Genomic DNA, 140,464 nt, shown 5'->3' on the forward strand with positions numbered 1-140,464 from the left:
CACCCCCTTTTCCCTGAGAATTGTCAGTCCACTCCCTTTCTATGTCCCTGATTCTATTATATTCATCAGTCCATTCTGTTCATCAGATTTTTTATTCACTTGATTTTTAGATTCACTTGTTGGTAGGTATGTATTTGTTGTCATTTTGTTGTTCATAGTTTTTATCTTTACCTTTTTCTTCTTCTACCTCGTCTTAAAGAATACCCTTCAGCATTTCATATAATCCTGGTTTGGTGGTGATGAACTCCTTTAGCTTTTTCTTATCTGTGAAGCTCTTTATCTGACCTTCAATTCTGAATGATAGCTTTGCTGGGTACAGTAATCTTGGTTGTAGGTTCTTGCTGTTCATCACTTTGAATATTTCTTGCCACTCCCGTCTGGCCTGCATAGTTGCTGTTGAGAAATCAGCTGACAGTCATATGGGTACTCCCTTGTAGGTAACTAACTGTTTTTCTCTTGCTGCTTTCAAGATTCTCTCTTTGTCTTTTGCCCTTGGCATTTTAAGTACGATATGTCTTGCTGTGGTCCTCTTTGGATTCCTCTTGTTTGGGGTTCTCTGTGCTTCCTGGACTTGTAAGTCTATTTCTTTCACCAGGTAGGGAAAGTTTTCTGTCATTATTTCTTCTAATAGGTTTTCAATATTTTGCTCTCTCTCTTCTTCTGGCACTCCAATAATTCAGATGTTGGTATGCTTAAAGTTGTCCCAGAGGCTCCTTACACTATCTTCATATTTTTGGATTCTTTTTTCTTTTTGTTTTTCTGGTTGGGTGTTTTTTGTTTCCTCATATTTCAGACCTTTGGTTTGATTCTTGGGGTCCTTTGATCTACAGTTGAATTTCTATATATTCTTTATTTCAGACAGTGTATGCTTAATTTCTGACTGATCCTTTTCCATTTTTTTGGCATTCTCATTAAGGTCCTTGAAGGTCTCACTAAGCTCCTTGGAGGTCTTATCAAGTTTCTCGGCAGTTTTTAGAAGACCCTTGAGTAACCTTATAAATATGGTTTTGAACTCTATGTCCAGTGGTTTGCTTTCCTCCATTTCTTTCATTCGTGACATGTTTCTTTGTCTTTGCATTTTGTTGCTTCCCTGTGTTGATGGAGTGGAAGAACTGCTGTGCTGGAGACACACTTATAGGGCAGGACTTTCTTCAGTGGGGCTTTGGTGCTCACTGAGTCTGCCTCTTGAATGTGTCACTTATGGATGTGAGTAGTCGAAATCTACTGTCGTCTCACACTGACCTCTAGATACACTAGCTTCTGGATCTCCAATGGGGTGCAGGTCAGCTACTGTCTGAGGCCACCCAGCAGGAGCTACAGCGAGAACTACATTTTTCTCCTCTTTGCTTGGGGTTTGGAGGTTTTGGAGCTGTCTGACCCGGGCTGCAAGTTTGTTAGGTTAAGCTGCGATAGGGCAGGCCATTTATATGCAAAAGCCGCTGTGTGGAGCTTGGGTGGGTTTGTAGATTGTGTGGGGTGGGGTCTCAGGGAGTCACTCTGCTAGGGCGTGGCAAACAGCGATGGCTGCCAGTCAGCCGTCTCTGTATCTCCGCGTTTCCAAGTCCCCGCGTCCCATGCCCCAACTCAGTAAACAATGATTGCTGCACGCACCTCTGCAAGAAAGCCACCCTCACTTTCCGACCCCATGGCAGACAGTCCAGCTTCTTCCCATAGGAGTTTGGGTTCCCAGTGTCTCCCCAGAAACTGGAGTTCAGAGTAATTGTGAGCTTGTCTCCCTTCAGGTAGAAAAAAGCAGCGCACCCAGTCGCCCGCCGCCAGCCTGATTCACACTCCTCCGTACCTCAGCTTTTCAGCGCTTGTGCACATCTCAATGCTCTTTTCTCTTTCCTTCTAGTTGTAGAACTTCCACTCAGCCAGCTTTCCCATGGTTCTGGGTGATAGACGTGTTGTCTTTTAGTTGTAGTTTTGAAATTGTTGTGCAAGGCAGCAGTTTAGGTGTTTACCTATGCTGCCATCTTGTTTTTTGGGGGGCAGCCATCTTTGATCATATGGGGGCGGCCATCTTGTGTCTTGGAGTGATGGTCAATTTGCATATTACTATTTTATTAGATAGGATGAGGCTCAAATTGCCCCTGATTTGGCTAGTGGTATCTACAGGATGAATTCTTGCCGTGACTTAGTTATTACTAACCAAGTGACCTTGTATTCTAAAACTCTCTCATACCAAAATAAAAATAGATTGTGCATTTGAACTTCACAATGTACCCAAGTTCAACAAATGTAGAGGGGAAAAGCAATACAACCTAAGAAAAGAAAGAGGTGTAGTAGACAGACAGACATGAGTAGAGCAAGGACTTTGGGCCAGGTACCGAAGATCACCAGAGTGGAAAGCCCTGGGTGCCTAGCAAAGAACAATTATAGGGTAAGACCTCATCTTCAAGGTGACCTTTCCTCCCCTAGCATATTGCTAGTCATGCCATTTCGACCCTCTGATCTTTCTTCCCTAGAGATAACATCTAGGGTTCAGTTGTATTTCAGCTCCAGGCCCAGAAAAACAGCAAAACTAGACAAGCAACACCAAAGTTGACCTCAGGACCCACTGCATTGAATAATGACCCTCTGGTGCTGCCAATCAATCAGTGGAGACCACAACCCTGAAAGGACACACCTAGCAAGCTGATAAACATTCTACTGAGATCTTCCCCTGGGACCTCCCCTAAAATCTCTACCCTTAAAATCCTTAAGACCAGGACCCAGTGCGCTCTCCCATCCGGGACCACACCCACCCCATTCCCCCAAGGCCTAGTCTAGCTTGGCACTATGTTTTATTCAAGCCAGTTCCGCCAGCAGCAGCTAATGCAGCCAGACCTGGGCTATGGTGGAGGGAAGATGCCACAACCTGAGTCCCAGAAGGCCAGGATCCTGCATTGCTGGAGCAGAGATTCACCAGAGGATCTTTCTGGGATCTCCCCTTCACCTTGAAGACCTGGTGGGGTTCCTGGAAGTAAAGCCCACAGAAGTGTGCCCGCCCCCCAAGACTGCATTCCTGGAGTTTCTAACTCTGATGCCAGTTCACACCCAGCCTCCAGCACAAGTTTATGGCTCCAACAGCTTTTGCTCCAGGAATCTGAAAATGGCCCTTCAGCTATGCTAGTTCTATAATGGGAAGCATCACAGTTAGATATTTCTGTTATGGATGCCTTTTAACATCTGCGACCTGAACGGTTTTGCTTTTTGTTTATTTCAACTTCAGTGAAGCGACTCAGCCACTTAAGAATGTACCCATCAAGGGATCTGGGCCCCATGGACCACTCCCCCAAAAAATTCTATCCCCATTTCACCTGAGGTCCAAGTCAAATATCAGAATTACAGTTCAAAGCAAACAAGATTGATGGTGTAGTAGATAATCATATTGAAGATGCAGAAAAAGGCAACATGAAATTCTCTTCTGAACTGGGTATGATTTTTTTTAATGTCTTATTGATTTTTTACAGAGAGGAAGGGAGAGGGATTGAGAGTTAGGAACATCGATGAGAGAGAAACATCCATCAGCTGCCTCCTGCACACCTCCTACTGGGGATGTGCCCGCAACCAAGGTACATGCCCTTGACCAGAATCGAACCTGGGACCCTTCAGTCCTCAGGCCAACGCTCTCTCCACTGAGCCAAACCGGTTAGGGCTGGGTATGATTTTTAATGAACATGATCAGGAGTTGAGAGACTTTGGGTATCAGAAGCATGCCTTCAATATGCTTATTAGCAACCCCTTGGGCTACCACAGAGATATGCCAGCCACACAGAATGCAGCATGTAAAGACAAGACATACCCTATGGATCTGCCAGTCACTAGTGTTGTTATTTGTTTCTACAATGAAGCCTTGTCTGCTTTGCTGCGGACTGTGCACCATGTCCTGGACTGCACACCAACCCAGTTTTTCCATGAAATCATCCTCATGGATGGCAACAGTGACTTCATGATTTGAAAGGAAAACTAGATGAAGAAACACAAAGCATGAGAGATTAATTCGAGGAAGAATGATAGGAGTAGCCCATGCAGCAGGAGACGTCCTGGTATTCCTGCACAGCCGTGAAATGAATGTGATGTGGCTGCAGCCTTTGCTGGCTGCCATCCAGGAGGACGGGCAGACGGTCTTGTGCCCAGTGATCAATATCATCAGGACGGACACGCTGACCTACAGCTCATCCCCTGTGTTGCCTGGACGGTTCAACTGGGGACTAGACTTCAAATGGGATCTTGTTCCCCTTTCCAAGCTCGGAGGACCAGAAGGAGCTACTGCACCAGTAAAGTCACCTACAATGGCTGGAGGACTGTTTGCCATGAATAGAAACCACTCAGTGAACTCGGGCAGTATGACAGCGGCATGAACATCTGAGGAGGAGAAAACTTGGAAATATCATTTTGGATTTGGATGTGTGGGGGTAAGCTTTTCATCATCCCTGGCTCCAGAGTCAGACACCTTTTCCAGAAAAGGCCACCCTATGGTTCCCCTGAAGGCCAGGCCACCATGACACACAACTCCTTGAGGCTGCCATATGTTTGGTTGGATGAATATAAGGAGCAGTATTTTTCCTTAAAGAAGCTATGGAAATATCAGTGCGCTTGATGAATTGAGGGAGAAGTTGGGTTGTAAATCATTTAAATGGTATTTGGATAGCATTTATCCAGAGATGCAGATATCTGGGCCCAATGCCAAACCCCAGCAACCCATTTTTATCAACAGAAGGCCAAAATAACTAAAAATCCTTCAGCGTGGAAGGCTTTATCACCTCCAGACCAGCAAGTCTGTCTGCTGGCCCAGAGGTGCCCAAGTCAGAAGGCAGGCCTAGTAGTGCTTAAAGCATGTGACTACAGTGACCCAAATCAGATCTGGATTTACAATGAAGAGAATGAATTGGTTTTAAGTAACCTCCTTTGCCTGGATATGTCAGAAACTCAGTCATCAGACCCACCCCAACTCATGAAGTGCCACGGGTTGGGAGGATCCCAGCTGTGGGCCTTTGGGAAGAATAATTGGCTATACCATGTGTCAGTTGGACAGTGCCTGAAAGCGTTGACCCACTGAGTCACAAAGGCTATGTTGCTATGGCAATCTGTGATGGCTCCTCCTCACTGCAGTGGCATTTGGAAGGTTAAGGTGGATGCAATGGCTAGAATGGAATGCATGTCCTCCTGGGAAGATTAGCAGAGGTGAAACAGCAGACATACTATACTGTCTTTATCAGAGCACTGAATGACCATCAGGAGGTGAGGAAGTATGTGTCACCAAGACATTAAACATTTCTAGGCCGCTGTTAAGGAATTTCTTACTTATGGTAGGAAACCAGAATACAGTTTTAATATAGAGTCAGGTTTATACAGAAGGACAATACCTAGGAAATTGCTAGGTATATTCAAATTAGTTTATGCTTCTTTTTAATCCCCTTTAATAATGGAATGGATTGTGTCATGATTTCCTTTCTTAGAAGACTTCATAGCAGACAGTTAATTTTAAACAAACTGACTGAATCCACACATCCTATCTAATAAAAGAGTAATATGCAAATTGACCATCACTCCAACACACAAGATGGCCACCCCATGTGGACACAAGATGGCCACCACAAGATGGCTGGCAGGGGAGGGCAGTTGGGAGGGACCAGACCTGCAAGGGAGGGCAGTTGGGGATGATCAGGCCTGCAGAGGAGGACAGTTGGGGGCAACCAGGCTGGCAGGGGAGGAGAGGGGTGGGACCCAGGCCGGCAGGGAAGGGCAGTTGGGGAGGAAGAGGCCTGCAGGGGAGGGCAGTTGGAGGGCACCAGGCCTGCAGGCAAGGGCAGTTGGGGGGAACCAGGCCTGCAGGAGAGGGCAGTTGAGGGTGACCAGGCCTATAGAGGAGGACAGTTAGGGGCAACCAGGCCTGCAGGGGAGGGCAGTTAGGTGTGACCAGGCTGGTAGGTGGGGGCAGTTAGGGGCAATCTGGCCAGCAGGGGAGCAGTTAGGCACGGATCAGGCTGGCAGGGGAGTGATTAGGGGGTGATCAGGCTGGCAGGCAGAATTGGTTAGGGGCAGATCAGGCAGGCAGGCAGGCAGGTGAGCAGTTAAGAACCAGCAGTCCTGGATTGTGAGAGGGATGTCCAAGGGCAGTCGGACATTCCTCAAGGGGTCCCAGATTGGAGAGGGTGCAGGCTGGGCTGAGGGACACACACACCCTGGGCACAAATTTCATGCACCAGGCCTCTAGTTGTTTATAAGATCATATTTAAGAGGTGGTTAACTACTATAAATTATTTTGATGAACTGTGGTACTATGTGCATTTAAAATAAAGAATCCTTTTAATTAAAAAAAGAAAAGAAAACCTTAGTATGGAGAACCCAGCACCTCTCCCTCCCAGGAGCACACCCCACACTTTTCCCTTCCCCTCATCCTTCCCCTCACCCTCCCCCTAGGCCCATCACCTTTACCTTCCTCACTTCTAAACTCCAAGGGCCCTTTCTTTACCTCTATAACCTTTTTCCTAAGCCCATTTTTTCTACAACTTACTTCTCCCCTGTGATTTTCCAAATAAATGTTCTTTTATAGTTTGAGTCTTGGCTCTGAATTCTTTCCTAGCCAGAACTCAACTACCAAGGTTGCTAAACCCAGGTCTGGTCTGACCCCACTGGTCTAACATCTGGTGCTGTTCCTTCTACCCCCAACAGAGAGAAAATTAGAGAAAGGCTATAAACCTTAAATAGAGAAATCTCCCTAGTTAGTATTTTTAAGTGTGAGCAATAAATGGTTAACTCAAAGTAAATGACAACAGCAGGAACTAATTTTAAGGCTGTACTAAAACCTGCATGTTTGAAATCAAGAATAAATCATAGTTAAATTTCACAGAGAAATAACTTCAAGCTTCTTTTTTTATTTGTTGTAGAGGCTCCTTTTTCCATCAACGCACAATACTCCTCTTTCTATTTGGCCTAAGACTCTGTGATAAGTATCAACCAACAATAATAAGAACTAGAAGTTCACCTATAACTTAGCATAATGCAAAAAGAAATTGTTTATAAGACCAGGTTATGATTTTCCTTATTCTTATCCAGTCTCAATAAGATGATGATTTTTTCTAGTGCACACTTCTTATTTGTGGCTAGACAGATCTTTTCATTTAACCATAAACTCTACTTTCTGCATCTTGAATAACAAACATAAAATCTCCCAGAAACATTTTAATTTTTTTAATATATGTATTTTTATTTATTTCAAAAGGAAGAGAGAGGGAGAGAGATAAAAACATCAATGATGAGAGAGAATCATTGATCAGCCTCCTGCACACACCACACTGGAGATTGAGCCCATAACCTGGGCAGATCCCCTGACTGGGTATCAAAACTTAACCTCCTGGGGGAGAAACCAAGATGGCGGCATAGGTAAGCACCTAAACTGCTGCCTCGCACAACAATTTCATAACTACAGCTAAAAGACAGAACGGACACCATCCAGAACCACAGGAAAGCTGGCTGAGTGAAAATTCTACAACTAGAAGGAAAGAGAAAAGCTCACAGGGAATTGGAGGTACGGCAAAGGGTCTTTGTGCGCGCAGAGAGGAAGGGCGGCTGAGAGCCTGGCTGACTTTCTCTGGCGGAAGGGGGAAGGAAGCCCCCGACCGCACTGAACACCAGTTCTGACTGCACTGAACCCCAGTCCCGGGCGAAACCCCGTGGACCCAGGCTCATACAGGGGGAGTCTGGACTGTCAGGTAGAGAGAAAGGCACACAGAGACTCAGAGACCCGGGGGAGCCCTGGCGGGCAGGGGTCTGGAGCCGCGCGCGCCAGTGTGCACAAAGGCTGCGGAGGTTGCCACAGGCTTTCCCTAGCAGAAGGGAGTCCGAAGCCCCTGACTGCACTGAACCCCAGTTCTGCTTGCACTGAACCCCAGTTCCAGGCGAGCCCCTGGGGACCCACACTCTTGTGGGGGGAATCTGGACTCTCGGGCGGAGACTCGGGAGCCAGGGAAGGCAGAGGTCTGGCGGCGCGCGCACAAGGGCAAGGCTGACTGGAAGCCACGACTGTCTGCTCCGCCCTGAGACTCCACCCCTTCCAAGCTGAGCACAGAGACTATTGCAATTTGGCAAGTCTAATCCTATAAGGCTGTCTCCAGCACCGAACTTCTCCCAGTGTAGACACAGCTGATCCTTACAGCCAACTGGCCTGGAGGTCAATTCCTCCCAGTGATACCAACAACAATCAAGACTTAACTACAACAAGGCTGTAACACACAGTCCACAAAGGGGTGCACCAAGAGTGTCCACCTCAGGTTAACTGGGGAGGCCGACCCACTGGACCATACAGGAAACCTAGCACACAAAGCTACCCTTCCAACTCAGGGAAGCAGTGAAAATGCGGTGTCAAAGAAACAGATCACAAACGAAAGAAATGGAGGAAAACAAACGACTGGATATAGAATTCAAAACCACAGTTATAAGGCTTTTCAAGAATATCCTAGAAAAGGCCGATAAATATAACGAGACCCTCGAAGATATGAAAAAGGACCAACTAGAAATTAAACATACACTGACTGAAATAAAAAATATTATACAGAAACCCAACAACAGACTAGAGGAACACAAGAATCAAGTCAAAGAATTGAAATACAAAGAAGCAAAAAAACACTCAACCGAAAAAGCAAAAAGAAAAAAAAATCCAAAAAGTTGAAGATAGTGTAAGAAGGCCCTGGGACAACTTCAAGTGTACCAACATCAGAATTATGGGGGTGCCAGAAGAAGAGAGAGAGCAAGATACTGAAAACCTATTTGAAGAAATAATGACCGAAAACTTCCCCCACCTGGTGAAAGAAATAGACTTACAAGTCCAGGAAGCCCACAGAACCCCAAACAAAAGGAATCCAAAGAGGACCACACCAAGACACATCATAATTAAAATGCCAAGAGCAAAAGACAAAGAGAGAATCTTAAAAGCAGCAAGAGAAAAACAGTTAATTACCTACAAGGGAGCACCCATACGATTGTCAGCTGATTTCTCAACAGAAACTATGCAGGCCAGACGGGAGTGGCAAGAAATTTTCAAAGTGATGAATAGCAAGAACCTACAACCAAGATTACTCTACCCAGCAAAGCTATCATTCAGAATTGAAGGGCAGATAAAGAGTTTCACAGATAAGAAAAAGCTAAAGGAGTTCATCACCACCAAACCAGTATTATATGAAATGCTGAAAGGTATTCTTAAAGAAGAGGAAGAAGAAAAAAGTAAAGATAAAAATTATGAACAACAAATACATATCTATCAACAAGTGAACCTAAAAATCAAGTGAATTAAAAACCTGAGGAACAGAATAAACTGGTGAATATAATAGAATCAGGGGCATAGAAAGGGAGTGGACTGATAATTCTCAGGGGGAAAGAGGTATGGGGGGTTCAGGAAGAGACTGGACAAAAAATCATACACCTATGGATGAGGACAGTGGGGGGGAGGTAAGGGCAGAAGGTGGAGTGGGAACCGGGTGGAGGGGAGCTATGGGGGGAAAAAGGAGAAACAATTGTAATAATCTGAATAAAGATTTATTTTTTTAAAAAAGAAAAGAAATAAAGAGAGAGGGGGATATAAAATAACAACAACAACAAAAAAAACTTAACCTCCTGGTTCATAGGTAGACGTTCAACCACTGAGCCACACCCGCTGGGCTCCCAGAAACATTTTACCCTTCAAAATATAAATCATGCTAACTATCCCCTACATTTAAGAAGAGAGAAAAGCCTGTCAAACAAAGTAGGGCTTTTTCTTATATACAGAGCACTGCGAGCTACACTTAGGGTTGGCAGTAAACACTTCCAGAATTCTAAGAATATGACAAAATCAACACATAGCATTAGGGGGAAAAAGAGTCAGAAGAGAGAACTTGATCATACCTAAATAATAAAATTAATATATCTAAGGGATTAGAAACTGAAAGGTTAAAACTTAGAGAAATAAAAGGAAATGGAAAGGCAAGATTTGTCAGGGTTTAACTGGCTAGGGAAATAAACTATATAGGGAACATTTGTCTCTTATAATATTCGTTGTTTAACCAGCCTCAGACACAAATATCTAAACCTTCCAAGGTGAGGAAGATTTTAACATCGAGGGGCATCATCCTACAAAGTCTGTCTGAGCAGCAATCAGCTTTTGGTTTCACGCACTATTTCTTCATGCCCCTTCAAACTGCAATAGACATGTTGGAAATTAAGCTCAGTATATGCAGCCATCCAAACTGTTTTGAAAAGCTTAGAGCAAAAAGATGAGAAGAAAATTGTATGTTTGACTATGAAAACCAAGAGAGGAGCGTTTTAGAAATGGATAATCGACAGGGTCAAATGCCATACAGAAGCCTAAGAGAATGAGAATGAGGGCTGAGAAAAACCCACCGTGCTTTATGGAAACTAGGATTGTCTTCCAGTGAGCAGTTTAAATGACAGATACAGGGGCTGAAGAACAGCAGAAGTCAAGAGAGTGGAACCAGAAGTGACTGTGTATTGAGAAAATGGCGTTCCTTCCTTAAACAATAAAAGGATGAAAAAAATGGCCTGAGGTCAAATGAAGGTTTGGGGTGGTTTGGTATTTTTGTTTTGTCTTACGTTGTGTTGTGTTATTTTCAGTACAGGGAAGAAGGGTATGTCTGCAGGCAGAGGAGAGAAGAGAAAATTGAAGATGTGTAAGCTAAACACATAAGAGATAATTAAGGGAGAAAATCTTTCATTCTAGACGTTTATAGCATCCATGAGGGAGAAAACAAAGAGAATTGAGAGCACAAGGATAGTTTACACTTAAAAAGAGGAAGTTCAGTTTATTGTCTGGGATAGGGAGAGAGAAAGAAACAGAGAATTATTTTGGAATGGATTGCAGGGGTGGAGAACCTTTTTTCTGCCAAGGGCCATTTGGATTCTTATTTCTTGATTGATTGATTTCAGAGAGGAAATGAGATGGAGAGAGAGATAGAAACATCAATGATGAGAGGGAATCATTGATCAGCTGCCTCCTGCACACCACCTACTGGGGATCGAGCCCACAACCCAGGCATGTGCCCTTGACCAGAATCAAACCTGGGACCCTTCAGTCCGCAGGCCGAAGCTCTATCCACTGAGCCAAACAGGCTAGGGCCATTTGGATATTTCTAACATCAATCATGGGCCATACAAAATTGTCAACTTAAAAATTAGTCTCCTCTAAATATTTGGTCAAACATTTAATTAACTCTCCTCTAATGCCTTGGCAGAGCCAGACGAAATGATTTCATGGGCCTTATCTGACCCGAAGACCGGATGTTTCCCATCCCTGAAAGGCTCATCTCACATGGTTTTTTCTTCACTTTTTCAGGAAAGTAGAAGGAAAGTAGAGGAAGGTACAGGTGCTGAGGGGCATCCAGTGTGGGATAAAAGAGAGAAAAGGTTTAGAACCACTGTGGGCAGTAAACTACACACATAATGGGCCCTGACACATAGCAGCACTAAGTGTAATGAGGAGATCCCCAGTTCAGTAGGTAATAAAATTTTCTGCACTGCCACTATAATATTAGTAGTGTGGTAGGCTGTTAGTTAGACAGACATGAGCAGAGCAAGGACGATGGGCCAGGTACAGAAGGTCATCATGGTGGAGAAAGACCCAAATGCCTAGCAAAGGACATTTGGAGGGTGGGACCCTGTCCCCGGGGTGACCTTTCCTCCCCTAGCATATTGCTAGTCATGCAGTTTGGACCCCCTGACCTTTCCTCCCTAGAGATAACATCTAGGCCTCAGTTGTATTTCAGCTCCAGGCCCAGAAAAACAGCAAAACCAGACAAGTGACACCAAAACTGACCTCAGCACCAGCTCCATTGAATAATGACCCCCACCCTGGTGCTGGCCAATCGATCAGCGGAGACCCTATCCTGAAAGGACACACCTGGAAAACTGCTGAATATTCTATTGAGATCTTCCCCTGGGACGGTCCCTAAAATCTCCACCCTTAAAACCCTTAGAAAGAGGACCCAGTGCATTCCCGGTCCTGGGAGCACACCCACGCCATTTCCTTTTCCCTTCCCCATTCCCACCCTTACCCCCAGGTGCGTTACTGTTGTGGCAGAATGCACGGAGAACGATCAGCCAGCACTCTGAGGGAGGAAAGTTTAACCTTATTTCACAGATCTGCTAGTCCAGGGGAATTCCAGATCCAAAGCCTGAACTGAACTTGTGGGGAGGCTCTGACCTATGTATCTCCTCCTGTGGCGGGCCCCTGAGGGTCCCTGCAGCTCCACCCAAGTCAGTCTTGGCAGAGCCTTGGGGGCATGCTCCACAGCTCCGCCCTAGTCAGCTGTGGCAGGGCCCTGGGGTTAGGTTCTGCAGCTCCTTCCAAGTTAAATCAGAGTGGGGAAGTGAGACTATAGTTTTAACCAGATACTGAACTAGGTTGCAAACCCCCCATTTTCCTTTTCATTACCATTTACCTTCCTCACTCCCAAGCTTCTAGGGTCCTTTCTTTACCTCCATAACTCTTCCTCAGCCCATCTTTTCTACAAATTACTCTTTCTACCTCTGTGATTTTATAAATAAACTAGAGGCCCAGTGCATGAATCTGTGCATGGGTGGGGTCCCTATGGGTGGCCTGCAGGGATCGGCCAATACCCGAAGTCCAACGCCACCTGTAGCTCCTACTTGCCGTTCCTGCTCATCCCAGCCCCACTGTGCCTGCCTCAGACTTGCACCCAATCAGTCCCGTTCCAGAGAGGCTCACGCTGCACAGCCGCGCTCCCCAGCCATGAGCCCTGAGTCTGGCACCCTCCCAAGGGGAGTGGCCTGCGGGATCAGGCTGAATCCGGCTCTCCGACATCCCCCAAGGGGTCCCAGATTGGGAGAGGGTGCAGGCCAGGCTGAAGGCCCCCACTGGTGCACCATGGATCAGACCAGGGAGGGACCACGGGAGGGCTCCAGGTCGTGTCTGGCCCATCTCACTCAGTCCCAATCGGCAGGGCCATAGCAGCAAGCTAACCTACTGGTTGGAGCATCTGCCCCCTGGTGGTCAGTGCACATCATAGCGAGCAGTTGAGCAGCCTTAGCATATCATTAGCATATTACACTTTGATTGGTTGTTCAGTTGTTCTGCCGTTCAGTCTATTTGCATATTACCCTTTTATTACATAGGATTATGTAGAATGTTCTCTTATAGTTTGAGTACTGATTCTGAATTCAAGTACCCAGGTTGCTGAATCAAAGTCTGGTCTAACCCCATGGGTCTCACACCTGGTGCCATTCCCACAGCCTACAACACATCCTCTAAAAATCACCTGGACTCATATTGGGAAATCTTTCCTGCACAAAGTTAAGAACCCACACACCACCACCTGGCCCTAGGTAGACCCACTCAGGGCCAGGTCCCCTCTCCAGTAATGTGTGTATCTTCAATTTTATAATTTTTGTTTTAATTTTACTGTTTTCCCTTTGTGAGTATACATGAGACCATTGTCAACTGTCTGCTCTTAGCTCCCCACACAACTCACCCAGGAATTCATGTAGTCTTACAGTTTCCATCATCACATCAGTGCTGATAGTGAGAAAATATTTTCAACTCCTTATATCTCCCACAAACTCCAGTGGTGTTTTTCCATCTATTTACAAGACTTTTATCTCTACTTGGATAGCCTACTGTCATTGCAAATTCAAAATATTCAAAATCAAACCCCAAACCAGACCCAAAATCCAGCTCCACAACAGTTACAGTCAGGATCCAGTCAAGAGACAGAAACCACACCAATTATTTGAACAGCGAGTTGAATATAAAGAACTGTTAAGTAGGTCTAAAGTTGTTAATTATGTAACTGTACAGGTTACATAGAAGTAGCATCTGCAGAAAGCAGCTCCCACCCTCACTGCTGAGGGAACAAAAGGAAGAGCTAGAGTTATTTGAACTTTGAAGCTTAGAGAAGGGCCCTGTCACAACTGAAATTCAGATATCTGAGGAGGGAGCACAAGCCAACTGATGCTGGTGTCTCTGAGGGGATGTGACAAGATTGCTTCTGCAAGTGTTGGGAAAATTGAAAACCGGATTCAGCGACTGCTAGGACAAGAACTGGTGGGGTGAAGAAGACTGCTGGGAGCTGCTCACAGAAAATACAACTAGATAAGCAGCCCCCATGGAATAAACAAGAAGGAGCAAGTCATTTTCCCACCTCTAGCCTTCCAGCTCCCTCTAGCACCCTCTCCTGGCAGAGTTGAATAGGGAGCCAGGTGGCGAAGCAGAAGTGCAGTTTGTTGATTACTGGCCCCACATCACAAAGCAGTCGAGTTTGGAGCAAAGAGACAATAAGCTATATTAGTCAGGGGCAAGCAAGGAAACAGAACCCACGTGAAGTATGGCAGAGGAATTTTACCACAGAATTGGTAAATAAAGAGGATGCCGGTGTCTGGGGAGCTGAGAGTCCGGGACCTACTGTGGGTTCTTGGCTTCATGAAGGAGCGAATTCAAACTCCAGCACAGAGTTCAAAGTGCAAGTGATTTTACAAGTGAAGCCATGAGACAGAATGAGCTACTTGACAGAGCAGCCAGCCCCCTTTAGAGGAATTTGTTTCCTTTATTGAGATTCATTTAATTGGGAGTGGGGGTAGGGAGGGAGGGTATTCAATAGGGGGGGGGGGAAATATTCAGGATCTTCACAGAAAGGGATGGAGATTTCTCAGAGGCGCTCCATCAGCCATTTTGTGTTCTTTTATGGGCTTTCCATTTCTGATCAGAGCAGCTCGGGGTGTGTTGTTTTAGCATGCTAACGTATTACATGATCTATAATGAGGCTAGGGGTGACCATTAGGCGAAATTAGTCACCATGTTGGATCGAGCTGGTCTCTGTGGGTTTTAAGCCATAAATTTGGTGGGGGGGGGGGGGGTCTTACTGTCTTCTTGATAGTTCCTGTAGCTTTTATCCATTGCAACTATTCCACAGTATACATAGTCTATCTCAGAAGGACCAGGAAGACAAATGGGGAATAGTGAAGCAATCCAGAAATGGGCCACAGTGGTCAGCTGCTGTCACACCCTAGGCTGGAGGAACCATGGGAGGTGGTGGTGTTACTAGAGCCCAAGAATCTAAGGGCATCCAGCCCTTGGCCAGTGTGACTCAGTTGGCCATCCTCCAGTGCACTGAAAGGTTGCCAGTTCAATTCCTGGTCAGGGTACATGCTTGGGTTGCAGGCTCTCCCCAGTGGGGGTCATGCAGGAGGCAGCCCATTGGTTGGGCTCTCACATCAATGTTTCTCTCTCCCTCTCCCGCTCTCTCTAAAATTCAATTTTAAAAAATCTTTTTTAAAAAATGGTTTCCTCTACGAAGCCATCCCTGGTGTTCTCTTAGTTAGAAATAATCTCTCCTCAGAACTCCCAAAGCACTTTATTTGCATCTATCAAACAATAAATATTCATGCTGGGTTAAAAAATAGCCCTGACCAGGTGTGACTCAATTGGTTGGGCATTGCCCCATACACCAAAAGGTCGCTGATTCAATTCCTGGTCAGGGCTCATGCCTAAAGATCCCCTGTAGTAGAGGCCTGCAGGAGTCAGCCAATCAATTTTCTTTCTCTCTCTAAATATCAATAAACTATTCTTTAAAATAAAAAAATAAAATAATTATCCCGAAAACTAAGTTTTTCACTTGAAATACATAGAAAACTGATGCACAAATGCTATTTCAACAGTAATTCTATAAACCTTTTCCACTTATAAATCAAATTTATTGATGTATAACATAAAATTCACCTATTTAAGTGAATAGTTGTTGAGTTTTGATAATTGTATTCACCTATAAAATCACCATCTTAATCAAGATACAGAATATTGCAAAACATCTCTGCTTTCCTGCCTGGTGCTGCCTCCTGCTGCGTCTCAGCCAAGTCCTTGGACCCAGCTTCATCCTCCTCAGACTGTCCTGAGTCCCGGAGCCTGCCCAGAGCCCCAGCGTCGTGATTAGTGATGATGAAGCAGGTTATGACCTAGATTTATTTTGTTATGCCTAATCATTACGCTGAGGATTTTGAAAAGGTCTTTATTCCTCATGGACCCAATAGTTTGTTCGAGATGTGATGATGGAGATGTTAGGCCATCACATCCTAACCCTGTGCATACTCAAGGATTGCTATAAATTCTTTGCTGACCTACAGAGTACATCAAAGCACTGAACAGAAATAGTGATAGATCGATTCCTATGACTGTAGATTTTATCAGACTGAAGAACTACAGAAATGACCGGTCAACAAGGGTCATAAAAGTAATTGGCAGAGATTGTCTCACAACTTGAACTGGAAAGAATGTCTTGATTGTTGAAGATATAAGTGACACTGGCAAAAACAATGCAAATCTTGCTTTTCTTGGTCAAGCAACATAATCCAAAGCTGATCACAGTCTCAAGCTTGCTGGTAAAAAGGACCCCTCCAGCCCAGCCTGTGTGGCTCAGTGGTTTAATGTGGACCCATAACCAGAAAGTCACAGTTAGATTCCTGGTCAGGGCATGTGCCTGGCTTTCAGCTCAATCTCCAGCAGGGGACGTGCAGGAGGCAGTTGATGGATGATTCTCATCATTGATGTTTCTATCCCTCTCTGCCTCTTCCTTCTTCTCTCTGAAATCAATAAAAACATATTTTAACATTTTTTAAAAGGAGCCCTCGAAGTGTTGGATATAGGCCAGACTTTGTTGTAAATTTTAAATTCCAGATATGCCCTTTACTATAACGAATACTTCAGGGATTTGAATTGTGTTTGTGTTATTAGTGAAACCGGGAAAACAAAATACAAAGCCTACGTTGATAGTTTAATTTGACTTTGGAAACATCTGGAGTCCCATGTGAAATCACCAGTGAAGTTCTCAGTCAGCTTATTGCATGTATCTTCTAAGAATTTTATCTGTTTTGTATTTAAGATATAGAATATTTACTCCCATGCCCCTCTGCAGCCAATTCGGCCCTCACCACCCACTCACAGCTCCAGGCAATCACTGATCTGCTTTCTGTCACTATAAATTAGTTTTACTGTTCTAGAACTTCATGTAAATAGAATTGGATTATGCATTTTTTGTGTCTAGCTTTTTTGAGTAAGCATAGTGTTTTCAACATTCACCCATGTTATTATGTGTATTAGTGGTTCATTACTTTTATTGCTGAATAGTATTCACACACTGATGACTATTCGAGTTGCTTCCAGTTTAGTGTTATCCTATCTAATAAAGAGGGAATGTGCAAATTGACTGTCATGCCATCACAAAGATGGCTGTGCCCACAGCGGAGACAGGGTTTCCATAACACAAGATGGCTGCACCCACAGCAGAGGCCAAGTTCCCGTAAGGAGCCTTAAGGAACAATCAGCAGGGGACCTGAGCCTATGGCCCCTGCCCGGTGGGGCTTGACAGGGGACCTCAAGCCATGCCCTCCCCACACCCTGGCACCAGGCTGGGGGACCTCAGGCCATGCCCCTCACCCCAGCACCAGGCCAGGGGACCTGAGGCTGTGCCCCCCACCCGGCAGGACTTGACAGGGGACCTCAGGCTGTGCCCCCCACTCAGCGGGGCTTGATGGGGGACCTCAGGGAACACACCCCGCCCCAGTGACAGGCTGGGGGACCTCAGGCCATGCCCCCCACCCGACTTGACGGGACTTGATGGGGAACCTGAGGCTGCGCAGCCCCCCCCCCCCCACCCCCGCCCAGCGGGGCTTGATGCAGGTGGGGCCTGCTGGGTCTGGGTCTCGCGTGATTTTGAGGCACTGCGGGTGGGCAGGGACTTGACTCTGGGTCCCACAGCATGCCCCAGACCCTGACAGGAGGAAGATTTTCATATATATTTTACTAATTTTCTTTCATCTCTGACATTTCTATTATAGAGGAAGGGCAAATAACAATATTAAAATATTTCCTCTAATTATCCCCTTTCAATGTGTACGAATTTTGTGCACCAGACCACTAGTTATGAATAAAGCTGCTGTGAACATTTATGTACAAGTCTTTTTATATTTTCCACTTCTCTTAAATAAATGCCTAAATGTAGAATTATTTTATGTACATTTAGTTTTGTTTTTTTTGTGGTTTTTTTTGTTTTTTTTAAATATATTTTATTGATATTTTACAGAGAGGAAGGGAGAGGGATAGAGAGCTAGAAACATCGATGAGAGAGAAACACCAATCAGCTGCCTCCTGCACACCTCCCACTGGGGACGCGCCCGCAACCAAGGCACATGCCCTTGACCGGAACCGAACCCGGGACCCTTCAGTCTGCAGGCCGACGCTCTATCCACTGAGCCAAACCGGCCCCGGCTGTACATTTAGTTTTTTATAAGAATCTGCCAAGTAATTATACCATTCTTCATTCTTACCAGAAATTTATGAAAGTGACATATCAAAATTACAACTAAATTATATACATACTCACCAATACTTGGAATTGTCAATCCTTTCATTTCAGCAATTCCAGTAGATGTGCAGTGGTATACCACTGTGGTTTTATTTTGCATTTCTTTGATGACTAACGATACTGAGTATCTCTTCATGTGACCATTTCTTCTGATATCTACTTTTGTGAAATGTCTGATTAAAACATTTGCCTTTTCGTTGGATTGCTCTGCTTTTAATAAGTTGTAAGAAAACTCATTTACATAGTGTAGATACAAATCATTTGTCAAATACATATATTGTGATTATTTTTCTCCCAGTCTGTGCTTTGCCTTTTAATTTTTCTAATAGTGTCTTTCAAAGAGCAGAGGGTTTTCAATTTTGATGAAGTCCTATTTATCAAATTTTTCTTTTATGACTAGTGATATTTTGTGTCCTATCTAGGAATTTTTTACCTATTCCCATGGTTTTCTTTTGTGCTTTCTTCTAGGAAAATTATAGTTTTAGCTTTAAGTTCAAGACTATGATCCAGTCCAAGTTAACTTTTATATGTTAAAAATTTGTGCAAGGGGCTCGGCCCACACAACCGCAGCAGCTGTCTCAGCCCTCTCAGCCCTGGCTTCGTCCAGAAGGTCATTCTGCTGTTCGGCCATCTGGTCTAATTAGCATATTATGCTTTTATTATTATAGATGTAGTACAAGCTAAAGGTTGGGGTCTGAATTTTTTCTATAGGGATATCCAGTTATTCCAGAATCTTTGTTGGAAAAACTTTCCTTTTTCCCTTTAAAACTCCATTGGCACTTTTAAAAAAAAAAAAAATCCCCACCCGAGAATATGTTTTTATTGATTTCTAGAGAGAGAGGGAGAGAAACATCAATTGGTTGCCTTCCATATGTGCCCTGATCAGTGATAGAAGCTGTAAGTAACCTAGGTACGTGCCCTGACTGAGAGTGAACCCAAAACCAGGACTATGCTCCAACCAACTAAGCCACACAACCAGGGGTCCCTTGGCACTTTTATTAAAATAAATGGATTTTATGTGTGGATTTATTTCTGGAAACTATTCTGTTCCTTTGATCCAAATGTCTGTTCTTATTCCAGTACCACACTGTCTTGATTATTGATACTTTATAGTAAACTTTGAAATCCGATACTATAAATCCTCCAACTTTGTTCTTTTTCAAAAACATTGTCTATTCTGTTTTACATTTTTCATATAAATGTATTAATTACTTGTCAATTTCTATTAAATTTTTATTGAACTTGCTGTAAATCATTTTTAGAAGAATTAACATCTGAACAATACTGAGTCTTACAATCTTTGAGCATGGTGTATCTCTCCATTTAATTAGGCCTTCTACATATTTTATCAGTAATGTTTTATAACTTTCAGTGAACAGGTTTCACATATATTTGTCAAATTTACTATTAAATGTTTCTTGTTTTTGATGCTCTTGTAAATGGTTTTATTAATTTTCACATTGTTCATTTTTAGTTTTTAGAAATGCAGTTGATTTTTGCATATTGACCTTGTATCCTACACCCTGCTAAATTTACATATTAGTTCTAGTAGAATTTTTTTGTATAATCCTCAGAGCTTTTCCCCAAACTTTATTGAGATATAATTGGCATATATAATTAATAAGTTTAAGCTATACAATGTAATATTTTTATATACAGGTTGCAGAAAAGTAGGTTTACAGTTGTGAGTATGCAAAAATTTATTATTGTATTATTAATTATTGTAAACCTACTTTTGACCCACCCTTTACATATATATTGCAAAATAATTACTACAATAAGATTACTTAACAGAGCCATCACCTACCTCACATTGTGACAATGTGTGTGTGCACAGGCATGAGTGCACATATTGAAAACTTTTTTCCAGTGTTGAGGTATAACTGTGCCCAGTGGCAGGGCAAAGGTGTAATGGCCACCATAATAAGAAGGTATCGTCAGAGAGAACAATACACGCAACTCCACGGAATAAAACAGAATGTATTAAAGGTTAATTTACTTACAGAGTTGTAGGTGGGAGTGGACAGATGACCCAGCAGTTCTGTGTCAATTAGCCTCTGCTAACAGGCACCTGTTACAATACTTTTTTATTTATTTTTTGTTTTGTTTTAAAACTATGGAAAGACTTTATTATATTTTGTTACAGAACTAGAAAATTTCAAAAATAATTGTTTGGAACCACCATTAAAAAGAAACATAAAAGCACCATTAAAAAAAGCATTATGGCATCTGTTAGAATTTTTCCTCAAGTTATGAAATGCAGCTTTCCAATGATTGTTATAATAGCCATGAATATCTATGATTTCAGAGGAATACTCTCATAATTTTTCTTCTTAAGACATGATGATGACTCATTTTTTTCTTTAATAGCTCCATCATTTCAGGAACTACCTTGAATAAATCTGCAGCTATTCCATAATCTGCCACTTGAAAAATACTGTTACAATATTTTTTTTAAGTTTTTATTGAATTTATTGGGGTGGCATTGGTTAATAAAATTTTATAGATTTCAGGTGTACAATTTTACATCATCTGTATATTGTATTGTGTGTTCACCATCCCAAGTCAAGTCTCCTTCCATCACCATTTATCACCCCCTTTCCCTCTTCTAGCTCCCCGCAGCGCCCCTTTCCCTCTGGTAATCACCATACTGCTGTCTGTGTCTTGAGGCTTTTTCTTTGCTTAATCCCTTCACTTTTTTCACCCAGCCCCTCTGTTACAGTACTTTTAAAAATATTTTTGTATTGATTTCAGAGAGAAAGAGAGATAGAAAGATCAATGATGAGAGAGAATCATTGATCAGCTGCCTCCTGCACACCCCTACTGGGGATCGAGCTTGCAACCTGGGCACATGCCCTGACTGGGAATCGAACTTGTGACCTCCTGTTTCATTGTTCAACAATTAAACACTGAGCAACACCAGCTGAGCACAGTACTTTTTCATAGTATAACTCAGGTACCAATTTTTTTTTTTTCAAATGGAGGTTTCCACCATGTTCATAGATTGTAAAAGTCAGTATTTTAAATATGTCAATTCTTTTTTTTAATATGTTTTTATTGCTTTCAGAGAGAGGAAAGGAGAGGAAGAGAGAGTTAGAAACATCAATGATGAAAGAGAATCATCAGTGGGCTGCCTTTTACATGCCCCCCTGGGCACATGCCCAAAACCCAGGCATGTGCCCTGACCAGGAATCGAACCATGACCTCCTGGTTCATGGATCAATGCTTAATCATTGAGCAACACTGGCCAGGCTCAGGTACAAATTATTGTCAAGACAATGGGACAAAGAATGCAGTACTGGCTAGGTGCCATACCTCTTGGTGGTCTTGTGATAAGTGATTATTTATCATCAATATATCAGTTTAATACTTATCTCAATTGTCATGCCATTCCAGACATTACTAAAAAAAATGTTATTGCTACATTTTTTGGAACACAGATAATCATCAACTAGAAGGCTTTGATATGCTTGCTAAAGCCAGTGAAGTTGGCCAAATATCAAAGTATGAAATAAATCCAGGACACTGAGATGGAGTTAGTTGTATTCACATCTACATCTATACAAATTGATATATAGCACAGTATAAGTTTCAGTTGTACAGCACAATGACTTGGCATATACATTGTGAAATGATTATCACAATAGGTTTAGTTAATGTCCATCATCTCATATAGATACCAAAAAGCAATAATTTATTTTTGTGATGAGAACTCTTAGGATTTACTCTCTTAACAACTTTCAAATATACCATACAGAAGTGTTAACAATAGTCATCATAGTGTACATTACATCCCCTGTATTTAACTATAACTGGAAATTTGTACCTTTTGACAACCTTCATCCAATTCCCCCCTACCTGTATAACCACAATATGACCTCTTTTTGTATGTGTTTGATAATTTTTTATTATTAAACTTATATAAGTGAGATCATTCAGTAATTCTTTCTCTGTATGACTTATTCACTTAGCATAATGCCCTCCAGGTCCATCCATATTGTCACAAATAGCAAGATTTCCATCTTTTTATGGCTGAATTGTATCCTATTTATATGTGTACCACATTTTCTTTATCTGTTCTTCCACGGATAGATACTTAGGTTGTTTCCACATCTTAGCTATTGTAGATAGTGCTACTAAGAACATGGGGGTGCAGATATCTCATCAATACAGTGCTTTCCTTTACGGAAAGGAAATTCCATATCCCCAGACGTGAAATTGCTGGATCACATGGTAGTTCTATTTCTAGTTTTTTTAAGGGCCTTCTGAACTATTTTCTATAGTAGCTGTACAAGGCTTTACAAGGGTGCAAATAATGGGAGATATGCTTTATTGGGGGCTGTAGGGAGCAGCTATAGGTTCAAGCCTTGGACTGACCTGTGGCAGGGCCACAAACAAGTCCCAGCTTGGAGGGCAGAGCCCTCCTAGCATAATTAAGCTTGACTTTATAGTTCTCACTTGTTCCTTCCTAGGTAGCTAATGGGCTGTGGGAGATGCAGCAAGTGCTGCCAAAACAAGGTGAAACTCACAAGAACATTGTAAACAGGTTGACCACTTCCCTTGTTTTGCTTTGTGTGCTCTGACTATAAAATAAAGCTTCAGAGAAACCAAGATGGCAGCATAGGTAAACAACTAAACTGCTGCCTCGCACAACAATTTTAAAACTATAACTAAAAGACAAAACAGACATCATCCAGAACCACAGGAAGGCTGGCTGAGTGGAAATTCTACAACTAGAAGGAAAGAGAAAAGCATACTGAGACTCAGAGGAGCTGCAGAAGGCAGAGGTACCGAGACGCATGTGCAGAGAGTGCTGGCAACTGAGTACATGGCTGGCTTTCTCAACCGGGAGGAAGACAAAAACTCCCGATAGCTCTGAACTCCAGTTCCAGGTGAGACTCTGGGGACCCAGACTCATAAGGGGAGAAACTGGACTGTCAGGAAAGAGAAAAGCACACTGAAACACAGAGGAACTGTGGAAGGTAGAGGTATCAAGGTGCGTGCACACGGTAAGGGCTGGCAACTGAGTACACAGCTGGCTTTCTCAACCGGGAGGGAGACAAAAGCTCCCAACGGCTCTGAACTCCAGTTCCGAGTGAGATTCTGGGGACCCAGACTCATTTGGGGAGAAACTGGACTGTCTGGCAGCGGGTGAAACTCGAGGGTGGCTTTCTCTCAGAGGTGCTTGTAGCGATTACCACGGGACACTGAGATCCAGGGGCCTCTTCGGGCAGGGCTGATGGGAAGCCATTGCTGTCTGCTCCGCCCTGAGACTCCACCCCATCCAAGCTGAACACAGAGGCCTTTGCAAGTCTTGTCTCATAAGGGTGTCTCCAGCACAGAAGTTCTCCCAGCCTAGACACAGCTGATCCTCATAGCCAATTGGCCTAGAGGTCAATTCCTCCCAGTGATACCAACAACAATCAAGGCTTAACTACAACAAGACTGTGCACACAGCCTACAAAGGGGTGCACCAAGAGTGTCCACCTCAGGTAACTGGGGAGGCTGAGCCACTGGGCCCTATAGGACACCTAGCACACAAAGCCACTCTGTCAACTCAGGGAAGCAGCCAAAATGTGGAGACAAAGAAACAGGTCACAAATGAAAGAAATGGAGGAAAGCAAACAACTAAATATAGAGTTCAAAACCACGGTTATAAGGTTTTTCAAGAATTTTCTAGAAAAGGCCAATAAATTTAGTGAGACCCTCAAGGATATGAAAAAGGACCAACTAGAAATTAAGCATACACTGACTGAAATAAAAAATAATAAACAGAAATCCAACAGCAGACTAGAGGATCGCAAGAATCAAGTCAAAGATTTGAAATACAAAGAAGCAAAAAAACACCCAACCAGAAAAGCAAAAAGAAAAAAAAAATCCAAAAATATGAAGATAGTGTAAGGAGCCTCTGGGACAACTTCAAGCGTACCAACATCAGAATTATGGGGGTGCCAGAAGAAGAGAGAGAGCAAGATACTGAAAACCTATTTGAAGAAATAATGACTGAAAACTTCCCCCACCTGGTGAAAGAAATAGTCTTACGAGTCCAAGAAGTGCACAGAACCCCAAACAAAAGGAATCCAAAGAGGACCACACCAAGACACATCATAATTAAAATGCCAAAAGCAAAAGACAAAGAGAGAATCTTAAAAGCAGCAAGAGAAAAACAGTTAATTACCTACAAGGGAGCACCCATATGATTGTCAGCTGATTTCTCAACAGAAACTATGCAGGCCAGAAGGGAGTGGCAAGAAATTTTCCAAGTGATGAATAGCAAGAACCTACAACCAAGATTACTCTACCTAGCAAAGCTATCATTCAGAATTGAAGGTCAGATAAATAGCTTCACAGATAAGAAAAAGCTAAAGGAGTTCATCACCACCAAACCAGTATTATATGAAATGCTGAAAGGTATTCTTTAAGAAGAGGAAGAAGAAGAAAAGGGTAAAGATAAAAATTATGAACAACAAATACATATCTATCAACAAGTGAATCTAAAAATCAAGTGAATAAAAAATCTGATGAACAGAATAAACTGGTGAATATAATAGAATCAGGGGCATAGAAAGGAAGTGAACTGACAATTCTCGGTGGGGGAGGGGGAGTGGGGTTCAGGAAGGGACTGGACAAAAATCGTACACCTATGGATGAGGACAGTGAGGGGGGCGGGCAGATGGTGGGGTGGGAACCAGGTGGAGAGGAGCTATGGGGGGAAAAAAGAGGAACAATTGTAATAATCTGAACAATAGAGATTTATGAAAAAAAAAGAAAGAGAAAAAAAGAAGAAAAAAGAAGCCAGACACAAAAATGTAAAAAAATAATAATAAATAAATAAAGCTTCAGCTTGCAGGCTGGGTCTCTCTGGGTCCTCATCCAGGTTTGGGAGATCCACCTAGCCACAGCTGTATCCTCTCTGTCTATCTTCTTTAATCCTTCACCGCCCCTCCTCAGGCTCACCTAACCTGGCTGTGCTGGACAAGGTTCAGGGGGCCACCAAAGTAACTCTCTACCACAGGATAGTTTTATTTTCCCCCAAGTGCCCTGAGCTGTGTGTTTGTCATCAGTTCTAACTGTATTGATTCTTTTATGTATAATTTTTTTTTAATTTATTTCAGAGAGGAAGGGAGAGGGAGAGAGAGAAACATCAATGATGAGAGAGAATCATTGATTGACTGCCTCCTGCACACCCCCTACTGGGGATCGAACCCACAACCTGGGCATGTGTTCTTGACTGGAATCAAACCTGGAACCCTTCTGTCCACAGACCGCCCTTTCCACTGAGTCAAACCAGCTAGGGCAACTGTATTGATTCTTTAAAGTAACAAAAAAATAAATAAAAGCTTGCTTACAATAATATCCAACATATGTGATTAATCGGTCATACTCCTAATTATTACTAAATCTATATTCTATTTCTTTGCTTATTTTTACCATTTGTCAGGTATATTCATAACGATCCCCAAAAAGCAGTGATTGAAATAATTTCAAGCTATTGTATCTTTCCCAAGCTATGCTTTGTCATTCAAAAAGCATTTGTAGTTGACTTTTTAGGGGTTCCAATATAATCAACTTTCACCTTTCTGAGCTGTACTATTTTGTATTTGGAGGAAAGGAACTTCACTTCATATATATTTAAGAAATGTTATTCGCTTCAAGAAACAAAACACCCAAGCAACAGAGACTTAGAATCTGGACAATAAAGACTTTAATTATCTTACACAACAAAGTCTAGGGATGGGTGGTTCCAAGCTTGATGCAGCAGCTCAGTGACATCATCAAGTATTCAGAGGATTTCTATCTTTCCATACAGCCATCTTCATGTTAGCTTTTTATCTTTAGACTTGTCCCCTCAGTCACAAGATGCTCCTCATACAACCCCACTAAGGAAGGGAAAAGGGAAAGATGGAGTCTCCTCTTAAAACTCTGTGTATTTTTATCTGAGAGATAATTTTTTCCTAGAAGCTGCCTTCCTTCAATTTCTGTCAGATGCCAGAGTACAATCAAGTTTCACTGGATCTGCTACTACAATATTATCCTATCTAATAAAATAGTAATATGCAAATTAACCATCACTCCACTATACCCACAAGCCACGCCCACCAGCCAATCAGGAGCAAATATGCAACTAAACCCAACCAATATGCCTTCGGCCACAGAGAGCAGGAGGGAGGCTTGGGTTTCCCCGGCAATGGAGGAAGCCAAGCTTTCTGCCTGCCCTTGCCGGCCCAGGCCTCCACTCCAGGCTACAAAGTTTCAATTATAGAAGATAATAAAGCCCAACAGAAATGGCGGCAGCCATGGAGCTGGAGAGAGCAGGACACTAGGGTTGCCCCCGGCGATGGAGGAAGCCAAGCTTTCCCCACACCCTGATGAGCCTAGGCCTCTGCTTAAGGCTACAAAGTTTCAATTATAGAAGATAAATAAATCCCAACAGAAATGGCTGCCACCACAGAGCAAGCATAAGGCTTGGCTCCACTCCAGGCTACAAAGTTTCAATTGTAGAAGATAAATAAATCCCAGATACCAGGGCCTCCCCTTGGGTCGCTGGGAGGCATGGCCAGCCTGCAAACCACCACAGGCCCCTCGCCCAGGCCGCCCCATGCCCCAAGGGAACCCTCACCCTGATCTGGGACACCCTTTAGGCAAACCAGCTGGCCCCCACCCGTGCACCAGGCCTCTATCCTATCTAATAAAAGAGTAATATGCAGATTGACCATCACTCCAACACACAAGATGGCTGCCCCCATGTGGTCAAAGATCCTGCCCCCATGTGGACACAAGATGGCCAGCAGGGGAGGGCAGTTGTGGGTGATCAGGCCAGCAGGGGAGGGCAGTTGGGGGTGATCAAGCCTGCAGGGGAGGGCAGTTAGGGGTGACCAGGATGGCAGAGGAGGGAAGTTGGGGGTGACAGGGCCTGCAGGAAAGGGCAGTTGGGGGGTACCCAGGCCTGCAGGGGAAGGCAGTTAGGGGTGACCAGGCCTGCAGGGGAGGGCAGTTAGGGGCAAACAGGCTGGCAGGGGAGCAGTTAGGCATCAATCAGGCTGGCAGGGTAGTGGTCAGGGGGTGATCAGGCTGGCAGGCAGAAGCAGTTAGGGGCAATCAGGAAGGCACACAGTTGGGAGCCAGCAGTCCTGGATTGTGAGAGGGATGTCCGGTGGGATCGGGCCTAAATGGGCAGTCGGACATCCCTCAAGGGGTCCCAGATTGGAGAGGGTGCAGGCTGGGCTGAGGGACACCCCCCTCCCTCCCCCCCCCCCCCCCCCCGTGCACGAATTTCATGCACTGGGCCTCTAGTCTAGTAATAAGAATCGAACATCACTGGGCAAGAAAAAAAAATCCACACCAGACACAGACAAGGCTGTCCAGAGGCTGTTTTTTAGCTCAACACGTCGCAGGAGAATCAAGGATTTAGAGATGGAGGAAACTCCTCATCCACTTATGTGGCTCTTAACTCCACTCTCCAGAAAACACTCTCCAAGCGATCTTGTAAATGCGGCCCTTTGCGCCTTCTTGCCCACTTCAAACATGGTCGCCAGACTCCTTCACCGCCGCGACCGTGGCGACAGCTCCGGCTTCCGCCCACTTCCAAAAGGGCCTCGGCCCGCGGGGCTGCGGTTCCGAGTGCGCAGGTGCGAACGGAAGTCCTCTTCCCGTTAAGATGGCGGCCGTATTGCTGTGCGGGCGCCGAGAGCTTCTCCGCCTGCTATGGCCCCAGCGGCAAGTAAGGAAGCGCCAGGGCTGAACTGCGGGGTGCTGCCCTGTCCCTGTGACCCGAGCCGGGGGCGCTCATTCTGGGGCATGAGCAACGCTGACCTGCTCGCGAGCCTGTGTCCCTTGACCTCGGGTCCCCTGAGGACGCAGAAGGGTTACCTTCTATGACCCCACCGGGTGAGCGACCCTGTGTCGTGGTCTGAACCCGGGAACAGGCTTCCCCCTGCCAAGGGAACCTCGGCCTGGACTTCTGGGTCGTGGGCCTGTGGCAGGTGAGGTACAGGACTCGCGGAGAGTTACTGTCCTCACCTGTGGAAGCGGGCTGCCTGCTTCTGGGGGGGGTGGGGGCGGGGGCCGCAAAATGCGGGACTTCTGCTCCCAATGAAAGTGCTCCTCCTCCTTTTCCGCGCGCAGTTCCACCGCGTCGCAGGGCCTTCACAGTGGCCCCGGAAACCGCTGACCGCAGGGTTCCCGTTCCCAGCCAGCCGGTGCTGCGGACGCCCCCACTATGTCCTCTTGGCGGCCCCCAGCCCCCGTGGCCTCAGTGTCTCTGCCATCTCATTTGCAGAAGCCCAGGTAAGACGCGTTTCCAACCCTGCAATGTTAGGAGTGGTGCTCCTTGGTTGGTTTTTTGTTTTTTGTTTTGTCTAGAGGGAAGTGGAATGTGCAGGAGAGTTCTTTCCACGCTGCACACAGCTCCCCAGAATGGTAGCATCTCTGTTTGGGATACTTTCAAATCCGCTGGGGGAAGGATTTGAGAGTACAGCAAGAGAGATTTACATTCTATGCATGCCCTTGTTTCCCAGAGTAGTGCCAAGCCACTGATGGCGATATGAAATGTGTTTCCAGGTGTGTGTATTAGAAAAATTGAAACTTGCATATCATGATTTCATGGATATTGATATTTTTGAGGATAAGACCAAGTAGATATTTTGGTCTTTTTTCTTTCTTTTTTTTTTTTTTTTTTTTTTTTTTTTTTTTTTTTTTTAGATATTTGGGTCTTAAAAACTGTTTTAAAGGAAATTATGAGTACAGTAGTTTGAGTATGTACAAAATCATAACAGTGATATTCAAATGAATGAAGTTTGGAAAACACTGATGCAAGAAATAACTTTCATAAAATCTTACTATAATATAGTAAGTTATTTTCCTACTTTGGGGGGAAAATAAAATGTTCTTTTAAAGAGCTGAGTTCTGTGGACATTTAGGCTAATCTGGGAGAACGAGAAGTAGAGTCGAGAGAACAACCCAGTACTGGTTATCATAAGGGAACCCTCAATGTCTGTGTCCCACCTACTGAATATTACACATGGCTTCCTTTTGCACAGGTTCAGGCCCCTCCGGTCATTCCTGCAACTCCCTCACCCACAGCAGTAACTGAGGTGGCTTCTGGAGAGACTGCAGATGTAGTCCAAACTGCTGCAGAACAGAGCTTCACTGAACTTGGTCTGGGGTCATATACCCCAGTGGGAATGATCCAGAACCTACTGGAATATATGCATGTGGACCTTGGCCTACCTTGGTGGGGGGCCATTGCTCTGTGTAAGAGGACTGCATCCTGGAAAGGGATCCTGGAGGAAATGAGGACTTAGGGAGAGACCTTTAAAGAATAGCAGTTCTGTGAGGGGGTCAAGGAAATAGTGCAGAAGTTTAGGGGTCAGAAAAAACAGATGATTCAAATGAGGGGTAAAGGCTCATGATACTAGATACACTCTACCTATATTTCCTAAAGGGCATTATAAAACCACTAGAGCATCTGTAATTCAAGAAGTGTAGATATTTGAGTGTGAGCATGGGGTTAGAGCAAGAGGACCTTGTTAACAGTGATGAAGCTGCCCTGGTTCAGGAGAGTAGAAGGTCAGGTCAAGCAGTTAAACCCCAAAATTGGGAAGACACTCACACTGCAGGTTAAAACTATGCTTCGGATTCTGTATCCTCCTACACGTTGCTCCAGTGATCATCTCCCTGTGTCTTCAACTCCCTTTTTACTGCCCTACTCTGAACATACAAACATGCTCAGGCATACCATGTGTTTCTTGGAAGGAAATATTTTCCCTTTATCTTTAGTTTACCTTTAACTTCTATGCTGTCTTTCTCCTTCTTTTCATAGCTGTTATTTAAAAGGATATTCTGTATCATAGTAGGCTTACTTCTTTCCACTCTGACCCGCAGCAATCTGGCTTTTACTAATACCGCTTCATTTTAACTGCCAGTTACATCGTTGCTAAATCTACTTTGCTTTTTATAGTTGACCTTTCTGTGTTAGACACTAGACTTGAAAATATATTCCTTGGCTTTTGTGACAGTCTTTTCTGATTTTCTTCCGTCTTTCTGACCACAACTTCCCATTTCCAGTGCTGGTATTCTGGGTTCCATCCTCTGCTCCCTTCTTTCCACGGCACATCATCATCATAATGTTGGTAAAGCCTAAACCTAAGTCTCTCCCCAACCCCCATCTCTTTTTAGCCGGAACCCACTTGTTTATCTATAGATACCATAAATTAAATATTTGTTGGCATCATTGGGAAATATGAAGTGTAAAAAAAATAGGGCTTGAGCAGAATGGCTTAGTGGTTGAGTGTCAACCCCTGAACCAAGAGGTCACCAGTTCAATATCTGGTCAGGTCACATGCCGGGGTTGCAGGCTTGATCCCTAGTAGGGGGTGTGCAGGAGATAGCCAATTAATGATGTTTCTCTCATTGATGTTTTTATCTCTCTGTACCTTTCCCGTGCCCTCTCTCTAAAGTCAATAAAAACATATTTAAAAAAAGAAAGAGATAGGAAGGAGCTTAAGCAGCAGGCCACCATATTACCTCCTGCTCCAGAGGTTTCTAGGATAGCAGCTTTTAAACTATTCGTGAGAACCCCAGAGTTCTGTAAAGGTACCTCTGAGCAAAGCAAGTCCAGAACTTAAACAGTCCTATAGCCAGACTACCCCTCACCTAGGACAGCTTGATTTTATCTGTTATACATATTGGGACTAAGAGTTGGGGCAGAGAGGAAGATGTTCCATTGATAGAAAAGTTTAGAAACCATTGGTCTAGAAAAGTACCTACTGTCGCCTTTTGTTCAAGGAAACAAACTAGATTCATGATCATTTGTTTAGAGAAGTTAATGCTAGACTTTTGTGATGTCAAAGCAGAGAACTGAGCCTTGAAGAAATTAACTCATATCCCTACCCTTTGTTTTGGGCCCCTTGGGTATGAGTCACAGTGTGGAAAGACTAGAATAAGAGGGATCCTTTCAGTGAGAATCTAGAAATCTTCAACCTCCTAGCTGCAGAACTGCTTTAATTTTACTCCAATCCTTGTGTGTATTTTGTAGGTACGGTCTTTGCCCGCTGCCTGGTGTTTCCTCTCATTGTGAAGGGCCAGCGAGAGGCAGCCAAGATCCACAACCACATGCCAGAGATCCAGAAGTTTTCCACTCGAATCAGGGAGGCCAAGTTGGCAGGAGACCATGCTGAGTGTGAGTCAATTGCAGGATGAGCGTGAGACCACATTCACACTTTTCCTGACATTCTGCAGAGGGAAAGAAACAACCTAAGTCAGGAGTTGCTACATCTAGGCAGGTCTTAAAGTTTTACCTACTTCTTGGGCCTAATGGTTCCAGTGACTGGTCAGGGTCAGTTAGAAATGTGATGGGCCGGGTAATGAGGATGGTCACTTCCACCAATGGAACTATCTGCCCAACCACTAACTTCCCCTCACTTCACAGTTTACAGGGCCTCCTCGGAGATGACATTGTATCAGAAAAAGCATGACATTAAACTCTTTAAACCTCTCATTCTACCTCTGACTCAGGTGGGTAAAAATATTTTCCTTATTTTATCCTGAAACAATCAGATTACCTCCTGTTTCCCATGCCCTACACGTCCAAAAAGCAGGTGGTTTTCAGTAATGGAATAATGAAAATATCCCCTCTGATAAAGGATACTGACACTGTTTATCCTGTGTAATAGGCACCAATCTTCATCTCCTTCTTCATTTCCTTGAGAGAAATGGCCAACCTTCCTGTGCCCAGCCTACAGACAGGTGGCCTCTGGTGGTTCCAGGATCTCACAGTATCTGACCCCACCTACATATTACCAATGGTAGTCACTGCTACAATGTGGGGTGTCCTTGAGGTAAGCCCAGGTTGGCCAAGTGCCAGACCTGCAAAGTGAACTGGGATTAGGAGTAATGTAGTTGTACAGAATAGTCCTTCTTCACTCCCTGGAGGAAGAGTTTTGATGCATAAGAAATTTGAGCCATAGTCCCTAAAATTGCTACTCTTCCTCTGCCTTTTTTTTTTTTTTTTTTTTTTTTTTTGCAGTTAGGTGCTGAGACTGGTGTGCAAAGTTCTGACCTTCACTGGATGAGAAATGTTATGAGAGTGATACCCCTGGCAGTCTTGCCCATAACTGTCCATTTCCCCTCGGTAGGTAATGACTTAGGGGCTAGCTTCAAGTCCTTTCTCCTAGCCTAGCCACCTCCCAGCAGGCTGATCAGGGATGCAGCTTCTAAGTGCCTTCTTTTCCTTTCCTTCTAGGCAGTGTTCGTGTATTGGTTCTCCTCGAATATGTTTTCCCTGGTCCAGGTGTCTTGCCTCCGTATTCCAGCTGTACGCACTATTCTTAAAATCCCCCAGCGTGTTGTGCATGACTCCGACAAATTACCTCCACAGGAAGGCTTCATAAAGAGCTTCAAACGTGGTAAGGGCCTGTCCTCTGAATCAGGACCAGGGGAAAGTAGGTATAAGACCCAACAGTCTTACTCTATATAGGCTGGAAGAATGCTGAAATCAACCATCAGCTACAAGAGCGTGAACGGCGCATGCAGAATCACTTGGAACTAGCAGCCAGGGGTAAATAACCCTTTCGGGCTAAATTCTGTCATTGTTTCTCCCTTTCCTTTGTTCATTAACCTTCTCTTCTTCCCCTAGGTCCCTTACGACAGACCTTTACCCACAACCCTCTGCTACAGCATGGGAAAAACCCCCCTCCCGACACCGCTAAACCAAAGTCAAAGAAACCCTGGCGTGACACACTTGGCTGAATTTGTTCCCTGCTCATACTGACATTAACTCTGCTTCTCCAAAGACTCGGCCTTAGAACAAGATTTTTCTGGGTCCTTACTCCAGACCTAGAAACTATGGGACGTGGAGATGTTTGTTTTAAAAGTGGATTCCACTGTAAACTCTTACATCTAAGTATAAAAGAGCACTGAGGAGCCAAGTGATCTTTCCATCTACAGAATTAGCAAACCTCTGTATTAAATGTTGCTTCCTGGTACTTATTAAGTGGGGAGGTGGATTGTGTGCTTCAGAAAACTAAAGAACAGGTTGATGGTGATTGCTTTTGCTGGCCCGTGCTCTTAGGAAGTGTCTCAGTGAAGTAACCTGGTGTTAAGAGCTTAGATTCCCCACCCCATAAATGTGTTGTTCCAGCCACACTTTTATTGCAGAGATATGCCAGCTAAGTTGAGATTATATTTAAATAGAATAACCACATTTATTTACCCCAAGGTTACCTATAAAATATCCTTCAAGAAGTAGATGTGCTCAAATTCTTTTTTTTTTTTTTTTACACATTTTTATTTATTTTAGAGAGGGGGAGAGAGATAGAAACATCCATTATGAGAATCATTGATCGGCTGCCTCCTGCATGCCCCCCACTGGGGATTGAGCCCGCAACCTGGGTATGTGCCCTGACTGGAGTCAAACTGTGACCTCCTGATTCATAGGTTGACACTCAACCACTAAGCCATGCCAGCTGGGCTCAAATTCTTAGCAGTAATTAAGAAGAATGGAAGTTGAGTCCTAACTGGTTTGGCTCAGTGGATAGAGCGTCGGCCTGCGGACTGAAGGGTCCCAGGTTCGATTCCAGTCAAGGGCATGTACCTTGGTTGCGGGCACATCCCCAGTAGGGGGTATGCAGGAGGCAGCTGATCAACGTTTCTCTCATTGATGTTTCTAACTCCCTCTCCCTCTCTGTAAAAAAATCAATGAAGTATATTAAAAAAAAAGAATGGAAGTTGATCTCGTTTTTATCTAACAACCTTAACATTTTGCTACAGCAGTTTAGAGGTAGAGATTGGTTTTATCAACCTTCAGCAACAGGCTTGAGAGGGAAGAAATACTCGGACACTTTCAAGCATTAGATTGTGTGAGGTTTTTTTTTTAGTTTTCCTGCCAGACTAATAGGAACTGCCCCAGAGACACTATGTAAAATGAAGCCACTCAGAGCTTAGGAACATAAACCTTTTATTGTCCAGTACCCATACATTCTCGTGTCTCTCTAAAAGAGACAGGAAGTTTGGAGCATTATTGACCCTTTTAAAGGAAAAGAGGTGTAAGGCACACCCAGAGGTGAGTGAATATCTTAACACATGGGAATGTGCTATTAGAATAACCAAGCCCACACCTTACATGCTCCCACCACAGTCTGCTTTATTATCCCTTTTTAAAAATCTGGAACAATATGTAGCAAAACAAATAAATTACTGTCTATCTCAAAAAAAGCAAGTTCAAAGGTTGTTGAAGCTGCCTAGACCAGGCTTCTGGACAGTGCCTCCAAAGAAGTAAGCTTTCCTTTTCAACTTCCTTGGCTCCAACCAGTAGAAGATGAGGTTCTGCTTTTCATATCTCAGGATTCCAGGTGTTATTTACTTAGACTTGGGATCTTGTTGCTTGGGCATCTCTCCTTCATCTTCCAAATCCATCTCTGCAGCTACTGACATACATAGGATCTGGAGGTACCATGTAGTAGATGCTACAAAGAGAAGTTTGAATCAAAACTCAGAAGAGGTCAACTGGTCTGAGTTCCAGTGGCAATGAATTGGGCCTGAGAAGACAATTCAGTTAAGCCTTAGGGTTAACGATAGGTGACTTGGAACAGGATTTTCAGAAGAGAAAAATAAAAGTACATTAGCCAAGCTAACCTGAGGATCCAGATCTTACCCACAATCCTTCGGAGGCAATGAGGTCGTTTGTGTTCTGGCACTCTGATGATGAAGAAGTAAAAGGGCAAGCCTGAGAGGGCAATGCCAATGCCAATGAGGGAGTTGGTGGTATCGCTGTAAAGTGGAATGACCACCAGGAAGACGGTACAGCAGCAGAAGACAATGGGGAAGAAAAGGCTGAGCTAAGGGCACAAAAGAAACAACTGGAAATTAGCTCAGGATTGACAGCTAAAGTAACCCCACCTCTGTGAAGGTCAGAGCACTGAGCTGCCTTTCCATTCCCTTCATCTCAACACACTGACACCAGCAAGTCCAGGGCAAAGGTTTCTAAACAAACCATCTTATAAGAATCCCCAGGGCAGATGGAGCAGAGGTGGGATAGAGGTGACTTACCTTAAGGGAACGAGGTCGATCAGGCTCCTTCCAGCGCAGATAAAGCTGACCCACAATTGAGAGCCCCACAAAGAACCAGTAGCTGAAGCTATAGTAGTTAATGAGCTTGAAGATGTCCTCCACGCATAAGTAGATCAATGCCATGATTCCCTGTAAGTACAATCAGCTCCTCAGGGCCTTTGTTCAAGGTATTTTTCACTCCCCAGTACCAAGTCCCTCCCCTTTGTCAAATCCTCAGAGTCTCCCTATCTGTCCTTTTCTGTTCCCACCCGCTAGCACCTCCTGAGTTTCAATACCTCATTCCTTTTCTATAAAGTATAGCTCAAAACAATTCCTCAAAAATCTTTTGCCTGTCTGGTGTGGCTCAGTGGTTGAGCATTGACCTATGAACCAGGAGTTCATGGTTCGATTCCCAGCAAAGGCACATGCCCAGGTTGCAGGCTCAATCCCCAGTGTCAGGTGTGCATGACGCAGCCAGTCGATTCTCTCTCATTGATCTTTCTATCTCCTCTCTGAAATCAAAAATTTTTTAAACTTTTGCTTAAAAGCCTCCCCATAATGGCTCCAATGTACATTTCCAGCTCATCATCCACTACCCAACTTCACATTGCTTTACCTCAGAACTTTCTGATGCTGTTTCTCTTAACCTAAAGCCCATCTCTACCATTTGCAATCCTAACTTTAAAAATCTACTCCAAATGCACTTGGTCAAAGAAATCTTTCCTCGTTCACCCTTTTCCCCCATGGAAGTGATTAGTTTCTTCCCTAAACACTACATCACTGACTATCGTGGCAATCATTACAAATAATCCCATGTGCTTTATGCCTTATCCTAAACCAGTGGTCGGCAAACTCATTAGTCAACAGAGCCAAATATCAACAGTACAATAATTGAAATTTCTTTTGAGAGCCAAATTTTTTAAACTTCTAACACCACTTCTTCAAAATAGACTTGCCCAGGCCGAAAACCGACTTCTGCGCATGGGCCATGAAGTTTCAATCGCACTGTACGTGCGCGCCCACACATGGTATTTTGTGGAAGAGCCACACTCAAGGGCCGCATGTGGCTCGCGTGCCGTGGTTTGCCGACCACTGTCCTAAACCAAAGGAGGTTACCATTCCTTAGAAAAGATAGATTCTCTCTTAGGAACCACCGCAGCAGTTAGCAAAGTGTGTCTTGCCCACACTATGTTCCATCAGTGTTTTTTTCTGTTAGAATCTCCTTTAGAGTATTTAGGAAGCTAGGACAGTTGCCTCTACTGTTACTAAAGTTTCCCCCACAATCTGGCTTTCAGTCTCATCCTTGGGATCACTTACATTGAAAAGTAGCGCAGGCACTGGGGTGAACCGATGGACATGAATCATGCAGATAGCATCAGGGAGATGGCCTTCTCTTGAGCCCACAAAGAAAAGCCTATTTTAGGTAAGATAGGAGAGACTGAGAAACATGGGATACTGGGTGTGGCCTGGTTCATGAGCTAAAGGGCCCTCACTCTGCAATCATCTCCAAAAGTGTAGATAATATGGAATGGAGTTCAATATAGAGATTAGTAAGTTCTGGAGGCTACTGATGGAAATAAGAGCAAAGAGGCTGTGAATGTCATTTGGGGAGCACAGTGACTAAAGACTAGATCCTGTAAGTCCTACCTCCCCCTGCCATAGTTTTCAAAATGCTTTCCAGTAAAAGATACCGCTCATACCTAGAAGCAGCCACAATGGAAGCATTGAGGCCACCAAAGCAGGATAATGCAACTGCTAGTGGAATTGTCCAGTTGAATATTCCAAAAATCTGGTCTGCAAAAGTCTAAGGAAAAGAGTCATTAGGGATGAGAGGCATGGACAGGCATGTCCCTAGATTCCCACTACTTGGAATCCAACCCTTCCACCACAGAAATAACAGTACCTCCTTGCAAGCCCAGTATCCCAGTATCCTTTCAAGGACTGTCTCTTTACTGGGACTTTCAAGAGCTGCACTGTACCTAGAAGCCCACAAACACCCTCAGCCTTCTCTGCTAATGAAAATCATTTACCACAGCAACAGCATCACTGGCCAGGATGTCCTTCATGTCTAGCACGGTGTAATAGGCCACATTGGTCAAGATGTAGATGATGGTGACAATGGGCATAGAAATGCCAATGGAGAGGGGCAAATTCCTACAGCCAAACAGAATAGAAGATATGTTAGTCCATAGTCGCATCCTCATCTCTCCTTTAATCCTTAGCTTTGAACTCTTAAGAACTAAAGAACATCAAGGGAAAGGATAATTACATTTGGAGAAACAGCTACAATGCCAAAATAAAGTAAAATAAAATAAAGGATTAACAAAGAACTATTAGGTGTACCAGTTAATAATGCGGATTTTTTTCAATAGATGGAGTTACACATTTGTTAATATATATGCGATTTGATATTAATGCTATTTTGTTGTATTGACAACAAGCTTCAAAACTTCATATGTCAATTTTCTGAAGGTGTTAACATCATAGATATTTTTATGCTTAAAAATGTTGAATTTCATGCCAAAAAAAGAGCATTTGCGGGAAGTTTTAATTCATTACTTTATTTTGAAGAAAAGTGCTACTGAAAGTTATGGTATACTTCGGGAAGCTTATGGTGAACATGCTCCATCTCAAGATACTTGTGAATGCTGGTTTAAATGCTTTAAGAGTGATGATTTCTATGTGAAAGACAAAGAACGTCCAGGTCAACCAAAAAAGTTTGAAGACCAACAATTACAAGCATTATTGGATGAAGATGCATGTCAAACTCAACAATAACTTGCAGAAAGATTAAACATTGCTCAGCAAACAATTTCTGATGTTTACAAGCAATGGGAAAGATTTTAAAGGAAGGAAAATGGGTGTCACATCAACTGAATGAAAGACAAATGGAAAACCGAAAAGTCATCAGTAAAATGTTGCTTCAACGGCACAAAAGAAAGTCTTTTTTTGCATTGAATTGTGACTGGCGATAAAAAGTGGATTTATTTTGAGAATCCCAAACGCACAAAATCATGGGTTGATCCAGGTCAACCATCAACATCGACTGCAAGGCAAGGCCAAATCGCTTCGGAAAGAAGACAATGCTCTGCATTTGGTGGGATCAGGAAGGTGTGGTGTATTATGAGCTTCTAAAAGCAGGTGAAACTATTAATACTGATCACTACCGACAAGTAATCAATCTGAACCACGCTTTGATCGTGAAATGACCAGAATGTTCCAGAAGACACAGCAAAGTAATTTTGCTTTGTGATAACGCACCATCACACACTTCAAAACCAGTTAAAGACACATTAAAAGATCTTGCCTGGGAAGTATTAATCCACCCACTGTATTCACCATACCTTACTCCTTCAGATTACCACTTGTTCCAATCAATGGCACACACACTTTCTGAGCAGGACTTCAAAACGTACAAATAAGTGGAAAATTGGGTCTCTGAATGGTTTGCCTCAAAACAAGAAAAGTTCTATTGGGATGGTATCCACAAATTAACCTAAAGATGGGGGAAATGTGTAGCTAGCAATGCACATTACTTTGAATAAAGCATTTTTGATGTTTCTCTTGAATTTATCGTGTTTTGATTACAAAATCCGCATTATTAACTGGTACACCTAGTATGTCTTATAATAATAGCACAGGAAGATGGGTTTGTTTTGTTTTTTGTTTTACATCCAAGAATTCTTTATAATTGTGAATACTGAAAAAATTAAAATGTAAAAAAAAAAATTTCTAAGGTTGAGAAATATAAGAAGAAATTATGAAGGCCAAGTCTGCAGAGAAAAAGATAGTCCCTCAGTAGGAAGAACAGTGAATGAGCAACCTGGGAGATATGTCCACCCACCCCCTTACTCAGTTTGAAAACCTTGGATACCATCCTAACCAGTGGCCAAGACTTCCCAAGGTCCCTCTAGCCCAAATAAAGCCATGATCTTTATAAACAATTCTTCACAGTGAGAATGGAGGGGGGGAAAGGGGCGGAACTAAATACTCTCAAGTCATTCAGCTTCTGTCCAGTAGGTGGAAGTACCACCTAGGCCTCAATCCTGTTTCTATTTGCTCTGGGTTGCAACACTGGAAGTGTCCCAAAAGTATTCTTTGTTTCTCAAAGCCAAAGGAATTTATTATTCTTTTGACTAAAAATTTATATAAACTCCGCTCCTTGGCAAATCTTAGTTCCCAGAATTACTGAATTGCAAAGCCAGGAAAGGCTCTGAGATCATATAATTCACCCCCCTCTGTTAGAGATAAAGAAGCAGATAGATGTCAAGGACTCCCTCAAGGTCACCCAACGAATTAGTGGAAAGAGAGGCCCTGCTAATCCCTGTCCAGTGCTCTCCACTCTGCATAACTAGAGGGTAATTTAGGGTAACAATGGTGAGGTGATCCCATTGAATGACAAACAATACCACTATGCCAGTATGAATTTGAGAAACAAAGGATCAGAAGGGAAACAGGAAGGGTTCTGGGAGTCTATGAGCTTAAGTTCTCTATGTGGGGATATGGGTGAGTGAAAAACCTAGCAAGGAAAGTCTATTGTGAAAGCATACAGGAGTCCATTGTACAGCCTGCCTTAATATGGGGATGAATGAATAAATGTGAAAAGACCTTAAAAAATTTTTTAAACACAAGAAACTTCACATAGCTCTGTTACTATGATCACAGATAAGATACTTTTCTGGGCCTCAGGCTTCACATCTATTAAAATGGGGCTGATAAAAACGTATCTCAGTGGTTGTGGTATGCTATGTGGCACACAGTAGAAGCTCCGTAAATGAAGGCTATCATTATTGCCATGGAAAGTTGATGGTGAGATACCTACCTCTCAGGATTCTTGATCTCTTCAGTGACATAGTTGAGGGTGTCCCAGCCCGAGTAGGAGAACAGAGCTGAGTACAGTGCTAGGGCAATGTTACCCATTGCAAATGATGAACCCTCAAAGGAATTCTCTAAGTGATTCGAGGCTCCTGGAACCCAGAGAACAGGGGAAGGCAGAAGGATTAGTGACCTACTCCCCAACCTCAAGGTGATCCAGTAAAGGAATGGAAGAGTATAATGAACAGCAGGTGAGTAGCTTAGAACACTTTTGGCAGCAAGGCTATCAGTGAAGGAACAGGAAACAGAAAAGAGACATCTACAGTGATGGGCCAAATGCAGGGCACAGAATGGGGATCTTGACAGGAAAGCCCCAAGGTGGATTCCTAGGAGAAGGGCTGGAGAACAGAAGTGATGCAGTTCTGTCCTGCCCTGCAAGCTGCCCGATTCTGCCTCCTTTCTAACACCAGACTGAGCTGATAAAGGGTGGAGGAAGGGCAAGGCTCAATATGCCCAGGTCAACAGAGTAGTTGTAGGGTAGGTGTTCAGGCCTGAATACTAGAGAGGAGTGGGTATAAAGAGTTCATTTCTGCCCTTGCTCACTCCCAAGGGGAGAACAATCATAGCCACAACATTGGGCTTGACAATCTGCAAAAGCCATCTCCCAGTGCACGGCTGTCAGCCCTTTTGCCAAGATCATCCTCCACTGGGAAGCAGTATGCATAGAAGTTAAAGGACAGGCTTTGGGATCAGTGCCTGGGTACAGATTACGGCTCCACTACTTAATAGCTAGGATCTTGGGCAAGATACTTAATTCCGAAGCCTCTGTTTTTTCATCTATAAAATGGGAATAATAGGGCCTATCAAATGAGATAATGCACAAAGGGGGCTTAGAGGAGTGTGACTCAGAAAATGGTTAACAAATGTTAGTTGCTATTATTTCTTACCTTGGCCAAGCCTGACAATGCCTGCGATGATGACACCGATCAGAGCCAGTACTTTAGCATAGGTGAAAACATCTTGTACCATTGTTCCCCACTTGACATAGGCACAATTAATGAAGGTTAAGAGACCTGAAAAAATAATAATACTGACTGGTGACTGACTGCACCATCCAGATGGCCTTACACTCCCAAGCAGTTTTTCCAGTACCAGTAATAGACCTTTGGCCAAAGACAAGTGTTGGGCTCAGACCTGCACTGCACTGGAAACCTCTGCCCAGAATGTCCTCACTATTATCATGCAAAAGAACTTGCTGAGCTCCTATATACACAGCACCACATACACACACACACACACACACACACACACACACACACACACACACTCAGCGAGATGACACAAATGGGAGACACAAAATAAATGTGGATTTGCTTACATACAAAAGTGCTCACAGCAGTGGGAGGCAACTGGAGACTGCAGGGGTCCTCAAACTTTTTAAACAGGGGGCCAGTTCACTGTCCCTCAGACCGTTGGAGGGCCGGACTATAGTTTTAAAAAAAACCTATAAACAAATTCCTATGCGCACTGCGGGCCCGGGACGAGTCAGCTGCTAAGCAGGACAGGCAGCGGCACCCGGCGGCCGGATAAATGTCCTCGGCGGGCCGCATGTGGCCCGCGGGCCGTAGTTTGAGGACCCCTGCTAGGGAATTAGAATGTGTTCAGCAGTTGTGTCTGAAAAGGATCTTGGGCAAGATACTTAATTCTGAAGTTTAATTCCACGGTTTCTGCCCCCTCTTTACCCTCCTACCCCCGCTCCTCCCGTATGGGCTCTAGGACCCAAGACATTGATGCTGTGGTATTACTATTAACCTTAACAAGTCCTGTTATGACTTATCCAACGTCTGGGCCAGCAGGTCAGGACTTGTAGCCAGAGCTTAGAATGGAGGCCAGACTTCCTGATACTGCCTGCCAGCTCAGCTGCTTGTTTTTGTGCTTGGAAAGATTCTTGGAACAGAGATTCCTACAGAATGGGGACAGGGCATTTTTCCTGACTGGACAATGAAAAAATGAGAGCCACAAACAGTCCTCAAGTCCTTCCCCCGAGGTAGAGGTAATCCCTTTACCTGGATGAGCTTCAGTAAAGTTCATTCATGGATTGCCCTTAGAGCCAGTTCTTAGCCTAGGGCTTCCACAAAGCCTGAAATGTTTCGTAAAGTGTTATGTAGGAATAGCCAAAGTATATGCATTTTTCTAAGAAAAGGGTTTGTAGCTTTTGTCAGAACCTCAGAGAAATCCATCACACTCCACAAAAAAGTTACAATCCACTTCAGAAAAAGAAATTCAAGAAGGAAAGCCCACACATGCTGTGAGGTTGACCAACAGCGCCAGGATGTGGCAGGGAAGAGTCGCAAGATATAATTCTGAAACTCAGCAGAATGTCACTCAACCATCCTGCTCCCCCCCGCCACCCCCCGCCAACCTCTTACACAGGCCGGCAGGCAGGCACATACCCGACTGTGGCAGAGTGAATTGCTTCACTGCTCCTTCCTTCCCAGCTCAGCAACTGGAGTACAAGAGGGATAGCTTAACAGTCCTTCTCAAAAAGGGCAAGGTCAGAATCAGCCTGCCTTTCCAGTGGAGAAAGTGAGGCCCAGTGCTGGGCTTGCCTGCTTCAGGCCATCAACACAGTCGGAAAGTACTCCCTGTCTCAGTTCTGGCAGTGGCGTGTCCTTCAGTGTCCCTAGTTCTCCCATTTTGTTGTGTCCTGGCCTCAGCACACTGGCCAGAGGCTACTTCATCCTGAGAAGCAGGAAAGACCAGCCTCTCAGAATAGCAGTCCTTTCTTCTCTCTTTCTCTCCCTTACTTTATAACCTTCCTATTCTACTCACTGCCCAAATTTTTTTCTGCTCTTCCTAGCAAAAGGACATTCCTGTCCCACGCACTTGCATTTCTGCCTAATAAAAAAGACAACGAACAATCAAATCTTATCACAAGGGCGGGGCAAAAATGTACCCGTAACTTCTTAGTGATATATATATATATATTAGAGGCCTGGTGCATGAAATTCGTGCACGGGGCAGGTGTCCCTCAGCCCAGCCTGCACCCTCTCCAATCTGGGACCCCTCAAGGGATGTCCGACTACTAAACGGGCAGTCAGACATCCCTCTCATACCAGAATCGGGCCTAAACAGGCAGTCGGACATCCCTCTCACAATCCAGGACTGCTGGCTCCTAAATCCTCGCCTGCCTCCCAACTGGCTCCCAACTGCTTGCCTCCCTGCCTTCCTGCCTGCCCGGTCACCCCCAACTTCTCTCCTCTGCCAGCCTGGTCACCCCTAACTGCCCTCCCTTGCAGGCCTGGTCCCTCCCAACTGTCCTCCCCTGCTGGCCATCTTGTGGTGGCCATCTTGTGTCCACATGAAGGCAGCCATCTTGTGTGTTGGAGTGATGGTCAATTTGCATATTACTCTTTTATTATATAGGATAGAGGCCTGGTGCACAGGTGGGGGCCAGCTGGTTTGCCCTGAAGGGTGTTCCGGATCAGGGTGGGGGTTCCCTTGGGATGTGGGGCAGCCTGGGCAAGGGGCCTGTGGTGGCTTTCAGGCTGGCCACGCCCCCCGGTGACCCAAGTGGAGGCCCTGGTATCTGGGATTTATTTATCTTCTATAATTTAAATTTTGTATCCTTGAGCGGAGCCAAGCCTCCTGCTTGCTCCGTGGCCCCAGCCATTTTTGTTGGGATTTATTTATCTTCTACTAGAGGCCCAGTGCACAAAATTCATGCACGGGGGGGGGGGTGTCCCTCAGCCCAGTCTGCACCCTCTCCAACCTGGGACCCCTCAAGAGATATCCGACTGCCCGTTTAGGCCCGATTATGGTAGGATCGCCTGCCTGCCTGATTGCCCCTAACCGCTTCTGCCTGCCAGCCTGATCACCCCCTAACCACTCCCCTGCCAGCCTGATTGTTACCTAACTGCTCCCCTGCCGGCCTGGTCACCCCTAACTGCCCTCCCCTGCAGGCTTGATCGCCCCCAATTGCCCTCCCGTGCAGGCCTGGTCCCTCCCAACTGCCCTCCCCTGCTGGCCATCTTGTGGCGGCCATCTTTGACCACATGGGAGCAGCCATCTTGTGTGTTGGAGTGATGATCAATTTGCATATTACTTTTATTAGATAGGATAATTGAAACTTTGTAGCCTTGAGCAGAGGCCAAGGCAGGCCAGGGCTGCGGAAACTTGACTTCCTCCATCGCTGGGGGCAACTCAAGCCTCCTGCTCTCTCCAGCTCCCTGGCTGCAGCCATTTTTGTTGGGATTTATTTATCTTCTATAATTGAAACTTTGTAGCCTTGAGTGGAGGCCTGGGCCAGCCAGGGTGTGTGGAAAGCTTGGCTTCCTCCATTGCCGGGGAAACCCAAGCCTCCTGCTCGCTCCATGGCCAGAGCCATCTTGGTTGGGTTAACTTGCATACTCACTCCTGATTGGCTGGTGGGTGTGGCTTGTGGGTGTAGCAGAGTGATGGTTAATTTGCATATTACTCTTTTATTAGATAGGATACACACACACACACTAGAGGCCCAGTGCACAAAATTTGTGCATGAGGGGGGGTCCCCCAGCCTGCACCCTCTCCCAATCCAGGACCCCTTGGGGGATGTCCAACTGCCAGTTAAACTGGCAGTTGGACATCACTCTCGTAATCCAGGACCGCTGGCTCCTAACCGCCACCTGCCTGCCTGCCTGATTACCCCTAACCACTCTGCCTGCCTGCCTCATCACCCCTAACCACTCACCTGCCTGCCTGATTGCCCCTAACCACTCTGCCTGCCTGCCTCCTCACCCCTAACCACTCACCTGCTTGCCTGATTGCCCCTAACCACTCTGCCTGCCTGCCTGATCACCCCTAACTGCTTCTGCCTCAGCCCCCACCAGTGCGGCTTTGTCCAGAATGACGTCCAGAAGGTCGTTCTGCTGTTCGGTCTAATTAGCATATTACACTTTTATTATTATAGATATTTTTATTGATTTCATAAAGGAAGGGAGAGGGAGCAAGAAACATCAATGATGAGAGAGAATCACTGATCAGCTGCCTCCTGCATGCCCCACACTAGGGATCAAGCCCACAACTGGGACATAGGCCCTGACGGGGAATCGAACCGTGACCTCCTGGTCCATAAGTCAACTTTCAACCACTGACCCATGCCAGCTGGGCATTTTTTTCCCCCAGTGCTGTTAATAATTAAAGACAGAAGCATACAGTCTCCACAAGCACCCTACAAAATGGCTAAAGTGCCTTTATCTCACCCTCCACAAGTCTTTCATATCTGTTGATCCTCCTCAGTTAGTCACCCATCCTTTATGCCCCACTGTACTTCTGCCTCCAGCCCTTCTCTTCCTCCTGTAACCCTTATCTCTAACCCCTGGGGTTCTGCTTCTATCTTACAAATGGAACCCAGGGACAAACTGATGCTGCCATAAAATCCATGCTTAGCCATCAGAGTAACCTCGAGTCATAATACCAAATGGGATAGGCTACAGGACTAGCTCTGGTTCAGAATCAGTCTGTAGCCCTGTGCCATGGGTTCTGTTCTCAGCTCTGTCCTTTATTATAACAAATTCTGAAATGAAAATACATGGATTGCTTATATTTTAGTCCCTTACTGCTTCTCTACTCCCATCTCCATCCATTGGTATCCTTCCTTTTACCCACCAGTCACCACCCACCCACACTCAACCTTCTTTCTCAGCCACTTGTCCCACCATATTGCCATGATCTGCTCTCTGTATTGAGCACAGGGGGCTTGGTTTTAATGGAGAAGGGAATCCTATGGAAAGAAATCAGGAAGCAGAGGAACTGCCTAAAGAGAGCACCTTCTCCCAAACCCAGCTTCCTCCGGGACCTCCTGGCCATGAAACAGGAAATGGTATGGCAAGCAGCAGAGCTGACTGGGCTCTTTGTCCCAGTCAGCGGATACAGCTGACCGGAGGCCCTCAGAGCCCAGCCAAGTGCACTGTTCTTGAAGCAGAGCCCCCACCTCCTGCTTCAGAAGCAGGGAAAGGCGGGGAGGACCATGGAGTTAGAATTTAAAGGCAGCTTCAAGTTAATCTCAAGGACAGAGATGCCCTACCCTCCTATCTCTAGGTGCAATTCAGTCTCCACCCAACACTGACCCAAGTCCACAAGCAGATGGGCTGAAATCACTTTGGACCCTTGACTCAGGTGCAGCTCCATTCCTGCTTTGACACCTGCTTTAGAGAAAGGAGAAGCTGTGAAGAAGTCACTGCTCTAAGCATCTAAACCCGTCTCCACGGGCTCCTGGAGTCGTTCAGGCACGAAGGCCCAGCATCAACTCTGGAAGTAAAAGCCAGGAAGAAACCGCCTAAGCAGATCCAGAACAGAACGAAGCTTGCAGGCCCACTCAGGATCAGGTACCCAGACTTAGTGTACATGCCCAAACTAACAAGTCCCTGAAAAAGAATGGTAAACCTATAATTCTCCCAGCACCGAATTTCAAATACATACAATGTAACACACAAAACTTAGGCCACTATTGAATCCATTTTCTGTTTCAAATGCCCAAGGACTATAAAATCTCAATACTTTACTAGACAAATGATTCCATTTATTTAAAATTATGTTTTTATTGATTTCAGAGAGAGAAACATCAATGATGAGAGAGAATCATCCATCAGCTGCCTCCTACTGGGGATCAAGCCCGCAACCTAGGCATGTGCCTGACTAGAAATTGAACTGGCAATCTCCAGGTTCATGGATCAACACTCAACCACTGAGCCACACCAGCTGGATTCATTCCATTTTTTTAAAAGAGATTAATAGCTCTTCTTTCCACTAACCCAAAAAAGCGTTTCTCGCCATTTCTACTCAGTAGTTCTAGGCCTCTCCTCTGGAGCTACACTGAATCAAGCTAACGCCTCTTCCACATAAAGGCCCTTCTTATCATTAAATATTTACGTCTGTCCCCCTTGAGTCTTCCCTCTTTCAGGCTAATAATCCAGTTTCTTCAATCTCTTGTGTGACAAAGATGGCTTCCAGACTATTCACCATCCCAGTTCTCTCCTCTGCATTTACAGCACTTCACTCTGTCAGTGTCTCCCTGAAAATGTGAGACACACACAGGAAACTGCAGACAATTTGCAGTGGAGTTGCAGTTTGAATTCACTGTCAGCTACAACTCCCTTTCCCCACCTGAAACTGATGAGCTTTTCCCTCTCCTTTAGTGGGCCTATAAAAATGAAGTTTTTTTAAATCCCAAATATGGCACCTTACATTCCTTTATGAATTTTTAGGCATCTGTCCCATCTACCTTAATTTTGTCAGTTCAAATGCCTTCCATTTTAAATACAAAATGGAAGGCATTTGAACTAACTTCACTGGAAGTCACTGACAAAAATGTTGACCAGGATAGGCAGAGCCCTTTAATCTATCGCTATAGACCCTCCTCTATGCTGGTATTATTCCAGAACATCAATCAAGAATCCATCAAACTATTCCTTTATCTAGTCCACCTTTTTCCAGCTGGTCAACAAGAATATCATGAGAGTTTGCCAAGAACCTCTCTGAAAACTGTATACACATGTCTCTGTTCTAACAATCTAATGATGCTATCAAATGATTTAAATAAAATTAGTACATATTTATACTAGATTGTTCATAACTATACCATTATAACAGTCAAAAATTAGAAACAAACCAAATGCCTATCAACAGTAGAGTGGCTAAATCAATACAATGGAATACTAAACAGCAGTGAGAATAAGCCACCTACTACTACACACAAAAATATGGATGAACCATGCCCAGCCAGCCAGTGGCACCTCGGCTTCCGCACTTCCCGAGAGCCGTGAACAATCTGGAAGGCCTGGCCCTCAGGAAGGATCCGGAAGGACCCTGCCCCTGGCCTGCCTGCTGCCAATCACTGTGGAGTGGAGCCTCCTGCCTGGGGCCTCGGCCCTGTCTCTGCACTTATCTCTGGGGAGAAGGGACACTGCCCCACCACCTGGACCCACACAACCACCTGGGCCCACACTGCTGCCTTGTCCCAGGACGGAGGCTTTTGGACCCTCGGACCCTGACCCCACTCAGCCAAGTGTCTTTCCATGTCTCTGGGGGTTATGGGGGGCGGGGGGCGGGTTAGACGCCTGAGCGTGTGGGTCAGTGTCTGCATGACGTGGAATAAACTGTGCCCACTGCCAAATATATATATATATATGAATTTCACAAACATATTAAGTGAACAAGCCAGACACAAAAGAGTACATACCCTTTATATCCATTTACATAAAAACAGGCAAAACTAATCTATACTACTGGAAGTCAGAACAGTGACTTATTTCCCTTTGTGTGTGTTTGGTGGGGCAGAAGGGAGTGGCTAGGAGGAACACAGGAAGGGTTTGAGAGCTACTTTCATGACACAGATGCTGGTTACATGTGTGTTCAATTTGTGAAAATTCATCAAGCTGTACACTTACAATGTGTACTGTTTCTTGGTGTATATTGCATTTTAATAAAAAATTGAACAAAAAACAAGGTTAGCTTAGCATGGCTTGTTTTTAGTGAATCTATACAGGATACTAGAGATTCTTCTTTCCTCTCAAACTTTGCTAATCAGGTGAGCCTAGAATTTGGGCAGGAATCAACTTCAAATTGTCAATGCAGAATGCTTCGAATCCACCTCTTCCTCTTTCTTGTGGTGGGCAGAACAAGGCCCTGGGAGGCAGAAGAATCAGTGTCAGAGTGATGTGATGTGATGCGATGCAATGTGATGTGATGTAAGACTTGACCAGCTACTGCTGGCTTTGAAGACAAAACAGGTCCATGAGCTAAGGAATGTGGGCAGCCTCTAAAAGCTACAAAAAAACAAGAAAATGGATTCTCCTCTAGGCACTGCTGACACCTTGATTTTGGCCCAGTGAGACCCAGTGAAGACTTCGACCTATGGAATAGTTAAGATAATAAATTTGTGTTGTTTTAAGCCAATAGTTGGTGGTATTTGTTATAGCCTAATACATCTCTCGATAGCTTCATTTCACACCCTTCCTGTTCACCAAGATCCTGGAGATGCCAGGATTCTGTCATCTCAACTAATTATGAATCCTTTCCATTTGTCTGCAAGTGGATAGTTAAGCAATAACACGCTTTATTACTACCTGCTTAACTCTCTTGGCCGTGAGTTTTTGTTGGCCTAGATCCGTTAGCCTGCTGTTGTTTTGTTTTTGTTTTTGTTTTTTAAATTTAATCCTTTCTAGGTTAGCAATGCCCTGCTAGGAAAAATTAGAAGAAAAATAGACTTTCTTCTTTCTGGCCGCCATCTTCTTTCATATAACTAACTGCCATGCCCTTGCTGTTCTCACTCTGAACATTCCTCTAGAGCAGTGGTTCTCAACCTTCCTAATGCCGCGACCCTTTAATACAGTTCCTCATGTTGTGGTGACCCCCAACCATAAAATTATTTTCGTTGCTACTTCATAACTGTAATTTCGCTACTGTTAATGAATCGTAATGTAAATATCTGTGTTTTCCGATGGTCTTAGGCTCTGCAGCAGCGGTTCTCAACCTGTGGGTCGTGACAAGCAATTAAAAAAAAAAATCTCAACATGGAAAATGCCAAACAGGAAAATGAAACAAAGGATGAAAAGGAGCAAGATGCTAATAAAGGAGAGCCTTGGCCCTCCCTTTGGAAGCTGGTGAATATTGTGTGCCGGGAGGAAATCATGGGTGGCTCCCTCTTGGGCAGCCCATCCTGCAGTATAGATGGGACGGGGGCAGAGGCATGGAGAGCTGCAGGCAAGGATGAGACAAGAGAATATGGAAAGGATTGGGAAGAGATGAGACAGCTGGTGGAAAACATGAGGGAAAGCAGTTAAGTCGAAGTCTGCGGGCAGTCAGCACTGACCCCCTCACCATGACCATCACCATGCATTTTGCCTTACGCCTTGAATCCTGATGTTTTCCCTGAAGTTAACAGGGAGATACACCTGTTTCCTAAACTTACATGTTCGCGATGTACCTTCATTGCGAACCTTTTGGTGTTGCTTGTTTCCAGTGGGTCTCCTTTTACCAGTTTCTAATTGAATGTTGTGTTTTGACCCAATTTGTAAGTTTCTGTCAGCAGGGGAGTTTACCTATCGCATGGGAAGATGCTCATTACATACTGTGAAGTTAATAAAGCAGTTTAAAAAAGCAAAAAATAATAATAATCATCTAGTGGGGTAAGGGTAGGGTAGTTGGGGTATAGATAAAACAATGTTGATTGTCATTCATGAACCCTGGGAGTTCATCATATTGTTCACTCTACTTTTGGATATGTTTGAAAGTTTCCATAATAAACCTTTTTTTAAAAAGCCTCACCCAATGATATGTTTATTGATTTTAGAGAGCGGGGGTGGAAAGGAGGAAAGGAGGAAGGGAGGGAAGGAGGGAGGGAGGAAGGGAGGGAGGGAGGGAGGGAGGGAAACATCAATGTGAAAGAGAAATATCAATCGGTTGCCTCCCAAACAAGCCAAACAAGCCTAACCGGGACCGAACCTGCAACCTTTCTGGTGTACAGGAAGATGCCCCAACCACTGAACCACCCAACCAGAACCATAATAAACCATTTTTAAAATTTATAGAGGTACTGCTTTTAATAGAAGGCAACTAACTTTAGCAAAAGGTGCTCAGGGACTTGAGGTTTCTATCATTACCACATTTTCCCTTTTGTACAAACTTTATAATCTTCAGTAAGAAAGCAAAATAGTCTCCCTCTGATCCGACAGTGTGCAATCTATGTCCACACTTACATCATTCCTACCTCTTTTTGCTTTTATCCTTTTGTTCTGTTCACCATGCTTCTTCCCTTAGGTGAGGATTTATTTCCATGCACTATTGCTATGAGAGACCTTCAGGAAAATTCCTTAAATGGATCCTGAGAGCCTCTGACAACACCATGTAATAATTCTTCTCAGTGTAAGCAGGTAGGATTACCAGAGGCTGGTGTCTTTGTGCCTTTCTAAGAGATGGGCCACATATCTGTAACTCCATTTAGCTGTAAGAAGAAACACACTTTCAGGCAGAGCTGGAAGCAGAACTGGCTGGTATTGTTCATTATTCGCTGGGGAAGTAAAATCCTTTGACAGGTCTCTGTATGTTAGTGTAGTGAAATTTCCCTCTCACTGCAACCAAAAGAATCAAAACCTGACCTTGCCCAGAGAGAGTAGGCATCCCTTATTATAGCAGGGCCTTGTACAAGCACATCTCTCTTTGATATACACACACATTAGTCTCAGCTTTTCTGGTAAACCCATCATTTTTGAACAAAATATACTCTTTCATGTCATATTCTAATCAAATATGAAATTGTTTCTACCTTGCAGTAAAAGTAAAAAACAAATAAGTTTATTAGCCTTAAATGTTTATAGATGTGAGTCTAAAACATCACTCCCCATCTTCTATTTTCTACAAATGCATTACTGAGCAAATTTTCCATCTTTATTCTCCTTTCTGTATAATACCTCAAAGTCTCCAAAATACCCAGATTTATACTATAATCTGTGCATTTTCTCCTTTCCTTTAAAATTTCAGTTTAAAGCCTTATTAAACACATCTCTTCCAATCCCTAAGAAATCTGCTCTGTCCCTTGCCAGAGTCCACCTTTCTGGTATCTTAGCATTTACAATCAGGCAGTCTGCTCTCTGTCCTTCTTTTCCTTCACATACACAGCCTTCAGTTGACAGTGATATGAAAATTCTACCTGCCACTCACTTCACTATCCTGAATTTCAAAGTCACATGACACACCTCAGGTATCTTCTGACTAGTGACGCCATTCATCCCATAGGACTTGGCAGGATGGAGGTCTGTAGGCTTAACTGGTGTGAATAAGCTTTTCATCATATGTTGCTCAAGAAAAACCACACATGCTCATCCGGCATGGCTCAGTGGTTGAGCGTCGACCTATGAAATAGGAGGTTACAGTTCGATTCCCAATCAGGGCACATGCCCAGGTTGTAGGCTTGATATCCAGTGGAGGGTGTGCAGGAGGCAGCCAATCAATGGTTCTCTTACCATTGATGTTTTTATTTTCTCTCTCCCCCTCCTTTCCTCTCTCTGAAATCAATAAAAATATATCTTTAAAAAAAAAAAACACGTCTCTCAGGGGACAGCCACGCTCCTTAATCGGTATGCCCAGGCCTGCTAGTACCCTTATGTCTCCAGAACACTCTACCACTGCTGTTTCCATAGAAGTATCAGATTTATATTCTCTGAAAAAGTCTCAGATATGTTGCCTAAAGCCAGGCATTGCAAGTTTTTCCTCCTTTTCTGTACTGCCTGTTTTGTTTGTGTTCCCTAACGCTGGTGTAGGATACTCTCTATACCTTACAATTCCCTTTCCCTTCCTGGCTTTCTTGAGGTATTAGTTCTTCCATTCTTCCTAGGTGCTTTTATAACTCTCAGAAAGCAGACCTCAAACTCTTACCTTTTCAGGCTAGAGAACCATTTTGCTTCCTCGGGCATTATGGGTTAGAGCATCTGCGTCACTGAATCAGATGCCTCCTATTCTGCCTCCTGGAACTCAATCAGCACTTGAGTTGCAGTGGCTCCGCTCCACTCCGAGGGAGCAAGCAGGCAGTCTGTACTGGAGGATCTCATATTAAACCACTCCATCTGCTCCCTTCTCAAAGCTGGCTAGTCCTTCCTGGTTTGCTCAGCTAGGTCCAACTGAGGTCCTCAGAAGCAAGACCCCAAGCCTGAGTGAGCATCAGAATCACCTGAGGAATGTTAACCTACAGCTTTGGCGTTCCACCTCAGGAGTTCGGATGCAAGGGTCTGTGGCAGGGTTCCCAGGGAAATTTGATGGTCTGCCTGCTGCAGGTGTGCTACCTTAAAAAATTACATGCAGAACTAAACCCTTCACTTAGCGCTTCTCTATCCTGGCTACACATTGGCCTCACTTGACAAGCTTTCACAAAGTCCAATGCTCAGGCCCCACCCAGGCAGTGAAGTCAGAAACTGGAGTGGAACCCTGGCATCAGCATGTTTTCCAAGCTCCCCAGGTGATCCTAAGGCACAGTGACAATTGAGAAGCTCTCTTCCCAAGCTCCCCATCAGTTCTCCTCAGCAGCAACTTTCTACTTCTTCAGTTCACATTCTCCAAGCCAGTTCTTACTCTTCTACCCAGTGGTGCAGATTTATTTGGTTGGGGCAATGGTCGGCAAACTGCGGCTTGCAAGCCACATGAGGCTCTTTGGCCCCTTGAGTGTGGCTCTTCCACAAAATACCACGGCCTGGGCGAGTCTATTTTGAAGAAGTGGCGTTAGAAGAAGTTTAAGTTTAAAAAATTTGGCTCTCAAAAGAAATTTCAATTGTTGTACTGTTGATATTTGGCTCTGTTGACTAATGAGTTTGCCGACCACTGGGTTGGGGGAACAGGGAGAGAGAGGAAGGGCCGTGAGTATTTTTTAAACCTCCCAGGTAATTTCAATGTACAGCCAGGGTTGAGATCCACTGTCCCTGACTCCTTCCCCAACTAGGGCCTAGCCGGCGTCCTCAAACTGCGGCCCGCCAGGACATTTATCCGGCCCGCCGGGTGCCGCTGCCTGTCCTGCTTAGCAGCCGACTTGTCCCGGGCCCGCAGTGCGCATAGGAATTTGTTCATAGTTTTGTGTTTTTTTTAATTATAGTCCGGCCCTCCAACGGTCTGAGGGACAGTGAACTGGCCCCCTGTTTAAAAAGTTTGAGGACCCCTGGTAGAGTCTAGGCTCTGCTGAGGCAGAGAAAGAAAACATGTAAAGGAAGAGACCAAGGGTGAACCCCTGAAGAGCCTTGAGGATCAAACCAACACAGGACTCTACATCCTCACTGTTGATGGAAGTTTGCTCCGAAGTTCACACTGACCCCGCATCAGAAAGAACCCAAGGCTCTGACTCCAGCTTCTTTGTTGCTGTGAATGTGGAACATGAAGTGAAAGTTTCCCCACCATGAACTTAAAATGACTCTTGGGAAAACCCCTCCGGAAGCGATAACCAGCTTCCAAGAATAAAGTGCAAAGGGCAAATATCAGTTGGGGGCCCAGTATCTGGCTGTTCCATCTCATTATCCACAAGGACACAAAGTCAGTCATTCTAGTACCAGGAACAGCTGCAGGGGACATGTGGCCAAAGCTTTCAGACAAATACACAGAGATCTGAAGTCCTTTATAGTCCCCAAGTAGAGTTAGCAGACTCAGTATAAACTGTCTGCCTTCCCCTCTGCCCAATTCCTACAACTACCCCCATAACCCCCACCACCACCACCCTGAGAGCCAAAAGCACTCAGCCCCTCGCAACTAAGCTGAATCTGGAAACATATCTTCTGTTCATTCGTCCAGTCAACATTTCTTGAAGCACCTACTACATGCAAGTCACTAAGGTCAAGTGCCAGGGACACAAAGACTCAGTAGTCTGTCTGTTCACAGGGGACCCTGGAGATGTGTTGCTGGCTGACTGGTAAACAGGCACATTGAAGACACAGGAGGTAAAATATCCTGTCAGCGAAAGGCAAGAAACCAGACAAAAAAACTAGACCATGTGATGGACAAGTGTAAGCAGGAGTAGAATGACCCAACGCTGCTAGCAGTGGGCCAAAGCATGTCAGCTCCGAAGAAAGGGCCATTGGGTGGAGCTGGACTTCTGGACCCCTAACCCTGATTCCTGCAAAGAGGAAGGAGAGTCTCAGCCCTCCTTTCCGATCTCAGAGCTAGGGTAAAATTAAAAGTAGGTGTGTTATCTTTAGCTTACAATTAAGAAAACTGAAGTCACTCAGGCCAGCTCCAAATGTACACATTCCACCACTCCATGTGCCTTGCTGTCTGGGTTCAGGGATGTGAGCCTGGGAATGGGATTATCTCCCCTCAGGTAACGGCTGCAGGGATCTGGAGCGACCTCAAAGAACTCTGGAAAAACAGAATAATCAGCCTCAGGAAGGACCATCTGCATATCTCTCTGGTTGAGAAGGGTCCTTCCAAACTCAGAATTAATTAATCCACCCATTGAAGCAGGTACTGGGCACCCACTGTGATCCAGGCCTGTACAGGCTCTGTGATTAATACCCAGGCCCCAGCCTTTACAGAAAAGTGAACATGAGCAATTATAAGAATGAAAGTCACTGCCAGGTAACCCATCCAGCCTGGGGCAGTGAAGGGGTGCTGATGGGTACCAGGACCACTGTTACTGGCGCTGAGTACTAGTATATGGAGGCTGGTGCTGGGGTTGGGGGAGGGGAGAAAGAATTTCTGGCAGAAAGGGCAACATGTGATTACCCTGACAATGAAGTCAAAAGTGAGTAAAGTCACCCATGCGCACACAAAAAATGTACCTAAGCTAGCAATTTGCTCTCTCTCCCTCTCTCTCCCCCCCACCCCCGCTTTCTCTCCTTTTTTGTGTTGTTAATCCTTCACCCAAAGATATTTTTCCATTGATATTTTTAGAGAGAGTGGAAGGGAAGGGGAGAGACAGAGAGAGAGAAACATCAGTGTGAGAGAGATACATTGGTTGCCTCCCACACACGCTCCAAGCCCTTGACTAGAATTGAACCCAGGACCCTTCAGTCTGCAGGTTCTATCCACTGAACCAAACCAGCTAGGGCCCACAAGAATTTTTTAAATATCCAATATCTGACTATTTAGTCAAGGGCACTGACCTCTTTTCTCTTAGATTGTCAAATAAAAAAAAATTACAACAAACACAACAGCCGTCTGGTGTGAATGAATCAAAATTATACCTATTTTTTGGTCAGATCGGCAAAAAATATATCTTTTGGTGTGCCACATAATTTTAATAATTAGTTTATGTGTGCCATAAAAAAAGGTTGAAAATCACAGACCTACATAATAATTGGTGATTTCTAGGACTGTTGCAATGCTAGTCTATCTAGAGCTGTAATTCATCAGCAGTTCTAAAAGATTATACCTATAGAGGGACAGTAAGCCACTCTGACAAAAGCAGAAACCTTTATTTGCTCTCTTGAAATGGTCACTGTTTAAACAGAAAAGGGTGAAAGTGTGGCAGAAATAGAGATCATGCCTCTATGAGATACAGACCCCCATTATAGAGATGAGGAAACCGAGGCTAATAAATGTAGCCTGCCTGATTCCATGCTCTTAACCACCATGACTGCTGCCTCCCAAGGAATGAAGGTATCCTCTGCACTGTTCAAGGGAGAGAAATGCTGACTCAAGGCACCCAAACACTCCAACCATGGAGAACACCTTATTGTAGGGTAAAGATATTTCACCCACCCTAGCCGGTTTGGCTCCGTGGATAGAGGGTCAGCCTGCAGACTGAAGGGGCCCGGGTTTGATTCTAGTCAAGGGCACATGCCCAGGTTGTGGGCTCAATCCCCAGGAGGCAGCCAATCAATGATTCTCTCTCATCATTGATGTTTCTATCTCTATCTCCCTCCCCCTTCCTCTCTGAAATCAATAAAAATATATTTAAAAAATAAAAGCTATTTCACCCAACTATTCCAGAAAATACGCCCAAACCAAGCTAAGGCAGGCTTAAGTCTTTTCCATAAACTCCTCCCTTAACCTTGGTCCCTCCCTCTATCTGCGTTTCCTACCTTAAACTCAATACTGTAGCCCACCCTGACCTCCTTACAGTGTCTCAAAGAGGTCCTTCTTTCTTGTCTACAAGTTTTCATACATTCTGTTCTTGCTGCCTGAGAGGCTCCTCTCCCCTCTCTACTCTTGATTAATTTTTCTTCATTCAGGTATCATGTTAAACTTCCTTAAGGAGAGTTTCTAAACTCCTAGGCTAGTTCAGGTCTCCTCCTGTGGCTCCTTGCATCTCACAAATCACAACACTTATCATAATCCATTGTAATCTTATGTAGTGTTGCCTATCCTAGCCTTCCACTAGCACACACATACTGACAGCTCCATAAAGACAATGATCAGTGCTGGGAGGATGGCACCACTTCATGAATATTTGGTGAATACTCATTCTCCAGCCCCATCTCTTTCTTTTTTTTTTTTTTAAATATATTTTATTGCTTTTTTACAGAGAGGAAGGGAGAGGGATAGAGAGTTAGAAACATCGATCAGCTGCCTCCTGCACACCCCCCACTGGGGATGCGTCCGCAACCACGGTACATGCCCTTGACCAGAATCGAACCTGGGACCTTTCAGTCTAGAGGCCGACGCTCTATCCACTGAGCCAAACCGGTTAGGGCCCCATCTCTTTCTTGAGCTCCAAATAGGCACATCTGTCTACTATCTTACAAATAAATTTCAAATTCAACATAATTGCATCCCCCTCCTTATAAATTATGCCAGCACCTACTGATTGCCCAAGCCAGAAACCACATCTCTTCATTCATGGAACATTTATTGAGTTCCTCTCTTTGTTTCTTTGCTGGGGATACAGTGGATCATAAGACAGGCTCACACTCTACATGGCACAGAACTTACAGGCTGGTGAACATCACCTACCTCTTCCTTATGCCAGACATCCCAATAAATGTCATTGGTTATACTGATTATAACTTCTAAATCACTCTCCCAGCCCTGGCCGGTTTGGCTCAGTGGATAGAGCGTTGGCCTGGGGACTGAAGAGTCCCAGGTTCAGTTCTAGTCAAGGGTATATGCCAGGGTTGTTGGCTCGATCCCCAGTAGGGGACGTGCAGGAGGCAGCCAATCAATGATTCTCTCTCATCATTAATGTTTCTCTCTCTCTCTCTCTCCCTCTCCCTTCCTCTCTAAAATCAATAAAAATATATTTTTTAAAAACAATAATAATAAAAATATTAAATCACTCTCCCATCTGTCCTTTCCCGGAAACATCATCTCCTGAATAAGCCATACCCCACTGCCGTTGCCCTAATTCAGGCTTTTATCATTTCCTGCCTGTATTTCCAGGAGAGCTTTCTATCAGGGTCTCTACCTTCGGCCTTGCTCTTCTGTCCCAACCCAGCTACATGGTTCTCCTGCTTAGAACCCTTCAATGACTCCTCACATGCTTTAAAATAAAATCTAAACCCTCTCAGAAGGTTTGTCTCATGCTTTAGCCCCTTGCCTTCCTTTGTTCCCTCACATCCCGCAATCCTCCACACACACCCCACACTCCATTCTTCTCACCTTTGTGCCTTTACATTGCCTTTCCCTGTATCTAGAATGTCCTTGCCCTTTCCTCATCAACAGATATTTATTGAGTACCTTCCAGACAACAGACACTGTTGCCAGAGATTCAGCAGTAAGCAAAACAAAGTCCCTACTCTTATGATGTTTACATTCAAGAGGGAAAGATAGCCCTACCTCTGTGGCTCAGGTGGTTGGGTGTCCTTCCCTGCACCAAAAGGTTGCTGGTTCAATTCCCAGTCAGGGAGCATGCCTGGGTTGTGTTCAAGAGTCAGCCAATGGGTACTTTGCTCTCACATTGATGTTTCTCTCTCTTTTTTTTCTCTCTCTCCTTTCCCTCTCTCTGTCCCTTCCACTCTCCCTAAAAATCAATGTAAAAAATATCCTCAGGTGAGGATTGACCCAAAAAAGCAGGTGGGAGACTGAGAGCCATGACTTTATTTTATATATATATATATTTTATTGATTTATTACAGAGAGAAAGGGAGAGGGATAGAGAGTTAGAAACATCGATGAGAGAGAAACATCGATCAGCTGCCTCCTGCACACCCGCTACTGGGGATGTGCCCACAACCAAGGTACATGCCCTTGACTGGAATCAAACCTGGGACCCTTCAGTCCGCAGGCTGACGCCCTATCCACTGAGCCAAACCGGTCAGGGTGAGAGCCATGACTTTAAATAGGATAGACCTCTGATAAGGTAATATTTGTGCAAAGATATGAATGGGGTGAAGTAATAAGTTCTGAGGGTATATAGCACAAGGAACAAAAATTGTTCCCCAAATACAAGACCCCTAAAGCAGGAACAAGCCAGGAAAATTGAAAGAAAATCAAGACAGCCCCTGGCTGGTTTGTCTCAGTGGATAGAGCATCAGCCTGTGGACTGAAGGGTCCCGGGTTTGATTCCAGTCAAGGGCACTTGCCCGGGTTGTGGGCTCAATCCCCAGTAGAGCACGTGCGGAGACAGTCAATCAATGATTCTCACCATTGATGTTTCTCTCTCTCTCTCTCTCCCTTCCTCTCTGAAAGCAATAAAAATATGTATTTTTTTTTAATTTTTTTAAAAAGAGAGAGAAAATCAAGACAAACAGTATAGCCGGAACAGAGAGAGGGATGGGGAGAGGTCTGGGATGAATCAAAGAAATCAGATGACGTGGGCCTTGAAGGTCATGCTAAGTGGGTGTTTCTCCCACCCCTGACTCCTTTTCATCCTTCAGTGTCAAGTGCAGAAATCACTTCCTAAATAAGCTACATGCCACCCTACTCCTAGCACTTAGCATATACAATATGTTTAATTTACTACTTTTTCCAGTCTCCACCACACGATGAGTTCCCTACAGCAGGAGCTCTATCTTTCTGCTCCGTGTTTTATGGATCCCATCACAAGCAGTAAATTGTTTCTGAATAGTTGAAACATTCCTCCTTCATTCTCATTTCATGCCCTGCAAGTAACTCCCCAATTACCAGATTGGTTTCCCAGTGGCCATGGTACTAGAAAGGAGTACCATGTGCTATATACCCTCCACATGCCTTGATAGTGAACACATGCCCTCTGGAATTTAGAAATTACATGTGTATGCTCACCATTGTACATTTAATAAACATTATCATTTATACACATCAGCCTCTTTTCTGGGTGAGTCTCAATTGGTGAGAAAATGATCAACTCTGGGTCATGATGACCCCAGGAAGGCACTGCTCATGGAAGGTCCTCCTGAGCAGCCCTACAGAAGCCCCAGATGCCCCCTCATCACCACCTTCCCTATTTCAGATGGCAGCCCATCACCTTCCATCTGTCCAAGCTTGAATCCTTAACATCACCTCAAAGAGCTCCTACACACCCCCACATCCAGAAGTCCTAAAAATTCCACCTTATAACAATTTCTGTATCTACCCCCTCATCTCAGTTCCAAAGGCCCTGCCCTGAGGGCAGGCCTCCACCACACTTCATATGGACTCAGGTTTCAGCTCCCTAAACCGGTCTCCCTACCTTGTCTCTCTTTCCAAAAACACTCCACATGTCCACCAGAGTTCCTCCAAGCAAATTGTACTTCCCCACTTAAAATTGTTAGCTCCCCCCTATTTCCAAAATAAAGTCTAACCTGTTTAGGCACCATATAAAACCCTCCTTGAGCTGACCCTAGGCTGTATTTCCAGTCCTTATCTCCTCCCCTGTCTCTTACTCCACATTCCAGCTCTACCAACTACCTGCAATTCTCTGAACAGTCTGTATCTTTTGGCACTCCACACCTTTTTCCGTGCAGTTACCCCTGTGAGAAATGTCCTAGAAGACAGCTACATATCTTTTCAAAATTCAGCTCAGACATTGTAGTCTCTGTGCTGCCTTCCTAAGCTCTCCTCCCCACAAGAAGAAAGTTGCCCTGTGTTCTCCTATGGTGCCTTTATCACTACACCTATTATCTCGCATGACAATTATTTGTTACCATGTCTGTCTCCCTCTTGGTTTTCTCCTGCATGATTATGGTTAAATAGAGATATTACTGCATAGGCCGTATCTGGACAGAAAGTCCTCAGAAGTCTCAGCATCTGACTTGTCCTGGGTACTCCCTAAGCAATAGTTGAAGGAAGAAACTCACATGTCCTTAAATTCTTACAATCTTGGTTGTCCTTCTGACCTTCTCCCAGATCTCTGTGCCTCTGACGTTACTAGAGATAGGACAAAGTCCTATTAGCAGCCAAGAGATATACTAATTTTAAATATAATAATTTATGTAACATTTAAGTCATGATTTATGGTTTTCATTGAATCTGATTTCATTCTTGCAGGACCCTGGAAGTGAACGGTCACTGCACCTTGCGTAAGGTCCCCCAGTTACTGAGCCCAGTCTCAAACAAAGCCTGGTGCACTCTTCACACTACCAGAGTTGTCTCAAATACGTGTCATAAATCCATGCGCAAAACTCTGTCTTCTATTCACTGGGAGCTCTGCAAACTAATGATAATTGTGGCTACTTTGCATGTATCTGTACAAGAGTGTGCGTGTGCGTGTATGTGTATGTGGGTGTACAAGAGTTTGAGTACATCTCTATGCCCAAATTGGAAACAGCATATTAAAAAGGTGATGACTGATGGAAGCAGGCACAATGCCAGAATCAAGGAATGACAGCTGTCAGAGATGACAGATCAAAATCAGAAAAGAATAAAACCTGATGAACTGAAGTTAGGCCCGCAGCATAAGGCCACTGAGGAGCAAGAGATCATCCCCACCCACCCTGCTGGCCTGGGAAGGCCTCATAATCATACAAGAATTGAGATATGCAATGGTAATCCCAAGTCACCAAAAGAAATGTCCAGTTATTAAGCCAAGCAGACATAGCATTGGTTTTAAAGATATTTCAACAAAGATGGTTGAAATAAGAGAATTCTGGTGTTTAAAGGAATGCAGCTTTCTTAGAAATTTTACTTAGATGGAATAATCCTTGCTCTACACAAGACATGTGACTATCTACCTACATTTGAGGGGTCCCCAAGAGCAGCATATCCTAAAATTAGTTTCACCAGTAAGTCAACCTACCATATCATCTATAATAGTTTTAATAATCTAGCCGACAGCAAAACTCACACATGTGCAAAAAGATATTCACTGGAGCATTCTCTGTAAGACTGAAAAAGTTGGAACCAACTTAAATGGCCATTAACCGAGGACTTATTACTTAAATAAGCAATATTCTTAAAATTAACATGGAATAACATGAAGAATTTTTTTTAAGTGGATCTATAAATAGAAAAGAATGCCACTGATAAATTGCTGGAGAAAAGCACACTGTAGAATTATATGTGGACTATGATCCCTTTTTGTAAACCATAGAACAAAACTACATCTGAAGGAGCAAGACAAAAATCAGGAAGGGCACACAAACTGCTAATGATGCTTACCATGGGCAGCTGGGCAAAAGGTAAACTGGTGGGTTTTTTACACTTTGGTACTGTTCAAATTTTCACACAAAGCATACATTAAAATTTTTTTTAAATAAAAGCATTTCCAGTGGCATGCATTTCTTCCCATCTCCTTCTCACTGGCTGACTGAACTCACACATCCAGGCCTCTGCCCTGGCGCTCCACTCAACACCTCCTGCCCCAGCCCCACTTACAGATGCAGGCAGCTGCCAGCAGGCGGCCAGCAGCGTAGGGGGCAAAGCAGCTCGGGAAGATGGGCTGCACCATGTAGTTGGCAAAGGTGATGGCGATGATGGCCTGGCTGGTGGGCTCGATGATGAGGAGGGAGGTCCAGAGTCGGATGAAGGCAGGGAGTCCCCCGAAGGCCTCGAGGATGTAGGCATAGCTGGCCCCAGACTTCTTAATGGTGGTGCCCAGTTCCGCATAGCAAAGGGCCCCAAAGACAGAGAAGATGCCCCCAACAGCCCAGATGACCAGGGAGAGGCCAAAGGAGGTACTGTGCATGAGAACGCCCTTAGGGGACACAAAGATGCCCGAGCCAATCATGTTCCCCACAATCAGGCACACGCCGTTCAGCAGCGAGATCTCCTTCTTCAGCTTCACCTGCTGGGATCCTGGGGGGGCCTCCTCCGCCAAAGGGGAGGCATCCCCCATGTGCTGGGAGGCCACTTCATACTTCACACCGTTAACCATGGCGGAGGAGGAGAAGAAAGGCTTCACCAGCTTCCTGGCATTGCCCTCTAAGGAAGAACAATGAAGATATACATCAGGTGGTTGGCAATTCCATAGAATGCTCCCCCCATAGGGCCAGTATGGGCAACCCGCTCCACCTACCAGGGCAGAGAACTCTCTCTTGCTTCCCACCCATTAAACTCTTCTTCTCGTGGGGGCTATGGCTCATCAAAACAACCCCAACTTGAATCATTCCCCAGAGAGATGATCGTGAGGCTGGTGCTGCCTACCTGATTTACAAAATAGAAAGCTGAATCCTGGTTCTATCTGAGCCTGCTGTGATAAGAGGCAGGAATTAGGGCAATCATCTGGCAGTTACCAGGTGTAAGCACAGTGATTTGAGCTGGCATTTTCCAGCCTTACCTCAAAAAAGTCTGTCTTGCCTCCAATTTCAGACTCACCTCTCACCCGTGCTGAGATGCAACACGAGGAACCAACCTTGCAAGCAAATAATCTGTGGGTTCTCCTGACAACACTGCTCTTTTCCCCCAAGGATTCTAGCTCTGGCAAACATAAAGGCTTCAGAGATTTCTTGCTGGAAACCCACCACCATCACCTGCATAGGTGAAGTCTTCAACCCTAGCAAAGTCCCAGCAGCCTCACCCCACCCTGAAAGAAGACAGGCTATTCTTCTCCTTTCCCAGATACCTTTCCCAGTCAGTATTTTAGATCCCCTGCCACCAAGTCCCTCACATCAGCACAGCTGCATCACCCCAAATAGTATGAATGGGAAAAGGGTGATCCAAATGTGCAGCCCAACCTAGAGATGACTGGAGTCAGCTGATGACCACTCCCTAATCTGGAGATACAGCACCGAAAACCAAGGCCAAGAAACAGCTGAAGTGGGGCAGCTGATGCCGGCACCGCAGAGCAGGAGACAGCTGAGAGAAAGGCAGGCGAGAGTGGAGAGATACTAGGGCTAGAGGCACTGGGGAGAGGAAATGATCAGACACTGCGCAGCAGCAAAGGGGGCTGAGGACAAGTGAGTGGGGCTGAAAGAGAGCGTGGGTAGCACTCACTACCTGGCCAGAGGTGTAAGCAGGTTCCTGCGGAGGCAGCAGCCAGTGGAGGTCAGGAGCTGCGCTCTGACCACTCCTCCTCCTCAGCCAGCAGTGAAAGGAATGGCCGGCCAATTGCTTACGGTCTTAAGTCAAATCAAGAAGTCAAGAAGGGCGGAGGGAATGAGGGCGGGGGAGAGAAGTATTAAGCAACTGTCTGGGTCCAAGGTTCACTGGCCCCTCACCCCTGGAAAAAAGGGCAGCTAGGAGCTCTGGGCTCAGCACTTTCCAAGATAAGAAAGGCGCTCCCTCAGGAATCTCCTTTGACAAGGAACAGAACAAAGGACTGGCAGCTGGGCATGGCTCTGAAGCCCCAGGGAAACTGTCCCCTAGCAAATTAGCCCTGATAAGGCCCGGGCAGTGGCTGAGAAGGGCCCTACCCTAGCCCACTTCTCTCTCATCCCAAACAAGGAAGGCAGGAGGATTGCACAACGTGACTCCACTCCGAAGGGTTGTTCATGCGCTGAGATTAGAGGAAGTGTGAGTGCAATCCCTGCACCTCGTGACTGGCCATCCTAAGAGGAGAACTCTGCACACTTCCCCACGGTTGAGGAGTGGCTGACCCTGAACTTGAGCCAGTACCCCACAGTTGAGCCTCAAGCTACTTCCAAGGAAACCAGGTCAAAAAAGTATACCCAAACCTCTGGCTGTATTCCCTCCCCAACATGTGCCCTTTCATCTTTAAAAAGACATACCAGGATCTTTGGGTAAGCATAATTCTTATAAACACCTCCCCAAATACAAGTTAACTCCAATTTCCTAAAAATATGGGGAAATAAGATTTCCCTGAACATACAGATCCAGAACAGAAAGAAAAAGTAGAGTATTTTTTGGAAATCATAGAAATCATTATTTTACTTTTATAGTCTAGTTAAATATGGTATTTGGTGTCTCTTTTGCCAAAAGAAATATATTCTATCCCTTCTGAAATGCAACTACCTGTCCCTTTCCACAACGTTTCTAAAAACCCTCTTTGGTTATTCTACAACCGGAGAATAAAAACCCAAGGGACCTTATCTTTACCCTACACCCTCCCATCCTAGCCCCTTAAAATTTATTTTTAAACCAAGAGGGTGATCCAGATGTTAGCCTTCCCAGAGATTTTGCTTCTCCCAAGCCACCCTCACAAATGTCTGAAATCTGTGGATGAAAAAAAAAGGGGGATTATATGAAAAGCAACCTCACAGGATAATCTAATCATAAATTCCTAACCAGGCAAGTCATGTTAGGTAGTCACACCCCTATATATAGGTATATAACTTCTTTACTAAAAGGCTTATCTTTGGCTTAAGCGAGCCCTGTACATTGCTCCTATACATATAGGTTACACACCTTTGAAATGCCCCTCCTTCTAGTATATGCCCACCCTTTTAGGACCTCCTTCCAAGACATGACCACCCTCAAGAATGCACATAACCTTAACCTATAATCTAAGCCCCACCTTACTTTTCCCCACCTTCATGTAATCTTCTTTATATTTCTTCCTTAATTTCAAATGCATTAAAGAAACTATAATACTGTTATTCTCAGGACCATATGAGAACTTGCTTCCCTGGCATATGTTGCCAGTTTGGCCCAAGTAAACTCATAAAAATTCTCTATAGGTCTGCCTGGCCGGTATGGCTCAGTGGTTGAGCTTCAACCTATGTATGAACCAGGGTTTGATTCCCGATCAGGGTACATGCCCGGGTTGAGAGCTCAATCCCCAGGGTGGGACATGTAGGAGGTTCCCTGTCACTGATTCTCTCTCATCATTGATGTTTCTATCTCTCTATCCCTCTCCCTTCTTCTCTAAAATAATATATATATATATATATATATATATATATATATATATATATATATATAATTTTTTAAAATTCTCTGCAGGTTTGGACATTTCTTATGTCCACAAATCTGTCCAGAGGAGACTGTCCTTCTCTCCAGGTGCCCCCTAAATACTCCTGTAAGAATAATAGCTGTCATTTATTGAGCACTCATCGGGGCTAGACACACTGCTAAGCACCTAAATGCCTGATCTCATTTAATCCTCCCTGCAGTACATTAAGGCAGGCACTAAGTCCCATGCCAGGTGGCAAACTGGTGAGGGAGGCTAGCCAATAGAGCCCAAGATCTTAACTGGCACTGCCATACCTCTCCAAGCCCCCCCGGCCCCGCCACCTGCCCAGCCTCTAGGCCTTCCTCAGACAAGAAAGCATTTCAGATGGCTCCCTAAATGAATTATCTAGAGGAGGCAGTGATTAAATTAAAAAGAAAGCCTCTGCCCTCCTTCACCCTAAAGCCTAGACCTTCCAACAAAGCCCATCCATCTCCCTCCTGACTCTCTTCCCCTTTCTCTCTCTTTGCAGGGGATTACAAGTCCTCTTGGCAGCACTGCCCTTGCCAGGGTGCCCACTTCTAAAGCAAACAAGGCACAGGGAAATGCATCATCATGCCTGCCCTTTTAAGACCAAATTCCCTGGCACCAAGGGGTGGGCATGTGTCCTAATGGGACGTTAAAAAAAAAAAAAAAAAAAGCAATGAAGGCGGGATAAAGGAAGGAGAGAGCATGAGGGAAAGTGGGGAGAGAAGCCTGTAGGTGTTAGTTCCTGGGTAGTGGTAACTGAAAGGTGAAAGACTCCTCTTAGAATCTTGGGACACTCCAGCCAACAGCATACCCTAGCGGACTCACCAGGAATGCTACAAGTAGACCCTCATCCTAGCCTACGCTTCACTGGCCCACACAAACTGGGTAGAGGTGGCTACCCTTCGTGGAAAAGATGCCCCCTCTTTTCTCAACCACTGCCCAGCACCAGAGCTATGGCAGAGAGGCACCATCTTTGGCAGCTCACATCCCCCCCTGAGACCCTGGTTCACAGGGTGCTGCTTCCACCAGTTAGGCAGCCTGGGACCAGCAGGACCTCTCCTAAAGGGCTCTTTACAGAAGAACTCTGCAGAGTCTGGAGCCCTGTGAGATAAAGGCGTTCCAGATACGCAGCACCCTTGTTTTCTTCCCCTGTGTGACGTGCATTCGGGACCTAGTGGAGATTACAGGACAGCACACATCCCACAGCCTGTGGGAGAAGTTGCACTTCAGGGGTTCAGGAAACACAGGTAGCAGGGCCCCCAGCATGCAGTGCCTGGCACAGCAGCCAGTGGAACCCCTTGCCCTGACCCTACCCATGAATGGCAACACCAAAACACCCTTCCTCCAGGAACCAGCACACAGCTCAGGGTCTTGGCTCCTCAGTCAAGCACAGGGAGGTAAACGTGAGCAGATACTTTCTCCCCCAGGGACCCCATGTCCTGCCTTCCTAGCTCCAACTGGTCTGTGCTGCCTCCCTAACAACAGAAACAGAAAACAGATACACTCTGGTACAGCTAGATTGCCCCATCACCCCAAGCTGGAAGCTCAGCTCCTCCCTCCCCAGTTCTCCATTTGTTTTTCTATGCTCCACTGTGGCTACGACAGCCCCTTTTTAAAAAAAGTGAAACAAGAAATTGTTTACTCCTGTGGCCAGGACTTCCACTAACGTAGGGCTGAAGTCTCTGGGCAGAGGGCTCTGCCTGGGGAGGTCAGAGCTAGGACCAGGAAACAAGAGGCTATTGAGTCTCCTCCATCAGTCAATTTTCAGGACTCTCACTCCATCCTCCTCCTGCACTTCCCCTCTCACCCATTGTCCCCGACTCCCACCTCTTACCTGTCCCTTGCCCTTTGGGCAGGTTCGAGGAGGAGGGGCTACCAGCACGCTGGGACTAGGGGGAGGGAAAGGTGCTAAGAGGGGCACCAGGGTATGGCTGGAGCTGCAGCAGCTGTTGACTCTGGGGAGCAGAAAAGGCAGAGGGTGCCGACCAAATGAAAAACAGGAAAACATATGTGTGACTCTGGCCAGCAGCGGCAGCGGGGAGGGGCCTGGATGACGGGCTGGAGCTGGGACCCAGAAGACCTCAAAGCCTGCCCGCCCCCCTCTAGGCTCCTCCTCTTCCCTACCTCAGCCCCCCGAACTTCCTTGTTGCCCTACATTTACTCCCAGGGACTTGCAGTGCCCTTCTCAGAGCCTTTACAACTCTTCCCCATAATTCCATTTCCTCTGCATCTCCCCCTGGAATACTATCATTGGTCCTGCAGAGGGCATAGGACCCATGGCTAGGGCAATAATGGACCTCTGTGGCCTCATCTCTAGTCTCAGTGCCATGTCAGCCCCTAGGTAAAGCAATGACAAGGAATGTCACTTGTGGGGGTACAGGTGAGCACATACCTAAACGCTAAGCAAGCCCACTCACAACTCAGGTCCCCAGTTGGTTCAGGTGATGTGTGTGTTGCGAAGGAAGGCCCCCTTAGGTGGCCTGGCACAGGGCTAATGAGTTGGCACCCCTCCAAAACAGGATTATTTAAATATTTGTTGAATGTTTATTTAACAAAAGTAGGGAAATACGATTTTCTGGGAATAAAAACTGTTAGCCTCATTCTTTCTATTCAAAATTAGAACTTATTACATTAATTCATTACATACACTTTCTGAAGCAGACAACAACTTGGTAGCCATATTAAACTATTTAAAATGTTGATACAGCCCTGGCCAGTGTGGCTCAGTTGGTTGAGTATCATCCCATGCAACCAAGTTTGCCAGTTCAATTCCTGGTCAGGGCACATGCCCAGATTTCAGGTTCGATTCCTGGGGCTGGAGGGAGGAGGAGGGGGCATGTAGTAGGCAGCCCATCAATGTTGCATTCTCACATCGATGTCTCTCTCCCTCTCCCTTCCTCTTTCTCTAAAAATCAATTTAAAGTATTTTTTTTTTATGTAGATACAGCATAAATCTCTCTCAGGGAGTGGCACTTCACAGGGTATGGTGCATTCTCAGAATTCCAGCTGTGACTGCTGCCTTTAGGCAACTGAAAGCTGGTCACAGGACTACATCGTGCAACTTATACCTGTACCTGCATGTTGCAAAATTATTCTGGAGACAGGCTGTCCAGGTAAGCAGTTGTTAAGGATCTCTCAGTGGATGGGAGCCAACTTACAGTTCAACAAGAGACAGACAGAAATCAGAGTTCACTGGCACCAGATGTCTGAATTACTCCCAGAATCATTTAGTGCCCTTTTAGACCCAGGCTGCTGCCTGGCTGGCCTGCCCCTTTATCCTACTCTGGGGTCAGGTCCAACTTGTAAATGAGGGAAGTCTTGGAAAGTCTACAGCTGCCCCTCGGCTCTGGGCCCTGCTCTCTCACTCCACTCCAGCCACACTGGCCCTGCTGCTACCACACAAGCATGCTCCTGACTAAGTGCTTTTGCAATTGCTGTTTCCTCTGCCTGGAACATTCTTCCCAGAGATATTGTTCATTCCTTCACTCCATTCAGGTCTGTGTTTAAACACCACCTAGCAGAGTCCTTCCTGGGGAGTCTCTGAAGAAGCTACATGCTTGACTTTTCTTCAAGGGCACTCACTACCACTCCTGAGTTGGGAGTTCAATGGAGTTCATTGGTTGTCGACTCCCGCACTAGAATGCACGCACCACCAGAGCTTTATGCCCAGTACAGGGCACATATAGACCAAGACAAGTTTGCTGGAAGAATAAATGAAGGAATGAACAATGTTGTCCACACACACACACACACACACACACACACACACACACACCACTGATTTCCTAGCGGACTGGCTCTGGGAATGCCCTTGAACTTGCCCTTCTGGCCCACCTGAAGAAGCTGCTGCTGCTCTGGTTCCTAAGCAAGGGATATTTAGAAGTGTTGGTTCTTCTTTAGAGTAATGGGTTGAAAGGAAGGGGAAGGTATAACGTTCAGGTTTACTGGGGGGCCTAGAATGATCTGAAATGGACTTTTTGTTTCATTAGTAGGAAAACCAAAAGGCCCTCCTCTCGTGCGCTCTCGCACATCCGGAAAGCTCTCAATGCTCGGTCGCACACCCAGGCTCGGGTGACCCCTCTGGATGCCAGGAGAGCAAAGTGCGGTGGCCGCGCAGCGGTGAAAGGGCGGAGGGAAGGCAGAGCGAGGAGCGCTCAGGTCCACGCAAATGCAGCAGGTGGGTTTCGAGAAGAGTGGAGCCCACCCTTAAGCATGAGCTCTTCCCAGACCCCGCTCCCCGCGACCCCGCCCTCAGCTCTCTCTGCCCTTCCGGGCGGCCCTCGCCCCGTCCCCACACGCCTCCGCCCCCGCCCAGCTGGCTGGCCGCTGCTCACCTTTGCCCCTTTCCCCCGCTTTCCCTCACCCAGCCACACTTTCCCAGGCCCGGCCCCTTCAGGTCAGCCCCGCCGCCTCTTTAGTTCCGCGTCCGCGGCCCTGGGATCGCGCCTTCCCATACCCCGAACCTGCCCCGCCCGCCCTCAATTCCCATCCAGAGGTCGGTCTTCCCGGATGCACAGGTCTAGCTGCGGGGGCCGAACCCCGTTCTGCCTTGGGGGGCCTGGACCCCACTTCACCCGGCGTCCCTTCCGTTCCTCCCGGGCTCCATGAAGCGCTACAAGAGGGGGTTGTGGTGGGTATCCGCGCAGGGCGCAAAGGGCGAGAACCGAGGACCGCATAACCCGCCCCCTGCCTTCTCCTGGCCCAGGCACAGCTGCGCGGCCCCTCGGAAAGGAAAGTGACCGCGGACACTCCGCTGCGCGTCCTCCGCCCCGGGAACGCTCAGCTTCCTCTTCCCTCCCGGCCAATCCTGCTCGAGCGGGCGGACCGACGGGGGTCTGGGCGAGAGCCCCAAACCCTGGCAACCCCGCCTCCGGCCCCGAGACGAGCGGCGGCAACTGTGAGGGACTCTGGACTGCAAAGCCCGTTCGGAGAGAAGAGGGAACCGCGCGCGATCCGAGCCCGGGGAGGGGTCTCCCGGAAGGGCGTCTCCGGCCCTGGTTCTCCACTCCCCGCCCCCTCGGGGGAGCTGTTGCGTCAGTTTCGAGATCCCAAATTAAGGAAAGTGGTCTCCACGGGGCCAGATAGGTGTCGGGCAGTAGAGCCGCCGCCAGGGGGCAGCACTTAACAAAAAATGTTCGGGCTAAGGGTGCCCGGGAGGCCAGTCACCAAAGCACCTTCCAATCTGAAGTCTTAGAAGCAGCGTGGACCCCACAATAGAGGGATTTGCTGGGCTAGTTCAAAAAAGGCATTTGGAAATGCTTCCACATGTTTTAAGGCTAAAGGATGACTTATAAATAATAGTTACCTTTTTTTGTATACCTTTTGGACAGTCTCGCTTTGCAGTTTTAAAGCCAACTTTGCTCCTCTGCAGAGATTCACAGAGCCACCCTCCTTCAAGACCAGTGTGGGGGAAAGGCACACTGCTGAAGAGACTTCAAAGCTATCAGACAAGAAAAAGTAGTGTAGCCCTAGCTGGTTTAGCTCAGTGGATAGGGCATCGGCCTGCGGACTGGAGGGTCCCGGGTTCCATTCCAGTCAAGGGCACATGCTGGGGTTATGGGCTCGGTCCCCAGTAGGGGGCCTGTAAGAGGCAGCCAATCAATGATTCTCTCTCATCATTGATGTTTCTACCTCTCTTCCTTCCTCTCTGAAATCAATGAAAAGATATTTTTTTTAAAAGTAGTGTAGTCCGAGGTCATACTAATTTATTTATTTTTAAATATATATTTTATTGTTTTTTTTTACAGAGAGGGATAGAGAGTTAGAAACATCGATCAGCTGCCTCCTACACGCCCCCTACTGGGGATGTGCCCGCAACCAAGGTACATGCCTTTGACCGGAATTGAACCTGGGACCCTTCAGTCTGCAGGCCGAAGCTCTATCCACTGAACCAAACCGGTTAGGGCACCGAGGTCATACTAATTTAGTAGGGATTTAACAGCCATGAGAAAAGAAAAGGAATATGTTATGTAAGTAATAAAATAATATGCAAAGCAATGTATTGTGTGAGTCGGTGGTTTCTAGCCATCAATTCCCACAGTTCTTTGTTTGTTTATTAATCCTCATCCGAGGATATTTTTTCCATTGCTTTTTAGAGAGAGTGAAAGGGAGGGAAGGAGAGACAGACAGACAGACAGACACACACACACACACACACACACACACACATCCGTTGCCCCAGCCAGGGCAGGGATCAAGCCTGTAACCCAGGTACATGCCCTTGACCGGAAGTCAAACCCATGACCCTTCAGTGCTTGGGGCAACTCTTTAACCACTGAGAACACTGGTGAGGGCAATTTCCACACTTCTTGCTGAGTGTGATAGTGATTTGATCTTGAGCTGTCCTAAGAAGGAAGGTAAGGAAGGAATATGAAATAAGACATTTCCCCAACCTTAGAATTTGGTCACAAGCATGCAAAAAGGGGAAGAGTATACAAAATGAGGTGGAATTGGCAACCCCTCCCCCCACACTCCTCCCCCCCCCCCCCCCCAGTCAGCTTTACTTATGCTCTTTCTCCAACATCATCATTATTCATCACAATGGTTAAAAAAGCACCTAATTTGCCTGGCCAATGTTAGCTGTCAGTACTAGTTCTCTCTTTCCCCCTCTTTCTCAAAATCCTCACTCATATTTCCTGCTATTTACAACCCATGGATTGTCACCCTGTCACATCAAAATAACCACGTCAAAGGCTGAACTTGTCTTCCTTCCCAAGACATTTTCCCTTCCATATTTCCCAGTTTTCCTAGTCAAACTTCCTATCCTGCCCCCAAAGTTCTCCAGCTCTAGCTCCTTTATTCCCACAGCTATTCAAGTATTACATGTGTTCACTTCTGCATGTGGAGTTCACAGTGTCCACCCACCCTATTTGTGCACTTCAATGCATATACCCTACTTTTTATTTTACAAATCAGTGGTGTCCCCCTACTGTGTGAGCTACTAGAATAGAGGTATCTTGCTGGTTCGGTTCTACAAACATTATAAAGATAGAGCATTGGTGGTAGTGCCAACCTGTCACCTTTCTTGCCAATCTTGAATGTTGACACTGAGGTTATTTGTCCAATGCTTGGTTTCTACTACTTGATTCCCTAACTATAAACTATGTAATGGGATTCCAGTGCTGTCTGCCTCAGTTGTCTGTCTCAGAACCTGCCAAAGGCACATGGAACCTGCCAAAGGCACGTGGAGCCCAGCTTAAGAAAGGTGTCACTCAGTGGTTATTGCAACTGTAAAACAGTAAATCCACAGCCATATTTTGGTTCAATTTCCTGATCTCTGAAAACCACAAACAATCTGTATAACTGATTACTTCCTGGGCTGTCTTACCTACTTTACAGGTTTATTATGAAAATTGTAGAAATCACTTATATACAAGTGCTTTTTGATAAGTGAAAATTGAGTGTACGAATGTAAGTTAGATAACAACGGTACTCTATTGCCTTATTTCCCTTGCTTAGTTTTTTGGGTCCATCTGGTGTTTTATAGCCAAGTTTCTTTTGTCCCCATCCCTTCTTCTGGTTCAGCCCTAGCCTATACTATTCTTATTGTTATCAAAATAGCTTCTTTTACTTCTTAAACTAGGATCCACCCTTCCCCTCTTTCAAAGCACAGTTCAGAGGCACCTCCTGTGGAAAAAGTTCCCAGTCTTGCAGAAGGAAATGATAATTTTTTTTAACAAAGAATCAACTAATGAATGCATAAGTGGAACAAGAAATCAATGTTTTTTTCTCTCACTCCCCCCTTCTCTCTAAAAAGATCAATTAAAATTTTTTAAATGTTTGCACAAATGTGATATATTAAACTTTTAAAAAATATTTTTTTATTGATTTCAGAGAGGAAGGGAGGAGAGAGAGATAGAAACATCAATGATGAGAGAGAATCATTGATCAGCTGCCTCCTGCACATCCCTGGGATCAAGCCTGCAACCTGGATGGAGCCCTCGTCCAGAACCGAACCCGGGACCGTTCAGTCCACGGGCTGCCGCTCTATCCACTGAGCCAAACCAGCTAGGGCTAAAGTTTTTTAAATGAAAAAATTAAGGATGACTTACCCAAGGCAAGCAAGTAATTAAAAAAGAGGAAGGAGTTACAGATCTGGATTTGCCACTTACTGGTACCTACCTCACAAGGTTGTTACAATGTGTGCTGATTGCTTTTATAAAAATTGAATCAGATCCTAGCTTGTTACTTCTTCCTCAAGAAAGCCTTGACAACCTACCCTAGATCAAGTTTCCATTGATTTCACCAACATCACACACTTCCCTTCCCAGCACTTATCTCAGAATTAATATTACAGTGATGTGTGATTATTTGATTATTGTCTTCTCTCTATAGACTGGGAGCTCTAGCAGAATAATGATGTCTGTCTTGATCTCCATAGAATCTCCTGCGCTTAATACGGTGCTGGTCACAGACCTCTTCAATTTCGATGGATAGCCCTGGCCTGGGTGGTTCCTTGGTTGGGCATAAGTGGGGTGCACCAAAAGGTCACCCGTTCAATCCTGTCAGGGCACATATGGTTGGGATGCATACAGGGGGCAGCCAATCATGTCTCTCTCCCCCTTCCTCTCTCTCTAAACATTCAATAAAAGCATACTTTAAAAATTGTCTCTGTTGGATAAGTGAGTGAAAACTGAAGCCCGAACTTTCTGATTCACTCTAGGTTTGACTCTTAGGCTGGGAAAAATATGTTACAGGGCTGAGGGACAGTATAAGGTAACTTGTATGTTACTCCACTGAGATAAACTATAAATTTCAAAGAACCGCCGCAGGGAAGTCGTAGAAACAGTTCAGAGGACACAACTTCCACTGAGGAAGTATCCACCACTGAGGATGCACACGATGATCGATCGGTCTGGTGCAAAATCCCAGCCGCAATCTCGTCCTTTTCTTCCGTACAGTGCCCCAAGATGGCGGGGCCCGTGATTGAAAACCAAGTTCAAGATGGCGGCTTCCTACTCCCCCCCCCCGCCCCCGCCAAGGAGTAGCGCGTGGCCACTGCGGCCACGCCCACTTCCGGTTCCTCGCCCGCAGCATGGCTGCTTTAGGTATTCTGCTCTTCAGTAAGTGGGCTCGGGAGCCCGCGGGGGGAGAGGGGGTCTGGGGTCCCTGGGCTGGCAGCACGGCCTCTCTCTCGCCTCTGCCGTTTTCCCAGCAGGTGCCCGGAGGCTGCATGGCAGCGCGGCGGCTCGGGCGGGTAGCCGGTGGAGACTCCAGTGAGTGTGCGTTTGGGGGAAGGGAAGATGGGGGTCCCGAAGCTGTGCTGAGTCCTAACCGAACTGTTTTTCTCCACCCAGTCAGGGCATGGCTGCCAACCCCTCGGGCTATGGGCCCCTGACGGAGCTTCCAGACTGGTCTTACGCGGGTGAGCGCTGATCTGATCTGATAGTTTGACCCGGAGAGAACGCCCCTGCAGAGAGCGGGGGTGGGGTAGAGGGGTGTCAAGGTGGCGGTGTGTCTGAGTGAACAATGTATTGAACTTTATAGGGGGAAGAAGCCCTACTGTTTATTTTGTAAATTAAACTAGGCCAATGGGAAATAAAGCTACACGGGATCTTTTAGGGTTGTGCAGATAAGCAGAAACAGTTCTGACTTGGAGAACCCCCGCCACTCCACGCCATGCCAGAGGAGAGAGTGAAAAGACTATCCTGTTTCTCAAACGGTGGTGTGGTTCTTAGAAAGTTCTCTGTGCTGAGTGCATTATTGAGAATTTGGTACCAAATGCAGGGAGAGCTCCTGGAAAGGCTGCCAACATGAGCATCACAGAGAGAGGAGTAGAAAAGTGAATAGTGAGGATGGTGGCCGCCCTTCAGAAAGGTCTCTTCCCTTTATTATTAAAAATAAATTTTAAAAGATTTTTTTTTATTATTATTTCAGAGATGAAAGGAGAGGGAGAGAGAGATAGAAACATCAGTGATGAGAGAGAATAATTCATTGGCTGCCTCCTGCACACACACACACACACCCCCCCCCCCCCCCCCACTGAGGACCGAGCCCAACCTGGGCATGTTCCTGAAGACCAGGAATCCAACCTACCTGGAATCCAGCATGACCTTCTGGTTCATAGGTCGATGCTCAACTACTGAACCACACAGGCTGGGCTCTTCCCTTCACTTAAAAAAACAAAAAACAAAGTAAAATAAAGATAAAAGAAATATTAGCCCTAGGAGGGAGAACCTTAGAAAAGTTGAAACCACTCCTCATGCCCATATAGGACTCCAGTTTACAGATAGGAAAACTGAGGCCTAGAAATGTGAATTGCCTGTGATCACCCACTAGGTAAGAGCAAAGCCAGGACTAGAACAGGGCAGAGGCCAGGCCCCCTTCAACAGCACACAGACCTGAGTATTAAAACCCTATTGGATTTTACAGGAGTATGATTTTGCTTAATCGGAGAGTTGCTGCCTGAGGAGGATGGTGAAGATTTTCTCTTGTCATTTACTAGGATCTTCTTGAAGTAGTATGGAATATTGGAAAGACTGGAATTTGGAATTGATTCTTTTTTGGTTGTTGTTAATCCTTAGCTGAGCATATTTTTCCATTGATTTTTAGAGATAGTGGAAGGGAAGGGGAGAGACAGAGAGAAACATCTATGTAAGAGAGATACATCAATTGGTTGCCTCCGGGACGTACCCAACCAGGGCTGGGGATTGAGCCTGCAACCAAAGTACGTTCCCTTGACTGGAATTGGAATCAGAATCAAACCCAGGACCCTTCAGTCTGCAGGGGCCGATGCTGTATTCACTGAGCCAAACTGGCTAGGGCTGGAATTGATTCTTTTTTAAAAATATATATTTTTTTATTGATTTCAGAGAGGAAGGGAGAGGGAGAGAGAGACAGAAACACCAATGATGAGAATCATCAATCGGCTGCCTCCTGAACACCCCCCCGTTGGGGATTGAGCCCGCAACCTGGGCATGTGCCCTTGACCGGAATCGAACTCTTCAGTCCTCAGGCCGACGCTCTATCCACTGAGCCAAACCAGCCAAGGCTGGAATTGATTCTTAATCCAGGCTTCTCTACTTGCTAACTTTGTGGGTCTTGGTCAAGTTACTTAATTGTATCTCTCAGTTTCCACATCTGTAAAAAATACCTATCTCATATGGTTCTTGTAAGGATAAAATGAAATGACCAATGTAAACACCTCGCATACACAACATTGGTTCCCTTTATTGATAAATAATATCTCTTACCTGTCTTGCCTTCAAACATTTGGGCAGAGAGTTCACTCTGTTTCTTTGTTGAAAATGCCCTTATCAACTCCATTATAAGCCATTTGAGATAGTTTATAGCAAGTCTGCAGATATTTATGAAATTTTTATTATGTGCATATGTGCCTACACTACACTATAGTGAAAGCTTAGCAATACGGTCCCTGATCCCAAGGAACTTAAAGTCCAGCTGGGAAAACAAAGCATGGACATTTTAAAAATTAAATGATAACACTTCAGTGCTCTGCTCCTTTCCAAAACAATTTGAGATGGCTAAATAAAGTTAAAAACAATAGTACAATAAATGTCACAAGGCAAATAGATGAGTATTAAATGAATGATATACGCTTCTTTTTTTCTCTTTTTTATTGTGATGAGAAACATACACAATTTTCCTTTATAGAGTGGTCCCCCTGATATTTCAAGTACCCGCCCCCCGGCCTGTACATAGCTATTACAATATTATTTTTTTCTCCCATTGACCTCTCCCCTGCCATTCCTACCCCCCAGCACATGCCCTCACCTCTCCCCTCCTCCCCCAGTGTCTGTGTCCATTGGTAATGCTTATATACATGCATACAAGTCCTTTGATTGATCTACCCCCACCTTCCCTCTGAGGTTTGACAGTCAGTTCAATGCTTCTCTGTCTCTGGATCTATTTTGGTTCATTAGTTTATGTTCACTATATTCCACATTTGAGTGAGATGTGATATTTATCTTTCTTGGACTGGCTTATTTCGCTTAGCATAATGTCCTCCAGGTCCATCTATGCTCTTGCAAATGGTAAGAGTTCCTTCTTTTTTACAGCAGCATAGTATTCCATTGTGTAGATGTACAACTGTTTTTTAATCTGTTTCTTTGTTGATGGGCACTTAGGTTGTTTCCAAATCTAGTTAGCTATGGTAAATTGTGATATGCACTTCTTTCAGAAGAGATTTTTAAGAGAAGGGTTTCTGGGACAGGTAGGGCTTGAGGTGGGCCTAAGGATGAGAATTTGGCTGGAAGGAAAGGCAAGAGGTGTTTGTTATGGAGTTAGGTGGAATTTAACAAAGATTCGAGGTGAGTAGAACAGTGATCAGTTTGCTTGAGTGGGGGCTTTATGAAGATAAAACGTGATTCAACATTGCAAAGAACCTTGAATTCCAGGCCAATGAGGGGTGAGTGAAATACAATAGGAAAATGCCCAGGAGCTTATTCTTGATGGTTCTGGCATACTTCACCCTTGAAGATGAGAAACATGTTTTAGGGAAATTTTACAGTGGGTGTGAAATGGAAGAGGAGCTAGAAACTGGTTTTTCCCTCATTTCTGTCTGCTTTCACAAGGTGCTACAGGCCATATCTAACATTTGCCTTTTCTCTCACTTCTATCTCCAGATGGCCGCCCTGCTCCTCCGATGAAAGGCCAGCTTCGAAGACAAGCCCAAAGAGAAAAATTTGCAGTGAGTTGCTAGAGCCCCATCCAGGGCATGTAATCTGAGGGACAAAGTTTAAATTGTAATTTGTCTTGAGCTGTGTTGACACCTAAGCTAACATGTACCCCTCACACTGTCAAGGTTTTAACAGTACTGTGAGAAGGAAGGAATAGAGGGGGTACTCCAAGGGCAGGAGCCAGTAGTAGACATTCTGCCACACATTTTACTGTCTTCCCCCTGCTTCCCATCCCAGGACCTGCCCCCACCCCTTCCCCAGTCAGCAGTGTCATTTTCCAGCTGAAACCTCTGACTTTGATCTGTGAATGAAAGGATATATGGTGCAGAGCTCAAGCCCCAGATGTTATTCACACTGTTTTCCTGTCTGTTTCAGAGACGAGTTGTACTGCTGTCACAGGAAATGGATGCTGGATTACAGGCATGGCAACTTAGGCAGCAGGAGAAGTTGCAGGAAGAAGAACAGAAGAAGAAAAATGCTCTTAAACGTAAAGGGGCTGCTCTGCAGAGCCCACTACCACGTCAATAAAAAGCAACTCCTATCTCTTTTTCCCAGCCTTTTTTGTTGTTGTTGGACTCCAGGAAGAACAGGTTGTAAGAGCACTGCCTGGAAGGGCTGGCTACAGGCCCTCACCCCTGGCTCCCTTCCAGTTCAGGGATATCTTGCTCTGGGATATTTACCCCCTCCTTTGCAGGTCTTAGGACTGGCCCAACTTTGAGCAGTTACTGCTCTGCAAACATGAAAAGGGGGCCCCAGCTTACTTGGTCTTAGCCACCATTCAAGCCTTGAAAAACCTATACACAGCTCAGTCTGCATACAGTTACACATTTAATAAATATTTTTATGAAAAAGACTTTCCAGCTGAGGTCCATTTCTTGGCAAGCAACTGGTGTCAGTTTTCCTAAACCAGATACATGGCCCAAGAGGATACCAACACTGGGAAGGCTGACATGGGAAGAACCAGACTTGGGTGTTGCATGTTCTAAAGATTTGGATCTTGAGGTTTCCCTGGTTCTGACTGAATCCTAGAAATTGATTAGAGAGAGGACTGTCCTCCTGACAACAATTTATGTAGGGAGCCCTGGAGATAACCCCAAAAACAGTCATTGTGGGTTAGGTATATCCCATATACCTCCTACAAACCTGTTAGCTGCCCCCCAAGCCCTAGGGAAACCTTTCACTTAATTTTTAGAGAGAGAAACATCGATGGGCTGCCTGCTGTATGCCCCCTATTTGGGACTGAGCCTGAAAACCAGGAATCAAACCCGGGACCACTTCTTGGTGCATAGGACAACTCAACAAACTGAGCCACACTGGCTGGGCAAAACTTTCATCTTATTGATCGTGGATTCTGTGTAGAAAAGACCTTTGCTCTCATTACAATACAGAACACTGGACTTCTTTTCCCATTTTCATGTCACAAACTTGTGTTAGTTCCTGGATTTTTGGAGTTTCTTACCTGACCTAATTTCTGTCCAGCCTCCCAGTTATTCCTTCCCTTGCTTTCTTTCCCTCCCTTCTTCCCCCCAATACCTCTCCTTCCCTTCCCCTCTCTCTGACCAATGTAATTCTTGGGTCTTAGATTTCGCTGATGGTTGAGTTTTCTGTCTCCCACACTTTTCCTGCTTGTTGTTCTGCCTTTCCAGATCTAGTTCTCAACCTCTTATCTGTCTCCCTTTCTCAGCTTTAGCCTGCCCTCCCCCTTCCCTGCATACCTCCACCTTTTGTTCTCAGAGACTTCACTAGCCTGTCCTTGGAGATTTTACCCTTGAAGGAACTGCCTCCTTTTCCAGGGTACGGAATTAAACCCTGAAGTTCCAGCTTCCAATCTCTCTTCTAACAATTGCACCAAACTTGATTTGCCTTTTCCCAGATTCCATGGCCTTGCACCCCTTTCCTCCCCAACCAGTTCTAATTTAAGGATCAGCCAGATTGTAAATGGCATAATAAAGAGAGCACATTTGTTTTTTTACAAGGATGGGACCCCCTCACCCCCATTCAGTGTGGTTGTAGGGTTTGTTGATGGGTAGTTGGGTTTTGATATTGCTTTTTTTGTTTGGTTGGTTGGTTGTTTTTTATTGATTTCAGAGAGGAAGGGAGAGAAACATTAATGATGAGAGAATCATCCATGGCTGCCTCCTGCACGCCCCCCTCTGAGGATCGAGCTCACAACCCGGGCACGTGCCCTTGGCCAGAATTGAACCAGGACCCTTCAATCCACAGGCCGATGCTCTATCCACGGAGGCAAACTGGCTAGGGCTGATAACTGTTTTTGTTTGTTTGTTTGCAACAGGGACAGAGGTGGTTGTCAAGAATAAGAGACAGCCGAAACTGGTTTGGCTCAGTGGATAGAGCCTCGGCCTGTGGAGTGAAGGGTCCCGGGTTCGATTCCGGTCAAGGGCATGTACCTTGGTTGCGGGCACATACCCAGTGGGGGGTGTGCAGGAGGCAGCTGATCGATGTTTCTCTCTCATTGATATTTCTAGCTTTCTATCCCTCTCCTTTCCTCTCTGTAAAATACCAATAAAATATATATATTTAAAAAAAAAGAATAAGAGACAAAGATTCAATTTGGTTTAGTCACAGGTCCCAACAGACAATCCCCTAACCCAGGTCTCAGGACATGGAAGACCCCCCTCCACATCCCAGACTCTGAACTTGTTTGCCCCAGCCACTGAGCCTCCCAGTACTTCCCACTCTGAGGTGAGGCAAACGCTGAATACCAGAGGAATCAAGCCATCCAAAATATGCCTAGGGGGAGAAAGTTTCCCACATCCCGTCCCCTTAGGACCCCCCACCCCCACCCACCACCACACAAACACACACACACACACACACACACACACACAGTTCCTTGCTCTCGGCTGTGGCCTCAACCCCTGGAGATGGCAGCCTTTACCACAGAAAGTCAACTTAGGTTTGGTTTTTCCTTTTTTTGGTTTTTTTTTTTACCGGGCTCTTGGCTGTAATTGGATTCAGGCTGAAACAACCACGTCCGCACTGGGAAAGGAGGGCATTGGGGCGTGGGCGGGAGGAGAGGCTGTGGGATAAAGGGAGGGACCAGAGGAGAGAGCAAGAGAGGGCTCGCCATCTAGTTCGCCGACTAAGCAGAAGATCAGAAAACGGAGGAGAGGCGACGAGCCAACAGGCGCTCTCGGGAACAACTGCCTCACCTCCGAGCGGACAGCGCTCTAAGAATCCAAACTCGGTGCCTCCCGAAGACAAAGGCGTCCGAGGGAGCGGCGGCGCGACCCCCAGGCTTGGGCCCCGCCGCGGAGCCGCACGCCGGTCTGGCTGGACGGCCACGGACCATGTCTCCCGCCGCACGGCCCGCCCGCAGCCTGCTGCTCCCTCTGCTCGCGCTCGCCGCCGCGCTCGCCTCCCTCAGTTCGGCCCAAAGCAGCTTCAGCCCCGAAGTAAGTGAGCTCCTCCGGCCCTGCCCGGAGCCACGCGGCCGCGGAGGCGAGCCCGGGGTTCCCCAGGGGACAGCCCCCTTCGGAGAGGAGGGCTCTCGAGGTCTCGTTTGCTCCGGCCTGCAGGACCCCCTCCTTTTCCTTCCCCTCCTCATCTCCAAACTTACAAGGCGATCCAACTTTTGCCTCCTTCCCCCATCCCCGCCGCCGCCTGCTTGCCCACTCCTTTCCTTGGAAGAACTTTACAGCCAGACCCTCTCTCCACCGCCCTGGTCCCCCGCTCCGCGCCCTGCGCTCAGCTCTGGAACCAGTTGGGAGGGAGCCTGAGAACTATTTGGACTCCTCTCAGATCCCGCGCTGCCTTGGTTTCTTGTCATGTGCGAGAGCTTGCAGTTTCTTCAACTTTCCTGCTCGCCCGCGCTGACCCGCGCGGGGGAGGCCAGGAGGGCTCGGGAGGACAGTGGCCCCGGCCCCCCACGCTGCGGCCGCTGCCCGCTCCCCGCTGGCACGGCCCTCCACCCGCGCATCAGCGCCCAGGTGGGGCCGCGGGTGGACGGCGGAGCAGCCCCGGCGCCCAAGCGGATCTCTGGGTCCCGGCCCCGAGCCCTGGCGTCGAGGGTCCCGGCGCTGGCGCCCTGGCCGCCCTTCTGTCCACACAAAGCTCTCCTTGTGAGCGGGGGCTCGCCGGGGCCGCCGCCTCCTCCCCTGCCCCCCGCCCCTCCGCGTCTTTAGGCCTTTTTTGTTTTTGTTCATTGTTTTTCTGCGTTAATTGCATGGAGACTGGGGACGTTGCACAGGGGGAGTGGAGAGAGGGCCTGGACCCGGGCGCCCACACAGGTCTTGACTGACTCCGGTGCCCCCCCGCCCCGCACCCATTCGCCGACGTTGGCCCACCCGGCCTGGAGGAAGTCGCGTGGGAGTTGTCTGAGGAGGTTTTTCCTCTCTCTCCCTTTTATTTTGGGGTGAAGGTGGGAGACGGATTTGATCAGCTTCTTATTTTGGGACATCCCAACCCACTCAGCCCTGCCTGGGTGCCTGGGTGCGGTCTGGAGGGGCTGGGAAGTGCCCGAGAAGGGGGAGGGGATCTGGACTTGACTTCCTCCAACCCCTTTGGCGCCCTGGTTCTATCCCCAGAGGAAACATCTCCCCAGAAAGAACACACTCTCTGTCCTGAAGGGATCTGAGGCTGAAAGGAAAAGATGGCCCTAGGAATGGGGGTGACCAGGAAGTGTGAAAATCTGCCTTGTGGCCAATCCTGGCACTAGCCAGGAGGAGGAGGCATCCTCTTTCCAGGCATGAAGTGTGCATCTGAGGCCTGAAAGGAGAGCTCTCAACAATAGGAGCCTGGGCATCTGGGGGGCAGCCCACTGCCATCATCGCCTGCCCTGCCTTCTCCCTTCCCCTGCCCCATTAGGCCCCCTACCGGAGGGGCAGCAGCCCTGTCTCTGCTTTAAGTGGGTCATGGGCAGTCCCAGTGTCAGAACCACCATTTGCTTCTGGGCTATGGAGGGGTGGGAGGCGGAGGGAGGGAGCAGCAGGCCCAGAGGCTCCCATCCAGAGCCTGCTGGAGAGCCAGCGATTGCCCCCCACACACCCTCGACTCCTAGGCCAAAGGTGGGATGGGTTCCCTTGACTTTCCCTTAGGGCAGCAATTTTCAGCTGGCCTGCAGCATGCTGAGGCTCACTGTTGTGCCGCAAGAATTTTAAAACTCGTGCAATACCTGACTATTTAGTCAGGGCCATTGACCTCTTTTCCCTTTGATTGTCAAATAAAAAATGACAACAGCCAACACAATAGCTGTCCAGTGTGAATGTACCAAATTTTACCTATTTGTCAGATCTGCAAAAAATATAATGTATTTTGTGGTGTGCCACAGAATTTTAATAATTATTTTATGTGTGTCATGAGATGGGAAAGGTTGAAAATCACTGCCCTAGGGGAATACCTTCCACTAGTCAGTTTTCAAGACAAAGCCAACCAACAGAGTTTTTGACCCAGCATAGTTGCTCCCTCTCCAGGCCAAGCTGGGGTGGCCCAGGCCTCAGGCAGCCGGGTTCCTCCCACCAGGCCTCCGTAGTCCTGCACCAGCTTCAGAACAGCCCTCTCCTCCCTGTCTGGCACTCAGCCCTTCCCCCACCCAGCCGCAGACACAGGAGTCCTCTCTTCTGTGGTTCCAACCCCAGACTCTGTGGTTCTTGCTTTGCTCAGAGCTGGCCCCTGTGAGGGAAGAAAGCCTAGGCATGGAAGAGTGGGGCAGGGGCACCTCCTTTCCAGGCCTTTCAGTTCCCTGGACTCCAGGGATGGCCCTTTTTTTACTAAGTCTCTACTTTTAACTATTGGGTGTGGGGTGGAGGTTGTGGGCGTCAATGTTTTCATCTGCCTACCTTCCTGAAAGACTCATCAGGGAGAGGGATTTATCCCAGAGCCCTTGGCTGTGGATTCTCCCCACCTGTCTGCCACCCACCCTTCCGTCATCCTGTCCTAGAATTCCCCTCAGGTTGGCTTCCTGGGGGTTGAGGAGCCCTGACCTCAGTCCTCCTGACTTCCAATTCTGCTTAGATCACAAAACTGAATTCCTACCCAGGTCATAAGCCTGGGGTGTCTACCCTACAGGTGAGACTAGGGGCACAGAGAGTTTCCTGCATACTCAGGCATATGCCACAGCAGGCTTCCTGCAGTCACTAGCTGAGGCATCAGCCAGCACAGGTCAAGGCAAGCATTCATCCGTTGGAGAGCGGCCCACGCCTGCAGCACCCTTCTCTGCTCCCCTCTGGTTTACCAGGGGTTAAACTTCACTCCTCCTTCTGCCCTTGAGGTGGGGCCCTCAGAGCAGGTGGTGCTAGGGTGACTCTGGCCAGGCCTGTTGGCTGGGGAAAGGCTGGGTTGTTTACATCTCAGGCCCTACCTCCATCATCCTTGGGGGATCACTTCCCAAAATCATGTTGCAATTCTCTTTTTTTAAAATTATTTTTTTATTTTTTTATTGGTTTCAGAGAGGCAGGGAGAGGGAGAGAGATAGAAACATCAATGATGCCTCCTGCACGCCTCCTACTGGGGATTGAGCCTGCAACCTGGGCGTGTGCCCTGACCTGGAATTGAAACATGACCTCCTGGTTCATAGGTCAATGCTCAACCACTGAGCCACACCAGCCGGGCCCATTATTGCAATTCTTGCGCCTGCAGGCTCAGGTCCCCAATCAGCTGCTCCTGAATCACCTCTAGCCGCTATGCAGGAGTACTGTTTCATCAATGGGGCGAGTGCTTAGAGATGAAGGGCCACATGGAGATTTATCCTAATAACCTAGGGTGGAGGGCACAGCACCTAACACCAGTAGCCTCAAGCTCCCATCCCAGGCAACGTGCAGCCCCTCTGGACTGTTTAGGAAAGCAACACTGGATCAGAGACCAGCTGTCGGGGTAGCATCTCCCTGTAGGAAAATCCAAGTATTTTCATATCCCGTATATAATTTGGCTCGTTTTACTTTGCAGGCTTTAGGAAAATATTCCATTGCCCTTACAATAAAGACTGATTTTTTTTTCCAGTGAGGTTTTACAGGTTTTGTTTTGTTAATCTTCACCCAAGGATATTTTTCCATTGTTATTTTATTTTTTTTAGAAAGAGTGGAAGGGAGTGGGAGAGACAGAGAGAAACATCCATGTGAGAGAGACACATTGATTGGTTGCCTCCCAAATGCGGGGACCAGGGATTAGGGCCTGGGATCAAGCCTGCAACTGAGATACGAGGTATGTCCCCTGGACCAGAATCGGAATCGAACCCAGGACACTTCAGTCCGAGGTGACGCTCACCACTGGGCAAAAACAGCGAGAGCTGTCCTTTCAATCAGACACCAAAAATCTAACTTTAAGGCGCAGGGGTGAGGGTTGTAAAGGCCTGTGAAGTCATTTGGTCTGGCCCTGTGAGGGCATTAGGGTTGAGTTAATTAAATGTTTGGCCAGATATAGCAGGCTAATTTTTAAGTTGATGATTTTGTATGGCCCAAGAATGTTATAAATATTCAAATGGCCCTTGGCAGAAAAAATGTTCCCCACCCCTGCTTTTATACGTCAGCGTTTATATTATGAACCATTTACCACATACCTGAAATAAAATACAGTCACCAAGAATCCACCTCACTCCCATCTCCCACTCCCTCTATGTGATCCTTAAATGGACAGTGCAGGTCCCAAGCCCTAGGTCAGATGCCGTTAGGATGGAAACAGTGGCAGGATCCTGGCTCTGGCTGCATCACACATCTCACCACTTGCAGAGGCACCAGCTTCCCCTATCAGCAGCCAGCCTCAGCCCTAGCTCTTTTTCTGCCCTCCTTTCTTTAAAAAATCTCAGCTATCAGAGTCCTGGAGGCTTGGCATCCCCCTCCCATGAGGACCTCATGCCAGGCTCAAGAGTGGAGCCCCTCAGCCTCTCCCCTCTCTACCCTGAGAAGACATCTGAGAACTCATTTAAACTCAGTTCCCATGAAGACAGCTGTAGCCAAAGTCCAGAGCTGAGGCCTACAGCTCCAAAAGGACAAGGCATACTGGGGCCGGGGCCAGAATTCAGGTCCAGCCCTGGAGTTCCTCCAGACCCACTGCCAGAGCCAGGCTGAAGGCTCATTGCCCTTTCCTCAGCAAGTGAGGGTGCATGCCAGGTAACGTGAGGAGGCGGAGGCTTCCCTTGGGCCAGGTGGGGATGCTCTAAGCCACATCCCTTTCCCTACAGGCCTGGCTGCAGCAATATGGCTACCTGCCCCCTGGGGACCTGCGTACCCACACACAGCGCTTACCTCAGTCACTCTCAGCTGCCATCGCTGCCATGCAGAGGTTCTACGGTCTGCGAGTGACAGGCAAAGTTGATACAGACACCATGAAGTAAGTGCTAGACCCTGGCAGGGATTCTGCCCAGCACACACTGACAAAACACTGAGCACCGCAGAAGTTGCTACCTGAATGCCTGACTTGTGCCCCTATACCTCATCGCCACATGCTGATCCTGAACCTTTTTATTTACCCTAACCTTCCTCACACTGATCCTGGGGCCAGATATTACCCCTGTCCTCCAAAGACCTTTCTCTTTCATACACTATACTGACCCGTCTTCACACTTCAACTACCTCAGGGCCATGAAGCGCCCCCGCTGTGGTGTTCCAGACAAGTTTGGGGCTGAGATCAAGGCCAACGTTAGAAGGAAGCGCTATGCCATCCAGGGCCCCAAATGGCCGCATAACGAGATTACTTTCTGGTGAGTCTATCAGGCAAGTGGCCTTACTCATATCAGGTTACCCTTCCCTATCAGTTGTTCTTACAGAGACTCAGAGGCATCTTGCCATACTCACCTCTTCCTGGGATGCATCCTTGGGAGTGGGGAGGAAAATGCTGTAACCCTGAGAGAGATACAGCCTGTAAGGGAAAAGGGGTACACCCCAGGGCCACAAAGCCAAAGCCTGAGGGTCCCTGAGCTCTCAGTACTTGAGGCAAAGGCATCTTGAGGTGTCAAAGGTGGCAGAGCAGTTCAGTCAGACTTGGGAGAGTACAGGGAAGGAGAATTTTGTCCCTTGTAATCCTAACATACTCTAATCCTCTCCCCACGTGGCTGGACCTCAGCATCCAGAATTACACCCCCAAAGTAGGCGAGTATCGCACATACGAGGCCATCCGCAAGGCATTCCGCGTGTGGGAGAGTCACACACCGCTGCGTTTCCGAGAGATACCCTATTCCTACATTGAGAATGGCCATGAGCATGCCGACATCATGATCATGTTTGCTGAGGGCTTCCATGGCGACAGCACACCCTTTGATGGCGAGGGTGGCTTCCTGGCACACGCCTACTTCCCAGGCCCCAACATCGGAGGCGACACCCACTTTGACTCTGCTGAGCCCTGGACTGTGGAAAATCAGGATCTGAATGGTAAGCTCTGAGACTCTTATTCTGGGGAGAGTCAATGATCATTTGTATAGGGTTCTCCTACCTCCTCCCAAAACCTCATATCCCCAAATCTCAGGGCCACAAGGGACCGCAAAGATCTCCAGGTCTGACTTTCAACAAAGCTGGAATCCAGTTTTTTGTGTTTTTTTAATATATTTTATTGATTTTTTACAGAGAGGAAGGGAGAGGGAGAGAGAGTTAGAAACATTGATCAACTGCCTCCTGCACACCCCCTACTGGGGATGTGCCCACAACCAAGGTATATGCCCTTGTCCGGAATCGAACCTGGGACCCTTCAGTCCGCAGGCCAACGCTCTATCCACTGAGCCAAACTCGTTAAGGCAAAACTTTATGGCCAGTTTTAAACTATTTATATGTGGTTCCTTCTCTTACCCAATAATTGACTTCTCAGTCAAAGACTTCAAAGTCTCCCCATCACCCGCTTATCCAGACAAATGTCACCCTGGGAGAAAAAGGCCCAGATAGAACCCTCAGCTTCGCTTAACACAAGTCTCCTGGGCTTGGAATCTAGTCCCAGAGCACGCTCACCTCCTCCCAGAAGAGCATGGTGGTTTGGTGGCTTTTTTTAGTGGAAAACAGCAAGCAGGCTGGGTGTGAAACTAAAGCCTCTGAAGGGAAAGCTGGGAGCCTGAGGGAAGGGATCCAGGCTGCTGTCATAATCTCTCTCCTCCCTCCAGGGAATGACATCTTTCTGGTGGCCGTGCATGAGCTGGGCCATGCCCTGGGCCTCGAGCATTCCAGTGACCCCTCGGCCATCATGGCACCCTTTTACCAGTGGATGGACACAGAGAACTTCGTGCTGCCTGATGATGACCGCCGGGGCATCCAGCAACTTTATGGCAAGTAATCTATGCCCGCATCTGCTCCTTTCTCTCTGCTCCTTGTCTGTGTGTTCTTGGCCTTCGTATTTCTTCCCATCTCCCCACATCCCCCTCCTGACTCTGCCTCTATCTGCTCCCACTTTTCAGTCCACCTCTTCTGTTCTTTCTTAGCTGATTGCTTCAGCCTCTCTACCCTTTCCAAGGGTGTTGTCTGCCCATATGCCTGTCCTTTCCTCTCCCTCTGCCACCAAGTCTGAAGTGCTCCCATGTTCTCTGTCCCAGGGAGTAAGTCAGCCCCCACCAAGATGCCCCCTCAACCCAGGACCACCTCCAGGCCCTCTTTCCCTGATAAGCCCAAAAACCCCACATATGGGCCCAACATCTGTGACGGGAACTTTGACACTGTGGCTGTGCTTCGCGGGGAGATGTTTGTCTTCAAGGTGAGAGGAAGAAGTGGGCTGGTTTGGAGGACAAAGGGCTCCATGACCGAGAGGCAGGGTGGAAACAGTAGCATGAGGACTAAAAACTAAAACGGAGGCAGTGGGGGAGCTTTGGGAACTGAATCCGAGGACTAAGTGAAAAGACATAATGAACTCTTACGTCGACTGCCTCCCAGGAGCGCTGGTTCTGGCGGGTGAGAAATAACCAAGTGATGGATGGGTACCCAATGCCCATCGGCCAGTTCTGGCGGGGCCTGCCGGCATCCATCAACACTGCCTACGAGAGGAAGGATGGCAAATTTGTCTTCTTCAAAGGTAACCAGGCCTTAGTCTTTGGGTGTGGGGAGTCTCCCTGGATGAGCAGATTCCACTTGACTCCTCCACAGACCCTAGAACCCAAGTGGAACCTACATCCTGCCCTTCTGTCTCCCCAGGAGATAGGCACTGGGTGTTTGACGAAGCTTCCCTGGAGCCTGGCTACCCCAAGCACATTAAGGAGCTGGGCCGAGGACTGCCTACTGACAGGATTGACGCCGCCATCTTTTGGGTACCCAATGGAAAGACCTACTTCTTCCGGGGAAACAAGTAAGACCTTAAGCCCTTGACCCCAGGCCTGCCTCCTCGGCCACCAGATTCCCTCAATTCTGGAGGAAGACCCACTTTATGCCTGGGTTGTTTCCCTGGAGAAGGAATTGGCTGGCCTCTGTTGTTGCCTAGCAATGAGCAGCCTCCATTGGGTGCTGAGTGAGTGGGATGTGACCGGGTCACCATTTCAGACCTGGTCATTTGACGCCTCCTGCCCCGGCACCATGCCTCCGCTCCAGCAGCCTAGCACTGTCATTAAGGGCTGCTGGTGGCTCCTTACAGCCTGGGCCCTCCCTCCCACCCCCACCTTCCGCTGCTTTCAGCTGCAGGCCCTCATTACTCAAAACCCCTGTCCAGAGCCATCCTTACCTTACTGGTGAATTCAGTCCCGGGTCCTGCTACCCTCTGAGGAAGTGCCCAGTGTCCAACCACTTCCTTCCTCTCCTCTCCACCAGGTACTACCGTTTCAACGAGGAGCTCAGGACAGTGGAGAACGACTACCCCCAAAACATCAAGATCTGGGAAGGAATTCCTGAGTCTCCCAGAGGGTCATTCATGGGCAGTGATGAAGGTGAGAAGGGCATGGGAAGTGTCTGTGAGGGGAGGATCGGAACAAAGAGTTAAGAGAGAGGAAGAAGAAAGATGGAGAGTATTGTGGGAAAATAATGACAATGATAATGACAGTGGAGCCTTTGCCCTGGGCCAGTCACTGGGCTCATGCTTTCCATGTGTCAGACCCCGTAGCCCCCACCACTCCTTCAACCTGGTACTAGAATCACCCCGTTTACAGCTGAGGAAACCGCTGTTAGGAGAGGCTGAGAGGTTAACTCAGCCAGCCCACACACTGACAGATTTCCTTTCTGCTCTTCTCTCTGGGTCTCCTGGGTGCCGCCCCACCTGTGTCTTCTTTGCCACCTTCTTGCTGCCCCCTGCAGTCTTCACATACTTCTACAAGGGGAACAGATACTGGAAATTCAACAACCAGAAGCTGAAAGTAGAGCCGGGCTATCCCAAGTCAGCCCTGCGGGACTGGATGGGCTGCCCTTCGGAGGGCCGGCCAGATGCGGGGACTGAGGAGGAAACGGAGGTGATCATCATCGAGGTGGACGAGGAAGGCAGCGGGGCGGTGAGCGCAGCCGCGGTGGTGCTGCCTGTGCTGCTGCTGCTGCTGGTGCTGGCCGTGGGCCTCGCAGTCTTCTTCTTCAGACGCCACGGGACCCCCAAGCGACTGCTCTATTGCCAGCGGTCCCTGCTGGACAAGGTCTGACCCCCATCGCTGCCCGCCCACTCCTACCACGTGGACTTTGCCTCTGAAGGCCAGTGGCAGCAGATGGTGGTGGGTGGGTTGCTCCCACCCGATCCAAGCTCTCTCCCCACCCTGCCTCCCTTCTCTGTTCCATGACTGGCCCCTCCCACCTCAACCCTGGCATTGCTTCTTCCCTAGATGGGTCCCCTGGGGGCTGAACAGGGGCCACCCCTTCCAGTCCCTGCCCCTCAAGGGCCCCTGTAGCTTGGCGTATGTCCAGCCCCATCTGAATGTCTTGGCTCTGCACTTGAAGGCAGGACCCTCAGACCTCACTGGTAAAGGTCAAATGGGGTCATCTGCTCCTTTCCATTCCCTGACATACCTTTAACCTCTGAATTCTGACCTCAGGAGGCTCTGGGCACTCCAGCCCCGGCAGACCCCCAGGTGTACCCAATTGGCAGCCTCCCACCACTCTTTCTGGCTAAGGGGAATCTAACCTTTTGTGGGGGGAGACCCAGCGAGAGGGTGAGAAGGTGGGGGCTGCATAGCCACCTTAAGACCTAGGGAGGAAAGTTCAGAGAGGATCAGTCTTCTACACAAAGCTCTGCCTCTCCCCCTCATACTGCTCCCCAAGAACTTCATGGAAGGAGCCTGAGCCATTAAGGAGTTAACTGAGGCTGCAGAAACCCCTGACAGCCCTACTCTCCCAAATGTTAGCCTTGGATGGGGTTGTCAACGTTGGAAGAGCTGAGGCCAGGGAGCACAGTTACTGGGGTGAGTCTCTGTAGGAAGAGACTCAGTCCGGAGCCCTGGGGGTGAGCCTCAAGACCACAGAGAAAGAACCTTGCTTAAGTGCAGGCAGCTGGGGCAGGTGCCAGGGGCAGAGCAGTCAGAGGGGATAGGATGGGACCAAAGGAGGTTCAGCAGGAGTGGACAGCTGGAGGTTAAGCGCTGGAGGCTGAGCAGGCCAGGCCATTAGGGATACACAGGGTGGACTGGTACCTGGGGAAGGCACATTTTACTGGAGCTAGAGGAAGAGCCCAAGAAAGGCACACCTGCTCCGCTTAGTGCCTTCCCTCTGACCAGAGAGCATAGAGGGAAAGGGGAAGGAGCCCAGAAAAAGGAGCAAAGATGGCACATCTGGGGACTGGCAACTGGCCCTTAATGAGAGTAGCTACCTAGTTAGAGAGCAGAGAGCTCCCAGCAGCAGGCAGCACCGAGTCAGCAAGCCTCAGAGAGGGCAGGTGCCTGAGCATTTCTTGTTTCTTGGTCAGGTTACCTCCTCACTTCCTGGTGCCCCACCCCTCAGCCCATCCTTTCTGTGTCCTGCCCTCCCCACACACACCCCCCACCCCAGCCCATCCATTTGAAGTCTCCTTCAGCCACCTAAGGTGGTCATGGTACTGGGGACTTGGGAAAGTGAGAGACCCTTCTGGGAGTGAAAAAAGAGGGATGTCAGGGTGGGGGGGTTGGGGGAAAATGGGATGAACGGTGCTGGCAGTTCGGCTAAATTTGTCTTGTTTGGGGTTTTTGTTTTGTTTAATGTATATTTTTATTATAATTATTATATATGAATTCCCTTCAAATCGTTCCTTTTTGTTAACAAGGGGCATGGGGAGGGATAAGGGTGGGGGGGCCGAGGCATTGACCCCAGGAACCTGCAGGGCGGGGCTGGGTCAGTGCCCTTTAAGGATATTTTTTACCTTGTTCAACCTTTCCACAAAAAATAAATGGTGTTTCACATTCCTTGTGTGGCTTCAGTTCTCTCATAGGGTGAACGGGATGTGGCTATGAGAACAAGAGAAAAGAGGAGTCCTAACCAGTTTGGCTCAGTTAGAGCGTTGGCCCATAGACTGAAGGGTCCCAGATTCGATACCAGTCTAGGGCACATACCTCAGTTGCAGGCTCGATCCCCGGCCCGGTTGGGGTTCATGCTGGAAGCAACCTTATGATGTATCTCTGTCACATCAATGTTTCTGTCTCTCCCGCACTCCCTTTCACACTCTCTAAAAATCAATGGACTCTTCCTGAGTGAGTTTTGGAAGACTGTATTTTTCTAGGAATATGTCCATTTCATTAAGGTTATCCAATTTGTTGGAATAGAGTTCTTTATAGTATTTTTTTATAATCCCTTGTATTTATGTTGGGTCAGTTGTTACTTCACCGCTTTCATTGCTGATTTTGTTTATTTGGGTCCTCTATGTTTCTTGGTGAGTCTGGCTGGAGGTTCATGAATCTTATTTATGAAATGGGCATGTTCCTAAAAAATACAATCTTCTAAAACTCAATCAGGAAGAATCAGAAAACCTGAATAGGCCAATAACTACTTATGAAATTGAAGTAGTAATAAAAATTTTTTAAAAACTTCCAGCAAACAAAAGCCCTGGTCCAGACAGCTTCACAGGGAGCTTACCAAACATTCAAAGACAAACTAACACCTATACTCAAACTATTCCAAAAAAATTCAAGAGGAAGGAATACTTCCATGCTCTTTCTAAGAGGTCAGCAATTATCCTAATTCCAAAACCAGATAAAGAGACTACAAAGAAAGAATTACTGGCAATATCCTGGATGAACATTTATGCTAAAATCCTCAACAAAATATCAGCAAATCGGATCCAGCAATACATTAAAAAGATCATATACCATGACCAAGTGGGATTTATTCCAGGGCTGCAAGGCTGGTACAATATCTGCAAATCAATAAATGTGATACAGCACATTAACAAATTGCAAAACAAAAATCACATGATCATATCAATTGATTCAGAAAAAGCATTCGACAAAATCCAACACCCTTTTTTGATAAAAATTCTCAACAAAGTGGGAACAGAGGGATCATACCTCAACATGATAAAAATCGTATATGACAAACCTACAGCAACATCACACTCAATGGGCAGAAACAAACAATTTCACCTAATAACAGGATGCCCTCTTTCACCACTCATGTTTTATATAGTACTGGAAGTGCTAGCCATAGCAATCAGACAAGAAGAAATAAAAGGCATTCAAATTGGAAAAAAGAAAGTAAAACTCATTATTCACAGATGACATGTTATTATACATAGAAAACCCTAAAGACTTCAAAAAACTACTAGGTTTAATAAGTGAATTTGGCAACGTAGCAGGATACAAAATTAACACCCGGAAATGTATGGCATTTTTATAAATCAATAATGAACTCACAGAAAGAGAAACTAAACAATTCCATTTACCATTGCAACAAAAAAATTAAGATACCTTGGAATAAACTTAACCAAGGAGGTAAAGGACCTAGACTCAGAAAACTACAGGACATTGAAAAAACAGATAGAGTAAGATATAAACAAGTGAAAGAATATACCAAGTTCATGGATTGGTAGAATCAACATCATAACATGTCCTACTACCCAAAACAATCTATAGATTCAATGCAATGCCTATTAAAATACCAAGAGCATATTTCACAGACCTAGAACAAACTCTCCAAAAATTTATATGAAACAAACTAACAAAAAAGACCCCAAATAGCCACAGCAATCTTAAGAAAGAAGAACAAAGTTGGAGGAATCACAATACCAGATATCAAGTTACACTACAAAGCCACTGTACTCAAAACAGCTTGGTTTTGGTATAAGAATAGGCATATAGACCAATGGAATAGAACAGAGAACACAGAAATCGACCCAAGCCATTATGCTCAATTAATATTTGACAAAGGAGGGAGAAACCAAGATGGCGGCATAGGTAAACACCTAAACTGCTGCCTCGCACAACAATTTCAAAACTACAACTAAAAGACAGAACGGACACCATCCAGAACCACAGGAAAGCTGGCTGAGTGAAAATTCTACAACTAGAAGGAAAGAGAAAAACTCACAGAGAATTGGAGGTACGGCAAAGGGTCTTTGTGCGCGCAGAGAGGAAGGGCGGCTGAGAGCCTGGCTGACTTTCTCTGGTGGAAGGGGGAAGGAAGCCCCCGACCGCACTGAACCCCAGTTCTGACTGCACTGAACCCCAGTTCTGGGCGAGCCCCTGGGGACCCACGCTCTTACGGGAGGAGTCTGGACTCTCGGGCGGAGACTCGGGAGCCGGGGAAGGCGGAGGACTGAAAGCGCGTGCGCGCCAGTGTGCACAAAGGCTGCGGAGGTTGCCACAGGCTTTCCCTAGTGAAAGGGAGTCAGAGGCTCCTGACTGCACTGAGCCCCAGTTCTGACTGCAGTGAACCCCAGTTCCAGGCGAGCCCCTGGGGACCCACGCTCTTGTGGGGGGAATCTGGACTCTCGGGCGGAGACTCGGGAGCCGGGAAGGCAGAGGTCTGAAGGCACGCACGTGCGCGCAAGGGCAAGGCTGACGGGAAGCCAAGACTGAGACTCCACCCTATCCAAGCTGAGCACAGAGGCTATTGCAATTTGGCAAGTCTAATCCTATAAGGCTGTCTCCAGCACTGAACTTCTCCCAGCATAGACACAGCTGATCCTTACAGCCAACTGGCCTGGAGGTCAATTCTTCCCAGTGATACCAACAACAATCAAGACTTAATTACAACAAGGCTGTACACACAGTCCACAAAGGGGTGCACCAAGAGTGTCCACCTCAGGTTAACTGGGGAGGCATACCCACTGGGCCATATTGGAAACCTAGCACACAAATCTACCTTACCAACTCAGGGAAGCAATGAAAATGCGGCGTCAAAGAATCAGATCACAAATGAAAGAAATGGAGGAAAACAAACGACTGTATATAGAATTCAAAACCACGGTTATAAGGCTTTTTAAGAATATCCTAGAAAATGCCAATAAATATAATGAGACCCTCGAAGATATGAAAAAGGACCAACTAGAAATTAAACATACACTGACTGAAATAAAAAATATTATACAGAGACCTAAAAACAGACAAGAGGAACACAAAAATCAAGTCAAAGAATTGAATTACAAAGAAGCAAAAAACACTCAACCGAAAAAGCAAAAAACAAAAAAAAAAATCCAAAAAGTTGAAGATAATGTAAGAAGACTCTGGGACAACTTCAAGCGTACCAACATCAGAATTATGGGGGTGCCAGAAGAAGAGAGAGAGCAAGATACTGAAAACCTATTTGAAGAAATAATGACCGAAAACTTCCCCCACCTGGTGAAAGAAATAGACTTACAAGTCCAGGAAGCCCACAGAACCCCAAACAAAAGGAATCCAAAGAGGACCACACCAAGACACATCATAATTAAAATGCCAAGAGCAAAAGACAAAGAGAGAATATTAAAAGCAGCAAGAGAAAAACAGTTAGTTACCTACAAGGGAGCACCCATACGACTGTCAGCTGACTTTTCAAGAGAAACTATGCAGGCCAGACGGGAGTGGCAAGAAATTTTCAATGTGATGAATAGCAAGAACCTACAACCAAGATTACTCTACCCAGCAAAGCTATCATTCAGAATTGAAGGGCAGATAAAGAGTTTCACAGACAAGAAAAAGCTAAAGGAGTTCATCACCACCAAACCAGTATTATATGAAATGCTGAAATGTATTCTTAAAGAAGAGGAAGAAGAAAAAAGTAAAGATAAAAATTATGAACAACAAATACATATCTATCAACAAGTGAACCTAAAAATCAAGTGAATTAAAAACCTGAGGGACAGAATAATCTGGTGAATATAATAGAATCAGGGGCATAGAAAGGGAGTGGACTGATAATTCTCAGGGGGAAAGGGGTATGGGGGGTTCATGAAGAGACTGGACAAAAATCATACACCTATGGATGAGGACAGTGAGGGGGAGGTAAGGGCAGAAGGTGGGGTGGGAAATGGGTGGAGGGGAGCTATGGGGGGAAAAAGGAGAAATAATTGTAATAATCTGAATAAAGATTTATTTTAAAAAATAATAATATTTGACAAAGGAGGCAAGAGCATGCAATGGTGTCAAGACAGTCTCTTCAATAAACAGTGTTGAAAAAATTGGACAGATACATGCAAAAAAAAAAAAGAAACTTCACTGCCAATTTACACTATACACAAGAATAAACTCTAAGTGAATAAAAGACTTAGATGTAAGATGTGAAACCATAAAAATCTTAGAAGAATCCATAGGCAGCAAAATCTCAGACAACTTTCATAGCAGTATGGTTTTTTTTAATCTTTGTTTTTTGGTTTTAAATAATTCTTTATTGTTATACGTCCCCTTTTTCCCTCATTGACCCCCTCCAGTCTACCCCCACCCCCCACCCCAGGCCTTCACCACCCTATTGTCTGTGTCCATGGGTTAGGCATATATGCATACAAGGTCTTTGATTGATTACTTCCCACCCACCCACCCTCCCCCACCTTCCCGCTGAGATTCTTCACTCTGTTCCATGCTTCCATATCTCTGAATCCACTCGTTCATCAGTTTATTTCGTTAATTATATTTCACATATGAGTGAGATCATATGATACTTGTCTTTCTCTGACTTATTTCACTTAGCTTGATATTCTCTAGGTTCCTCCATGCTATCTCAAAGGGTAAGAGATTCTTCCTTTTTTTACTGCTGCATAGTATTCCATGGTATTAATGTATCACAGCTTTTTTATCCTCTCATCTACTGATGGGCACTTGAGCTGTTTCCAGATATTAGCTTTTGTAAATTGTGCTGCTATGAATATAGGGTACATCCATTCTTTCTGTTTCGGGTTTCATAGGATATATTCCTAGAAATGGGATCACTGGGTCAAATGGCAGTTCCATATTTAGGTTTTCTTTAATATTTTTATTATGTATTTTTTTATTGATTAAGGTATTACAAATGTGTCTTTATCCCGCCCATCATATTTAATTTTTTGAGGAAACTCCATACTGTTTTCCATAATGGTTGCACCAGTCTGCAATCCCACCAGCAGTGTACAAGGGTTCCCTTTCACCACATCCTTGCCAGGACTTGTCATTTGTTGCTTTCTTGAAGGTAGCCATCCTGACAGATGTGAGGTGATACCTCATTGTCATTTTAATTTGCATCTCTCTGATGACCAGTGACTTTGAGCATTTTTTTCATATGTCTCTTGGCCATCAGTAAGTCCACTTTGAAGTAGTGTCTATGTAGGTCCTTTGCCCATTTTTAAATTGGATTGTTTGTCTTCCTTTTGTTAAGTTGCATGACTTATATATTTTGATATTAACTCTTTATCAGATAAATACTAGGTGTACTGGTTAATAATGCGGATTTTTTCAATAGATAGAGTTACACATATGTTGATATATATGTGATTTGATATGTATACTATTTTGTTGTATTGACAACAAGCTCCAAAACTTCATATGTCAATTTTCTGAAGGTGTTAACATCATAGATATTTTTTATGCTTAAAAATGTTGAATTTCATGCCAAAAAAAGAGCATTTGCGGGAAGTTTTAATTCATTACTTTATTTTGAAGAAAAGTGCTACTGAAAGTTATGGTATACTTCGGGAAGCTTATGGTGAACATGCTCCATCTCAAGATACTTGTGAATGCTGGTTTAAATGCTTTAAGAGTGATGATTTCTATGTGAAAGACAAAGAACGTCCAGGTCAACCGAAAAAGTTTGAAGACCAACAATTACAAGCATTATTGGATGAAGATGCATGTCAAACTCAAAAACAATTTGCAGAAAGATTAAATGTTGCTCAGCAAACAATTTCTGATCGTTTACAAGCAATGGGAAAGATTTTAAAGGAAGGAAAATGGGTGCCACATCAACTGAACGAAAGACAAATGGAAAACCGAAAAGTCATCAGTAAAATGTTGCTTCAACGGCACGAAAGAAAGTCTTTTTTGCATTGAATTGTGACTGGCGATAAAAAGTGGATTTATTTTGAGAATCCCAAACGCACAAAATCATGGGTTGATCCAGGTCAACCATCAATATCGACTGCAAGGCAAGGCCAAATCACTTCAGAAAGAAGACAATGCTCTGTGTTTGGTGGGATCAGGAAGATGTGGTGTATTATGAGCTTCTAAAACCAGGTGAAACCGTTAATACTGATCGCTACTGACAACAAATAATCAATTTGAACCACGCTTTGATTGTGAAATGACCAGGATGTGCCAGAAGACACAGCAAAGTAATTTTGCTTCATGATGATGCACCATCACACACTTCAAAACCAGTTAAAGACACTTTAAAAGATCTTGCCTGGGAAGTATTAACCCACCCACCATATTCAACAGACCTTGCTCCTTTAGATTACTACTTGTTCCAATCTGAGCAGCACTTCAAAACATACAAAGAAGTGGAAAATTGGGTCTCTGAATGGTTTGCCTCAAAACAAGAAAAGTTCTATTGGGACGATATCCACAAATTACCTAAAAATAGGGGAAATGTGTAGCTAGCGGTGGACATTACTTTGAATAAAGCACTTTTGATGTTTCTCTTGAAATTATCATGTTTTCTTTGATTACAAAATTCACATTATTAACAGATATACCTAGTATGTTCTCCCATACAGTGGGCTCCCTTTTCATTTTGTTGATGGTTTCTTTCACTATGCAGAAGCTTTTTATTTTTATGTAGCCCCATTTATTTATTTTCTCCTTAGTTTCCTTTGCTCTAGGACAGTGGTCGGCAAACTCATTAGTCAACAGAGCCAAATATCAACAGTACAACTATTGAAATTTCTTTTGAGAGCCAAATTTTTTAAACTTAAACTTCTTCTAACGCCACTTCTTCAAAATAGACTCTCCCAGGCCATGGTATTTTGTGGAAGAGCCACACTAACGGGGCCAAAGAGCTACATGTGGCTTGCGAGCCGCAGTTTGCCGACCACGGCTCTAGGAGATGTATCCATAAACATATTGCTATGAGAGCTGTCTGAGATTTTGCTGCCTATGGTTTCTTCTAGGATTCTTATCATTTCATGACTTACATTTAAGTCTTTTGTCCATTTTGAGTTTATTCTTGTGTATGGTGTGAGTTGGTGGTCTAGTTTCATTTTTTTGCATGTATCTGTTCAATTTCCCCAACATCATTTATTGAAGAGACTGTCTTGATACCATGGTATGCTCTTGCCTCCTTTGTCAAATATTAATTGAGCATAATGGCATGGGTCGATTTCTGGGGTCTATTCTGTTCCATTAATCTATATGCCTGTTCTTATACCAGTACCAGCCTGTTTTGATTGTGATGGCTTTGTAGTATAACTTGATATCTGGTATTGTGATTCCTCCAAATTTGTTCTTCTTTCTCAAGATTGCTGTGGCTATTCAGGGTCTTTTTTGGTTCCATATACATTTTGGAGTATTTGTTCTAGGTCTTTGAAATATGCTCTTGGTATTTAACAGAGATTGCATTGAATCTGTACATTGCCTTGGGCAGTATGAACATTTTAATGATGTTGATTCTACCAATCCATGAACACAGTATATTCTTCCATTTGTTTATATCTTCTTCTATCTCTTTTTACAACATCCTGTAGTTTTTTGAGTACTAGTCTTTTACCTCCTTGGTTAAGTTTATTCCTAAGTATCTTAATGTTTTTGTTGCAATGGTAAATGAGTTGTTTTAGTTTCTCTTTCTGATACTTCATTATTGGTGTATAAAAAAGCCATCTATTCTAAAAACATACTCTATGTGGAAGTTTTTAATAAGAACAGTATTTGATCCTAAAAAAAAAAAAAGCCATCTATTTCTAGGTGTTGATTTTGTATCCTGCTACATTGCCGAGTTGATTAATTAAACCTAGTAGCTTTATGGTGGTCTTTAGGGTTTTCCATGTACAATATCATGTCATCTGCAAATAATGAGAGTTTTACTTCCTCCTTTCCAATTTGGATGCCTTTTATTTCTTCTTCTTGTCTGATTGCTGTGGCTAGGAATTCCAGTACTATGTTGAATAAGAGTGGTGAAAGCAGACATCCCTGTCTGTTCCTCTTCTTAGGAGAAATGGTTTTAGTTTTTGCCCATTGAGTATGATGTTAACTGTAAGTTTGTCACATATGGTCTTTATCATGTCGAGGGTTGATCCTTCTAGTCCCACTTTGCTGAGAGTTTTTATCAAAAAAGGGTGTTGGATTTTGTCAAATGCTTTTTCTGCATCTAATGATATGATCATGTGTTTTTTCTTTCAAATTCCTTATGGGATGTATCATGTTTATTGATTTGCAGATATTGTACCAGCCTTGCATCCCTGGAATAAATCCCACTTGGTCATGGTGTATGATCTTTTTAATATATTGCTGGATCCAATTTGCTAATATTTTGTTGAGGATTTTTTTCATCAGGGATATTGGCCTGTAATTCTCTCTCTCTCTCTCTCTCTCTCTCTCTCTCTCTCTCTCTCTCTTTTGTTTTTTTTTTTTCTTTTTTTTTATTTATTTATTTTTTATTTATTTTTTCAAATTTTTATTAAGGTATTATATGTGTACATATCTTACCATTGCCCCCCACCCCCACCCCACTCCCATACATGCCCTCACCCCCCAATGTTTTGCATCCGTTGGTTACTCTTATATACATGCATATAAGTCCTTCAGTTGATCTCTTATTTCCCCCACCTCTCCCTAACCTTACCACTGTAATTTGACAGTCTGTTTGATGCTTTACTGCCTCTGTAACTATCTTTTTGTTCATCAGTTTATGTTTTTCATTATCCCCAAATGAGTGGGATCATGTGGTATTTTTCTTTCATTGACTGGCTTATTTCACTTAGCATAATGTTCTCTAATTCCATCCAAGTGCCTACAAATGGTAGTAATTCCTTCTTTTTTACGGCAGCATAGTATTCCATTGTGTAGATGTACCATAGTTTTCTGATCCAGTCATCTGCTGATGGGCACCTAGGCTGTTTCCAAATCTTAGCTATTGTAAATTGTGCTGCTATGAACATAGGGGTGCATATATCCTTTCTGATTGGTGTTTCTGGTTTCTTAGGATATATTCCTAGGAGTGGGATTACTGGGTCAAATGGGAGTTCCATTTTCAGTTTTTTGAGGAAACTCCATACTGTTCTCCACAGTGGCTGCACCAGTCTGCATTCCCACCAGCAGTGCACGAGGGTTCCTTTTTCTCCGCATCCTCGCCAACACTTGTCGTTTGTTGATTTGTTGATGATAGCCATTCTGACAGGTGTGAGATGGTATCGCATTGTTGTTTTGATTTGCATCTCTCGGATAATTAGTGACTTTCTCTCTCTCTTTTGTAGTCTCTTTATCTGGTTTTGGAATTAGAATAATGCTGACCTCATAAAAAGAGCTTAGACATGTTTCTTTCTCTTGGATTTTTTGGAATAGTTTGAGGATATATGTGTTAGTTCATCTTTGAATGTCTGGTGAAACTCCCCTGTGAAGCTGTCCGGACCAGGGATTTTGTTTTGTTTGCTGGTAGGTTTTGATTACTGCTTCAATTTCATAAGTAATTATTGGCTTATTCAGGTTTTCTGGTTCTTCCTGATTGAGTTTTTGGAGATTGTATTTTTCTAGGAATTTGTCCATTTCATTCACATTGTACAGCTTGTTGGCATATACTTTTTCACAGTATTTTCTTTTTTAAAAAATATATTTTATTGATTTTTTACAGAGAGGAAGGGAGAGGGATAGAGAGTTAGAAACATCAATGAGAGAGAAACATCGATCAGCTGCCTCCTGTACACCTCCTACTGGGGATGTGCCTGCAACCAAGGTACATGCCCTTGACCAGAATCAAACCTGGGACCTTTCAGTCTGCAGGCTGACATTCTATCCACTGAGCCAAACCAGTCAGGGCCATAGTATTTTCTTACAATCCTTTGTATTTCTGTGGTGTTAGTAGTTACTTCTATGCTTTTGTTTCTGATTTTATTTATTTGGGTCCTCTCTCTTTGTTTCTTGATGACTCTGGCTAATGGTTCATCAATCTTGCTTATTCTTTAAAAGAACAAGCTCTTGGTTTCATTGATTTGTGTGTGTGTGTGTGAGTGTGTGTTTGTTTTTTACTCTCTATGTCATTTATTTTTTTTAAATATATTTTATTGATTTTTTACAGAGAGGAAGGGAGAGGGATAGAGAGCTAGAAACATCGATGAGAGAGAAACATCGATCAGCTGCCTCCTGCACACTCCCTACTGGGTATGTGCCCGCAACCAAGGTACATGCCCTTGACCAGAATCGAACCTGGGACCCTTGAGTCCGCAGGCCGACGCTCCATCCACTGAGCCAAACGGGTCAGGGCTCTATGTCATTTATTTCTGCTCTAATCTTTATTATTTCCTTCCTTCTACTTACTCTGGACTTTTCTTGTTGTTCTCTTTCTAGTTCTTTAAGTTGTAGCATTAAATAGTTTATTATTAACTAGTGGCCTGGTGCATGAAATTCATGCACATTAAAAGGGGATTAATTAGAGAAAATAATTTAATTTAATATTGCTATTTTCCCTTTCTCTATAATAGAAGTGTCAGAGATGAAAGAAAATTAGTAAAATGTATATGAAAACCTTCCTCCTGTCAGAGTCTGGGGCTCACCATGGGACCCAGAGTCAAGTCCCCGCCCACCCAAATGCGCTTCAAAATCGCGTGAGACCCAGACCCAGCTGCCCCCCCCCCAAAATTGGGCTAGATCTAAACCTGGCCAGTCCCACCCTTGTCAAGCCCCGCTGGGCAGGGGGCATAGCCTCAGGTCCCCTGGCACGGCACCAGGACAGGGGGACATGGCCTGAAGTCCCCTATCAAGCCCCGCCAGGCGGGGGCGGAGGGTGCAGCCTCAGGTCCCCCGGCTCAGCACCAGAGGGGGGCATGGCCTGAGGTCCCCTCTCAAGCCCCACCGGATGGTGGGTGTGGTCTGAGGTCCCCTGGCCTGGTGCCGGGATGGGGAGCGCAGCCTGAAGTCCGCTATCAAGACCCACCAGGTGGGGGGTGTGGCCTGAGGTCCCCCAGCCTGGCACTGGGGCAGGTGGAGCAGCCTGAGGTCCCCTAGCCCAACACCAGGATGGAAAGTCCCCTGTCAAGCCCTGCCAGGTGGGGGGTGCAGCCTGAGGTCCCCTGTCAAGTCCTGCCAGGTGGGGGGCACAGCCTGCAGTCCCTTGTCAAGCCCTGCTGGGTGGGGGACATGGCCTGAGGTCCCCTATCAATCCCTGCCAGGCGGGGGGGTGCAGCCTCAGGTCCCCTGGCCTGGTGCTGGGGCAGGGGGGGGGGCGGCCTGAGGTCCCCCAGCCTGGTGCCGGGGTGGGGGGCGTGGCCTGAGGTCTCCCGTTCTGGTGGCAGGGCAGGGGGCGAGGCCTGAGGCCCCCATCAAGCCCTGCCATGTGGGGGGCACAGCCTGAGGTCCCCTGTCAAACCCCACGGGGGCAGGGGAGGGCATAGCCTCAGCTCCCTGCTGATTGTTCATTAAGGCTCCTTAAGGGAACTTGGCCTCAGCTGTGGGTGCAGCCATCTTTGTGACGGAGTGATGGTCAATTAGCATATTCCCTCTTTATTAGATAGGATTTTTCTTGTTTTCTGAGGTAGGCCTGTACTGCTATGAACTTTCCTCTCAGGACTGCTTTTGCTGTGTCCCAGAGATTTTGGGTTATTGTATGTTCATTTTCATTTGTATCTATCCAGGAAGTTTTTTATTTCTTTCTTTATTTCATTGGTAACCCATTCATTGTTTCATAACATGTCATAGCAATATGTTTACTGATACATCTCCTAGGACAGTGGTTGGCAAACTGCGGCTCACGAGCCACATGCAGCTCTTTGGCCCCTTGAGTGTGGCTCTTCCACAAAATACCATGGCCTGGGCGAGTCTATTTTGAAGAAGTGGCATTAGAAGAGGTTTAAGTTTAAAAAATTTGGCTCTCAAAAGAAATTTCAATCGTTGTACCATTGATATTTGGCTCTGTTGACTAATGAGTTTGCCGACCACTGTCCTAGGACAATGGAAATGAAGGAGAAAATAAACAAATGGGGCTATAAAAATAAAAAACTCCTGCACTGCAAAAGAAACCATCAACAAAACAACAAGAGAGCCCACTGCATGGGAGAACATATTTGCCAATGATACATTTGGGATTAATCTCCAAATGTATAGGGAACTCATACAACTTAACAAAAGGAAGATAAACAATCCAATTAAAAAATGGGCAAAGGACCTAAATAGACACTTCTCCAAAGTGGACATACAAAAGGCCAAGAGGCATATGAAAAAATGCTAAAAGTCACTAATCATCCAAGAGATGCAAATCAAAACAATAATGAGGTACCACCTCACACCTGTCCAAATGGCTATCATCAACAAATCAACAAATGACAAGGGCCAGTGAGGATGTGTAAACTGCTGGTGGGAATGCAGACTGCTGGTGGGAATGCAGACTGGTGCAGCCATTATGGAAAATAGTATGGAGTTTCCTCAAAAATTAAAAATGGAACGCCTGCCCTAGCTGGTTTGGCTCAGTGGGTAGAACGTTGGCCTGCAGACCAAAGGGCCCTGAGTCCGATTCCAGTCAAGGGCACATACCTTGGTTGCAGGCTCCTCCCTTGCCTGGGCTCTGGTCAGTGTTTCAGGGTTTGTGCAAGAGGCAACCAATCGATGTGTTTCTCTCACATCGATGTTTCTCTCTCTTCCACTGTCCCTAAAAATCAGTGGAAAAATATCCTCGGGTGAGGATTAACAAGAAAAAAAGAAAAGAAAAAAATCTTCAAAACAAAAACTGGAACTCCCATTTGACCCAGTGATCCCACTTCTAGGAATATATCCCAAGAAAACAGAAACACCAATCAGAAAGGACATATGCACCCCTATGTTCATAGCAGCACAATTCACCATAGCTAAGATTTGGAAACAGCCTAAGTGCCCATCAGCAGATGAGTGGATTAAAAACTGTGGCACATCTACACAATGGAATACTATGCAGCTATAAAAAAGAAAGAACTCAAACCATTTGCAAGAGCATGGATGGACCTGGAGAGCATTATGCTAAGTGAAATAAGCCAGTCAGAGAAAGATAAGTATCACCTGATCTCACTCATGTCTATATATATAAAAGCCTAAGTGACTGACCATCTGTCTGTCTGTCTGCCCAACTGACTGACCTGCTGGTACATATGATGCACACTGGCAATTTAAAAATAAATGTTGACTCTCGCATGCATGATACATATAAAACTCTTGCTGGCTCCCTAACCGGTTTGGCTCAGTGGATAGAGCGTCAGCCTGCAGACTGAAGGGTCCCAGGTTCAATTCCAGTCAAGGGCATGTACCTTGGTTGCGGGCACATCCCCAGTAGGGGGTGTGCAGGAGGCAGCTGATCAATGTTGCTCTCTCACTAATGTTTCTAACTCTCTATCCCTCTCCCTTCCTCTCTGTAAAAAATCAATAAAATATATTTTAAAAAATAAAAAAATAAAAAATAAAACTCTTGCTGGCACCAATCTCAGGCGAGTGTTTTGATCTGTCATTGTCGAATTTGGCTGACACTTCTATTACAGAGAAAGGGCGAATAGTGATATTAAAATATTTCTTCTAATTAATTTCCTTTCAATGTGCACGAATCGGTGCACTGGGCCACTAGTGTGGAATATAATGAACAACATAAACTGATGAACAAAAATAGATCCAGAGACATAGAAGCATCAAACAAACTATCAAACCTCAGAGGGAAGGCGAGGGGGGGGGGCAGGTGGGAAGAGATCAACCAATGAACTTGTATGCATATATGCATAACCAATGGACACAGACAATGTGGGGGTGAAGGCCTGGGTGGGCTGGAGGGTGGGAGTGGTGGGCAGGGGCAGGCTGTGAGAGGTCAATGGGGGGAAAAGGGAACATATGTAATACTTTCAACAAAGATTTTTTTAAATAAAATAAATAAAAACAGTAAACAAAAAATAAATAAAAATCAATGGGAAAAAAAATCCTCGGGTAAGGATTAACAAAATAAAAAGGGGAAGCATGCTCATGAGCAATGCTTTATAAGAGATGGGGTTTTGCTATTTTTCATAAAGGAATATGTTTATTCTTGGTGGACAGAGGGATTCAGAGGCCGGAGTTGGGGAGGAGGGCATACATACTCCATGGGGCAAGGGAGAGTCCACAGAGCCCAGCTGCTCTCTGCCAACCTGGCCTAAGGGACTACCAAGAGACCCAGGGCTACAAAGGCAAGAGGAAGTGGTCAAGCTGAGGCCACTCGGAAAATCTTTCTACACTGCATTACCCCGTCCTGTGATCTGGCCACAGACCCTGTTTCCTCACTCCTCTGCCTGCTGCGGGGAGATTCCCGGGATCATATTCAGCCCCAACTCTGTGGCAGGCCTTCCTCCCCAGCCCTCAGGATCTATGCTTCTTCCAGGCATGGGGCTCAGCTCCTGGGGCAGAGATAACTGGGGGGGGGGAAAGAGGTTGCCCCATGGCCAACTAGGAGCAGCCTGACAAAACAGGCATCGCACCCCAATTGCTCAAGAGGCAGGATGGTCAGGCTGGAAGGGCCGAACAGAATAGCAAGGCTTTGTTTCCTCTTTCCTTAGAAACTGCAGCCCAGACAGGGTTCCCAGGCTGCCGACCCACCCTTCCTCTGAAACCAGCCTGCAGGGAGGACTGGCTCAGTTGCTGAGTCAGCTCAGCTGGAGGGAGCAAGTCCTCCCCGCCCCTTTCCCTTCCTGCCTCAGGCCAGCCCACTGGGCTTTAGCCCAGGCCCCCTCCACAGCCTGCCTCCAAGAGTCCTGGCCCCACCTAGGCCAGTCCTTCTATCCAGCTGCTATTCAGGGCTGCTTGGTGTGATTGCTTTGGCAGAAGGGGTACCCCACCTTCCAGCCAGGAACCCTGACCCTGTGCCCGGCCTCCTGTGCCTCTCTTGCCAACAGCTGTTTGGCACAGCCCGTGTGTCTCAGTGGAGTTGGACACCACCTCCCTGCCACCCTCACCAGGGGGGATAGGGACCCATGAGAAGCCGGCAGGAGGAAGTCAGGGGTGTCTGGTATGGTGAGGCCCATGCATGTGGCAAGGAGCTCACAGATGAGCTCATGGTCCCTTTGTGTTTTTGTGGCCCACATCTGGAGGCAATTACAGATGTTATCCAGTGGGAGTTCTGCAAAACACAGCTGGAACCAGTGGAGGAGCCTGAGGAGGAAAGACTGCCAGAGGGGAGAGAAGGGGGAGCCTAGGGCTCCCGAGGCTAAGTGCGGTTTCCCCATCACGAGGAAATTGTTTGGCCCTGATTCTGGAATCACAAGATGCTCTCTGAAGCCAAAGGGGAGAGATGGGACTGGAGAACCAGAGACAAAGGGGGAAGGGGTGGAAGAGGCTTCTCAAGCAGGGAACATTGCCGGGTGGAGGCTGCTGGTCCCGTGCTGCCCTGGGCCTGAGGAATCCAACCCAGTGAGGCTGCCTGGCTACACTAGGAAATGACTTGGTGCTCTCCAGGCCCAGCTGAGTAAACCCCTGGTCAGGCTGGGGTGAGAGGAGAACAGAGGGCCCTGCGGCTCGTGAGAGGTCTGCAAATGCACTTTCACTGGCCCTACCCCCTTTGTCCACTGGGCCCGACCCAATGTCTATGGTTCCAAGTTCCTTTATTCGAAAGCAGCACATATGAGTTAGAGCAGCCAGTGGGGAGCCAAGGGGACTCTGCAAGGAGGTTTGGGCAGAACCCAGAGAAGCTAGCTCTGAGGAGACTGGACTGGGGCAAGCACTGAGGAGAGGCAGTGCTCTGCCCACCACTACCCCCCACACATTTGGAGTGGAAAGCCATGGACTCCCTTGTCATCACCTCTCTTCTCCAGGGCTCTGGCCACCAGCTGGGCCCCTGCCTCCAAGGCTGCCAGCCAGGACGTGGGTCAGCAGGATGGGAAGGGAAGATATAAGTGGAGCTGAGTGCTGTAGAGGAGAGAGGACTGAGCAGAGTGACCCCCAGCACATGCATATACACACACACACACACGCGCGCGCGCGCGCGCGCGCGCGCACACACACACACACACACACACACACACACACACACACCAGTCTGGTCAGCTCTGCTGGCCTTTCACAGTCTCTCCCCAAGGGCCCCTTCTCCCCACAATCTGATGGACTTCCCAGCCCTCTCCCCTCTGTATCCCCATTTCCCTTTCCAGCTCAGGGGAGGTAGTAAACCAACTGAGACCTTCACAACACCCAATGGCACAAGCACTAACACTGCCTCCATTTCACAGCTGCCATAACTGAGGCCCAGATAAGACTTGCTTGAGGTCACAGCTCAGTAGTCCAAAATTAAAACTCAGGTCTGCCTGATTTTTTCCCCTGTACAGGCAGATTTTGACCATGTCTCTTGAGTGTTCCTTCCTGGATGGACCCCATTTAGCTGGGTATCTACATGGTAGGGGATCATGTGCTTGCCCACTGTGCCCTGAGGTGCATCACATCAGCATGGGGATTGGGGGTGCAGCGGGAGAAGGGCTCTTCCTCAGGAATCCACTTAGCCAGCCGTCACCTCCCTTCTTGGGGACAGGAGTGGGGAAAGAAAGGAGGCAGCAGGACTCAGAAGCCAAAGCACTAAGTAGGACAATGGCAGCAGGTAGGGGAGGGATGGGGGTGCTAAATGGCTATGGCAAGGACTTAGGAGGGAGAGGGAGGCCTTCAGGGGCAGTTCCCATTCCCCAAAACCCCAAGAAAACCCCAGTCAAGGATGCTCCATTGTCCTGAAGTCCATGTTCCCCCTTCTTATCCGCCCCCCAAATCTGAATTCACCTCTTTAGAAGACCAGTTCCTGCACACCCAGCCTGGGGGTTTCTGCATTCCTCCCTCAGTCTTGGGAGAGGAGACAGGGGAGACCCAGAGACAAGGGGGAGACCTAGAGGCAGCTTGCAAGGAGGCTGGGCAGAGGAGGCCTGAAAGGGAGGCAGGCCTGACTGGCCAGAAGCCACCTTCCAGATGAGCTCACACACATACTTTCCACCCTGGCCCAGGGCCGATGGCTGAGCGCCTTCCAGGCCAGCCTTCCCCAGTCAGGCCCAACCCCCTCTGGCCTCCCCTGTCCCTCACCAGTCCTGGCCCCAGAGGTTCCACAACAGGCTGGGGCACCCCAGACCAGAGCTGTCACCACATTGTAGGAGAGAAGCTTCTTCTGCTTCCATGCTGAGGCCAGCTCCCTGCCCCCCCCCCGCCCTCCCCCCCCCTCCCGCCACACACACACACACACACACACACACACACACCCATCCCTTATTCCTCCAAGAGGCCCTCTGGGACTTAGAGGAGGAAATTACCTTCCTGTCTCTAAAGACCCACACCTGGGTAAGGAGGGGCAGTAGAGGGGGCAGAAGAGGTGTCAACACTATAGTGAACTGGCAGAAGGAGTTCCTTTTAAGTACCTGAAGTAGCTTATTGACTCAGGGATCAGGCCAGGTCTGGAAGCTGCCTCACCATGGGTCACATCCTGCTCACTCACTTGATTTCCTGATAGGGGTACTTCCCTAGTCTGGGGCAAGATGGGGTCATGGGGTTTGGGTGAGACAAGGCCAGGCTGACCACAAAGCACAGATGGGGAGGGAGGGTGATGGGACACCAGTGCCTCCAAAGGTCTAAGGCAGTGGTCGGCAAACTGCGGCTCGCAAGCCACATGCGGCTCTTTGGCCCCTTGAGTGTGGCTCTTCCACAAAATACCACAACCTGGGTGAGTCTATTTTGAAGAAGTGGCGTTAGAAGAAGTTGAAGTTTAAAAAATTTGGCTCTCAAAAGAAATTTCAATCATTGTACTGTTGATATTTGGCTCTGTTGACTAATGAGTTTGCCAACCACTGGCCTAAGGGATTCTCTCTCTCTCTCTCTCTCTCTCTCTCTCTCTCTCTCTCTCTCTCTCACACACACACACACACACACACACACGCACGCACGCACGCACGCGCGGCGCAACAGGCTCCAACTCATTTTGATTCCGCCTGTGGTCAAAGACATCACCCTTTGTACAGCTTCCAGAGACATGTAGCCCCAGGCCAGAGAGCAGCATCAATTTCCAAAAATGCTCTCCTTAGCCACTCAGTGCCTGGCTCTGTGCTAGGAGCGTGGCTGCCCTGACCATATGTCCTGGATCCAATAATATCTTCTGAGGTTCTGTGAGTTAGTATATTCAGACATGACAATTTGTCTCACTTTGGATTCCAAAAATACAGCCACTGCAAGTGATGACACACCCGGCCATTGCCCTTCAAGGCCCTAATGGTATCATTCTGTCAAGGAATGACTACAATTTATAATAATACTGACCTCATCACAGCCACTAAACAAACATGTACTGTCCTCCCTTACTTTTCTTTTCTTTTTTAAATATATTTTTATTGATTTTTAGAGAGAGGAAGGATAGAGAGATAGAACATCGATGAGAGAGAGGTCATCGATTGGCTGCCTCCTGCATGGCCCCCACACTGAGGATCGAGCCTGCAACCCAGGCATGTGCCCTGATTGGAAATCGAACCAGCTCTTGGTTCCTGGGTCGACACTCAACTGCTGAGCCACACTAGCCGGGCTGTCCTTACTTTTCTTTTTCTTTCTTTTTTTCTTTTTTTTCTTTTTTTAAAATATATTTTATTGCTTTTATACAGAGAGGAAGGGAGAAGGATAGAGAGTTAGAAACATCTATCAGCTGCCTCCTGCACACATCCTACTGGGGATGTGCCCACAACCGAGGTAAATGATCTTGACTGGAATTGAACCTGGGACCTTTCAGTCTGCAGGCCGACACTCTATCCACTAAGGCAAACCAGTCAGGGCTTCTTTCTTTTTTTAATGTATTTTTATTGACTTCAGAGAGGAAGGGAGAAGGAGAGAGAGATAGAAACATCAATCTGCTGCCTCCTGCACACCCTTCCCTGGGGATCGTGCTCACAACCCCAGGCATATGCCCTTGACCTGAATCGAACCTGGGACCCTTCAGTCCACAGGCTGACACTCTGTCCAGTGAGCCAAACCAGCTAGGACTGTCTTGACTTTTCTTACAGAAGAGTAGGATGGTGCTAGGCAGACAGAAGCTCCTTAATTTAATAAAAACTTGCTGACTTGAATTGCCAATAAGAGCTGTGACATACAGACGTAAACAGTGGCACCTATGAATATGTAAGTACTGTATACATATGCACATAATATTATGCATAATAACTAGTGAATACATAAGTTAAAAAACAATTGAGCTGTATAGCTAAACTTATTTCATGTCTGTAAACCCTATTTCTGCAACGTTGCTGTATTTCACCTCAATCTTTAAAAGGTTAAAAGACTAAAGGAAAACGCCCTGGCCAGTGTGCCTCAGTTGGTTGGGCATCGTCCTGTACACGGAAAGGTTGCTGGTTCACATGCCTGGGTTGTGGGCCCTGGTGGTGGGTGTGCAGGAGGCAGCCAATCTATGTTCCACTCTCACATCGATGTTTCTCTGTCTCTAAAAATCAATTTAAAAAATATATATATATTTAAAAAATAAAATATTTTTTAAAGAAAAATATATTGAGGTAAAGAGATTCGTAACTCCAGAACCACTACTTTGACCCTATAAGGCTCCTCCTTGTGTGCTGACCCTCCCCACCAGCCTTCCCCTAAGCGGGAGTGGTCAGTACTCTGTTGTGTTAGCCTAGCTCTTCTGAAAATATCAATTCTTCCCAGTGCACTCCAAGTTCAGCCTCTGCCTGGATCGGGAGAGCCCAGCAGCAGGGTCTCTGCTACACCCCTGTAAGCTCCATTCCAGTGGTCCCCAGTCTCTTCTCCACGCTATTGGGCCTGCTCGTACTAGTAAGCTCTGGGTGGAGGAAAGCTGGAGAAGGCACCCAGAAACCCACCCCTCTCTGGCAGGGGGTGCAACCTCTCTGCAGCTGAGAACCGCTGGGCAAGTTTTGCAAGGTGGTAGCTCCCCCTTGTGATGGGTAATGGTACTGCAAGCCAAGCCTGAAGAAAGAGACGCAGAGGCAAAGCCAACCGCCCCACTCGCACCCCAGGACCACAGATGCCACCAGCCTATCCCTTCCCCCTTTCCACTTTCCATGTATCCCCCAGATACCTGTACTTAAAGGGGTGGGGCTATGGTGCGACAGGATGACAAGCCTTAGTCTTACCCGCTGCAGAGAAGGAAAAGGCAGAGTTTCTGTCTCCAGTCACTGGGGCGGGGGGAGGGGGGAGGAGCGGGGAGCGCTCGAATAACTCCCAGAAGGAAGAGGGAGTTGGCTGGGTATGGGACAGAGGGTCTGCGGGAGGAAGTGAGGGAGACACTTTGGAACTCTTCAGAGCTCTCTGAGTTGTCACACTGCCCCACTATGGATACCTCAGACACTGACCACTCCAGGGTGCCTGTCGCATAGGCTCCTGGGTGGGCGTCCAGGTGGATCTGTACTCCTGAACCTCAGAATGCTGTGACAGAACCCCCAAGGCAAGCAGGCTTCTGTAACTCCCTGTCTAAGGGTGGGGCATTGTTGTGACACTTCTCTGAGGCCTTTGGAGATCATGCCCAGGCCTCTTGGGGAAGGGTGGGGGGTGGCTCTAACCTGCACACATCCTCCTAAATTCATCCTCACCCTGGGACCAGGAGAATCCTTTAATCCCATCTTCACACTTAAAAGGTTCTTAAATTTTGTAGTTTAAAAAATGCCTGCAGGTGTTCTGTGAATAGCACTATATTATTGCTCTGTGCTAAAAGTTTCATTTATTAAATGTAAACATTTAAAATACACCAAATATTTTCAAAACCATCTTAGTATTAATTTTGTAATATACCAGGGGCTCTAACAATGGACATGGCTGAGGTAGCTCTCAAACCTCCAAGGGGTGTCCCCAACCTCACATCTCATTCTCTTCCAAAGCACAAGGCAACCATACGGTAGAGTCTTCAACTTCCCCATTCCCTTCAAACATATAGGTTTCCCCATCTTGAAAAGCTCTCTCCTGGATACTGCTGCAGTCTTGAATGATTTCCCCAATTTCCCCCTTTTCTCTCAAGCCAAAGATATTCAAAAGCTCTCTGCATTCCTTTTCCAGTCAGCTCTTTTTAACCCAACCTCAACATCTGTATCCCAACCCAGGATATTCAGAAATGTACTGAAACTGCTCCTTAAAAGGCCTTCCTGACCCTTTTTCTTCCCACCTCAGGCCTTTTCCTTTTTTTTTTTTTTTTCCCAGCATCAATTTATTTTTCCTAGAATTTGGATACAATAACTGCAGCAAGACAATGCTCAATACTATTCAAACCTCACTTTAGGTTCTTAAACTACTTCAGCATTTGTAAATGTGAATTCACATTCCAGTAAAACTGGGAAACTAAAATTCGACATACCAACAAATTTACTCAATATTGATGTAACTACAAAATTTTATATGTTAACACGTGGCCTTCACAGAATTTGGCCTTTAGAAACTAGCTTACAACACAAAGTTACTCTTTGCTTACCTGTCCTAACCTATTTAGTGTTACACCAACAGACCCCCTTTCCCATAGCTTTTACCATGTAGAGACAGGTGATTCCTCCCTATAAGTGGGGAAAAAAAACCCAAAGTTCCCACCCAGAAAAAAAATGTTAACAGAACTATCCAATTGTAAAGTATCAGCAGATAAAACACTGGAAATGGGTCATGGGCAACTCCAAAGTCTTTTACCTAAGTAGTAGAACAGAAAGTTACAGTGTCGACCAAAAGAACACACAGGTTTCTCATTAAACTTTGTTATTTTAATGGGTCTCAAAATTCTGTGACAGATTTTTGGTCATGTTTTTTCCATTAAAAAGTACTGATTTTAAAAACTAATAACTTAAAAACTGCCACACACACAAAAGACCCAAATCGACCACAAAACATTCTCCGTTCCTTCTGAAGGTTTTATGATGTATTGTAATCATTGACAAATCTTTTACTATTAAACTTAAATGGCCAATTGAGACAAACAGTTCTGAGATGTTCTTCCACCACTGAGTAAGACTGGGGTGGCAGGTGTTGGGAATAATATTCATTTAGCCTTCTGAGCTTTCTGGGCAGACCTGGTGACTTTGTCAGCTGTAGCTGCCTCCTTGTCCATGGCTTTGATGACACCCACAGCAACTGTTTCATGTCACAAACAACTAAACGGCCCAGAGAAGGGTAGTCAGAGAAGCTCTGAACACACATGGGCTTGCCAGGAATCATATCAACGATGGCAGCATCACCAGATTTCAAAAACTTAGGGCCATCTTCCAGCTTTTTCCCCGAATGACAATCGATCTTCTTCAGCTCAGCAAATCTGCAAGCAATGTGAGCTGTGTGACCATACAGCACAGGTGCATATCCAGCACTGATCGGGCCTGGATGGTTCAGGATAATCACCTGAGCTGTGAAGCCAGCTGCTTCCACCGGTGGGTCATTTTTGCTGTCACCAGCCACATTGACACGGCGAACATCTTTGACAGACACGTTCTTGACGTTGAAGCCCACATTGTCCCCAAGAAGAGCTTCACTCACAGCTTCATGGTGCATTTCAACAGACTTTACTTCAGTTGTAACGTTGACTGGAGCAAAGGTGACCACCAGCCGGGCTTGAGAAAACCAGTCTTCACTCAGCCCACAGGGACAGTACCAATACCACAATTTTGTAGACATCCTGGAGGGGCAGATGCAGGGGCTTGTCAGTTGAATGAGTTGGTGGCAGGATGCAATCCAGAGCTTCAAGCAGTGTGGTTCCACTGGCATTGCCATCTTTACAGGTGACCTTCCAGCCCTTGAACCAAGGCAATTAGCACATGGCTCCAGCATGTTGTCACCATTCCAACCAGAAATTGGCACAAATCCTACTGTGTCAGGGTTGTAGCCAATTTTCTTAATGTAGGTGCTGACTTCTTTAACAATTTCCTCGTATCTTTTCAGGCTCAACCCCCAGTAGGGGGCATGCAGGAGACAGCTGATCAATGATTCTCACTCATCATTGATGTTTCTATCTCTCTCTCCCTTTCCCTTCCTCTCTGAAATCAATAAAAATATATTTTTAAAGAAAAAACTATGGGCTGTAAAAACCAGTGTGGACTGGGGCTCAGTGACACAGACGATGCTGGAGACCCAGCTGTTCCTCTTAAGAAGCCAGCACCACGAACTGAACTTACAAGGTTCTGCTTCCTCTGAGCTCTAGCAACAGGGCGAGGCTCTGGGGAACACAGACACATAGAAGGAGGAACTAGATTGTCTGGCATTGGGGCAGGAACTCAGGGGCAGCTTTCTCCCAGACAGAAGTGCTCAAAGGGATGGGCTGAAGGATATTTTTTAAGAAGAGGAAGAAGAAAAAGAAAAAGATAAAAAATATGAACAAGCCCTATCCAGTTTGGCTCAATGGATAGAGCACTGGCCTGCGACTGAAGGGTCCTGGGTTTGATTCCAGTCAAGGGCACATTCCCAGGTTTCAGGCTCAATCCCCAGTGGGGGGTGTGCAGGAGGCAGCCTATCAATGATTCTCGCTCATCATTGATGGTTCAATCTCTCACTCCCTCTTCCTTCCTCTCTCTGAAATCAGTAAAAGTATTTTTTAAGAAAATATGTGAATAACAAAATGGCAACAAATACATACCTATCAACAATTGAATCTAAAAATCAAAATAAAAGAATAAGAAATCTAATGAACAGAATAAACTGGTGAATAACATAGAATCAGAGGCATGGAAATGGAACAGACTGAGGATTCTCAGCTGGAAGTCGGGGGGAGGTGGGAAGAGATTAAACAAAGATTTTATGTGCATATATGCATTACCTATGGACACAGACAATAGGGTGGCAAAGGTCTGGGGCGGGGTGGGAACTGGGTGGAGGAGAGCAATGGGGGTAAAAAAGAGGGACATCTGTAATAATCTCAACAATAAAAATTAAGAAAAAGAATTTGGAGGACAGTGTTCAAAGGACAGTGCCATATAAATTCAGTATCTGGCATCATTAGTTTTCACAGCTTTCATGCATGTTAAACCTGTTTGTTTGTTTTTCAACTGATTTTGAGTACAGGGACACATCAATTTGTTGTTCCACTTATTTATGCATTTATTGTTGATTCTTTTTTTTTTTTAATATATCCTATTAAGAGTTTATTAAGAAATTTTGTTTCGCCCTAGCTGGCTTGGCTCAATGGATAGAGTGTCGGCCTGCGGACTGAAGGGTCGCGGGTTCAATTCTGGTCAAGGGCACATGCCTGGGTTGTGGGCTCGATCCCCAGTAAGGGGTGTGCAGGAGGCAGTCAATCAATGATTCTCTCACATCATTGATGTTTCTATCTCTCTCTCCCTCCCCTTCCTCTCTGAAATCAATAAAAATATGTTTTTTTTTAAAAAGAAATTTTGTTTCACAGGCCACACAGAAATAAAAGCATTGTGTACAGGCTTTCAGGAAACAGGCAGGGAGCTGAGGAGGGCCAAGATGAGTCTAGGGCTTTGGTGGGTGCAGTCCTGGTGGAGGGGGCCCGCATTCCTGGAGGGGGCATGCCCATTGGAGTTTCTCGTCCAGGGGGGATCCCCACTGGGGGACCCATAGGAGGCCTCATGCCAGGAAGTGGGCCCATCATGCCTGGAAGGGGTGCCCCTCAGCCCATAGGTGGGGGAGGACCTCCACAGTCCGGTGGGTACTGGGATGGGGCCCCTGCAATACTAGCTGTGGCAGCAGCTGCAACAGTGCCTCTGGCTTGTGGGGTCAACACCTGTTGGGATGGTCCAAAAAACCCCACGAACTGGCCCAGCAAGTCCTGCAGGGGCCTGGGCCATGGAAACACCAGCTGGGATGCCTCTGCCAGCAGCCCTACCGATCCGATCCGGGCACCCAGCAGCTCCAGCAAGTGGCACTCAGGGCAATGCCAATATCTTTGGGAGGGTCCCTCTACTGTCATTGAGACCAGGTTCTCCCCTCGAAGTAGCACCAGCCCGAGGACTGACTTCCTGTCTCTTTCAGCTTGTTTTGAGTTCTTTGGCTTGATCTTCCTAAATTCATCACAATCACATAGGATCAAATTCATATGCTTGAATGGATGCAGACAATAAGGGGTGAGGGTGAGGGCATGTTTGGAGGGGGGCAATGGGGGGATAAGAACACATATATAATACCTTAATCAATAAAGAAAAATAATTCAATGCTTGTCGAAAGCCTTGAAGGTGCCAATGAAGATACAACCGTCTTGCAGGATGCACCTCATCCTATAGTCAAACAGTCATGGTGGCAGTTCTTATGGCTCCGATTCCCTCCAGGTTCGCCTGCGCCAAGGCCTGGCCCTCCTGTAGCCCACTTCCCACAGCTACTACCGGCATTGGTTGATTTCTGTATGTGCCCTGACTAGGGATCCAATCTGTTGGAGAGTGGGAATTTTTGCCCATTCCAGAGAGACCGTGGACTATGCCCCAGATAGAGTTTCAGTGCTGACACCAGGCCAGGCCTTGAGATACGGTCTCATGGCCCCTTCCCAGCACGTAGGCCTTCTTTCGTAGATCACTGTCAGCTTTCTGAAGAACAGGATGACCCTGTGAATAACATGGTCGTCAATGGCATGATCCTGACGTTGCTTAGGAAAAACTGTTTTGTCTTGGGTTACTTGTTCTGCAAAAACAGGATGTGGTTAATGTGCTTAAAAGTGGTCCTGCACAAAGGGTCGGGGCTGCTCTCTGGACTCCCTGCATGGAGAAAGAGCAGTCGCCGGCCGGCTATTAAAGGCTCCCTAAATTTTAATTTGGTCTGGACTCCAGTAGTCGTTCACTCGCGTTTGCTCCACAACACAATCCACAACCTTGGCATATCAGGATGCTGCTCCAACCAACTGAGCTACCTGGCCAGGGCATAAACCTGGTATTTTTATTGATATCGTTGTTGTTTTTTAAAGAGCCCAGCTAGTGTGGCTCAGTGGTTGAGCATCGACCCATGAACCAAAAGGTCACTGGTTTGATTCCTGGCTGGGGCACATGCCTGGGGTTTCAAATTTGATCCCCAGTAAGAGACATGCAGGAGGCAGTTGATGGATGTTTCTATTTCACTATCCCTCTCCCTTCCTCTTCTCTAAAAGAATCAATAAAACATATTGTTTTAAAAAATAATTTGGGGGGACACAAACATTCAGACCATAGAACCTTGGTTCCTGCACATACCTCTAGTTTCCTCAACTATAAAACAAGGACAAAAATAACACCTACTTCCCAGAGGTGTGGTAAGGATTAAATGAAAATATATGTGAAGTACTTTGAACAGTGCTGAGCATATGATGAGTACTCTATAAAATGTATATGTTGTCGCCCTAACCGGTTTGGCTCAGTGGATAGAGCGTCGGCCTGCGGACTGAAAGGTCCCAGGTTCGATTCCAGTCAAGGGCATGTACCTTGGTTTCGGGCACATCCCCAGTAGGGGGTGTGCAGAAGGCAGCTGATCCATGTTTCTCTCTCATCGATGTTTCTAACTCTCTATCCCTCTCCCTTCCTCTCTGTAAAAAATCAATAAAATATATTTAAAAAAAAAAAAAAGGTATATGTTGTCATTTGGAAAACCAAGCAATTGCCCATTTTCCACTGCTTCCATATTTTTCATAATTCTTCAAAGAGTTCCAAGAACATCTCCATAGGCCCATTCCTAAAGGATGTGATTTATGTGAGCTTGGACACTTAAAATCACTAAGCAAATTAAAGTTTAAACTCATTATAAGTACCTTGATCCTCATTAATTTCTTCCTCATCTTATTTTTTTGGCTTGAATTCACTCTTTTTCTCCTCCCCCCCACCCCAGTTTTTTATTTTAAGAAAAACGATTTTAAATATAATAACGTTACATACAATAAACCTTAATATTTCAAGAAAAACTATCTTAAATATAATAATGTTACATGCAATAAATATTCATATTTTGAGAATAAAAGGATTTTAAGTATAATAATATTACCAAACTGTACTAACATAGTATGGTATCACAAAAGTTGTAGGAAATATTAAAAATCTGAAAATAATAGAATTACTTCTATTATATTCTAGAATATTTTTCCCTCTGGCTCTATTTTTGTTCCTCAGTTTATGTTATTCATTATATTCCACAAATGAATGAGATCATATGATATTTATCTTTCTCCGACTTGCTTATTTTGCTTAGCATGATGCTTTTATTTTATTTTTATTTTTATTTTTAAATAAATCTTTATTGTTCAGATTATTGCAGGTGTTCCTCTTTTTTTCTCCCCATAGCTCCCCTCCACCTGATTCCCCACCCCACCCCATGCCCTTACCCCCTGCCACTGTCTTCATCCATAGGTGTAAGATTTTTGTCCAATCTCTTCCCGCACCCCTCACACCCCCTTCCCCCTGAGAATTGTCAGTCCACTCCCTTTCTATGTTCCTGATTCTATTATATTCACCAGTCCATTCTGTTCTTCTGATTTTTTATTCACTTGATTTTTAGATTCACTTGTTGGTAGGTATGTATTTGATGTCATTTTGTTGTTCATAATTTTTATCTTTACCTTTATCTTCTTCTTCCTCTTCTTAAAGAATACCCTTCAGCATTTCATATAATCCTGGTTTGGTGGTGATGAACTCCTTTAGCTTTTTCTTGTCTGTGAAGCTCTTTATCTGACCTTCAACTCTGAATGATAGCTTTGCTGGGTAATCTTGGTTATAGGTTCTTGCTGTTCATCACTTTGAATATTTCTTGCCACTCCCTTCTGGCCTGCATAGTTTCTGTTGAGAAATCAGCTGACAGTCATATGGGTACTCCCTTGTAGGTAACTAAGTGTTTTTCTCTTGCTGCTTTTAAGATTCTCTCTTTGTCTTTTGCCCTTGGCATTTTAATTATGATGTGTCTTGGTGTGGTCCTCTTTGGATTCCTCTTATTTGGGGTTCTCTGCGCTTCCTGGACTTGTAAGTCTATTTCTTTCACCAGGTAGGGAAAGTTTTCTGTCATTATTTCTTCTAATAGGTTTTCAATATTTTGCTCTCTCTCTTCTTCTGGCACCCCAAAAATTCGGATGTTGGTACGCTTAAAGTTGTCCCAGAGGCTCCTTACACTATCTTCATATTTTTGGATTCTTTTTTCTTTTTGTTTTTCTGGTTGGGTGTTTTTTGTTTCCTCATATTTCAGATCTTTGGTTTGATTCTTGGGGTCCTTTGATCTACAGTTGAATTTCTCTATATTCTTTATTTCAGACAGTGTATGCTTAATTTCTGACTGGTCCTTTTCCATTATTTTGTCTTTGAAGATCTCACTAAGCTCCTCAGAGGTCTCATCAAGTTTCTCGGCGGTTTTTAGAAGATTCTTGAGTAACCTTATAAATGTGGTTCTGAACTCTATGTCGTCCAGTAGTTTGCTTTCCTCCATTTCTTTCATTCGTGACATATTTCTTTGTCTCCGCATTTTGCTGCTTCCCTGTGTTGATGGAATGGCTTTGTGTGGTAGGTGACCTATAGGGGCCAGTAGCTCAGCCTCCCCAATCACCTGAGGTGGACGCTCTTGGTACACCCCTTTGTGGGCTGAGTGCAAAGTCTTGGTGTAGTTAAGCCTTGATTGCTGTTGGTACACTGGGAGGAATTGACCTCCAGGCCAATTGGCTGTGAGGACCCGCTGTGTCTATAATGGAAGAACTGCTGTGCTGAAGACACCCTTATGGTGCAGGACTTGTTTCAGTGGGGCTTTGGTGCTCACTGAGTCTGCCTCTTGAATGTGTCACTTATGGATGTGAGGAGTTGAAATCTGGTGTCTCACACTGACCACTAGGTACACTGGCTTCTGGATCTCCAATGGGGTGCAGGTCAGCTACTGTCTGAGGCCACCTAGCAGGCGCTACAGCAAGAACTACAGTTTTTCTCCTCTTTGCTTGGGGTTTGGAGGTTTTGGAGCTGTCTGACCCGGGCTGCAAGTTTGCTAGGTTAAGCTGCGATAGGGAAGGCCCATTCATATGCTAAATCTGCTGCTTGGAGCTTGGGTGGGTTTGTAGGTTGTGTGGGGCGGGGTCTCAGGGCATCACTAGGCTAGGGCGTGGCAAACAGTGATGGCTGCCAGTTAGCCGGCTCTGCGTCTCCGACCGCCTCCCCGTGTCCCGCGCCCCAGCGCAGTAAACAATTATTCCTGCGCGCAGCCCTGCAAGCAAGCCACCCTCACTTTCCAACCCGATGGCAGACAGTCCAGCTTCTCCCTGTAGGAGTTTGGGTCCTCCGTGTCTCCCCAGAAACTGGAGTTTGGAGTAATCGGGAGCTTGTCTCCCTTTGGGTTGAAAAAAGCAGCGCTCCCAGTCGCCCGCCACCAGCCTGATACGCGCGCCTCCGTACCTCAGCTTTTCAGCGCTTGTGCACGTCTCAATGCTCTTTTCTCTTTCCTTCTAGTTGTAGAACTTCCACTCAGCCAGCTTTCCCATGGTTCTGGGTGATAGACGTTTTGTCTTTTAGTTGTAGTTTTGAAATGGTTGTGCGAGGCAGCAGTTTAGGTGTTTACCTACGCCGCCATCTTGGATCCTCTCTTCAGCATGATGCTTTTAAAGTCTATTTTGTCAGATATGAGTATTGCTAGTCCACCTTCTTTTTCTTTTCCATTTGCATGGAAATTTTTTTCCAATCCCTTACTTTCATCCTGTGTGTGTCTTTTGTTTTGAGGTGGGTCTCTTGTAGACAGCATATAGTTGGGTCATGTTTTTGTATCCATTCAGCTACCCTACAGCTTTTGATTGGAGCATTTAATCCATTTACATTTAGGATTATTATTGAGAGGTACTTATCTATAGCTATTTTAATTCTGTATGGCTAGGTTTCTCTTTCTGTTTCTTCTTCTCAGCAATCCCTTACAGCAATCCCTTTAACATTACTTGTAGTGCTGGCTTGGTGGTGATGAACTCCTTTAGCCTTCTTTTGTCTGGGAAACTCTTTATTTCACCATCTATTTTGAATGATAGCCTTGCTGGATATAGTAATCTTGGTCTCAGATCCTTGCTTTCCATTACCTTGAGCACTTCATGCCATCCCCTTCTGGCCTGTAGAGTTTCTGATGAGAAATCAGGTGTCAGCTTTATGGGAACTCCTTTGTAGGTAAATTTTATTTTCTCTTACTGCCTTTAAGATTCTTTAATTATTGGCATTTTAATTATGATGTGTCTGGGTGTGGGTCTCTTTGGGTTCTTTTTGTTTGGGGGTTCTCTGTGCCTCCTGAACTTCTGTGACTTTTTCCTTTACCAGGTTAGGAAAGTTTTCTACCATTATTTCTTTTTTTTTTTTTAATATATTTTATTGATTTTTTACAGAAAGGAAGGCAGAGGGATAGAGAGTTAGAAACATTGATGGGAGAGAAACATCAATCAGCTGCCTCTTGCACACCTCCTACTGGGGATGTGCCCGCAACCAAGGTACATGCCCTTGACCGGAATCGAACCTGGGACCCTTCAGTCCGCAGGCCGACGCTCTATCCACTGAGCCAAACCAGTCAGGGCAAGAGGAAGGGAGAGGGGGATATAGAGTTAGAAACATCGATCAGCTGCCTCCTGCACACCTCCCACTGGGGATGTGCCCGCAACCAAGGCACATGCCCTTGACCGGAACCGAACCTGGGACCTTTCAGTCCGCAGGCCGACGCTCTATCCACTGAGCCAAACCGGTCAGGGCTCTACCATTATTTCTTCAAACACCTTCTATGTTCCTTTTTCCCTTTCTGCCTCTTCTGGCACACCTACTATTCTAATATTGTTATGTTTCACATCATCCCACAGCTCCCTTAAGCTGTCCTCCTATTTCTTAATTGTTTTTTCTTTTTGGTTCTCTAATTGAGTGATATTTTCAATTCTGTCTTCTAATTCACTGATTCAATCCTCAGCTTTCCCTAATCTGCTGTGTATTCCTTCCAATGTGTTCTTTATTTCTGTTATGTCATTCTTTATCTCAGACTGTTCTTTTTTCATAGTTACTATATCTTTGTTCCTATTGTTGAGCATTTTTAATATCATTACTCTGAACTCTGTTTCAGATAAATTTTTATCTCTGCTTTATTTATTGCTTCTTCTGGAGAATTCCCTAGTTCTTTCATTTGGGGGTTGTTTCTTTGCTTCCTCATTTTGGTTGTCTGTTTGGGTTTGTGACTATGTATTAGGTAGATCCTCTACACCTCTCAATCTCTAGTGCAGGACAGCGTTAAAGGCTATTTCTAATTGGATCAGGCAAAGACTCAAAGCCTCCAGAGACTGCCTTTGTCTACAGACTAATAGGATGCCAACTTGAATTGCCCCAGGCAATCATCCTCAGGTGTGGTGAGAGTTTTTTCAACAAGGTGGGGCAGTTGATTTTGCCTAGAGGCTAGATGTTACTTTTAATTTCCTAAGTGGCCTCAGGGCAAGGTGTTTTCCAAAAGGGTGTGTCGACTGTCTTCCCCGCAGGCAAGGCAGATGACTATGTGGGAAAGGTGTCCTCTGCTGTGTGAGGGAATGACTCAGCCCAGGAAACTTGGGGTATCTGCCTTTTAAGCTCTATCCCTCAATTCCCCAGTCCTGGGTTCTATTCTCACAGCTCCAGTCCACTTCATCCTCCCTCTGCTAGAGAAAGTGGGTGGCTCCACAGGGAATTTTTGTGCATTGGCCCTTTAAGCGGGTGCCCGAACTTTCAGCTGCCACTTCCTGGCAGAGAGCACCCCACTGGTTTCACAGCTAGATGTTATGTGCTCTCTGCTGGGGAGCCCAGCTTCAGGATTAGGTCCCAGAGTTCTCATTGGCACCCCCGCCCCTCAACTGAGATATCTCTCTGGGACTTCAGTTGTCGCCTGTAGGTGCCTGGCCAGCCCTTTCACGCCTCTGCCCCTCCTACCAGTCTCTATGCGGTCTCCACCTTCAGTCCTTGGGTATCAGGGTTCTCTCCTCTGAGTTTTCCGTTGATTATTCAGGAAGCCTTTCCGTATTTCAGTTGTAATTCCAGCTTGTTCTGGGAGCATGTCCGTGCAGCATCCTCCTACTCTGCCACCATTTTTTTTAATTCACTCTTAAAAATGTCTAGCACAGTGTCTTGCACTTGTAAGTTAGTCTAGTAAATATTTATAGAATGAAAGTTTGTTTTACCCTGGTGCTGTTTCTTGATGATGGTGGTGGTAATGATGATGATTGCTCCTAACAGCATAAATCTTGATTTTATTTTCTGAAAATTTCTGTTTATTCAGCAACTCAGACCATGGGCTCCCTTCCTTCTTCCCCTGCCCCCAACAACTCTTCCAATCTCACCACCATCTGTCCTGCTTCCTTTCCACATTTTTTAACCACCCACATACTGGCTCCCATGGGTACTTTCTATGGCTCTCTGTTTTTTTACTTATTTGTTTAATCCTCACCCCAGGATATTTTTTTAATATGTTTTCTTTCTTTATTTGTTTGTTTTTAGAGAGAGGAAGGGTGAGGGATAGAGAGATAGAAACATCGATAGAGAGGAACATCATGGATAGATCAGCTGCCTCCTTCATGCCCCCCCCCTCCCTGCCCACACGGGGATCCAGCCTGAAACCCAGATATGTGCCCTGACCGGGAATCTAACCAGTGACCTTTTGGTTCCTGGGTTGACACTCAACTTCTGAGCCACACTAGCCGGGCCACCCCAGGATATTTTTCCACAGATTTATAGAAAGAATGTAAGGGAAAGAGGAGGGGACGAGAGAGAGACAAAGATCGATGTGAGAGACACATCAATTGGTTGCCTCCCTTACAAGCCCTGACCCAGATGGGGATGGAGCCTGCAACCAAGGTATGTGCCTTGCCTGGGAATAGAACCCGTGACCTTTAGGTCTGTAGGCTGACAGTCTAAGACCACTGAGGAAAACGAGCTAGTGCTGGCTTTTTAATTTAGGTATCTGACCTCTCTTTCCAACTAGACTGAAAGTTCCTTGAAGCTAAAGTGAAGTCTTAAGAGTTCCAGGCAGAGAAACCAAGATGGCGGCATAGGTAAGCACCTAAACTGCTGCCCCGCACAACAATTTCAAAACTACAACTAAAAGACAGAACGGACACCATCCAGAGCCACAGGAAAGCTGGCTGAGTGGAAACTCTACAACTAGAAGGAAAGAGGAAAGCTCACGGAGAAGGAGCGGCAAAGAGCTGAGGTATGGAGATACGCGCGCGCAGAGAGAAAGGGCGGTGGAGTGCCTGGCTGGCTTTCTCTGGCGGGAGGGGGAAGGAAGCCCCCGACCACTGAACCCCAGTTCCGATTGCACTGAACCTCAGTTCCGGGCGAAACCCTGTGGACCCAGGCTCATACAGGGGGAGTTTGGACTGTCAGGTGGAGAGAAAGGCACACGGAGACTCAGAAAATCGGAAACTCAGGGGAGCCGCGGCGGCAGGGGTCTGGAGGCGCGAGTGCGCACAAGGACTGACTGCGGAGGTTACCACAGGCTGTCCCTGGCGGAGGGGAGTCAGAGGCTTTCGGACTGCACTGAACCGCAGTTCCAGGCAAGCCCCTGGGGACCCACACTCTTACGGGAGAAATCTGGACTGTAAGGCGGAAACTCGGGAACTGCGGAAGGCAGAGGTCTGGAGACCCGTGAGCAAGGGCAGGGCTGACGGGAAGCCAAAACTGTCTGCTCCGCCCTGAAACTCCGCCCCTTCCAAGCTGAGCACAGAGGCTTTTGCAATCTGGCAAGGGTAATCCTATAAGGCTGTCTCCAGCACCAAAAAACTCCCAGTGTAGACACAGCTGATCCTCACAGCCAACTGGCCTGCAGGTCAATTCCTCCCAGTGATACCAACAACAATCAAGACTTAACTACAACAAGGCTGTACACACAGTCCACAAAGGGGTGCACCAAGAGTGTCCACCTCAGGTTAACTGGGGAGGCCGACCCACTGGGCCATATAGGAAACCTAGCACACAAAGTTACCCTACCAACTCAGGGAAGCAATGAAAAATGGGGAGACAAAGAAACAGATCACAAATCAAAGAAATGGAGGAAAACAAACGACTGGATATAGAATTCAAAACCACAGTTATAAGGCTTTTCAAGAATATCCTAGAAAAGGCCGATAAAAATAATGAGACTCTCGAAGATATGAAAAAGGACCAACTAGAAATTAAACATACACTGACTGAAATAAAAAATATTATACAGAGACCCAACAGCAGACTAGAGGAACGCAAGAATCAAGTCAAAGATTTGAAATACAAAGAAGCAAAAAACACTCAACCGGAAAAGCAAAAAAAAAGAAAAAAGAATCCAAAAAGTTGAAGATAGTGTAAGAAGCCTCTGGGACAACTTCAAGCATACCAACATCTGAATTATGGGGGTGCCAGAAGAAGACAGAGAGCAAGATACTGAAAACCTATTTGAAGAAATAATGACAGAAAACTTCCCCCACCTGGTGAAAGAATAGACTTACAAGTCCAGGAAGCGCACAGAACCCCAAACAAAAGGAATCCAAAGAGGACCACACCAAGACACATCACAATTAAAATGCCAAGAGCAAAAGACAAAGAGAGAATATTAAAAGCAGCAAGAGAAAAACAGTTAATTACCTACAAGGGAGCACCCATACAATTGTCAGCTGATTTCTCAACAGAAACTATGCAGGCCAGACGGGAGTGGCAAGAAATATTCAAAGTGATGAATAGCAAGAACCTACAACCAAGACTACTCTACCCAGCAAAGCTATCTATCATTCAGAATGGAAGGTCAGATAAAGAGCTTCACAGATAAGAAAAAGCTAAAGGAGTTCATCACCACCAAACCAGTATTATATGAAATGCTGAAAGGTATTCTTTAAGAAGAGGAAGAAGAAAAAAGTAAAGATAAAAATTATGAACAACAAATACATATCTATCAACAAGTGAACCTAAAAATCAAGTGAATTAAAAATCTGAGGAACAGAATAAACTGTTGAATATAATAGAATCAGGGGCATAGAAAGGGAGTGGACTGATAATTCTCAGGGGGAAAGGGATATGGGGGGTGCAGGAAAAGACTGGACAAAAATCGTACACCTATGGACGAGGACAGTGTGGGGGGAGGTAAGGGCAAAAGGTGGGGTGGGAACTGGGTGGAGGGGAGCTATGGGGGGAAAAAGGAGAAACAATTGTAATAATCTGAACAATAAAGATTTATTAAATTAAAAAGAAAAAAAAAAGAGTTCCAGGCATATGCCAAGTATCCAGCATAGAGAACACAGCCAGGCAATCTACTAAAAGCTCCATAATCGCTTTTAGGACTTAAATAATTTTAATTTCCCCAACCTCTTTGCTCTTCTTCCCTTTGCTCAACACCCTCCTCCCACATTCAGGATTCTATTTCACCCCTCATTAATCTCAAGGTCTGCAGTAGAGCCCAGGGAGAGATAGGACATGGGTACAAGTGGAAGTAAGGGCCTTTTTATCACCAACTCTAAGGCTTCAGGCCTTGCTGAGGTCCCAGTTTTGAACACATCAACATAAAACTATTCTGTATCATTTGTAAAGGGGTGAGAGTAGTAAGGATCCAAGTGTATGTTCTATCCAAAACCAGACCACCTAGGTTCAAACCTTTGTTTCAGTATTTACTAGATCCATGACCTTGGGCAAAATACTTAACCTTTCTGTACCCGGAGTTTCCTTATATGTAAAATGGGAGTAACAATAGAATCTTACCTCACAAGACTGTTGAGAGAAATAAAAGAGCAAACATATGAAAAGTGCTTAGATTTGTACCTGAAATGTGAAGAAAAATCTCAAAAGGTATTTGCTATTGGTATTATTAATACTACCAACAGTGTCACAGAAAATCGGTAACCTCAAGCCCACATAAATTAAAAATATCTCATGTGACTAATTATAATAATACTAGTAATAATATTATTACCAGGTATGGCACACTTCCTATGTGCTCACCTTGCATTATCTCCCTAAAGGATTGACAACATCCTCACGAGGGAGATGCACTATTATTATCCCCATTTTCAACTGAGAGGTTAAGTAATTTTCTCAAGATCACAACGCCAGCAAGTGGGAAAGGCACATTTATTCCTTTATTCGCCATTTATTGAGTCCTGACTGTGTCAAAGCAGGGGAGAAGCCCGTGGGTACAAAGGTAAACAGGAAGTTTCAGTTTCCAGAGAAGAGGCGGGGCGGGGGCCGGAGTGACGAGTAAACAAATAGCTGTAACACCGAGAGGTAATGTCTGTAATAGAGGCTCACTTCCCACCGCGCGGCGGGTCCCAGACACTCGGACAAGGAAGTCCTGAGAGCTTAGGGGTCCAAAGGAAAGAAAGACGCGGCAGTTACGGGATTAGCAGTTGTCTTTTGACAAACATGTCCTGTAACAGACGTGTTACACCGAAAGGGATAAACAAAGCCGAGTTGAGACACAAGACCGAGCGCTCAGTCCCAAAGCCGGTCTGACCGGCCGGGGCAGGGCCGAGAGGGGTTAAGGCGCGCAGGTGGGCGGGGCGCGCGCCGGAGCAGAGGTGGGGCCCGGCTCGGCCCGCCCCCTGCCTCCGCCCCGGCTGCTCCAACCCCGGGGCGGGCTGGGGTGCCGCCCGGGCAAGGGCCGGGAGTTGGGCCGCGGCGCGTCCCCGTCCCTGCTCTCCCGCCGCGCTCCGCAGACCGGACGCGCTGGGGAAGGTGAACCGCCCCGGGCCGGCCGTGCAAGCGGCCAAGTTTGGCTCGAAAAGGAAGTGGCCTCCAGCTCCGGCAGGTGGCGGCCGGGCCTGGACCCCGGCGCTCGCGGCCTGCGGACGGGCTCCAGGCGAGGGTGCGCCCGGACGGGGCCTCGAGCTGATCGCCGGGCTTCGGGAACCAGCTTCGAGGGAGAGAGAAGAGAGAACGCGAGAGCGAGCGGCGGCCGCCCGGAAGACAACTCCGAAGTTGGCGAGTGGCACCGCCCCTGCTCTCGGGCCGCCGCCCCGCCCCCAGCCCTGGCACCCCGAGCTCCGGCCGAGTGGCCCGAGCCATGGAGACCCCTCGGCGAGGCGGCCCTGCGGGGCTTGGACGCGCGGAGCGGCGCCTCCTCCCCACTGGGTAGACGACGGAAGCTGCCGAACTTCTGCACTACCGGGCCGCTCAGGATGCCGCCAGTCACCCTCCTCTTCCTCCTCCTGGGTGAGAAACAAACGAAACTCCTCTCCCGCCCCCACCCACGCCCCCGGGCTGTCACCCCCAGACGCTCTAGCGCCCTTCCTCCTCCGCGACCCCTCGCCCTTCCCGGCCAGCCCGAGCCCCCCGCCTCCGCCTGCCCCCAGCGCTGCCTGCCCAGCCCCCGGGGAGCCTCCAGTCGCCGCCCTCAGCCCTCATCCTCCCTCTGGCTTCCCCAGATCTCCGCACCCACCCCTCAGGCCATGCTGCCCGAGGTCGCGTACTGCAGTCACCCCCTGCTCCTGCACCCCTTCCCATAAACTACCCGGAAGTCCCAGGTGGCTCCTTTTCCTCCTGGAGTTGTACAGGTGGAGCAAACTTCTAAATGACTCCCTCTCCTGCCCTTTCTCGCTCTTCCTCTAGGAGGCGCGCTGGCCCATCCAGACCGGATCATTTTCCCAAATCCTGGTGAGTAGATGATGCCTCTGGGGACTTGGGGCTTGGTAAAAGGAGGGAAGCACCACGAGAAGGAGTCTCTCTTCCCTGAATTCTTACGGTACCTACATAGTTTTTGAGTGGAGATTATCCACCCTTTATTTTACAGATGGGGAAACTGAGACCCAGTGTGAACCCTCACCTGGTACTATTTTGTTTTTCCCCCAGTCGCCATGCTTGATCTCCCTAGCCAGAACTTAGTTTCCCTGAGGCTAGAGACAGTATTTTTGGTTCCTCCTGGTCCAAGGGCTGACACAAAGCAGACATCTGATTGTATATACTGTTGATACTTAAGGTGAAGCTATGATGCTTGTGGGAGGAAGGGGACCCACTGAAGACTATGACTATATCAAGTATGGGTGGGAGGGAAAGTTTATATGCTCCTTCTTGAAGAGCCCAGGCCCTTGGGGGCCTCAAGTCTGGGGAGGGATAGGATGTTAACAGACTCTCAACCAGTGTCTCTGCCTCTCACCAGCCTGTGAAGACCCTCCAGCAGTGCTCTTGGAAGTACAGGGCACCTTACAGAGGCCCTTGAGCCGGGACAGCCACAGCTCCCCTGCCAACTGCACTTGGCTCATCCCTGGCAGCAAGGATCAGACTGTAATGGTCAGGTGAGCAGCAGGGCAAGACTTTATTCCTCTCCCTGGCTTCTCCCAGCTTCATCATGGGAAAGCCTTCTTTGTGGAATTCCCATCCCTGTCAACAGGGAGAAGAGTAGAATTTGATTTGGCCTCATCCTGTGGTTCCCAACCTTTTTTTTTGGCCATGCCCCACCTAAGCATCTCTAAAATCCTGATGCCCCCCATGACATATAATTCTTATTACCCAAAAAGTGAACTCCTATTCACACGGAGGAAGCCTAAAAGGCCATTAACTTGTTCTAAACAAGCTTCCAAAGAGTATGGCATCCATGAAAGAGAAAAATAAAAGAACAAAAGGATAGTTGAAGTACTGAGGAAGCAATCAGTAAGAAATTGTTTAAATGATAATCCTATATAATAAAAGCCCAGCAACTGAACAGTGGAATGACCAGAATGACTGGTCGACCAGTCGCTATGATGCGCACTGACCACCAGGGGGCAGACAGTCAATGCAGGAGCTGCCCCGTGGTAGTCAGTGCGCTCCCACAGTGGGAGCAGCCACTTGGAGGGCAGGTCCACAGCCACTCAGCTGACCAGGATGAGCAGCTGTTCCTGCAGCAGGCCGATCCCTGCAGGCCACACCCCCTACTAGTGCACGAATCCCGTGCACTGGGCCTCTAGTAATAATATAAATTGATATGAAAAAATAGCAAATAAAGTTTCAAAACATATAGAGAATTGAAATGCATAAATATGTCAATATATATTTATATACTGTATAAGAGGCCCCTAGAACCATAAGAAATGCAAAAAATTGTTAGTAACTCATTCTCGAATTGCCCTCAAAAATCAAATTGTGCCTCACGTTGGGAACCACTGGCCTCATCTGTCCTAAAAGCCTGCCTTATTCTGAAACAGACACAGTGAATTGGATCTGGTTGGGGATGGGCATTTAGCTTAGGTCCTGGTCATCTCTGAAGGTCGACAATCATTCTAGAAACATCCTTGGGGTTCCTATACGGCTGCTCTGAGGAAGTCCTTAATCCTTGCACATCTTTGCCTAGGACTCAGAGCTATTCCCTTATCAGCTAGAACCTTCCTCAGCCTCCCCAGATCCCTGAATAATCCAGGTCTCCCAGGCTCCTCCAACCTTGGGCCATGGGGTTGGGCCCATGTTAATTAAGTACCTGGCTATTTGCTTCACACAGTTCACTTTTCATGAATTTACCCAGAAAGGGGTAGGTGAAGGGAGAGGGAAATCTGTGGAGAGGCTTTTGGAGCAGAGGGATCAAAGTGTCATGGTGATCCCAAGTCTCACTCCCAGGCATTTGGAGGGGATGGCAAGTTCTGGTTAATTCAACTCTATGGTAACTGCCAGTTACTGCTAACACTGTACTTGAGTGACAGTGCTGCAACAACTGGAAAGCAATTCTCCTGTCATGTTGCAGTCCCAGAAGATAAGTCTGTTTTTCCATGGGAATCTGGGATATATCATATAATCTCAAGGTGCCACTGGCCTCTGGTAGGACTAGTGCCATTGACTACTAAGGAATTTAGCTGACTGAATTTTCACTTAGCTATTTGAATTGTGGATAAGTAGATGCTTATGCTTTTGGGGGTAGAAAACTCCTAGGGGAGGAAGAAGCCAGCGGTAGTAGTAAAGACTATCTCACAGCCCTGGACAGTGTGGCTCAGTTAGTTGGACCATCATCCTGTACACCAAAAAGTTTGTGGGTTCTGTTCCAGGTCAGGGCACATACCTAGGTTTCGGGTTTGATCCCCAGTTGCGGCTCATACAGGAGGCAAAGCAATTGATGTTTCTCTCTCACATTGATATTTTTGTCTTTTTCTCTCTCCATCCCTCTCTAAAATCAAAGTATCCTCGGGTGAGGATTAACAAAAAAAGAATATCTCACATCCTGCTGTCCACCCCTGTAGGTTCCAAAAACTGCACTTGGCCTGTGGCTCAGAGCGCTTAATCCTGCGCTCCCCTCTCCAGCCACAGATCTCCCTGTGCGAGGCACCTGCCAGCCCTCTGCAGCTACCTGGGGGCAATGTCACCATCACCTACAGCTATGCCGGGGCCAGAGCACCCATGGGCCAGGGCTTTCTACTCTCCTACAGCCAAGGTAGGCTGGACAGGGTGTCCCTGGGGCTTTTAACACAGGCAGTGGAAGCCCCAGGGAGGAGGGGAGGACCCCTCCAGTTCCGGTGCTTCATAGCCCTTCTCCATGGTGCCTCTGCAGATTGGCTGATATGCCTTCAGGAAGAGTTCCAGTGCCTGAACCACCGCTGTGTGCCCTCAGCCCAACACTGCGACGGGGTCGATACCTGTGGAGATGGCTCGGATGAGGCAGGTTGCAGTTCAGATCCCTTCCCTGACCTGATCCCTGCCTCTGACCCCACCCCACCCTGCAATCACACCTTGGAAGACTTCTATGGGGTCTTCTCCTCCCCTGGATACTCACACCTGGCATCAGTCTCCCACCCCCAGTCCTGCCTCTGGCTGCTGGACCCCCACGATGGCCGGCGCCTAGCAGTGCGCTTCACAGCCCTGGATCTGGGCTATGAAGATGCAGTGCATGTGTATGATGGCTCTGGGCCCCCTGAGACCTCCCGGCGGCTGCGCAGGCTCACCCACCTCAACAATGGCAAGGCTGTCACCGTGGAGACGCTGTCTGGCCAGGCCATTGTGGCCTACCACACAGTTCCTTGGAGCAGTGGTCGGGGCTTCAATGCCACCTACCATGTGCAGGGCTATTGCTTACCTTGGGACCAACCTTGCGGCTTAGGCTCTGGCCTGGGGGCCAGTGAGGGCCTAGGTGAGCGCTGCTACAGTGAGGCCCAGCGCTGTGATGGCTCATGGGACTGTGCCGACGGCACAGATGAGGAGAACTGCCCCAGCTGCCCACCTGGACACTATCCCTGTGGGGCTTTTGGCACCCCTAGTGCCACAGCCTGCTACCTGCCTGCCGACCGCTGTAACTACCAGACCTTCTGTGCTGACGGAGCAGATGAGAGACGTTGCCGGCACTGCCAGCCTGGCAACTTCCGATGTCAGGACGAGAAGTGCGTGTATGAGACATGGGTGTGCGACGGGCAGCCAGACTGTGCTGACGGCAGTGATGAGTGGGACTGCTCCTATGCCCTGCCCCGCAAGGTCATTACAGCTGCAGTCATTGGCAGCCTTGTGTGCGGCTTGCTGCTGGTCATTGCTCTGGGCTGCACCTGCAAGCTCTATGCCATTCGCACCCAGGAGTACAGGTCAGCTGGCTTTAGAGGAGTGGGGATTGAGGGTGAGACAGGGCCCGTGCTGCCACAGGAGACCAGGAGGGTGCCATGTTGGGGATAGGTTCAGTGACCAGCTTATGGGTTGGCTCAGGGGGTTATCCAGCTTGAGGAAAGAGGTTCTTCTTTGAGGAAAGAGCAGGTCTATCTTCTGAAAGCCGTCTCAAGGAAGGAGGGGACCTCAGATGACTTTTGGGAAAACCATGGTATAGCTTCAGTTGTCCTGTTCTGGGTGTGGCGGGAAGAGGCCTGTCCAGGCTGGGACAGGCTACTGTAGCTGGACCACCTGTGACTGAGCAGCCCTCATTCCTTCCAGCATTTTTGCCCCCCTCTCCCGAATGGAGGCTGAGATTGTGCAGCAGCAGGCACCCCCCTCTTATGGGCAACTCATTGCCCAGGGCGCCATCCCACCTGTGGAGGACTTCCCTACAGAGAATCCTAATGATGTAAGTCACTACCCCCAACCCTAGCTCATCCTGCCCCCAACTCCACTGTGGCCCTGCCACTGTCCCTTCCTCCTCTCAGGCTTCTGGCCCTCATCCCTCCGACTGATGTCTCCTCCTCTCCTTGCAGAACTCTGTGCTGGGCAACCTGCGTTCTCTGCTACAGATCTTGCGCCAGGATATGACTCCAGGGGGTGCTTCAGGTGCCCGCCGCCGCCAGCGGGGCCGTACTGTCCGCCGCCTGGTGCGCCGTCTCCGCCGCTGGGGCCTACTTCCTCGAACCAACCCCCCAGCCCGAACCCCTGAGACCAGATCCCAAGTCACACCTCCTGACGCTCCCCTTGAAGCCTTAGATGGCAGCACAGGTCCAGCCCGTGAGATTGGGGCAGTAGGTGGGCAGGATGGGGAACAAGCACCCCCACTGCCTGTCAAGGCTCCCCTCCCATCTCCTAGCATATCTCCAGCCCTCCCTACTGTCCTGGAGGCCCCAGGGCCACTGCCTTCAGTGCCCCTAGAACCATCACTGCTGTCTGGAGTGGTACAGGCCCTGCGAGGCCGCCTCCTGCCCAGCCTTCGGCCGCCAGGACCAGTCCGGCCCCCAGGACCAACCCAAACCCCACCTGAACCCCACACAATAGTCCTGTCCCCAGAGGATGAAGACGATGTGCTGCTGGTGCCACTGGCTGAGCCGGGAGTCTGGGTAGTTGAAGCAGAGGACGAGCCACTGCTTGCCTGAGGTGACCTGGGGGCTCTAGTCACAGTGATAACCCTTTAGAAAACAGCTCAGCTTCACTCCCACTACTTCCCTCCCTGACCCTAGGTCTGAGGGGACTTGGTGAGCCTCCCTTTGGGCCTGTGTAGCTGCTGTCAAGTTAGGTGTCCCTCAGGCAGAGAGAGGGCTCACAGAGCTCCCTCTGCACCCGGCCAGAGATCACAGTCTCTGCACCACCACCCTCTCACACCACCACCATTTGGGTGACTCTTTTTAAAAAGTGAAGTTCTAAGAGGCCATAGGCCTGAACACTCCATCCTTACCAATCCCACACCAAAAGTGGCCTTAAACACCAGCATGCCAATTGGCTGATGACCTCTAGCCCCCAAGGGAAGGATTTAGGCAGGGCCTGTGGTTTTGCCAACTGTGATCCTTCCTATAGGGCCTGGCTCAAAAAAAAAAAAAGTACAACAAATGCTTTTGTCTGATAGGTCATTGCCCAGAAGTCAAGGTTGAAAATAAAGGAATCAGAAATTTAAGATTTTTGTACATGAGCTGTGAGCCTGAGCCCTGCCTTTCTACCAGTCTCAGCTTATGCTCCTTCCTGTGTAGGCCTTTGTTCTGCCCTCTTCCTATTGATCTAATCACACAAACACTCTTGATTTTTCTTATCACTCAGTGGGTAAGACAATTCTAGGGATCCTAAAAACCAACCCTTTCCACCTCCGCTCACCACCTGGGGCCCAACTCTACAGTGATTGATACCATGGTGAGCACCAAGCCTCTTTATTCACTGCCAGGCCGGAAGTCTGGTGAGCCTGCTGGGCCCTGTAGCTGGAAAGGTTTCCATTTGTGGAGTACTCCCAGAGTACAGATCACAGGAGCAGATGGTCCCTGGTGGAATATGGGAGCTGTGATTCCTGCCCTCCACCCTCTACCCCCACCAGACAATTACAGTCTGTCCTAGGCAAGACAGATGAACTTTTAGCAGGCTGCCTCAAAGCAGGCAAAGGTGAATTTAGAGAAAAATCAGAAACATTCTGAGTGTGAAGATGCTGGCATCTACTTGGCCAAATCTAAGAGGTCTTCCAGGAAGAAGGCCCAGACTAGACCAGAACACTGTCAGTAGTTGGAATAGAGTTGTGAATTCCAGGCATGGCGAGTGTCCCCAGGATAAGCAGACTTGAGAGTGAAGTCTATAAGCTGGACCCTGAACCTCAGAAAAGGTGCAGGAACGCAAGCAGTAGCCAGAGCCAAAGAGCTGGAGAGGGTGATGGAGGAGGGAATGATCTGTGGAAATGTTGGAACCAAGCCTCTGGTAAGCAAGGTGATAGAGCTGTCCCAGAGTTTGATATGAAAATCTGGACAAAGGATATAGAAGAAACTATGGGGGTGAGTATTGTGCCCCAGGAGCAAAGCTGAGGCATCCCTGCTAGAACGCCCTCCACCCATCCCCAGGGAAACCCAGTCTCGTTCTTGCCCTTCCTGCCTGGCCTGGCCTATCCCCACCCCTCTGGTAGAGGGCCCTGTTGATTATACCCTGTCAACATCCTTACATGCAGTGCTAATTGCATAATGTTTCACCTTCCCAGTGAGCAAGAGCCTAAGGAATGGCAAAAGGGTATATGGTGCAGTCCTGAGACTCTGGCATCTTGGCTCAGGAAAGACCCAAGTTCCTTTCACTGCAGGTCCTCTCCAGAGATCTCCATTCTTGCTTACTGTTCTTCCTTTGGGCCTTCCTTCCCCAGTGCAACAATCCCTGGGTCCCACCAGTGTCTGACTCAGTGAAACGGAATGTTGATTTCCCCTCCCATTCCTCCATCATCTGGTCTCTACCTTCTTCCTGCTCCTCCTGTCTTCCCTACAGCCATCTCAAAACCTTCAACCTGGTATCTTCATCCCTTGTCCTACTCCAGACCTTTTTTTGTAATGAAAGTGAACAGAGATTCAAGGTAAAAAAAAAAACGCTCCCCATGATGGAACTCCTCAGAATGCTGGAGGGAGGATTTGAAGGTAGAGTTCACTAGGAAGGCCTGTGTGTATAGATTCATGAGCCTAAAAGAAGCTTCTCTGGGTGCTGGGTGTGTGTGCTCTGGGAAATGCAAGCAGTAACACTTATCAGCCACAGTGAAGCTCCAGGTTGGTGGGGAGAAAGCATTGGCCTTGTACAGGCAGTAAGGGAAATCTAGTAAAACAGAGGGTCCTACCCAGGAGAGGGTGGAACATTGGAGAACATTCACCCAAGTTTATTTTAACCATGGCCCAAGGAAAAAGAGGAGGCAACTTCAAATCCTATCAGGATAGACACCGCTATCTATGGTGCCAAATATCAGGGCTGATAGAGGAGGAGGGTGGTGTTCTCAGCTTAAGAGGGGGATTGACTGGAAATGTGAGGACAACAGAATTCAGTCCTTAAGGAGCAGAATCTGGGCCTAAACCAAGTTCCAGGCCCTACTGGGAAGGAAGGGGGTCCCCCAGCCACACAGTAGAGGCAGTGAGAGCACCAATAATTGGGCACTCTGCTAAAGTGTCAGATCCATTATCTTTTGTGGCCAACCCTCATGACAAGGCTGTGCCATAGGCATCATAACCACACAAGCCAATTCACAGGTTCAGAAGCAGCATCCAAGGAATTAGGAGACCAGTCTAGTCTCTACGGAGAGGCAGATTTAAACCTGGGTTGGTTTGCTTCCAAATCTCACCCTTTCCCACTATTTCATAGGATCTCCCATTCCTGAGGGAGCTTGGAGATGGATGAGCACGTATAAGAAAGAGAGATGGTGGTTTAAGGTGAAACCCAACCTGTTCCTGTAGCCTAAAGCTGGTTTGAGGGCAGGCAGAAGTCATAGTCAAGAATCCTTGCTGGGTTCAGCAGCCCCTGACTCACTAATCTGATATCAGAAAAATGAATCCAACTACCTCATTGAGTTTTCCAGCTACATCAAGCTCACACCTTTATAATTTAAAACTTTTCTAAGAACTCATTTTGGAAGGAAATCATTCTAAAACATTACATTCATATTTAGCTCATCGGTGTTCTCCAGACAGTGCTCAGCGATGGAAGTCAGGGATGGGAGCAGCCCCTCGGAGCCAGAACCTAATATAAACTTTTCTGGGATGCTGAGGATCACTCATAGAAACCAATGGCTCCTCTTAAGCTGTTTTCAGAAGTGATAACAGTGTCAGGGGGCTGTTTGCCTTTATACCAAATGATATTAGAGCACTTTTTAAATGCTTATGACTGCTTTAAAAGGTTTTTGTGGTGTTGCTTCCCTTACTACCAGGCTATCAGGGGTCACTTGCTGCTCTAAATGTGCTTCTGATCTATGTGTACATGAACACACATGGACACATTAAAATTGTGAATAACAGATAAATAGTCCATGATTAAAGACTGGAGAGTCTATCCTATTAGTAAAGTGCATGAGTATTGTACCTGTTCAGGAGTCCTTTCTGCTCCCACTAGACCCCACAATGTTACTCTGTAGTTGGTCTACAGATAAATGCATGTTAGTCTGATTACCATTTGCCTCTTCGATTGGGAAAGTCCACCAAAGACTGCAATATGGATTGTTCCCCATAATAGGAGACAGTTGGAATATTTAAGACAAGGAAGGCAGCATAGGGTAGAGATGAAGAACAATCTTTGGCATTGGGAAGATGTAGGTGGGAGTCCTGGTGTCCCTACTTTTTTTCCAGCTGCATGATTGATTTGGAGACAGGCCACCCGCCTACCACTCTGGGCCTTACAGCCATGAGGATGAAAGATATTGTATGAAGACCTGACAAAAATGGGGTCAGCAGGGGCCAGGAAATCAGAATGTTTGGGTGCTTGCAGGTGTCAGGAAGGAAGACCAAGAGTAATTGGGCAGGAACCGAACAGTAATGAGACACCCATCCTGGTTTGACAAAAGGAGGTAGACATTGTGTCTGCCTTGTGAAGCCCTGGTGGCTGACCCAGAGAGGGATTCAAGGGGAGGGGCTAGTATTCTATACCCCACCTTGGAGTTGGGAACCTCCAGAGGGTTAGTCTCTCCCCTTTTTCGTGCTCTGATTAACACTAGGCCGGTGGGCCTGTCCGGGAGGGAGAAAAAGAGGAAGCCCCTGCAATGGTTTGCAGCACCTGAACTTGGTGACTTAAGGAAGCAGCCCAAACAAAGTAACCATCTCTCCTTCCTCAAAGCCCCCATCTACCTAGGGACCAGGCTGGGAAATGGGTACTTTTCTGGGCCTTAGTCCAGAAGGGGTGGTGTGGGGAAGGAGAGGATGGCAGGGAAGCTTGGTGGCAAGGTGGGTGCCTCCTGTCTCTGCATTTCTTTTGGTTTCTGCCTCTAGACCTCCATTTAGCCACAGAGCACCTACTCTGGGCTAGATATTGGGCTAGGAGTCTGGGAACACAGAAGTAAATGATGCATAATCCTGGCTCCTGGAGAAAGACCTCTCGGTCCTTGTGTTCCTGCCTCCTGCCTTCCTCAGCTCCCTTACCCACCAAACCCTCGCCCCACTTCTCTGAGACCCTGTCTCTTCTGCTCTCTGACTTTGTTCCGTTATGTCTTACCCTGATTCTGCAGTGTGTGTGCTCCCAGAGGGAAGCGACACAAAGCGGGGAGGGCAGAAAGGAGGGAATCCCGCTGACATCACTGTTCATTAGCATGTGTGACCTCATCAGGGGCGGGACAATTTCCCCAGGTGTCTGGGGGGGAGGACACGTGGGGGGAGGTGGTATTTAAAGGGAAAAGCTGACAGTGCGGCTGAATGAGATAGCGGTACTGCTGGTCGCCGGGCTGCACACACACGCACACCGATGCATTCGGACCTGGACGCCGACATGGACACGGACACAGAAACCACAGCACTCTGCCCCTCCGGCAGCCACCAGAATTCCTCCCCAGGGACGCCCACACCAGGTGAGGCAGAGCGGGGCAGATTTTGGCTGGAACCATGGGGGTGGGAGCCAAAGCTTTGGTGGGGAGGTCAGAACTAGGGGTTAAAGGAGCTTGAACCCAAACAGCAAGAAGGGAAGAGCAAGTTGGAAAGGGGAGAAGCCTCCCACTCACACTAGGAATGGGGTTGGACTGGGGGGTGGGGGAAAGAGCTGCTTAAATGCCCCCTCCCCCTCACTCTCAGGGCTACGCTGGGGAAATTTGTACTTGGCCCCCTAGGTCCGACTCATTCCCTAGAGGCAGGAGGAAGGGAACGGGAAAGGGAAGGGGCGGTCCCCAAGCCTGGGGAATCACG

General features: G+C 46.5%; 6 protein-coding genes and 3 pseudogenes across 16 annotated transcripts in view; 7 read left to right on the forward strand and 2 right to left on the reverse strand.

Moving 5' to 3' along the window:
* Positions 1 to 2,850: 2,850 nt before the first annotated feature.
* LOC308253237 (polypeptide N-acetylgalactosaminyltransferase 11-like) lies at positions 2,851 to 5,115 on the forward strand (annotated as a pseudogene). The gene is made up of 2 exons: positions 2,851 to 2,896; positions 3,639 to 5,115. The product of its transcript is annotated as a polypeptide N-acetylgalactosaminyltransferase 11-like (transcript).
* Positions 5,116 to 11,557: 6,442 nt separating this feature from the next.
* Positions 11,558 to 16,766, forward strand: LOC308238336 (hypoxanthine-guanine phosphoribosyltransferase-like; annotated as a pseudogene). Its single transcript has 3 exons — positions 11,558 to 11,566; positions 15,901 to 16,394; positions 16,609 to 16,766. The product of its transcript is annotated as a hypoxanthine-guanine phosphoribosyltransferase-like (transcript).
* Positions 16,767 to 27,933: 11,167 nt separating this feature from the next.
* Positions 27,934 to 34,567, forward strand: OXA1L (OXA1L mitochondrial inner membrane insertase). Of its 2 annotated transcripts, XM_080665366.1 has the most exons (10): positions 27,934 to 28,068; positions 28,473 to 28,634; positions 29,387 to 29,600; positions 31,384 to 31,527; positions 31,777 to 31,862; positions 32,021 to 32,185; positions 32,374 to 32,478; positions 32,590 to 32,752; positions 32,824 to 32,904; positions 32,983 to 34,055. In XM_080665366.1, the coding sequence occupies exons 1-10, from the start codon at positions 28,006 to 28,008 to the stop codon at positions 33,093 to 33,095; spliced, it is 1,296 nt and encodes a 431-aa protein (XP_080521492.1). In that variant the 5' UTR covers positions 27,934 to 28,005; the 3' UTR covers positions 33,096 to 34,055. The 2 variants fall into 2 exon arrangements, with proteins under 2 accessions (XP_080521492.1, XP_080521493.1); XM_080665367.1 differs by lacking the exon at positions 32,824 to 32,904 and having other exon boundaries at positions 27,981 to 28,068; positions 32,590 to 32,661; positions 33,984 to 34,567.
* Positions 34,288 to 67,825, reverse strand: SLC7A7 (solute carrier family 7 member 7). Of its 2 annotated transcripts, none has more exons than XM_080665345.1 (10): positions 67,646 to 67,825; positions 62,370 to 62,915; positions 41,156 to 41,281; positions 40,216 to 40,360; positions 37,424 to 37,547; positions 37,094 to 37,197; positions 36,711 to 36,807; positions 35,394 to 35,543; positions 34,999 to 35,182; positions 34,288 to 34,810 (listed from the first exon to the last, which is right to left on the reverse strand). In XM_080665345.1, the coding sequence occupies exons 2-10, from the start codon at positions 62,866 to 62,868 to the stop codon at positions 34,704 to 34,706; spliced, it is 1,536 nt and encodes a 511-aa protein (XP_080521471.1). In that variant the 5' UTR covers positions 62,869 to 62,915; positions 67,646 to 67,825; the 3' UTR covers positions 34,288 to 34,703. The 2 variants fall into 2 exon arrangements, with proteins under 2 accessions (XP_080521471.1, XP_080521472.1); XM_080665346.1 differs by lacking the exon at positions 67,646 to 67,825 and adding an exon at positions 63,930 to 64,034.
* A 6,945-nt stretch (positions 67,826 to 74,770) lies between these two features.
* Positions 74,771 to 79,295, forward strand: MRPL52 (mitochondrial ribosomal protein L52). Of its 4 annotated transcripts, none has more exons than XM_080667744.1 (5): positions 74,771 to 74,873; positions 74,969 to 75,026; positions 75,108 to 75,175; positions 78,396 to 78,460; positions 78,825 to 79,295. In XM_080667744.1, the coding sequence occupies exons 1-5, from the start codon at positions 74,846 to 74,848 to the stop codon at positions 78,975 to 78,977; spliced, it is 372 nt and encodes a 123-aa protein (XP_080523870.1). In that variant the 5' UTR covers positions 74,771 to 74,845; the 3' UTR covers positions 78,978 to 79,295. The 4 variants fall into 4 exon arrangements, with proteins under 4 accessions (XP_080523870.1, XP_080523871.1, XP_080523869.1 ...); XM_080667745.1 differs by having other exon boundaries at positions 74,821 to 74,858; positions 74,966 to 75,026; XM_080667743.1 differs by having other exon boundaries at positions 74,825 to 74,873; positions 74,966 to 75,026.
* A 2,222-nt stretch (positions 79,296 to 81,517) lies between these two features.
* On the forward strand, positions 81,518 to 92,646 carry MMP14 (matrix metallopeptidase 14). 2 transcript variants are annotated; one of them, XM_080672363.1, is made up of 10 exons: positions 81,518 to 81,865; positions 86,584 to 86,732; positions 86,980 to 87,102; positions 87,465 to 87,769; positions 88,486 to 88,647; positions 88,912 to 89,069; positions 89,246 to 89,384; positions 89,504 to 89,654; positions 90,110 to 90,225; positions 90,590 to 92,646. In XM_080672363.1, exons 1-10 carry the CDS (start codon positions 81,761 to 81,763, stop codon positions 90,919 to 90,921), a joined length of 1,740 nt encoding a protein of 579 aa, XP_080528489.1. In that variant the 5' UTR covers positions 81,518 to 81,760; the 3' UTR covers positions 90,922 to 92,646. The 2 variants fall into 2 exon arrangements, with proteins under 2 accessions (XP_080528489.1, XP_080528490.1); XM_080672364.1 differs by having other exon boundaries at positions 81,566 to 81,865; positions 88,486 to 88,651; positions 88,916 to 89,069; positions 90,590 to 92,644.
* Positions 92,647 to 117,098: 24,452 nt separating this feature from the next.
* On the reverse strand, positions 117,099 to 117,910 carry LOC308238398 (small nuclear ribonucleoprotein-associated protein B-like; annotated as a pseudogene). Its single transcript has 3 exons — positions 117,839 to 117,910; positions 117,410 to 117,724; positions 117,099 to 117,356 (listed from the first exon to the last, which is right to left on the reverse strand). The product of its transcript is annotated as a small nuclear ribonucleoprotein-associated protein B-like (transcript).
* An 11,227-nt stretch (positions 117,911 to 129,137) lies between these two features.
* LRP10 (LDL receptor related protein 10) lies at positions 129,138 to 135,779 on the forward strand. 2 transcript variants are annotated; one of them, XM_080684597.1, is made up of 7 exons: positions 129,138 to 129,734; positions 130,131 to 130,175; positions 130,678 to 130,813; positions 132,783 to 132,912; positions 133,030 to 134,047; positions 134,388 to 134,517; positions 134,645 to 135,779. In XM_080684597.1, the coding sequence occupies exons 4-7, from the start codon at positions 132,879 to 132,881 to the stop codon at positions 135,248 to 135,250; spliced, it is 1,788 nt and encodes a 595-aa protein (XP_080540723.1). In that variant the 5' UTR covers positions 129,138 to 129,734; positions 130,131 to 130,175; positions 130,678 to 130,813; positions 132,783 to 132,878; the 3' UTR covers positions 135,251 to 135,779. The 2 variants fall into 2 exon arrangements, with proteins under 2 accessions (XP_080540723.1, XP_080540722.1); XM_080684596.1 differs by having other exon boundaries at positions 129,144 to 129,734; positions 132,722 to 132,912.
* A 4,206-nt stretch (positions 135,780 to 139,985) lies between these two features.
* Positions 139,986 to 140,464, forward strand: part of REM2 (RRAD and GEM like GTPase 2) — a 4,262-nt gene continuing 3,783 nt past the window's right edge. Inside the window, exon 1 of the mRNA XM_080658664.1 lies at positions 139,986 to 140,133. Coding sequence (XP_080514790.1) covers positions 140,031 to 140,133 — 103 coding nt within the window. The 5' untranslated portion in view covers positions 139,986 to 140,030. The remainder of the gene's footprint in view (positions 140,134 to 140,464) is intronic.

The sequence above is a fragment of the Plecotus auritus genome, assembly GCF_963455305.1.
Source record: "Plecotus auritus genome assembly, chromosome: 1".
Lineage (NCBI taxonomy): Eukaryota > Metazoa > Chordata > Mammalia > Chiroptera > Vespertilionidae > Plecotus > Plecotus auritus.

What these genes read in the sequence shown, in the direction of transcription:
- OXA1L (XM_080665366.1), top strand. Translation starts at nt 28,006, where the DNA reads ATGGCGGCCGTATTGCTGTGCGGGCGCCGAGAGCTTCTCCGCCTGCTA. An exon ending in GGCAGGAGACCATGCTGAGT is followed by an intron (nt 31,528 to 31,776) that starts GTGAGTCAATTG and finishes CTCACTTCACAG; the next exon opens with TTTACAGGGCCTCCTCGGAG. An exon ending in CTTGGAACTAGCAGCCAGGG is followed by an intron (nt 32,905 to 32,982) that starts GTAAATAACCCT and finishes TTCTTCCCCTAG; the next exon opens with GTCCCTTACGACAGACCTTT.
- SLC7A7 (XM_080665345.1), bottom strand. Translation starts at nt 62,868, where the DNA reads ATGGTTAACGGTGTGAAGTATGAAGTGGCCTCCCAGCACATGGGGGAT. An exon ending in GCTGGCAGCTGCCTGCATCT is followed by an intron (nt 41,282 to 62,369) that starts GTAAGTGGGGCT and finishes TTATTTTTTCAG; the next exon opens with GTCTCTTAACCTTCATTAAT. An exon ending in CATTGTCAGGCTTGGCCAAG is followed by an intron (nt 40,361 to 41,155) that starts GTAAGAAATAAT and finishes TCTGGGTTCCAG; the next exon opens with GAGCCTCGAATCACTTAGAG.
- MRPL52 (XM_080667743.1), top strand. Translation starts at nt 74,846, where the DNA reads ATGGCTGCTTTAGGTATTCTGCTCTTCA. An exon ending in TCCAGACTGGTCTTACGCGG is followed by an intron (nt 75,176 to 78,395) that starts GTGAGCGCTGAT and finishes TTCTATCTCCAG; the next exon opens with ATGGCCGCCCTGCTCCTCCG. An exon ending in CCCAAAGAGAAAAATTTGCA is followed by an intron (nt 78,461 to 78,824) that starts GTGAGTTGCTAG and finishes TGTCTGTTTCAG; the next exon opens with AGACGAGTTGTACTGCTGTC.
- MMP14 (XM_080672363.1), top strand. Translation starts at nt 81,761, where the DNA reads ATGTCTCCCGCCGCACGGCCCGCCCGCAGCCTGCTGCTCCCTCTGCTC. An exon ending in GTTGATACAGACACCATGAA is followed by an intron (nt 86,733 to 86,979) that starts GTAAGTGCTAGA and finishes CAACTACCTCAG; the next exon opens with GGCCATGAAGCGCCCCCGCT. An exon ending in GGGAGATGTTTGTCTTCAAG is followed by an intron (nt 89,070 to 89,245) that starts GTGAGAGGAAGA and finishes ACTGCCTCCCAG; the next exon opens with GAGCGCTGGTTCTGGCGGGT.
- LRP10 (XM_080684596.1), top strand. Translation starts at nt 129,701, where the DNA reads ATGCCGCCAGTCACCCTCCTCTTCCTCCTCCTGG. An exon ending in TCTACTCTCCTACAGCCAAG is followed by an intron (nt 132,913 to 133,029) that starts GTAGGCTGGACA and finishes GTGCCTCTGCAG; the next exon opens with ATTGGCTGATATGCCTTCAG. An exon ending in ATTCGCACCCAGGAGTACAG is followed by an intron (nt 134,048 to 134,387) that starts GTCAGCTGGCTT and finishes CATTCCTTCCAG; the next exon opens with CATTTTTGCCCCCCTCTCCC.